Source organism: Rutilus rutilus (genome assembly GCF_951802725.1).
Source record: "Rutilus rutilus genome assembly, chromosome: 21".
NCBI classification, from domain to species: domain Eukaryota; kingdom Metazoa; phylum Chordata; class Actinopteri; order Cypriniformes; family Leuciscidae; genus Rutilus; species Rutilus rutilus.
This window is the reverse complement of record NC_140226.1, coordinates 21,768,022-21,892,729: the sequence shown is the minus strand read 5'-3', so window position 1 is coordinate 21,892,729 and position 124,708 is coordinate 21,768,022. Positions and strand designations below refer to the sequence as shown.

Here is a 124,708-nt window from a genome sequence, read left to right as displayed (position 1 = left end):
TGCATGATCCTTCAGGAATCAATCTAATAGGCTGATTTGGTGCTCAAGAAACATTTAATAATATTATAACAGTTGTATTGCTTGAATTTTTTTTTGGAACCCATGATTAATTTTTTCAGGATTCTTTGATAAATAGAAAGTTTAAAAGAACATTTCTTGTAAAAAAATGTAATGATGACAATATTAAAATAAAAGTAAAATGTTTTGGTTATTTTGTATGTCTTCTAAACTGCTCTTGATTATGGCTTAGTTACGGTTGCATCTCATGCACTTCACACCCACAAACACCTGCGTTAAAATTAAACTGAATGCTGGGCCCTTTTTTATTACATCTATTTGAGCTAAACATTGTGTAGAACTGAAGTAGTGCACAATGACTAAGATAAGTTTACCTGTCCACTTCCTGTGCCATGATAAATTAGTGCACACTTGTTTTGTTTCTGAATATTCACACCATGCAAATTGAAATATCTCTTAATATGGTCGAAAAATCAAGCGTAGCGTTAGTGGCAGGTCACGTCAGTCAAGCTCGCATCAGCTGACTCTCAGCAGATCCACGTCTACCTATAGGAATACGACGCCTATCACAGCATTCCGGTATACAAGTTCCATTCAGTATTAAAGCAGATTTATCACGTTTCTCAGGAGCTAATTACACTCCTCCATCCCCAGCTCCTCCTCTCGTCCAGTCAGGACTTGGCCTCTGATATAACTGTATGCTAACTGTATGCTAGTTAGTAACTGTATGCTAACTGTCAATCATCCTTGACAATAGTGATCCAGACAGAACCCTCTGTCTACTACAAGGGACACTTTTGAGCGATGCAAGCGTATCCAGAGATAGAAACAGAGAGAGAAAGAGATGCAGAGATGTAGGATTATGGGGAAGCTGTAATCTGACCATCCCATGTGGGGTAAGAGTGTCTTACTCAAGGCTGCTCCGGGGTAAAAACAGCAAGGGTGGTGGGGGAGGGGAGGATGATATCTGCTAACCAGTTAACGAGTTCACCAGCTAATCCTGAAGTGGGATTGGGTGGATGCGGACGGCCCTGGATTGGACACCGTGGTTGCAGTGTGACCTTCACGGACACACTGACGATACGTTTTGAGTGAGTGAGGGGGCAAAGAAAAAAAGGATTTCTTTAGTGGTGACGCAGAAGCGTGATTTATTATTTTAATTAAGCATCTCACTCGAGTGAGACCAGCAAAGCCACAATTATGCTAAAACACCCAGCAGTCGACTGCCTCTTTTCTTTTTCATGTTAATCAGAAATAGATGTGTGTGTATGCGGTAAGCAGTCAAAGCTTAACAACACTCTCAAACTGTGATGTAAATGCCTTCACAAAACAAATCAATGTTTAAAACTAACCCATCAAACCTGCTGCCAAAAACACTATAGGCCAATCCCTTTAGAAATGGCCTTAATTAATCTCTGATTAACTCATCCTGTAAATCCATTCATCACTTGTGCTCTCCTTTTCTCTCTTTGAATGTATACCTATTTTAACTTTTCTCTCCGTTCTCAACCTGTAATTTATCATTAACAAAATCCATATATTCAGCCCTTCTGCATCATATCAGACACCAGTTCAGCATCCCGCCACCCACTCAGAATTTACAGACCTCAGGATAAGAATCACAAATACCAAAACCACAGAGAGAGAGATTTCTTGAAAAATAAAGTTGTAAAGTTTATTACAATCTATTTTGACAATATGTTGCCCCAAAAGTCCTCTACAGATAATGGAAACACAATTTATTGAATATATTAATATTTGCTGAGAAAAGCCTAAACATAAAAAAAAAATCTATATCTACATTACATAAGAAAAGAGAGTGATAAGACTTTACTGAATCTGTATGGAAATCTGACCAGAACAGAAGTCCAGGAATCGTTTTCATTTCATGACTCAAGGTATTTAACTGTTTTACTACAGCTTCCATGAACCAGTGATTTCCTCCTCAGGTTTTATTTTAGCACTGCTGCTCTTGCCTGCCCGCATTTAGTAATTATATCTAATTTGCAAGGCGATTTCAAAGCCTCTCTTTCTAACCTTAACACCTCTACAGGTAACACCAAACCTACTGTTTTGCTTAGATAAGAGGCTGTAAGTGAACATAATAAGCAAAAAAATGCCCACCTTTGTCTTTGATTCATTGCTCCAGTTTGAGCATATATGATGAAGCTTAATGTTTATTTACTTTCAAAAACCTTTTACTTTTACAAATGTTCTTGATGCAATGTTTACACTATGCATGTATGTAGGCCTTTCTACCTATGTATCTATCCATCCATAGTTAAAATATGGTTGAAACAACCCTGTCGAGGAGTATTCAAAAACACAGAAAAGAAAGGCTACACTTGCAGACATTACAGCTACAAATCTTGAGCTTATGGGATTCTGTGGATCACTGGTGGTCTGTGTTAACCTTGTTTAATATTTTAAAGCAGGGAATATATTTGGATTGAAGGTTAAGCACAGCATACATACAGTGAATCAAAAGGTTAGACGATGACCTAAATGGACAGTGTCGTGTTATACTGCTTTTTTATGGCACTGTCTTGAAATTAAACGAGGAATTGAATGTTTAAGGAAGGCATAGCATCCTTTCTTTGACAGGCTAGGCAGTGCCTTTATTTTGACACTTGTACCTGAATAAAGCAGCCACTGCAATGGAAGGGAATAATGCAAGTATTTACATGCACAGAAATAGCAATAATCATGATGAATGGATTCCAGATGCTAATTTTAATGTATGCAGCCGCGCTCCTCTACGACAGTACACAGATGCTCAGTTTTGCTATGCCGGCAGACGTAGTGACGCTCATTTGCATGCCGAACTGCTATCTTAATGTGGATATTTATTTTAATTCAATTTCTTACCCGCACATACCGCACGGGAGGCTTTTGTGGCAAAGTCACATTAACCTCTGGCTAGTTAATATTCATCTGGCGAAGTCCCCCATCACTTGATGAATATTCATGAGGTGGGCGAGGCTGTCCCCTCACTCCTCCTTTAGCTCCATGGCGCCCGCGCGGACATGTTTATTTCTGCAACGGGAGCGCACACGGCCATCATCATCATCCTCATCGTCATCGTCCTGCAGCTCGATCTGCGCGTGACAGTCGCTCAGCTCAATATGGCAAACAAGAGCGTTTTGACCGCCAAAGAGCGCTCACTGAAGGGCAGGGAGGAGAAAATGGTCGTGGCAGGTAAATTCTGTCTTTCGTGAAATTCGGCTGCCACGCAGCGGGTCATGTCACATGTGAAGGGACACTGATGTAAAAGCAGGTGGATGTGACACTCGTGCGTTTCTCATAGAATAAACTCTCCTGTGGCACATTACATCCGGGACATCAGGCCAGTTGTATAGACGACAACTTCCGCATTCAAACAAAAACCATAGTAACCGAAATTCCGAATAATGCCACAAAGTTACTTCACAATAAATTAATATAAAATGTCCTTAATACAGTGTAGTGTAGAATTATTCCATGTTCTGTCATTTTGTGTAACGTTAATATATTTTTTTCTGATGGAAGAGATAGCAAGTTACCACATTTTTATTGTAATTTGGTAGCAAATGTCTTAATTTCCTTTTGGGTTTTGAAACTTGCATCTTTATTTTTTTATGTTTTATATTTTTTATATACCCTAATAGAATTAATAAACTAAAATATAGGCTACTTCTTCTACCCTTTTTTTAATAATCGAGAGATAATTTGTCCTTCGATCTTATTTGATACTACATTTTTTAGATATAACTGTTATTTCATATAGCCTAATGTCTATATCTTAAAAGCTCCATACCATAAATGGGTAGACAAGACACAAAATTAACAGTAACATATGGTATTTAAAGTTATTAGAATAACATTTAAACAGATCTCACTTCATTTTACATGACTTGCATCACATTAATGCCATTGTCTTATAAGATATTGTTGGGAAGTAAACCGAGTAAAATCTGCATACCACCAAAATCTATGTATCTATTTATTTACAAGTATTTAGATTAACATAGAACGATGGACAGTAACTCAAAACTACTTCACTATTAGTATTAATATTGTAAATAACTCATTTTTTTAATCATTTAGCTGTATAAAAAAAATGTTTAGGCAAAAGTGTGCAATATAAAAAAGTCTTTATTCCTTTTAACCCATTAGAATTATAATCTATTGAAATGTAATATTATTAATGTCAATTTGTATTGAGGACATAAGAAATAGTAAATTGTAGAAATGACCCAGAAACAATAGCTGACCTGTAGTACATAAATTCAAAACTATGGTTACCATAGGAAAGATTAATGAGGCAAAAAACCAAAATGTTTTTCTTTTTGTCAGCAAAAGCATAGTGACTAAAAACAGAATAATGAGAAAATGTCTCTTTTGGATATTTGATTGATTCTCAGTGACGTCAAACTCTCATTAGGCTGGGATGATTTGATGAGAAGCAGCATTAAAACGGTTCAGAACTAAACATTTAGTGTGCTAGTGAAGCCCACATTCACTTATTTTACATGTCTGATACTCTGCTACGGTTAGATGAAAGGGGTCATAAAAAATGCATCAGTTCTTGGCTTACTTGGCAGGACTGAGTTCTTGTCTTTTTAGAGTAAAACTCGGCACAGTTGACTAGTAGGCACTCTCTGCCCTTATTCCAGAAATGGTTGTGGAGTTCCTCACTGTAAATAATCAACGAAACTATATTACCACCAACAAACAATAAATCAGGTGACTGTGCCTTCAGATATAACCATGACAGTTTTGCTGGCCTGGTGCATCCTGGGAGTTCTGGTGCCCTAGCAGTGTCCAGGGGCCCATCTGTGCATTATGCGCATGAAAGCTCCGCCCCCGTCACGCGTTCCCGGCCCTTCTGTCGAAGCAGCTCGCTGTCACGGCATGGCGGAAGCTTCCGGGCCTCTGCATCCATGGGGGGTGGAACAGGGTTTTGGGGAGGATGATCAAACCTTACCTGCTGTTGCCATGCTGGCACAGCCTGAGAAAATGTACTGATGTCATCGCCACAGTCACGCCTCTCTATTCAAATGTCTTTATTAGCAGTGTATTTAAATGTGACGTCAAAATATGCATTTCATTTGATGTCATGAAATGAAATCTCTGAAAAAATTGTTTTTAGTACTGTAGTGTGTAATCACTTTACTAGCATTATTTGTGATTCAAACAGGCCTTATTATTCTTTTATTGTGTGTATATCCTCTGAAATAATGCACATTCTACATCAGTTCCATTAAAGAGCAATTTCATGTGACCTTGGCGACGAATTACAATTTCTGTAAAGAGTGTCTGGATGACTGCTATTGGTTTTCCATCACCCCCACATAGATAGAAGTATTAAGCACATGCTTTTTATCCAAAACAACATAGAATACACAAATAGGAGGGTCGGTCCGTCGTGAACAGGCTGTAGTTAAGAGCTTTGCTCAAGGGCACAGTGGTGAAAGGAGTAAAACTGAAATCAAAGTAGCTCTCCAGATCCTGAGCTTCCCCTTCCTGAGATTGAAACCGTAACCTTTGAGTTAGTGGCTGAGATTCCAAACCCTTAGTTTACAATACACTGACCTGTCAGTATAAATCATGAGCTTTCTGTCATTTTGTGAAAACATCTAGATTAGACTATATAGACTATATTATTGGGGTCTTCATGCTGAGTAAAGCTATCGGTTCATCTGTGAAGACTTTTATACAGGCATTACAATACTTCGATTTAGCATCATCAAGTCATTCAGAAAGTTGACATTTGTTTGCTTAGGTTCTGAAAATACTGTCTTTTCTACAACTGTATATGTTAGCTTATGTTTTGTCTCGGGCATCAGAATGCTGGAGGTGTTCCACAGATTAAGTGCACTATCTTGCAAACTGTAGTGATGGGGGGTGGGGGGGTGGGGGGCATTCTTCACCATAGCAACCGGAAATGGTTGCTTGGATACAGGTTTGAATAGAAAGTATGGTATGAATGCATCAGCAGTCGCCTCCAGGGGACATACAGGCACTTGAACTTGTCGTTGACTCCAGTGTCTCAGCTGATTGAAGTTGACCCAGCATGAGGTGGTTATGTTGCGTTCCTACAGAAATGGTCTTGAATATGCCATGTTTAACAAGAACGTGAAGACCAGTTGGTTAAGACACTTTTAGACTGATATTGCTTTGATTTTTTTCTTCAAATTCAGAGTCATAAACTCAGCAGGTAGGCCTCCACACACAATATAGACCTTTTCTCCACTGTATATTTGTTTATGTAATCATACTTGAAGCAGGAGACAGAAAATATGCTTGGACGTGGAACCAATCAATATTTCACCTTACTAGTTGCGTTTATAATAGGATTTAAGTGGGGTTACGAATAGTGAAATCTTTTCCAATTGTTTGAAAACCTAGATGCCATTGATTCTTTTGTGACTTTGAGTTGTCTGAATTTTGCAACCAAAATCGAATAATGTTTGCGTCATGTCTTGTATGTTAGGAACATTTGAGCGACTGCAAAGGCTAAGGTGCCACAAAGTAAACATGGAGTCCTAGATCCAACACCAGTGATATGCATCCAACCAATCACAATTCATCCATATGCCAATGTTACAGAGGACAAGTATTCCTTTCAAAAGCGTCGGCGGCACCGTTGACAACAGAAACGTGCTGTAATAGTCCAGATGAACATTAGGTCCTTGGGTCACGAGAAAGTTGTTGTGTGGAGGGATTGTGAAGGGTCATTCCAATGCCATGATGATGGATGGGCAGACTTTGCAGGAAAAACATGCAATACCCTGAGAAATAGTGTTGCGATTCTGCGCGATTTCTGATATTTGACAAGGCTATTGCTATTTCTTCTGTTTGCCGGAACACAATTCACCCCAAATTAGGTCCGTTCTAATAAAAGTTTTGGAGAAGAAAGGTCCTTTTTCCAATCTTGCCGCTCCAATAAAAAAGTCCTCTTCTGATTCTTTTGTCAGCCTCACCCGCCTTCCTTTGCCTCACTTTCTTTTTTCCCCTTTTGTTTTCGCTGTCCTTTTTTCGGCAGAGCGGTTGGTAAGGTGTTGTGGTGTTGGCGAAGGCGTCTTTTGGCACAGTCACGGGGCACTGTTAAAGGAGGCAGACTGGCACCTCCTGGAGCCATGCCAGAGCTCCTCGGGAGAAATACCCACTGCTGTGGTTGGTGTGTGAGTGTGTGAGAGAGAGATAGATAGAACAGGGAGAGAGCGAGAGAAAGGCATTATGGGAAGGTGAAGGGAGGAGGTTGGAGAATGGTAGAGAGAGAAAACACTAGGTTTGCGGTGCCAGAGCTTTTGTGGATGTTGGTTATGTTGGCGTGTTCTTGGCTAGGTTCACTTCATTCCAGTTTGTTTGTTACGTTATTTTTTTTCTTCACTGGATTGAGCGGCTGTGTGTTCATCTGCTGCCAAAAGGAACGAAGGAATGAAAGACAAAAAACGTGTAGCTCCTTATTTCCGCTGCTCTAATCTGTTGCGCATCCCTCGCTTTTATTCCTCTGCCCAATCCTGTCTTCATCACTCACTCTGAAATTCATTTATCTTCCAATTCTCACCTTTTTTTATTTGGAAAATGTGTTTTTTTTTTTCTTCTTCTTTTCTTTTCAGATCCTCCCTCGCAGAAATTAGAAATGGCATAATTGTACGCTTGGCTGGCAGGTCAGTGCCAGGTGGTCTGTTCGAACATAGTGAGATTTGGCAAATGTGACTGTAGAGGTGTGTGATGCACAAGTCCTCACTTCGACAAGAAGAAAAGAAAGCTTTGCTTGTCAAGGTGACAAAACAAGCAGCTCTTTTTATCTTGATTTGGTAGCATGGCTTTTGCCTGCCTGTCTTTGTCTCTCAGTTGTTTGCTTGTCATCTCATTTCCTTGTATGTTAAACAGCGTTCTTTTTGTTAAATATGCTCTGTGTGCAAAACAGGTTAAAGTTTAGCAAAAGAAACCAAATACACTTTGTGCTTTAATTCTGGCCTGCATGTCCTGTGGATGCAGTGCCGATGGATAATATAATTCAGTATCAACTTGTCATCTAACAACTGGCTAGTTTATATGGGTTTATTTTATTTGTTGTTATATTGTTAGTGGCAATGGTTTAATTAGCATGATTCCCCCCAAACCAGTTTCCCTCCCTGCAGCCAATTTTATTGGTTAAAAGGAATAGTTCACCCAAAATCAAAATTTCTGTCATCATTTACTCACCTTCAAATTGTTCTATACCTGTATTAGTTTATTTCTTCTGTTGAACACAAAATAATATATTTTGAAGAATGCTGGTTACCAAACATTTGACGGAAGCCATTGTCACTGCCATAGTATTTTTTTCCCATACTATGGAAGTCAATGGCTACCATCAACTGTGAGTAAATGATGACAGAATTTTCATTTTTGGGTGAACTATCTATGTAAGATTAGGGTGTAGGACGGGTATGGTTAGGGGTTAGTTGTTGGCGTAGTGTTAGCAATCAGCACTGTGAATGACTTGACCGGTGACATTTAGAATCAGCTGTGGAGTAGGCCTAGAGTTTGCGTTGAACTGGTTTGGGAAAAAGATCACACTGTTTAATTAGCATGCTGTGCTTAAGCTGTTATCTGCACGGGAAAATCCTCTAAGTGAGTGTTTTGCTACTTTAAAGTCCCTTTAAAGCACTGGTGTAAACAGACAGCAATATGTCTTTGGCTATTGCGTCACGTCTTACAGCGTGTTTTATTACTTGAGCATCTTGTCAAAAGTGTTTTTAAGACACCATGGCCCTGTTTCCACCTGATATTAAGATGTGTTTTCAGTGATCCACTGTCTTACTTGGATTACGTATAGTAAGAATATTAGTCCCATGTTATGTGGATTATGTCCGATCAGGAAAGGAAGCGAATAAAACGGAAAAGGAAGCTGCGATTTTAAATGCAATCCATGCGTTTTAGCACAAAGCAGCGAAGTTTGAATTGCTTGGTGGGCTATCTTACACAACACGTCCCACAATGATTGCGTATTAGTTCAGTAGGCTAAGAGTAGTCTTTTATTTAAAAGAGAACTAGCTCAAAACGGTTTGGACCCCGTTTACACTTGTCATCCACTTGTAATCGGATCAACGAAAATACATAATACCAGGCGTAAACAGGGCCTGTGTCAAAATTAAAAACTTTTTTTTTAAATGAAAAAGTCTGTTACATTCCATTGCACTACATCTAGCTGTTTTTGAATGCAAAAACCTATAAATAAATTGCCTGATTGGGCTCAGAAAACCAAAATTAATTGTTTCAATGTTTAATTGTTTAAAAATGTAATTGTTCAGGGCCTCCGATTAGTTGACTAGTCATTCAGACAACCCAACTACCGGTACTAGTAGATTTTGAGAATATATAGGTTTGTACCTCTATAGATTCTCGATTTTTACATTTTCTGAACAAAATGTGAGATGTTATTGTCCTTGCAAATGTCATTGCTAGCTGGTTGCTTACTGCCCTAAATCAAAGGTACCCACCCCTAAGTCTCTATTATGTTCTGGTTTCTAGAAATGGCTTGGGCTCCTTCTTCAATGCACATTTATAAGGGTTTGTTTCACACATTTTATGTCCGTCAGGAAAAAATCTGAAGTCTTAGAAAAGTAATAGCACACCTCTCCTTAGCCAGCCACAAAATTTGAGGCATCATTCATGTCCGCAGCCAAAGTTTAATACTTCGAATTTTTAGAGGTTAACTTTCATACCGAGCTTTTGCAATCAGTAATGGACAGATTTTCAGTATTCAGGTCATTATCATATATAGTCTAAACTTTAGGAAGATTAAAGGGGGAATGGGGTGCATGTTGCCCTAAATGCACTATTGTGTGTGTTTGTTTGTGGGGCCATGACACATCTCTTCATCCATATGCTAATATTAGTGCACTGTGTGTAAACCACTATCCTTTGCTGCCTGGAGATTTAGGTGGTAAATCACTTCAGTCTTCTTAGCTCTAATCCTCCCCACATCTGTGCCCCTTTTCTCTTCCTCTTTACTGCTCTAATTCCAGTATGGCACAGTTGGCCTCATCCATCCAACTCAGGAAACATTTTGTTTGTCCACCCTCTTTTTTTCTCCCTGTGGCCTAATCCACTGCAGGTCGTTCTGTAGGGCTTTCAGAGAGCTGGTGTTGTCTCCTTCCAATGCGTTCACGTCACTCATGGTTTGTGACCTTCTCTGGATGGTTTAGAGGTGTGTGTGTGTGTGTGTGTGTGTGTGTGTGTGTGTGTGTGTGTTGGGTGGGGGAGGTACAGCAGTGTAATCGGCTAAGTGTCTCCCACTGCAGAAACAGCAGCACTGATTCAGCTTAGCCTGAGCAGACCAGGCAAATCTGCAATAATCCTCACCACAGAAACCAGTCTGACAGTCCCACCATCTGGAACAGCGCCACCTTGTGCACACGTACACCCCATTGATAACACAACATTTATATTGCTGTGTTTCTCTCGCCTATGTTTCTGCAGTAAAGCACACCGCCATTGGGAACCCCACAGTGGAACCATTTCCTGACAGCATGGAGATGATCATGTTTGGTGAGTTTGGAGAAGATCATATTCCAGACATCCTTGGGTGCAATTAATACATTGCTTCTTAAAGTACCACTTGTGTCAGAGTGGTGGCTCATGGGAAACCTGGGTTTGAGTCCAGGCTGGGTCATGTTCCTATCTAATTTCTCCCCCTCTCTCCTCTTGATTTCCTGAGCCAATAAAAATGTGGCTAAGAGCCAGATTAAATGAACAGAATCAATTGATACAGAACTGTAGTTCTGTTCCAAGACCTAGTAAACTGTCTACATAAGCAGCATCTATGACAGCATTCTAACTGAAATGGAACCGTATACACTACTGTTCAAAAAGAAATTCCTAAGTTATTACAATTTAAAACAACTGTGTTCTATTTTAATATAAAATGTAAATTAAATTAAATTAAATTAAATCCAGTGATGTCTTCAGTGTCATTACGTTCCTTCAGAAATCATTGTAATATGCTGATGTGGCGCTCAAGAAATATTTCTTATTAATATCAGTTAAAAACAGTTGCTGTTTAATATTTTTGTGGAAAAAGGTGATACATTTTTTCAGGATTATTTGATAAATAGAAAGTTTAAAAGAACAGCATTTATTTGAAATGAAATGTTTTGTAATATTGTAAGTGTCTTTGCTGTCACATCTGATCAATTTAATGCATTCTTGCTAAATAAAAGCTTAACTTTTGAACTGTAGTGTAAGTGCTGTACATAGGCCATAACTTTCTCAACGTTCACACACATGAATAATTGCTTTTCACACGAAGCATCTAAAGCTTGCAGTTGATTCCAGTTGAGATTGATGTTAGCTTGGGACTATGCTAAAAGGTTATAGCACAAAAATAAAATTAAATAAAAAATTATATGAAAATAATATTTTAAAAAAGAATAAAATGCCATTTTGAGGTTTTATCTATAATTTTTTTGGGAGGTATCAACGGTGTCTGAATTTGACTTTTGTTTGATGTCAAACAGCTGTAGTTAGGAAGGCTTTGTAGTGGAACCAAAAAGACAATTTTGTCTCTTTTTAAGTCAATCCTATAATTATTTGCCATTTAATGTCTGTCCCACTTCTGTTCAGGTATGGGATGTTTTTGGGGAGCAGAGAGGCGCTTCTGGAGGATTCCTGGTGTGTTTTCTACACAAGTGGGCTATGCTGGGGGCTTCACACCTAACCCCACCTACCATGAGGTGTGTTCAGGTGAGTCTAACTGTTCGTTCCCCTCCCATATCAAAGAGGTTTCCGAACCGTAAGGCCATCAGCAGCTTCATTGTACCCAAATTAATGCTTTGCGGCAGCCTTCACCAAAACATTCCCTTCATCTGCAGTGAACTACCCAGAGTGCACTGCTCTCTCCCAGATCCGCAGCCCTTCCCCCTTCCTCTGTATGACCTACTTGTAGCCAGACAGTTCAGAAGAGATGAAATGGAGGGAGGGATGCAGCTGTGATGTTGCAGTTTCTCAACTGGTCCCAGTGAGAAGGTTCTGACTGCAGCTCTGCAGAGGGTTGGCTTCACACACACATTCTCTTTTAAGTGTGTAGTTTGGAGAAGACCTGCAGATGTCAGAACTGGGTTGGGTGTTCGGGTTAATATGTAGACAGGCTTTGTTATTTGTATACGCATATGCAGATACAGTTTTGCACAGTAAGTGCATGGTGTTTGAGTACCAGTCAAAAGTTCGGATTCATTTGACAGAATGGTTCTCATGATCTTAAAAACCTTTTAAAGGTTTATACTTAAAAGCTTGAAATTATGGTTTTATTATTATTTATTATTTTATGAAATTATAAATGATCATTGTGCCTTTTTTGTGTGCCTAAAATTGTTCTTGAATTTGTTTACAAAACCATTTAAAAAGTTGAAGACTTTGTGAGATCTGCTTTAGTACAGTTTATCAGCATCCCAGGATTCACCTCATGAAGTTCATCGGTTTCATAACCACAAGAAATACAATCAATACACTTACTGTACCATACTAAGTCAGTAAATGTTTAAAATGTTTTGAAAGAAGTCTCTTTTGTTCACCAAGACTGCATTTATTTTATCAAAAATAGTAATCTTGAAATATGGGAGCCATGATAATTTTTTTCAGGATTCTACTTTATTTGAAATATAAATATTTGTATACATTTCTTTACTGTCTCTTATGCTCAGTTTAAAGGGATAGTTCACCCAAAAATGAAAATTATCCCATGATAAGGGATAAGGGATCCTAGGTGTATATGACATTCTTCTTTCAGACGAATACAATCGGAGTTATATAAAAAAAAATGTCCTGGCTCTTCCAAGCTCTATCATGGCAGTGAATGGCCATTTATGTTTTGAAGTCCATCAAAGTGCATCCATCCATGATAAAAGTGCTCCACGCGGCCCTGGGGGGTTAAAGCGATAGTTCACTTTGAAATTAATTTTTGATATGTTTTAGCTTACCTCAAGGGCATCCAAGATGTAGGTGTCTTTGTTTCTGCAGTAGTTTCAATTTTGATATATTTAGGTCAAACCGTTCTTGTCTGTCAGTCATATAATGCAGGTCTATGGTCACTGGCTCAAAACACAAGCACAGAGTCCAAATTAAAACAATTCCCCATCGTCCAAATGAAACAATTCCCCATCATAAGTACACATTGATGGCCTAAGACACGAAACGAGCGGTTTGTGTGAGAAAACGAACAGTATTTATATCGTTGTTATCTCTTGAAAACAGCACACGTCCAAATGATCTGACGGCGCGGGCGGGTATAGATATAAACATAGATGTTTTCTGTACTTATGATGGGGAATTGTTTCATTTGGACGATGGGGAATTGTTTTAATTTGGACTCTGTGCTTGTGTTTTGAGACAATGACCATCGACCTGCATTATATGACTGACAGACAAGAACGGTTTGACCTAAAAATATCAAAATTGAAACTACTGCGGAAACAAAGACACCTACATCTTGGATGCCCTTGAGGTAAGCTAAAACATATCAAAAATTAATTTCAAAGTGAACTATCCCTTTAATAAAGGCCTTCTGAACCGAAGCATGACGTAATGACAAACGCGGAAGCGCAGATGATAGAGCAAAACAAAACACCAGTCACAAATTAAAAGTCTAAAACGAGAATTTTTAAAGAGAAATGTTGGAGGAGCTTTGAACCGCGAGAGGCGTCAAAGCTTGATGCTACACCTACATCCTACGTCATACATCATCAAGTATTACTCTTTTAGCATAAGTCGACTTGCGTAGGCCGTCTGCTGGAAGCTAGTTATTTTAGTCAATAATGTTTTAAATATGGATATTTTTCTTACACAAACACATCACTTTGCTTCAGAAGGCCTTTATTAACCCCCCAGAGCTGTGTGAAGCACTTTTATCGTGGATGGATGCACTTTTATGGACTTCAAAACATAAACAGCCATTCACTGCCATTATAAAGCTTGGAAGAGCCAGTAAAAAATTTTTTATTTAACTCCGACTGTATTCGTCTGAAAGAAGAATGTCATATACACTTAGGATGACTTAAGGATGTGTAAATCATGGGCTGATTTTCATTATTGGGTGAACTATCCCTTTAATGCATCATTGCTAAATATTATTTTTTAAATGTCTTAATGTCTTTGTGAGATGAATGGTACTCAACATCCTTTTCTGTAGCCATAATTTAATATAGACTGCAAAATCACTCGCAGTTCTATTTGTGCGTTACTTCTTTTTCCTGCCATTTCTTTAGGTCTAACGGGGCACACAGAAGTAGTGCGAGTGGTCTTCTCTCCTAAAGATGTCAGCTTAGAGAAACTTCTCAAAGTCTTCTGGGAGAGCCATGACCCCACTCAAGGTAAACAAACACACCTATTCCCTCACATCTACAAACATTCACTCACACAGATGTCCATAGAAAGACCCCTGGGTGTGAGATGCAGTGGTCCAAAAGCAAACGGCCTCATGAGGTTAAAACATGGCTGCATCTGTCTGTTCACACTGCCCTGTGCATTTGTGTGTGCTGGATGGTCAGGATGATCTTGCGGGAATTGGAACAGCCTCAGACTGGCTATGTTAATGTGTCTGAGACCAATTCAGCCATGAGAGGAAAAGAGACATTGTGCATGTGTGCATTAGTGCAAGCGTCACCTATTCCTCCAATCCACTGGAAACAGACCCAATCCTGAACACACAGCTGATATTTGCCGTCTGTGCCGTCCTTCAGGTCTTCGTTTGAGAATAAATCAGCCTGGCTGTCTGCTTGAAATCCAGCGCTAAAGATGAGACCCCAAAACCCCAATGTATAAATACGCAAAAATGAATTCACTCCATTCAGTTAATTGGTTGAGCAGAGAGACTTGGTGTGTATCTGATCCCAAACAGACACATAAATAGATTTAAAGTTCATCCATCTATCTATCTATCTATCTATCTATCTATCTATCTATCTGTATATCTGTCTGTCTGATGTAACAGTGTGGCTGCAGCATGAAGCTGTTGTTTGGCTCTCTGTGTTCAGTCACCCTAAAACAGAGAGAGAAGAGAGGAAGAGACACTCCTCTGAAACATTCATAAAGCCTGACCCTGAGGACCTGAAGCGCACACACACAACTCTTCGGCTCTCCTTCATCGCTGCACTGTGGGACTACAGTCTCTGCTTGAATAGTTTATATGACGTCTGTGGTTCGTTCAGTCAGACCCTGTAATAACTTTTCTTGTTTGTATTTTTTCTTCATGGAAGGTACACAAATTCCATTTGGAGATCAGTAATGCATGCCTATATATCTGCCAGTTGAAGACACGCCCCTAAATGTCAGAGTGTGGTTTTAAGGACCATGGAGTGATTGTCTACTACTCTTTCATATGTCAAATCATCAGTTTGAGCTGACATGATTACCCTGTGTGTTCGGTTCTGTGCCAGCTCTCTAATTCACATCATGTTCTGAAGGTGTTTGAACTTTAAAAAGTCACTTGGAACACCATCACCCTGTCAGCCAGAACGCCCCAGAAAGTAGAGCGTAGAAAATTACTCCTAGAAGCCAGGGTTAGTTGTCAGAAATGGCCTTCAGATGTGATTAAACATCTACCTTGCTCTGTTTTCCTTTACCTATGAGAATACAAAGGATGTGCAGATACATATTTTCAAAATCGATTAGTCTGTGGGTTGTCCGAACAATTAAATGACTAGCTGGTCGTAAAGGGATAGTCCACCAAAAATGTAAATCTTTCATCATTTACTCACCCTCATATTGTTTCAAACCTGTATAACTTTCTTGTGCAGAACACAAAATAATATATTTATAAGAACATTGAATAAGAATATTTATAATATCCAAACAACATTGGATCCTATTGACTTTGTCCACACTTTCATTGTGTGGAAGAAAAAAAATATCATACAGAAATGGATCAGATTTGGATGACAGACTTTTCATTTTTGGTTGCACTATCCCTTTATGGATGTCTTGTATAATTAGACTAGCTTAGGAAGATGTCTACCCAACCCGATCTGATGTGTTTCTTAGGGGGTGTTTGCATAAGATCCATTCTTGCGTTAGAAAACAGGTAGACAGAGTGCAACAGAATAAAACGCTGAGAAGAGGTCTCAAGGTGCGTTTTTTTTTTTAAAGCTTAACTGTTTTAACTTGACACTTTGTCTTAAAAAGGTGTTGTATATATAGAGATACATAGCATTTTAGAAAAGAAGTGTAGACCGAAAAAGCCTTTTATTCCAAATAACAATTAAAATAATAAAATTCTATAATTCTATCACTTGTACACCAAGGAATATACATGATCATAGTCATTTGTGATTACAGGTTTTATAAAAATATTTTTTTTTACTCATGAAAAGCAATTTCTACCCAATAAAAACTTTACAGCTTGACATAAGTACAAAATGTATATTCATTATAAAAATGAACCATTACTTTTTAGAATATGTATACATTTTCATGATTTTTTTCAATGTCCAGAAATCACTCTTTTGAAATTCCCTCATATATCCCAAGTGATCCCTGGCCCCTTGGTTGAGAATCTAGATAGACTAGTCGACCATCGTGACACATCGGTAATGAACACATATATTCACAGTCATGTGAGAACATGTCTTCTGCTTGTATGAAACGTACTCACCTGTATTGACATTTAAATGTGCACTTTGTAAATATGAGAATCTTCTAAAGCAGAACTTGTCGCTGTGTCCCGTTTGGCATTTTTAGGCCGTGTTTCACGACCCTGCAGGAGTTTGGGTAGGGAAGCAGGATGAAGAGCATGGCCCATGTGCGTGACAGAAGCGTCAGATTGTGTTTTTTGGCGCAGGCCGCTGCACTGCAATTGGCTGTCGAGAATCGGGAACGTCTCTGTAGGCTGTTCATCCATGCATGCTTAACGCACACTCCATTTGTCCGTACCCGAACGCTCACATCAAATCAACTGTGAATCCGTGCACGTGTGTGTGTGTATGTTCGTCATTACTCTGAATCACGGGTAGACATCTATGGTGTGAAACTGCAAATGTGTGAGGTTTCATAGGATACATACATGCACGATTGTTCCCGTTGTGCACGGAGACCTGTGTATTCAGCTGCTGTCTCACAGTTCAAAGGGTTCTGCTTTCAGCAGCATGATTTGGAATCGTCCAATCACGGCTGGGATAGCAACATCTACAGCCAATCAAACACTCCCAGCACGCTCCTCTTCGTACCCCCGTCTTATACCCAGCAACACTTGCTCTGGCAGAGTCTTTAGGTCATGGTATTGAAAACGTGTGGTGGCTTCCTTAAACCCTACGCTCATTTTCTAAAAATATAGGCTGTATTTCATGCCGTCATGCTACATCTCTGGCTGTGCTGACAAAGATAGTACAGGAAGCCGAGGGTGGGGAGAGGCGAGTCGGGATAATTGGGTTCCTGGATGGATTTGACGAACAGGAAATGACTGAAGCCAGTGTAACAATTCTATCGCCTGTGGCAAACCAAAGAACGGAGAAGTGCAGTGCAAACACACACATGAGAGAAACGCGCACACGCACGCTTGATCGCCTCAGCAGTTTGTTACTTCCTTGTTTAAGAAAGACACCCCCCCCCCTCCCTCACTCCCTCCCCCCCCCCATTCCCAGCGGACCCCAGGGCTCTCAGTCTGTCTACAGGATAACAACATCTTATCTTCTCTCTTCTCCTCTCCTCTCCTCTCCTCCCCCATCCCCAGCTCCTTCTCTCCTCCATCTTTCGCTCCCCCTCACCATCATCCCATCAGCATTTCCGCAGTGACTCCTCATTCTTACCCTCCGCTTTTATCTCTTAGTCACTTTCTTCGTTCCGCCATCCCGCGCTCCCTCGTTCCGCTAACAGTGAAAGGCAAGAGGGCGGGTTTCTCTGCTTCTTTGTCCTCGTTTCTCTGTCTTACCACTTTCATCTTTTATCGTGTCATGTTTTTTTTTCTTGATTTGCAGTATTTATGTGGCTGCTGCGTCAGAGAGATGCATTAATGCACGCTTCAAGGGGTAGAGACAAGATGGCTGACGCTCAAATGTAAAGGCTGAGCTACAATCTTTCAGGCCTGTAAACGTTAAATCTTATTTTCCACCTGCCTTCAGTGTGTAACCTGTGATTGACACGTTTGCTATGTATATTGAACCTTGAAGAGCAAAACATCAATACACAAGCTAATTATGTGCCGAAACTGTTTGGATCTCCATAATCCTTCAGCAACACTCTTTGATTTGTCGGTGAAAACGAAGGTTATTGGGTTCACGAACACCATTTTGTGCACAAGCCACCAAATGGGACAAAAAGAAAAGACCCCCCCCCCCTCTTCTTTTTGGGGTTCAGTCTGCAACGGGCACGTGCCTCTCGGGGGGTGACCTCGACCCCTGCCTCTCCCCGACGAGGGGGGCTCATTACAGTTTGTCAATCAACTATAGGGGGGAGGGGCTGACAGAGGTCATTTATGGAGAGTAGATGAGAAACGGTTGAAGAGATGCTTCTTCTGTTGGATGGGAAAAAAAGGCTTGAATTTGTTGGAAGAAAACATTGTTTTCTTTAAATAAAGAAACAGCTTATTTTTCAGACATATTGGACCTATTTGGGTGTGTTTGGGGGGGGGGGTTGAAGGTGCTTGCAGTAAAAATCTATTTGTTACAAATAGATGCCTTTTACAAATAAAAACTTTTTATTCATTCAAAAGCACCAAATCAGCATATTGTGATATTTGAAGGATCATGTGACAGTGACTGAAGACTGGAGTATTGACTGCTGAACATTCAGCTTTGTCAGTACAGGAATTAATAAAAATGTAAACATATTAATTGAAAACAGTTATTTAAAATTTTTAGGTTTCATGATTTTGTTTTGTTTTTTCAAATAAAGGCAGCCTTAGAGAACATAAGAGACTTTTTTTTCAAATACATTAAATACATTTTTCTGAAATGCGGGTCACCTCGTAGGGGCTGACATATTGAGACGAAAAACGACTCCCTTTATATCTGTAACCCACCTGATTTTGGCCACTTTTACTCATGAAATTATGAATTTCTATTACATTATCACTGCAAGTATTTAATAGTTCCACACAGCTAGTCTAAAGATGACGGCCAGCACAACATAACATAAACAAAAATGACTAAATGCACCTTTAAAACCGTAGCATTGCGATTTTATTTTGTTTTATTTTACGGGCTGTTTGCCTTTAAAATTATGGCGAAAGGAATGTGTAGGGAGAGAGAAAAGGATTGATATCAGAATATGACAGCCTAGATTCAAACCTGCATCTCTGTGAGCACAATAGCTCTCAGTGTCATGAGCATGTGCACTACCCACTGTGCCATGGCCTCCACACTTCAGTTTGGGTTTTAATTTTTCATCATTAGGCCTTGAATACCAACAGCAACAATTTATGTTTGCCACAGAGTATTTTACAGTTATGGATCTAGTGTTTAATTTATAGGTTATTCTTTTCTGGAAGAAAAATGAGAGCGAGAGAACATTATTTGTGGTGTATAATTGATAAAAAAGAAATGTTTTCATCAGTCAAATACTAGCGGCTACATGTTAAAAATAACAAACACGTGTATTAACAAACCATATTACATTTACTACACATTTTAAACATGTATTTTTATTCGCAATGGGAATTTGTGTGTGTGTGTGAGAGAACAAGGTTGTGTGTGTATGTGTGTTACATAAGAGGTGTAAAAATAGACCCGGCTCTGCACCATTCCTCTTAGTTGGCTGCTCTCGCACGCACACTGCTTCACCGTACCCACAGGGCACACACAACAGTGCTCTGAACAACCCCTCACATACATACGCACTCACATATAAGCTTGCATCATACACGCTCAAATGCACAAACATACTCTCCTCAAAACCCTGCTAAAGCATCACACGTGCACCTTCACAAACACATATGGACATTATCCATCAGCTTAGAAAACAAACACACAATAGCCAAACTGTTTGTTTGTCTTCTTGTTGGCTTACATTTGAGCCTCCTCAGTGGTTAGAATAAGTTGTTTTATCCGCAGACACTGAGAGGCACTTCGGTCGTCAAAACGGGAAAAGCGTAAAGCAATAAACCCATACGACTGAGATTCTGAGCCATCAGTATGACACATGATTGACATTTTATATGACAGTGAAAATTTTGCTTTTGAAAGACGTGGAGATATCTCTGGAGTCATTCCACAGGCTTTATAATCCAGCTACACTGCTGATGTTCACCATGTTAACTTAAAGAGATAGTTCACCTCAAAATAAAAAATCTGTGATTATTTACTCACCTTGTTGTTTCAAACCACCATGTTATTTTTTTCCATGCAACAAGATTCACCGTAAAAGGGATCCATGTAATTTGTGTTCTTCTGATTACGGATAAATGGTCAATTTCAAAATTCTGTACTGCTCTGAGAAGTTAAATCAGTCGTTTTAAATGCTACAAGTGAATTTGGACATCACAGCATTATAATGCACAGTATGAAAAGTTTTTTGTTTTGAGATTTGCTGAAGAATATATTTAACTGCATTATTAAATTATACTGTTTTATAGAGTAATATAATGAATCATCATCAGCCAGTACTGAAATAAAAAAATCTTGAAAAAATAAAAGCATAAAAAAATAGAGGCTGATAATTCATTGATATTTAAGGATTATATTAAATTATAGTTTATGATAAGAGTTGATGGGAATGATATCATTTTTGGGGTGAACAATCCCTTTAAAATTCTGTCATAATTTTCTTACCCTCATGTTGTTCCAAACCTGTATGACTTTTTTCTTTGGAACACAAAATAATATATTTTTAAGATATAAATACAGTTGCAATTGAAATTATTCAACCCCCATTGCAAATTAGGTTTATTGGCAAACTTTACAGACTTTCAGCTATTTGCAACGAACTAATCAAACAAAAGTAATTGAAATAGCTCAACACAACAAATGTGTTAATGGGTTTCCCTAAATTCAACTGAAAATGCAACTTTTAATGACTTCTGCAGTCTCAAAATTATTCAACCCCCTGAATAGAATCCCTCACAACAGCACAAATCTGCAAAACATGTGTTGTCTCAAGCACACCTGATGTAACTAATCAAGGGCTTCATTAGTTGCACAAGGTGTTCTTGAGCTAGAACACATGAAATATCTGAACTGACTGGGTTTGTTGAGTGTCACAATTGACTGCATGTTAGAAATATGGCTAAATATGGCTAAGTCAAAAGAATGGTTCAAAAAGTTAAGAGAAGATGATATCGCCCTTCACAAACAAGGAACAGGATACAAAAAGATAGCGAATGCACAAATTGTTCCTAGAGACACAGTTTGAAGCATAGTTTGCAAGTTCAAAGTTTAAGGAATAGTGGTTACACTACCTGGACAGGCAGAAAAAAGGAAGCTATCAGCGGCCACGGCCAGATTTCTGAGAAGGCAGGTTCAGAAAAACCCTCGGGTGACTGTAAAAAACCTGCAGCAAGACTTGGTGGCAACAGACACTGAGGTTTCAGCTGCATTACTAAACGCATGCCAGAACTCCAAGACGTACACCACCACTGACCCAAAAACACAAGAAAAGTTGGCCCCAATTTGCTCAAAATCATATAAATACGCCACAGACGTTTTGGGATTCTGTTCTTTGATGCGATGAAACAAAACTGGAACTTTTCAGCCCTATGGATCAGCGTTATGTCTGGAGGAAGAAGAATGAAGCATATGCTAAAATAAACACTCTGTATAAAGTTAAGCATGGTTGTGCTCGTGCTGCTCTGGGGCTGCTTTGCATCCTCTGTCACTGGAAACCTGCAGCGTGTGGAAGGCAAGATGAATTAATTTAAGTATCAGGAAATCCTAGAAGAAAATCATCATGCCATCAGTGAGGAAGCTGAAGCTTGGGCGTCATTGGACCTTCCAACAGGACAATGATCCCAAGCATACCTCAAATTCCACCAAGGCTCGGTTGCAGAAGAAGTCCTGGAAGATTCTACAGTGGCCATCATAGTCACCTGACTTGAACCCCATAGAAAATCTCTGGTGGGATTTGAAGGCGATTGCAACACGCAAAACCAAGAATTTTATTGAACTGGAGGCCATTGCTCATGAGGAATGGGCTAAGATTCCTCAGAAACGCTACCAAAAGCTGGTGTCTGGTTATACCTGTCGTTTACATCAGGTCATAACTGCAAAATGGTGTTCTACTTAGTACTAAAGATGCTTGCTAGAATAGTTTTGAGACTGCAGAAGTCATTAAAAGTTGCTTTTTCAGTTGAATTTGGGGAAACGACTTGAAACATTTGTTGTGTTGAGCTATTTCAATAAGTTTTGTTTGATTTGTTCATTGCAAACAGCTGAAAGTCTGTAAATTTTGCCAATAAACCTGATTTGCAATGGGGGTTGAATATATATATATATATATATATATATATATATATATATAGTTAACCAAACAGGTTTGGTAACAATTGACATCTGTTGTGTGGAACAACATGAAGGTGAATAAACAATGACACATCTGTGTTTCTTACTTGTAACTTGCGAACTAATGTCCTCAAGTCCTTTTCATCTTTTCCTTTTCATCCACCCTTCCAAATCTTTTATTTTTTCCCCCCTCCTTCCTCGTCATCCCACCAGGAGAAGCCACATAAGTGCTGATATTTGAAATGTCTGGATTGGTCAAAGCATCCTTAGAGGATTGGTCTCTGTCAGGATGAGTGTGTGTGTGTGTGTGTGTGTGTGTGTGTGTGTGTCTGTGCGTGCGTGTGTGTGCGTGCGCGCTTTCACGTGCATGTACAGCTTATTCACTCACTAGCACAAATAGTAAATCTTTCCTTTCTTCCCTCCTTCTAAATCAAAGGGTGAAGCTTCTTGACCTCTGCATTAACAGAAATAGTTTTCCTGCGGGAGAGCCGTGTTATGGGGAGAGAGAGACTGCGTGTGACATTTATGGAGTCAGCTTCTGCCCAGCTCTCCGCTCTCACCCTGTTTGTGCGCTGACAACACATTTGCAGCAGTCTCCACTCACGGTTCATGTGCGGTGTGTGTGTGTTGAGAGGAGAGATTCTGTATATTATTCAGCTTGAACAGGGAGGATCATCAATAATAACTAAGCGCTGTGATGGAGGCTGTAAAAAGAAGTGCTCCACTGTCTCGGGTGGAGTACATTGAGTGCTCGCTGTTTCCTTTTTGTTTTTAACTCTTTTTTTACTCATGTGAGAAGAGAGAGATTTTTAAAAATGGTTTTGATATACAGTGGCCCTAAAAAGTATGTGGGCACTCTTAAAAATGTCTGAGTGCCATTTCATTAAAAAACAACATTTCCGGTTTCCACTAAAATACTAAGCAACAGAGCTGTTTTCAACATTGATAATAATAATGTTTCTTGAGCAACAAATCAGCTTATTCGAATAATTTCTGAGGGATCATGTGACACTGAAGACAGTAGTAATGATACTGATAGTTTTGATCACAGGAATAAATTACATTTTAAAATATACCATCATAGAACACAGCTATTGTAAATTGTAATAATATTTCCCAATATTATTACTTGTATTGTGTTTTTGAAAAAGCTAAATGCAGCCTTTGTGAGGATAAGAGACTTCTTTCAAAAACATAAAAAAATCTTACCAACCCCAGACTTTTTGAACAGTATGGAATACTAATGCAGACTAAAGGTATGTGGTCTCTGGTTGTCAAACGTTAGTGGATTATTTCCATAGTTAATTCTGTGTACACCTATGTTAACTTGTGGGGAACTGACTTTGTAGATCCACTAGATGTTTAAAAGACATTGCAAAAATGTCTCAGAAAAATCTGATGTTATGTTTGTTAATAAATGTTTGATTTGATATTGTGGTCTGTGCAGTGGTATTCAGACATTTGTAAGTGTTAATTAAGTGTGCAAATATTTCTTTCTAGAAACATTTTCTATAATTTGGCTGTGTGATGTGTTTGGCGGCTGTGATGACACACAGGCCTCAGGGTCACAAGGAAGGTCAGTGACTGTCACTTTGGCTTTGTAGGATCAGCCAATCAGAATGCAGTGTTTTGGCCTTTGAAGAGAGAGAGAGAGAGCTACAGAAGGCACCACACGGTAGAGAGCGCACAGCAAGATGGCCGACATCCAGTTCTACGGAAAGATGGATGAGAGACAGTATATTCACTGTGGAGGTTAAATGACAGGAATGTACTGAAACACAAATAGCTTTCCATATATTAACAAGGGGCAAATGATTCCAAGACTGCTATATTTTTTTACTTTTTCTATCAGTAACATCACAGTAGAATCGAATGTTGCTTGCTAATGTTAGAAACATCCTTAAAAATATTGACATATCCAGTGTGTCTGACATGACTGCAAATTTTAAATGGGTCTAAAGCATGTATATGTGTGTGTATTTTTTAGGAATGGCACAGGGGAATGACCATGGCACACAGTACCGTTCTGCCATCTACACCTACAGCCCAGAACAGCAAGAGCTGGCCATGATGAGCAAGCATATGTACCAGGAGGTGCAGTATATCTAAACACACACAAACTTTACATTGAATTCTGTTGCTTTTATAATGAGTTAATGGTATCTAATAACCCCTAACACTAGCCCCTTCAAACCATTCATTAAGATTCTGTTATTTATTATTAAGATATTACTTAGCTAAAATAAGGACATATCATAGACTTTTATTGTTTTTATATAAAGTTAAATATAATTGCTGTACAAAAAGCCCTACAAGATAACTTTTTGCATTTTTATAATTTTTTTATTTAATAATAATTTTTACATTTGAGAATGTCCCCAAAGGGAGATTTTTTTTTTAAATCAGATTTTGCTAACTTTAGGGGACAGTTTTGTACATACAGTGCTCATTTATGTAATTTTTTTAAATGATGTATTAGAGGGGGCATTCATGAGCAATTAAGTACATTATCGTTCAAAACATTGGCCAGTAAGATTTATTTTTCTTAATTTTTGTATCAAGTAAGGATGGATTAAATTGTTCAGAAGTGACAGTAAAGACATTTGTATTGTTACAAATTATCTATATTTTGAATAAATGCAATGCATTTCTTTTGAATCCTGAAAAAAAAGTGTGTCATGATTTCCACAAAAATATTAAGCAGCACACCTGTTTTCAACATTGATAATAAGAAATGTATCTTGAGCAGCAAATCAAGACATTTAAATGATTTCTGAAGGATCATGTGACACTGAAGACTGGAGTAATGATGCTGAAATTCAGCTTTGCCATCACAGGAATAAAGAATATTTTAAAATATATTAAAATATATATATATATGTATATGTATATATATATATATATATGTATGTATGTATATATGAAGAGTTCAGATGCAAAAGCCTCTAAGTGCCATCTGAAATTTTCTTCTAGAATGATCATTTTTATCAAACTCGTATATTTAAGTTCAATAATTTCACTTAAATGGCCATGCAAATTACCTATTAATTGTCATTTAAGTGAAATTACTTAACTTAAATATACAAGTTTTACAAAAATGATCATTCTAGAAGAAAATTTCAGATGGCACTTAGAGGCTTTTGCTTCTGAACTCTTCATATATATATATAATATATATATATATATATATATATATATATATATATTAATCTTTCACAATATTTCACAATATTTTTTTATTATTGTAGTTTTACTGTATTTTTGATCAAATAAATGCAGCCTTGGTGAGAAATGTAAAAATAAATAAAACGACCAACCTCAAACAGTCATTTACATTTAATGCATTATTAAATTTAATGTGAAAATATAACCACAGATTTAGCCACTGATTTGCTTTTTCTTCCCCATCACATCTCCAGAAGCGCTTCTGTCCTCTCTTTTCGATTCTTTGCCTCTCTCAAACTGTCCACTGTCAAACTCTGACCGCCCACACCTGTCAGAAAGATGCGTTTGTGAATGCTCATGAACGCTGCTCATCTGATTGTCTGGACAGTTAGCCCTGTCGAACTAGCTTTGTTCGCTTTGTTTTGATGCTTTGTTTTGTGAGATGCAGGAGCTTGGGTAAACATCACCGTGGTACGCTTTGCTCCTCATGTCATCTGTCTTGCTTCTAGGGCTCAGATGTGATTTGGGTGAGAGGGGAATGAGGCGGTGGCAGGGAGGTTGGGTGACCCCTCTTGGCCTTGGCCTTGTGCGCATCAGGGGTGAAAGGTCAGGTTTGCGGGAGGCAGCTGTGGTTAAAGGGACGCAATTAGATTAGGGGACGAAACGGACATGCTGTTGATGGCCCTAGTGACCCCACAAGCTTAAATGAACACACACACACACACACACACACAGATGTAGTGAGGACGAGGGGGTGCATCCCACAAACTGCATGTCAGCAGGGGTTAAAATTGACCAACTAAATGTTATGTGTATTAAAGTGTTTATATTTATAATGTTTTAAAGTGTTCTTGCTAAATAAAGAAAGGAGAAAACATGGATGAATTGGACAGACATGCAGTTATTATATATATATATATATATATATATATGAAGAGTTCAGATGCAAAAGCCTCTAAGTGCCATCTGAAATTTTCTTCTAGAATGATAATTTTTATCAAGCTCGTATATTTAAGTTCAGCAATTTCACTTAAATGGCAATGAAAATAACCTATTTATTGCCATTTAAGTGAAATTGCTGAACTTAAATATACAAGCTTGATAAAAATTGAAAAAAGATAAAGAAAATTTCAGATGGCACTTAGAGGCTTTTGCATCTGAACTCTTCATATATATATATATATATATATATATATATACAGGTGCTGGTCATAAAATTAGAATATCATCAAAAAGTTTTTTTATTTCAAGAATTCTACTGAACAGGTGAAACTAATATATTATATAGACTCATTACATGCAAAGTGAGAGATTTCAAGCCTTTATTTGTTATAATTTTGATGATTATGGCTTACAACTTATGAAACCCACGAAATCAAAATCCCAGAAAATTCGAATATTACATGAAATCACACAGTAATTACACAGTGACACCATGGTCATTGAACCAGGTTTTGGTTATTTTGGCAGTGTGGGCAGGTGCAAATCCTGCTGGAAAATGAAGGAAGCATAAAGTGCTCTGAAAATGTCCTGGTAGACGGCTGCGTTGACTCTGGATTTAATAAAGCACAGTGGACCAAAGTCCTCTTTTCTGATGAGAGCAAATTTTGCATCTCATTTGGAAACCAAGGTCCCAGAGTCTGGAGGAAGAATGGAGAGGCACACAATCCAAGATGCTTGAAGTCCAGTGTGAAGTTTCCACAGTCTGTGTTGGTTTGGGGAGCCATGTCATCGGCTGGTGTTGGTCCACTGTGCTGTCCACTCAACGCAGCCGTCTACCAGGACATTTTCAGAGCACTTCATGCTTCCTTCAGCAGACAAGCTTTATGGAGATGCTGACTTCATTTTCCAGCAGGATTTGCACCTGCCCACACTGCCAAAAGAACCAAAACCTGGTTCAATGACCATGGTATCACTGTGTAATTACTGTGTGATTTCATGTAATATTCTAATTTTCTGGGATTTTGATTTCGTGGGTTTCATAAGCTGTGAGCCATAATCATCAAAATAATAACAAATAAAGGCTTGAAATATCTCACTTTGCATGTAATGAGTCTACATAATATATTAGTTTCACCTGTTAAGTAGAATTCTTGAAATAATTCCACTTTTTGATGATATTCTAATTTTATGACCAGCACCTGTATGTATGTATGTATATAAGAAGTCTCATGCTCACCAAGGCTGCATTTATTTGATCAGAAAAGTCAAAATGTTTGATCAAAAGTTTTTGGAAAAAATATACAGGAAAAAAGTAATAGTTTATTAATAGTTTATTCCTGTGATGGCAAAGCTGAATTTTCAGCAGTCATTACTCGCAGTCAGTGTTACATAATGTGCTAAAGATGCTGATTAGGTGCTCAAGAAACATTTCTTATTATTATTAATGGAGAAAACAGTTGTGCTGCTTAATATTTTTTGTTGAAACGGTGATACTTTTTTCTTCCGGATTCTTTGATTAGAAAGTTCAAAAGAACAGCATTTATTTGAAACAGAAATATTATTTTATTATTATATTTCACTTTTGATAAATTGAATGCGTCCTTGATTAATAAAAAGAAAAAAATGTAGTCTAAATAATGATCGATATATGATTATATACGAGAACTGGTGTTGTCTGTGTAAATAGTATTACAAATAAATGATTCTATAATATGGCATGTGAAGTTGTAGGTGATATGACCTGAAACCTATAGGCCTTTTTAATGGAACGAATGGCTCCGGATTGCATGAAATCTATTTTAAATATGTTTATTAAAAGTGCGACACATCTCCTAGACTTTATAGCTTTTCTCTGTAGTCGATGCTTGTGCTTCTCTCCTGATCCTTTTCTCTCTGAGGGCAGAGCAAATCTGAAGTGGTTTCGAAGAGCAGCTTGGTTACATAAGCAGCAGCAGTGATGAGATTAGACATGTTAGCCCAGAGTCTTGTTAAAATATTGAGGAATGTGCGTGTGTGTTTGCGTCCGTCTTACTTTGGAAAAGCACAACTGATTGTCTCGCAGTGGAGAGTGAGAATTTGAAGAGGGACAGTGAAATGAAAGACAGACGTGATGAGCGTGAAGAGATTGATGAGGCCTTTTTGAGGACTCTTCCATAAGGTCAAGCTCAGGTGATGAATCCGACATCACATGCAGACGGGAAATGAATTATTAGCACCCGTCGAGAGTTGCACTCCATCAGAGTCTCTCAAAACTCTGCCATCAGTGAGGGCAGTCAGGGAGAAGGAAAAGCAGGAGTGGGAGAGGAAGAAACGCTCTTTTAAATGCTGTGGATGAGGACGGGAGGGGTGCTGTAATAAAATGTAGGAATTTGCAGAACATCAAAGAGTTTTTATTCAGTAGCAAAAGAGAGCGAGACGCAGGAAGAGAGAGTGAAGGTACAATTCTGCTGCAGTGAAGCACTTTCTCAGAGGAGTTATTTTAGGGATTTGAATTGAAGTTTATGAATTTTCTTTGTTTATCTGCTTGTGTTATGCTGCAGACATCAACATTTGATTTATTTATTTATTTATCATGGATATGTTCTTTTCATTGCCCATATCAAATAATGTGCAGAGATGAGTTTTTGAAAGAAAAAGGCAATGCACAAATGGGATAAAAAAATCATTTTAAAGTCAAAATTTACATTATATATATTTTTCATCTTTTGTGCAGTCTAATGCTATTATTATTCCCACTTCAAAATGTTATCATAATATTTATTATCAAAATAACATTTTGTAATATGTAAGATTTTTATGTAAAAAGCTTTTTTTTATTAAATGAATAGACCGTATTGATGTTGCACCCATATGTGTCTTTTTTAATTCATTATTATTTTCTTTAGTCATGTTTTTGTTTGTTCCCTTTATAACCCATGTCAAATTTTATGTAAAATTCTTTTCAGCTGACATTAACCGATTAAATTCACAATCTAATCAATTTCCGGTTTTCTTTTCTTTTCGGGTGGAATATCCTTTTATTGTGAAATACGTCAGTTTATGGAAACCAAATGCGTTTTGAACGGTGTTTGGTTCTGACTTTAAGAATAAAGGAAAACGATTTAAATATCATTTCGACCATGTTAGCAGATTTCGAGAATGAAAAGAACCATGTAGTAATCATAAATGTAGTAGTAATTGGCCTAAATAGATAAGTTTTTCTTCCAAAATGCTAATCGCTAGTGATGCCTAGCTCAGGTTCCCAAAAGCGCTCTATCTAAAAACAAAATCTCTCTCTCTCTCTCTGTTCCATGTCATGTAATCTTAAACACATAGATGCTTTGATCTGTCTCCTCTCACGGGTCACATGACCCTCCGCTGTCTTATTCCCTCTCACAAAATGCAGGAACAGCCAAGTATGACAAAATGGATTCCTGACTATATCTCATGCACATAGACACAGACACACACACACTCACACACACTCATGCTTACATGCAAACTAAACATGGGTGGAGATGTGCATAAATGCACAGAACATGCAAAGAACAGTTCTTTTACATATTCTGTCGTCCTCTTGAATCTTTAGCCTATGTGAATCACACATGCATTTACAGATGTGTATATATACACCTACACATGCTTTTCTATTTGTGCTGCAGAACTATACAGCTTCTGATATATAAGCAAGATAGCTGAACTAAAACACTGACACATTTTCCATATTCAGATATTTTGCAGCATAGCTTTTTGGTTCATAGAAAGAGCTGCATTAATATTCATTATTTATGTTGTAATGTTAAAAGTAGGACAAGCTGTTGCAGTTAAACGTAGACAGGGACTGTGTGTGTTAGCGTGCTCTTGTGCAGATTTGTGAGTGTGTGTGTATAAATAGTCTTATAAGGTGAGTTTGTGCCAGAGTCCCACAGAGAAACCCTAAATCAAATTCAATCTGATGGGAATATTAAGGGAATTCTGGTTGTGAAACAGCTGTTACGAAGACAGTATATACACCAGACTAATATTAACATGAGTGTGTTTAAGGATGCAGAAACCCTTTTGTGTTAGTGGCATTAGTTGAGTCATCAGAGTCACATGAAGCATATTCAGATATGCAAATGCTTATGTAATATCTCTCTCTCTCTCTCTCTATCTCTATCTAAATCTCTTTCTATCTCTCTCTGCTTGACTGTCCAGAGAAATGTTCTCCTCCACCGGAGAGACACAGACCACCGAGCTTTGACAGCGCCAAGTTTCTGACACCTTTTCCACACACACACACTTACAATTTCCCCAAATTTACACTTCCTCTGCTTTTAATGTACACTATTTGAAATAATTTGCACAATTTAAAGGGTCATAAAACCGGGCTCAGCAATAAATAAAAAAAATTCTGTTGGCCCATCCAGGCCAGGAACATTAGATTTGTTCTTGACCTGCCAATTTAGGCCTAACCCCAAAAAATAAGAATTGAAAAAAAAAAAAATATATATATATATATATATATATTTTTTTTTTTTTTGTGAAAAATAATTTGATATGTGCCTGAGGTATTAATTAATTAATTAATAATTTAAGAAAAGAGGAAACCGATGTGCTCTTTAAAACCACAGAAAAATGCCTAAATTAACTGAATTAATTCATTTATTTGTTTTACATTTTACGTGTTACATCTTTACCAAAAATAACTGCATTTTATTTATGAGTAATTGTAATGACAATTATTATTATTCTTATAAATAACATTATAAATAAATAATATTGAAATCATAATTTTCTCACACACTCATATTCATTTTTCTCATCAAGTGTTTGCTCCTCTCTTTATGCACACCTGGCTAAATGTTTTCTTCATCTTCCTGTTCACTGTAGCAAGTGTAACCATGTAATAATCCAGTAAGATCATTCTCACCTTTTTGCCTTTTTAAAAATATTAATTTCACAGACAAGATTTTTAAATACAAAGCATATGGGAAATGTTGGCTTTATGTTGTTGTATAGGTATCTTTGTTTTTGTTTATGTCCCAGCTTTTGTTAGGATATCAGGATGTTATGGTGCACATACAGCCTCTTTTGTTAGACATTAAATCAGAAGCGGAGTAAATGCAGCAGACTTCTGTCACCACCTAGTGACTGACATCTGAAACTACAAACAATTCAAAAAGGACAGTTGTGAAGGCTTAAAAACAGCACAATAATTCTTTCCTCCTTTTCTTTCTGTTCTAGAGACATGTTAGCTTTAGAAATACTGTGATTGATGTTCAAAGGTGTTTTTTTCTCTATGTTTTTGTACTAGTACTACCTAAAGCAATTTTCTGCTGTTGGAGTTTACAGAAGTGACCCCTAGAGGGAGACAGAACTTCAACCATGTCCCTTTTAAAGAGTTTTGGACACAATACCTGGCTTTAACATCTCACACACAAGAAAGTCTCAGTTCAAATCGAGTTGCTTCTCCCTAGACAGCAATCACATTTACCCTCTTGATATCAAGAATGTGTCATCATTTACCGTCTCTTTCTCTGCTCTTCTGCTAGGCGCTGGCGAGGAAAGGCCTGGGTGAGATCACCACAGAGATCCGAGAGCACACCGAGTTTTACTATGCTGAAGACTATCACCAGCAATATCTGCACAAGGTGCCTAAAGGATACTGTGGGTTAAAGGGCACAGGTGTCACCTGTTCTTTTGGAGGAGAAAAAGATGAACTCTGACTCGGGGCACACAGACATAATTGTCTGCTGTTTTAAAGGGATAGTTTACCCACAAACATTTTGTCATAATTTATTCACCTTTATGTAGTTCCCTTTTTTTCTGAGGAAAGTCATACTTAATATTTAATATTCTTCTGAATAGCTGGGTTATCGTTATCTAAATCTAAAACTATAACAAAACATTTCTCGTTTTTATTAAGCTTCTTTTTAGTTAACTTTGGCCTGGTTTCACAGACAGGGCTTAGATTAAGCCAGGATTAGGCCTTAGTTCAATTAGGACATTTAAGTAGCTTTTATAAATATGCCTTAGACAAACACATTACTGGTGTGCATCTTGAGACATTTTTTGAGAAAAATATCCTTAATATATTTTAAGACAAACCATGTGCAAATTCATCAGTCAACACCATTGCTGAGTATTTTCTCTTTATATCCGGATGGCAGTCCGTTTTGACTTCTATTCATTCCCAGGATATGAATTCTTGATCAACAATTCAAATTTCACTAGTAAAAATGTTAATTCTTGATATCAACAATGATGTCATCACTCACAGAAATACAAATTCTTGGTATCAAGAATAAATTTCAGCTTTTAGTAAAAAAAAATAACTTTTAAATTTTAGTAAAAACTTGAATTCTTGATATTTGTAATTGTATTTTCACTAGTGATATGTCACCATAGGCTGCCGTTCAAATTCAATTGTTGATATCAAGAATTGATTTCTTACTAGTTGAAATTCCAATTTCACATATCAGAAATAAAATTCTTACTAGTAAAAATGTAAATTCCTAATATCAAGAACTCAATTTTCACTAGTTGAAATGTTAATTCTTGATATCTGAAAATGTATTTCTGATATCAATAATTAGGAGAGTAATTTCAGACATCTGAAAATGGCTTTCTTACTAATAACAATCACATTCATGATACCAAAATTAAAATTTGTACTAGTAGCAGTTTAATTGTTGATATCAAGAACAGACATTTGTTGGCAAGCCGTTTTGACCTTAATTAATTCTCAATATATGAATTATTGATATTAACAATTACATTTTCACTAGTTAAAATGCAAATTCTTAATATCAGAAATTAGATTTCTACTAGTAACAATGGAAATTTTTTATAGCAGGAATTACATTTACACTAGTAAAAATTTTAAGTCTTGAAATCAACAATAACGTCATCACTTGCAGAAATACGAATTCTTGATATCAAGAATTAAATTTCAACTAGTAAAAATAAAATATTTTCACTAGTGAAATGTCACCATAGGCTGCCATTCAAATTCAATTGTTGATATCATATCTTACTAGTCCAATTACACATATCAGAAATACAATTCTTACTAGTAAAAACCTTTATTTTTGATATCGATAATTATGTGGTTACTAGTCCAAATGGTGAATGGGAACATTAGCATTTGTGTAACATTAGCAAGCAACACATTATCAGCTGTTTGAAAACGTAGTCAAGCCAAAGTCTAATATCAGTTACCGTTGTGTCTGATGTTGTAGAGAGCAATACATAAAATGCATTTCCTGTATAAATCGCTCCATTTTCTGCGGAATCAGTTTCTGGTTCAAACATATATGACTGAATTAAACCAATGTTTCCACTTGCTATTGTGTAGCATTTACTACAGTTGACTGAGTGGATCAGGTAGTCCGAGCTGGTGTGAGTGATGTGCAAATTCATGGGTCCAGGTCAAATGAAGCAACTGTGCATGTAGAAATTATTTTCACAGGAAAAAGCATTTAAATATGCCATTTTGATAATCAAAGATGAGTTTTAAGGGATACAATTATTGACTACAGGGTGACTTAGACTATATCATGAGAACAAAACCCAATAAAAATAACAAAACTACTAAATTAACATGAAAACAAAAAAATTAACAAAAACTATAATAGCATATCAATGATACTAAAATAACACTGCTGTAAAGCACAGAAAATGATGGTCACTCTTTTTAGTTAAAATAAATGGGGATTATAGGCTAGCTTTCATGTTTTAAAAATTAGAACAACATTACTCACCCAAAACTATTGTATGGTATATCTTCAGAAGAATATCGTGCTCTAGTCGTATGCACTATTTCACTGTGCTTTTGTGTACTTTTTGTAAAGTTTAAAAGCTTAATTTTTTTCCCCATGAAAGAAATTCAAACCTTTTTCATTTTGAGGTGAATTACTCTTTTAACATGGGAGTGCGGTTTTGCAAGTGTATTATGTGATCCATGTATAAAATGACAGATACATGTGTAGTATGCATCTAAAAATGGATTTTCCTGACAAAATGTTGATAGTCTAAGTTGGAGCTTCAAAGCTACCAGCAACCTTCTGCCAGTGATATTTCCTGAAGCTAAATCTGTCACACTGTCTGCTCTAGAGCATCTGCTCTGTGGATGCCTTGTGCTCTGGCCAATCTCTGATCTCTGTGGACATTATAGTTCTCCAGCATTCTAATACATCACTCCCTGATTTAAAATACAAATGACAAATTCTGCCTCTTGGTAACATGCATTATAACGCTTGCTTTGTGAAATCCGGAGTTTTCATGACCATTCGGAAAGGTGTACATAAGACTGTTTACTTTAATCTGCTTTAGAACAATTGTAAAAATAGAATTTAGCTTGTAGCTTATCCCAGTGACCCAGACGATAAGCAGAGAGACAACCTGGATCAATGGCCAGTCATCATCATCATTATTATTATTATTATTTCAAGTTGCACATGTAATGTCTTTTTTACCACTAGGAGGCAGCACATGTAAATATAAAAAGCATATCTCTGAATAGGTTAAGGCAAAGTGTAAAATGTGTGATTTCTGTGCCATTGGGATCACCAAACAACAGCAGAAAATACTAGAAAATAAAGATTTGTCATTGCTTTACAAAGGCTTGTGAAAGTAATTTAGGCCTTAGTTTAAATACGTGGGTCGTTTGAAGAGAGACTTGAAAGCTGGGAAAAAATGTGGTTGGTACGTTTTTCTGGGTAGTTGTGGGGGCACTATCAAAAATAGTCGATCTCCGAATGCAACGTAACAGGGAGGAGAGTAAAGATGGAAAGCTCCTAAAGCTTAGTTCCATATAAATTCACGGATCATTTGTTGTTAGTGAAAATCAATATTGACCTTGTATTTGAAAAAGGATGCTCATATAAGAAGCAATACTAAAATTCAGAGTCAGTTCATTCACATTCGGAGATCGACTATTTTTGACTGTCAAAATGCCGGCGGACACAGCTACAGTGAGTTGTTCAAAATCTTTCTTTTTGGTAAACTCTGTGTACACAAACAATGTCCTCAATGCTCGAGTTCATGTGTAGAGCCCCTGGTGATACTTCAAGCAAAGTTTCATGTTGTGTCGAGCCTTCTTTGTGTTTTAAAAATAGCGCTTTTTGATGCTATCATAGTAGTGCCCCATGCACTCCCATTCAAAAGGCAATTTGACCGAAAACGAAAATACGGTCAAACTTAAAAGTGGCGTTTCCATTCTAATTATGCTTTTAAATGAAAGTTTGCCTCGGGTAGATTAACAAAAAGACCCTAGGTTGCATTTTGGCGAGAGTTACTCTTTAAAGCTTTAGGGGGAGTTAGAGCAGAAACGACCAGAGCCAGAAGACAATTTTCTAAATTTATTTTTCTGTGTTACACAACAGAAATAATGTCATACAGGTTTGGTATAAGATGTGGGTGGGGAAATGATGACAGAATTTTCATTCTGGTGTGAACTATACAAACCTGCTTTAAGTGGGTTATTGTAAATATGCTGGTTTCACACCTCAGCTGTGTAAAGTGCTGCACATGAGTCAGCTGCTCATTTTAGAAAATGAAAAAGAGCTTGACAATAAGCTGAATCTGCTGACTGGCCTGACCAGAGCCGCATACTTATAATGATTATATGTTGATCTGTCAGACTTAAAGGGATACTCCACTTTTTTTTGGAAATAGGCTCATTTTACAACTCCCCCAGAGTTAAACAGTTGAGTTTTACCGTTTTCGAATCCATTCAGCCGATCTCCGGGTCTGGCGGTACCACTTTTAGCATAGCTTAGCATAGATCATTGAATCGGACAAGACCATTAGCATCTCTAGGCGTAATGATATGACGCAGCGCCTGAAAATAGTCCCCAGCTTGGTAACTTCCAACGTGACTAGGACTAAGTTTGTCTAACCTATTAGACCTATTTTCAGGCGCTGCATCATATCATTACGCCTGCTGGACTCATGGTACGGCAGCAAAGTTTTTGATTATTACACAGGAATGAGAGTATAGTTCCTAGCCATATCAGCCTAGAAAATCGCAATTTTACATTTTCCGTCGGTCTTAGTACACGATGTAACTACAGAAGAGTCATGTTTTAAATAGGAAAAATATCGAAACTCTTTGGTCATTTTTTTTAGAGAGATGCTAATGGTCTTGTCCGATTCAATGATCTATGCTAAGCTATGCTAAAAGTGGTACCGCCAGACCCGGAGATCGGCTGAATGGATTCGAAACCGGTAAAACTCAACTGTATAAAAAAAGTGGAGTATCCCTTTAAGCAGCGGTAACTGCTCTTGTTTACCTCTTCATTAAGTTGAATATGAAGTACTGATGGACTAGGCCTGACTTTGAGTGAAGTTTAAGTGATATCTCTGACATGGACTCTAAAACAAAGGCTGTGTGCTTTAAAACTGTGTCAAGGGGTTGTAGAGCCGTCAGAATGGAGGATTCTGGGAGCCTTGCGTGGTGTGTTGTCGTCTGCTCCTCAGCTGATGATGTCAGTGTTATCTATCATCTCTGGCTGTGTCTCTGGGATGAGACACACACATGATTCACACAGCACCTGTATGAGCAGACAGATTTCTGGGAAATGATACATTCATCTTCACACTCCCACGTGTGTGCTATATGCACCTACCTGTTTTCACCGCCAGACATGCATAGGGGTTACATACACACATTTCTGCTATATGGTTCAACACTAACATTGGCGAAAGTCAGATTACCAAGATTTGTTAAACAACTGCTTGCTTTTTTTCCCGTGTAAATTGATCTTCATACAGTGGTCACAAAAAGTCATTTGTACACTTAAGTCACAATTAATGTCTGAATTACAATGGACATTTTCTTAGAAGTAACTTATATCGCTTTATTATTTAAATATTTCATTTTTATTCTGTACATATCATACATATATGTAATTTAACTATCTTTTTTGAATGGGGCCAACCATGCATTTTAAAATATGCAAAATATATTTCAAAATATACAATTTCAAAAGTATATCCACGAGAAGTTATTAGCGCTTTAACATGATTTCAGTGTAAAAAAAAAAAAAAAAAAAAAACGCTTACCAAGCATTTCTGTAAAGTTGTGTCCAATTTTACAACACCGTTGGCATGATAACATAATGCCTAAAACCCTATATTGATCATAAAATAATGCACAGGTTTAACAGAAGAATTCATGTGAGTGTTTATAAACTCTGTATTCTAAACTCCAAAAATTCTAAAAGTTCAAAACTCCAATAAATTCTAATGCTACTTTTCGTGTAAAATTTTTAAGAAATCAAAGGATTTTGTGTGTGTGTGTGTGTGTGTGTGTGTGTGTGTGTGTGTGTGTGTGTGTGTGTGTGCGTGCGTGCGTGCGTGCGTGCGTGCGTGTGTGTGTGTGAGAGAGAGATAATCAACATCATGCCACCAAGTTTTGTATTGAAGCCGGAATATTACTTTAAGTGTCCAACCTTTTTTGGAACTGCTGTATATATATATATATATATGTAACAAAAAAAATATATATATACATTATATATATTGTCTTTAGTTGAATTACTATGTCCAGTACAGCCGCAAATCTACCAACATATACACACACAGGTGTGGTGGCAGTGGCATGTTCATTGAACCAGACACACACATGCATGTACACACACACCCTGACACACTGACAAATCTAGAAAAAGCTTTTTTGTTGACCGCAGTCTGATTTCCTCTGCTCTATTTTCTCTTTTCTTTTCTTTTTTCTCTTTGTGTCTATCTCTTCCTGACACCTGTGTGTAGGTGTGGACCGTGCTGCAGGTGCTCTCTCTCTCTCTTTTGCTTTCTCTGTCTGTCTCTGTCACTCTCTCTCTCTTCCTCCCCTTTCCCCCCTTCATGAGGTTATTTTGGTATGATGGTGATATATTTTTGCATTTATGCACATGTTTCTCTCTGGCTTGTATTTGCCACATCGCTATAAAAATCAGCTTGACTCTGGGTATGTCCCCTTGTGGTTACTGCTGCCTGCCTATCTGATTGATCAGCGGGTGAAAAAGTGTGTTGCTGGAAAAACGGCCTCACTTGTATCTCAGTGAAATGAACTATATGTGGGACGGCAGTTTAGCTCTCTTTAGCTCGTTATGTGGCTGTTAGTGTGCAGACAGGCTCTAAAATGAAGAAAATTAACAAATAAATTGTCGTCATATTAGATATCAGTGTTGTTATGTGTGATATTATCTGACTATATGTGTTAGGTTATGTTGTGATGTGTAATTTTTTGTGTAATGTTCTGTTTCGTGTTATTGTGTTCTGTTTGGTTATATGTTCTATATTTGTGTGATGTTATATGTTTATTTATATGTTATTATTTTATGTTGTGTTGTGTTATTGTGTTGTGTTAAGTTATGTTTTGATGTGTTATGTTGTGTGTTTTTGTGTTCTGTTATGCTGTTATTCTGTTGTGTTATTGTGATGTGTTATGTTATTTTTATCCTTTTGTGATGTTAAATGTTATGTTCCATGTGATATTGTCACATGGATGTGCTTTGTTATGTTATGTTTGGTTATATGCTGTAATGTGTTATGTTATACAGTATATGTTGTTCTATGTTTTTGTTATGTTATACGCTGTGTTGTATTATTTTGTGTTATGGTAATGTTTTGCTATTTGTTGTGGTCTGTTTTATGTTATGTTGTATGCTGCGTTGTGTTATGTTATGTTATATGTTGATATGTTATGTCATATGTTATATGTTATATTATATGTTATTTGTTATATGTTTATGTTGTTATGTTATGTTATATGTTATGTTATAGCCTATGTTATGTTATGTTTATATGTTGTGTTATGTTTATATGTTGTGTTATATGTTATGATGTGTGTTATATGTTATTTGTTATGTTTATGTTGTTATGTTATGTAATATGTTATGTTATAGCCTATGTTATGTTTATATGTTGTGTTATGTTTATATGTTGTGTTATATGTTATGATGTGTGTTATAAGTTATGTTATATGTTATGTTATGTTATATGTTGTGTTATATGTTATGTGTTGTCTTATGTGTTGTCTTATATGTTGTCTTATATGTTGTCTTATATGTTGTCTTATATGTTGTCTTATAATGTTGTCTTATATGTTGTCTTATATGTTGTCTTATAATGTTGTCTTATATGTTGTCTTATATGTTGTCTTATATGTTGTCTTATATGTTGTCTTATATGTTGTCTTATATGTTGTCTTATATGTTGTCTTATATGTTGTCTTATATGTTGTCTTATATGTTGTCTTATATGTTGTCTTATATGTTGTCTTATATGTTGTCTTATATGTTGTCTTATATGTTGTCTTATATGTTGTCTTATATGTATGTTATGTATGTTATAAACTAGGCCATTTTGTGAGGCATATCCATGTCATCAAGTGGCCTAATTAATCAGAATTCCCCCTATAATTATTATTTTTATTGATTTCAAAATTGTTGATTTTATTTATAACATAATTTATTATTATTATATTTATATCATAACATATTTTATTTATAAAGGTTAATATATATGTATGTATATATATATATATGATAAATACATAAGGGCTAGAAATATATCTTTTTAAATATATATATTTTTAGTAATTTATTTTGCAAGTCATTGGCAGGTGAGACCAAAGGTTAATTTTGGACCTTGCTTACAAAAGATCAGCTACTCTTTCTCTTCTCTGTGTCTGTATTATTCCTCCCTCTGTCTCTGATCATATTGGTGACTTTGTGCAACAGTATGAAGGCAGTGAGTGTGACAGAGCCAAACTGTCCAGGTGCAAGTGTCTGACTCCTCCCTCTCACTTACACACACACTTCAGCACAGGATGAAGACACTCGGCAGTTATTTCTGTGTTTCCTGTCTTGGGTCTCTCTCTCACACACACAGGTGCAGTGGAGAGTCACTCAGTGATGAGGCCACCAGCCAGTCACATGCACGTGTGTTTTGCGACCGGACACGATGACACACTTTGATATTCCCCTCCCACCCCTAGAGAGTGTGTGTGTGTGTGAGAGAGAGAGAGAGAGAGAGAGAGAGAGAGAGAGAGAGGGTGGGTGGTGCTGTTACTACAGGGGCTAAAGGTCAGAAATCCCTATAAGGGAAGATGTGTAGAACAGAAGAAAAAAAATAAAGGCAGAGAGAATGTGAGAGAGGGAGAGACACCGGTGCTCCACACCGCCCACATCTCGCAGATGTGCTGCCCGGAGAACAGTGAAGCTTACTGGGCAGCACAGAGACAGCAGTGTGCCCTCAACACACACACATACGCGCTCTCGCGACCAGGCGTGATTGCTCCATTAGAAGGTTTCTCAGCTGTGGCCGTTTCTCACACACTCGCATACAGCTGCGAACACACAATTATAGCCTACTTTGACCCTCACGCACAGACGCTCGCTCGCTTACGCACAGACGCACCTTTGAGTCTATAGTTCACATCCCCGTCAGACCCCTGGGTATTCTGAGAAAGGCCACATGCAAGCACATATAAAGCTTTTTGTAGCTCATTTGGGTCAATGAAACGCTTCGTCCACTGCTATCAACCCATCAACTGATGAGGAAACAGGAAGAAGAAATGTGAGAGTGATAGATATCAGTGTTTTCTGGTTCACGTCGACAAACTTAATCTCATTAGAACATCAGCAAACTCTTCAGATCTTAGATAAAACTCAGTTCTGGACTTTTCAGCTGACTTCTGAAAGGAGCGGAGTTTAACCTTTATCTTCTTTCTTGAGTTGCAATAACGCTCTTTGTTTTCACAAGATAATTTTTTAACTGCTTAGACCCATGATTCTCAACCAGAGGGCCTCAAGATGACTTTAAAATAAGTCACCTCTTCATCATGTTTTTTCTTTAAAGAATTATATAAGTGTGAGTTCTAGACTTGGAAAAGTCATGTAAATTAATCAAATCTTAATAATGTATCTTGTCATGTAAATAAATATACTCCATGAATATAAATATATTTTATCAGTTATAAATTGTTTTAAATACTTGAAAATCATGAACCATTGGAAAAGTATTGGGGCATTTGAATATTTTTGTGGACAATGGGGGGCCTTGGAGTCAAAAAGGTTGAGAACCACTGAAAGTTTTATTGCTGAAAACTGAAAACAAAAACGAATTCTACATGTTTATTCAGTGATAGTGTAATATCCTTTGGCAGAAACGCCATCGACTGCTCTGATGACTGATTCATGTATAGCCTACACATGTTCAAACTGTCACATCCTTCCAGAGAAAGATGTTCAATCAGAAGTTAAAACACTCATTTTAACTTGAGTATGAACTTTGTCTTAGATGTTCCTTCCAAAATGAAAACGAAAATGTCCCTTTAATAGAAGTGTAGGCCTATTGTATTTCTTTCATGAGTGGCTCCCTTTCAGTTCACGAGTGTGAATAGGCTTTAAGCTGAACGTCACATGAACAAACAGGAAAACAGATCTCATTGCATCCGCTTGTCAGAGAAAGTCTTAACGTTAACTGACGGCGATATGTACTTGTAAGGAAAACTTTTTAGGAATCAATCTGCATATGCGATGGACATTGTTTATGCTCATCTGTGCTCGCTCCTTTGAAGGTATCTTGAGTAAAATGGCTCAATATTTAACAAAGCATATTTAATAGACCTGTATCAGAAGTGAAGTGACCCTTTTTTCTTTTTCTTTTTTTACAAAATACAGAAGTTTGTTGCGCATAACCCCATTTGAATTCAATTGGCCACACCTGACAGGAAGTTGAACTGGACAGGAAGAGGAAGTTAATTTATCTATATGGTAAAAGCCCTATTCAAAGCTGTTGTCAAGGTTTGTCTTGTCAGACTTTAGTTAGAAATTACAGTTATATTAATTTCAATTCATTGTAATTCTACTTTCTTACATTAAAATAAAAGCCATCCTTGTTCTGAATAGCACCACCCTAGAAGTAACAACTGTTGTTCAATACATCTGTATTAACCTTATTTTGAACATATTTTAACTTTTGATCCAGCAATTGAGTTTCTTAGTGATCTTTTCTATTTTCCAGAAGAGACAAATGTGAGATGGATGTCGTCTTCTCAGGAGAAAAAGCAAGAAATGTAAGTAATTTGCTCTGCCTAATCTCATTGTTACTAGGAAAAACACTTGCGATATAACATAGATCTCATTAGTGATTTGTCTTTCCTGTGGGTGGGGCTTATATGAGACCCTGTGAATGTTCAGGAATGTGCCGATCTGTAGGTGTCGTTTTTGTGTTGTGTTCGAGCTGAAAAGCAGATTGTTTTTCAGCAGATCTCAAACCTGGGCATCCTGTTGTTGTGCGATCCGCTCTAGCCCTGTAAAAGGTATCAAGATGTTAATATCAGCACAAAGAAGTGATGTTGTTTTTACTGCGGTTAAACAGGGCTCTTTCACTGCACACACACTCACTGCAGCAGGCCGCAGAGCGCAGAATGCAATACTGCGTGGGCGAACATCACTGTAGCTTTCAACTGCGTGGGACAGACAAATGTGTTTGTATCTGTAAGTGTACATGTATGGGTGTGTGGGTTTCTGTGCGAAGGACAGGTTGAGGACGGGTGCAGAAAGTGTATTTCTCCAAAACAGCATCTTGCTTTGCCCCGCAGTGACTCATTTCCATTTGCTTTTGCTCTGCACCGTGCCACCTCTATGCACACACACACACACACACACACACACAGTTAATGAGCATGTATCGTTTTTTTTACGTAAACCTAACTATAATTACTTTAGATTAACCCATCCCTAAATGCTAATCTTTATCCATGAATCATTGTTTTTTCAAATATTAGTCCCCAAATGATTATTTTCATTAAACCCACAATCATGCAACAGTGTCACATACTGACTTAATCTCTATATCTAGTTCTCACACACTCTACAATAATAGCTATTTCATTTCTGACAGAGACAATCAGTCATTGCTAACACTTTACCAAAAGGTTCAGTTTGTTAACATTATGCCTTTATCATAAACTAACAACGGACATCATTTTTACAGTACTTTACATGTGTACTGTACGTCTTACATGTCTAATGTTAGTTTACAAATATACTTTAGTTTGTTGTTAATTCATTTTCATTCACAGTACATTAATAATGTTAATTTATACAACTTGAAATGTTTAAAACTATAAAAATTAAGATTAAACATTAGAGGCTTATTTTTAAGTGCCTCATCTTCATTCTGTATGTACTCAATTAAAACACACACACACACACACACCCACATTAGCAATTACATGCAAAGAATCGCAAGCATCTATGGTTTCATCTGTAATACACTTGATTGGTCACTGAAGAACTAGCCGATGGAATATGTGGAGTTTTTTCTGCTATTATTTGCTGGGAATTTATTTTTATAACATATTTTACATAGTAAAATATGATAAACAAGCTACCAGTTCTACACTCTTTTAGGTCAGAAGGCATGCTGAAAGCATTATCAGATTAGCCAAAATATTTAAAAACCAATATTTGCTGGGGATGCGTAGAAATTTGTGAATGATGAGTATTTGGAAATGAATGAGCCTACTGATGAGGGACCTTCCTTACTGTGTCATCTGATGCTTGCAGGGAAAACCCAGCCATGACCTGTTCCCTTATACAACCGTTGCAATTTCTATTACAATAGCAGTCATATATGGTTTGAATGAAAGATATATATATATATCTGAACTGAAAATGATAATGTTAATTATATTTCACGTAAAATTATGTCAAGATGATGTCATCGTCCAGCTCAGTTCAGTTCTCATCCAATAGTGTCAGTGCAGTAAAATCAATAATTTGCTGAATTTTAAGTGTCCCCAACTAAGCAAGCCAGAGGCGACAGTGGCAAGGACAGAAATGGAGAAAATAAAAATACTTGGGAGAAATCAGATGAACGAACATGGTGTTTATTTACATGGTTTAATTCCAGACTGCATCACAAGTCAGATTGTGGATTTATCTTTCAGAACATTTCATCCAGTTCCTCCTGCTTGAAGATCGGACACATCACACCAGAATTTGAAGGTAGGAGGAGTTGAAGCTGGCCAAAAGGTCTGTGCAGAGGACTTGTCTGGTTCTCGTGTTTTTGCTGATATATAATATATAGGCCCGGTTTCACACACAGGGCTTAGATTAAGCCTTAGTTCAATTAGGACATTTAAGTAGCTTTTATAAACATGCCTTAGAAAAACAAAAAAATAACTGGTGTGCATCTTGAGACAAAACAATGGCACTTACATATTTTAAGATATGTCAGTGCAAGTTGCTTTCAGCTGAAACAACTCAAACATGCAGTTTAGTCTGGGCTTAAACCTTGTCTGTGAAACCGGAGGATAATGTGATATATAATGATAAATAATCATTCTTCTAAAATCTTTCTCTGTCTTATGTCTCTCTCTCTCTCTCTCTCTCTATTTCTTTTGGAGCTCTCCTATGGAAGATCAGCTGTGTTTATTTCTCAGGCAGAGATCTCACTGATGAATGTTACTAACCTGGTTACTTTTACAGAATGATCACCTCTCTGTTTGACTGATAAGAGGCAGGGAGGATCGGTTCTTTGGGAGGAAACCACATTCGACATCTCTCCCATGCAGCTGCTCCCAGACACCCACTCTTCCTGGAGTGCGCGCGTGTGTGTGTTCAACAAAGAGCTAGTAAGTGTACATTTTTAAATTTAGTCTTTAAAAAAAGTCTAAGGCACGGTTTCACAGACAGGCCTTAGTCTAAGCCAGGATTAGGCCTTAGTTCAATTAGGGCATTTAAGTAGCTTTTATAAATTGCCTTGAAAGAAAACATTACTGATGTGCATCTTGAGACAAAATAATGGCACTGACATTTTAAGATATTTCAGTCCAAGTTGCTTTCAGTTAAAACAGCTCAAACATGCATTTTAGTCTGGGTCTTAAGCCTTGTCTGTGAAATCGGAGTAAGTGTTTGTCCCTTAAAGGCCATTTTACAAAAAAAAAAAACTGTGTTCATGTCATCAGAACTATTTTCTTACAGTATAGAAATTTAAAGGTGCACTCAGTAATTATGTACTTTTTAAAATTTTACAAAGAATAATAATATTATTGAGAAATTTCTTTCTAAAATATATTTTAAATAATGTACATTTATATGACATTAAGACATTTAGTAGCTTAATAAAAACTGTTTTATTTTACATTGATCGTGCCATCTCATGTAGGCAACAATGTTGAGATCACATGACTAATGACACTTTTGCTCACCAAATAAATGAATCATAGCTGACTTTAAATAGAGTATTGCAATGACACTGTGTAAGGACTTACATATACATCCATACCACTAGGTGTCACTATATACGTGTAAAGATTATAGTATGCTACTTCAAATTCAGGCTGGTGCACCGGTTGACATGGCAGTCATAAAACCCCGATTCTGGGTTCACCTTTAAACATTATCTCATACATTTTAAATGTGATTAATTAACCATTTTTTAAAAGTAGAAACTACATCAATCACAATACCAGATCATTATGAATGAAGCCTCTTAATACATTCATCAAACCCTAAAGTTGACTAAAATCGAAAAAAGGCGACATTAAAACCACAGTTGCAAATAGCAGTACCCAGAAGGCCACACGACTCTGCTGGACAGGCTCCGGGTCTGCAGGTGCACAGCGAGATGGAAAGACAGACAGATCAGAGGCAGGGAATCAGTTTTTTTCAAGCCCTGACCTTGAAAAACATCCGGTGACAAAATACTGGTCTGACATCTTGTGGATGGAAAACTTAGAGGTGAGTGTGTGACCGCACTCAATGTGAGGTTTTGAGAAGGCATCATGCTGTTTACACACATACTCACAGGGTGTCTCTGTTGTGGTGGGCCGCACTAAAGTTTCCATTCCGACGAAACATAATTTCCTGGGCAACGACTCTTCCGACCATGTGATCCATCATGTCCGATTGACTCGTGTTGTAGCCTACACCTGGAACCTTAGCTTGAAAAGCCTTGAGCAGATATGATACCAGCACACATCAGCAAAGTTTTTTGCTTGCGGTTCAGTTATGAACGTCAAACCTTTCCTATGTGTTGCTGTTGTGTGTTTGTGCATGCTTATGTCTGCTTTCTTAACTCCTACGTGATGAGTGAGTAAGTATGAGCGGTACAGCGTCAATAGTGTGGTAAGCCACAGACAGAAATAGCTGATGTACTTTTTTGGTGTACTCTGGCCTGGGTCTCACCTGTGGGAGAGAGAACAGGAGGTAGATGAGCTTTTAAAGATGAAAGAGGTTGACACTTTACATAAAAAATACCTATTTCACATGAGTTATTATAGTTAACTATTACTAAAAGCATGAAACAAGTTTCATTACTTGAAATAAATAAATAAAAATGAATAAAAATTTATTTTACCTAGTTGCCAGATGTCTCATTTTCAAAATGATAACTGAAAATATTAAAATATTAAAAACTAATTTACAATAATAATTATATTAAAATAACACACAGTTCCACATACCTTATCATAAAATAACCCCATCACATTTAGAGTTTAGTTAAAGAAAATAGTCCTATTGTGGAGAAAGTTGCAATCTTAAGCCATATGATACTAACATGTAATCATACGTAAAGGCCTTTCTTTTTTTTTGGTTTGACGCTAAAAGATATAGACCCTGACATGTAACCAAATGTGATATCTGTTTGTAAAGTGAAAGACACTGTTTAGATGTGCGTTTATATGTTAAAATCTGGCATGTACAAATGGCAAAGTTCACTGGTTAAACGGCTTACTACTTAAAATATAACTGTTCTAAATGTGAACATCACCATATATGTCTATAGTGTGTCAGGTAAAAGATGAGCTCATTAATCTAATACAAATGGTCAGCCGGAATAGTATGAGATTTAGCACCCCAGAAAAAATGAAATGTAAAATTCCCTGAACATTAGGGCCACAACCAGCATAGACGATCAGTGATTGATCAATATGGGTCACCCCCACTTTTAAATATTTAGTGCATCTTTACATGCTCAAGATGTTTCATATCAGACCTTCCACTGAAGGTCTCCAAGCGCTGGTACCCACAAGGGAACGTGAGTGAGTGCAGCACCCTCTCCTGCTGGCATATAGTGGCATCATTCTAAAACTGGTATTAGACATTTCCTGCTGGGTTCGTTGGCGGGTGGAAGTGTGAGTGTGTGTGTGAGTGTGTTGGAATAGATAGCACCTGGCTTGCGCAGCTGTGGGTCTCCTACTAGGGGGGAGCAGGAGGAGGGGAATGAGGTCCTGCACTGTCACAAACTGTGTGTGTGTTTCATATGTGCATCTGCTCAATTCGATATCAGTTGCCAAGGCCTGAGTTAATCGTAAAATAAACCTGAAGAATCTATTTCAACATCTTGAAAATGAAAAAAAAATGTTTTTTACATCCAGCAAACTTGCTTTGTTGCTCTTGACCTTGGTTAACACAATAAAACAGCAAACTTGTTATTTCGTTAGTAGTTTCTTCCAATGGGTCAAAGTTTACCTGGTTAGCATGATCCAGTTTGCCCCTGCTGGTAGATGCAGTAACTACATGCTCTTTAAGCAAAAAGCATCTTTCTCCATTGACGGCCTTTCAAGTACTGCCGTGTATTTTGACAAAAAAGTATTTTTTATTTTCTATAATTAGTTTGTGAAGGTCTATTAAAATCGTGGTCTCGTGTTTTTCCCTGTTTGCTGCATTTTATGCCACAGCTTAGGATCGTTGCTATTGAAGGCTGTGTATCTATTTTTAGATAAATGGGAATGCTAACTGATAGCTTTCTCCAGGTGTTATAGAGATCCTTGGTTTCAAAGACAGACAAAACGAGATTATGATGGTATTATTTAGTGTTCCCTCAAGGCTACATCCCCCATTTGGTTCCTCTTTAGGACAGAAAGTACGTTATTTCATCACCAGAGAATTTGTTGAGCTGTGCACATCTCTACAGGCATTTCCCAAGTGTGCTAGGTGGGTATTTAAACGGTTTCTTGTTTTAAGATCCATGTTAGAAGCTATAGGCAGCACATACAGGGAAAATGATTTGTTGTTGGCATGAAGAGAAACTGTAGGAGTGCAACAACCTTGACTGAGACGCTCAGCATCTGTTCAGTGTCCTTGACTTGAGAATATCTCCCAATAAGTGCCTTGAGCTTTTAAGGATAGTCTGATTCTCTTTCACAATTTTTTATTTTTGCTTTTCATACGTAATTATTATTTATGAACTGCCTTTAATCACATATCTTCAAACGTAATGTGTTTGTTTCACTTGAATTCTGAATAAAGCCTGTATGTGCCTGAAAGAATATTCAATGTTCTGAAATGGTTGCTGATACATCTGTTTACATGAATAATATGCAATCTGTGTATGTTTGACAGCTTCTGCATGTATTGGACTGCAAATAGAAATCCACTAGTATCCTGTAGGGGGCACTTTGGATCTTGGAAAAGTTCTTTGGAATGCTGCGGAGAGCAGAGAACATGATTTCTTGTGTGGTATGTATGTGTAAACCAATCAGTTCTAAGATATACTGAGGGATTTCTTGGTTGGTTGCTTCAGAAAACAAAGGCTGAGTTTATTTAAATGGTTTGAAGAAAATGAGAAGCCCATTTTACTAATATATCTTGCAAATGGACAATCAGTTAAATAAGAAAGCCGAAGTGATTAATCATTTGTCAAAAATTGCAAACGAACCAATCTCCAAGTTTCCAAGTGGAAGTGACTTTTAGAGTTATAGCATATCAAATAGCTCTCACAGACTGCAGTGTCAGGATGGTGTTGTCCTGTCAACTCTCTTCTGTTTAGTTTATATTTCACAGTTCAGAGGAGCAGCTACAAAAATCCATCAGGAGCAGGTCACATGGCAGGTTAAAGGTGAGAGGTTGGGTTTGACCAGTAGGGTAAAGAGGTCACACATACAACACGACTGTGGCCTCAGGATATTCTGAAACCTGTGACGGACCTAGCATGTAAAATGAGCTTACACAAAAACAGAACCACCAGTTAAAGATTAAGACCACTGTGTAAACTATGGGGAAATAGCTATGCTTCCAGTCAAGACACATTTGTGTTAGCTCGCAATGTCTCTCAAGTGGTAAACAGTGATTTAGCTAATCGACTTTTGTATCACTTTATCACTCCCTGCAACTGTATTCATCAAATATTAATTGGAATATAATTTATGAATGCATTTTAGAATTTTGCAAATGTAGAAATATATGGGAGAAGCTGTTAAGTTTTATTTTTTTTACGTTTTTTTTATCTTGTCTACAACAACAAAAGATTCATTGCGTGTTGTCATAATGGGAAGATGCCATTATTATAGGCTTACTTAGCTTTTCAGCAAAATTCAAACAGTAAACAAATTATATAACAGCAACATGTTGCTATAACTTTCATTAAGATATGAAAATGTTGTTTCTCAATGTTTTCTGATTGTTCAAAAGTACATAAAAAAATAAAATAATAATTTTGTCATGGTTGTGTGAACATCAAAGAAAACAGAGTTACTTCTCTGAACGTTCTGAAACAAGTAGTGACGTTTAAAAATGTTAGACAACGTCCAACTATGTTTCAGAAAAAAAAACATTCCATGCATGATGATGTATAAATCAAATTTTTGTGCTAACATTTTAAGGACTTTCTTAAAGACAAGATAACTTTAAACAAATGTTCTATTAACGTAACTGAAATCAACATGCAAAACTCCTAGACATAGCATTTTTGTGTAATTGGACTTTGGTCTGTTAGCCTGGGACTGCCCTATGTGTAAAATAATCTTTCATTTATGTAGTGGAGAGTCAGTCGAGTGTTTTTATTGCTATAGGCAGCGACTTTCGTAAGTTACTGACAACCAGATTTGCGAGCTTTACCTGCTGTTTGCTTTAAGTAGATTTACCAATTTTTAACAGAAACACTAATTCATTTGTCGTCCAAAAAAAGCAGTGTAGCATGTCAGACAAACAAGATAAGGTCTCATCTTGACCTAATGAACGACCTGACGGGAGGAGAGAGGGAGGGAGAGTTCCCGGGCACAAGGACTGTTTAAGATATATTGACATTTCAGGAGAACATTAGTTCAAATTTGAGCTTAGTTCAGTGAAGGACAACTTTAACTCAGTTTAGGTTTTTACCCAAAAGCTATATCCACCACCGTCGGCACAGTCCTGAGGCCTATTATTTGTGTTTGTTTGTTTTAAAAATGTATTTTTATAGACTATTTAGCTATCTATTTATCTATCTGTCTGTCCGTCCGTCCGTCCATCCATCCATCCGATATAACTTTTAAACTTAAAGGCGTTCTGCTTGTTTCTGCTGCAACATCCTGTTGTTAAATGAATATATATATTAATATTTATCTTCTCAGCTTGTGGAAAAGCTGCTTGTGATGATCTTTGATTCTATGATGTTGGTTTATTACCATTAAATCAGGTAATGAAATATGTTTTGTACTGTAAATTTAAGTTAAATCTGTAAACCTAAAATGTTGCTACTGCAATCTACTGTAAATTTCTGGCAGCCACAGCTTTTTACTGTAAATTTCATGGAATTTTCTTTTACAGTGCGACAGACACTTTTTGAGTTCTCATGACTGGGTCCGGTTTCCCCTCCCACTCCTTCCTTATCAGTAAGAAACGTGGAAATCCAACACCTCACAGCTCACCAACTGCCGTTTGCGACTTCCGATCATCCATGCCCAAGGGCCAATTTCACGGCAGGCGATCACAACGACCAAATGTCTCCAATTCATCATCTGATCTCCTCAGTGGGAGCAGATGAAGTGAGACATGGAGGAAGGAAGGTCTGCGGGATTAGGATGATCTTTGTGGTATTTAGAAGTTACTGTTTGCCTGACACTACGAATTTCGACCTTTCTTTGAGTCATTGCAAAGGAACAAACTATGCCGATCTATAACTTATAGCATGTACACTTAGCATCTCATTTTGACCTAATTTCTAGTCTCACTTCTACTTTCTAGTTTAGACCTCAAGTCTAAACATTGTCTTATATAAAAAGCACACACATGTCCCCGCACATGTTTTGAGAAACAGATAACGGAAAAAGGAGACTACGATATAGACAACTGCGAGCATAAGACACCCCTACTGCCACAGTTGTAGTTCACAGTTCAGTCAAACTAACACTACAAGTCTCATTTTTCTCTCTCACTTACACATCTTGGGAAGTACTACTACAACAAATGCTGTTCACTCATATTACCAAGAACAAGCACAATGGGGCAGGTAATTCAGGGCCTCACTTGGTGCATGTCGTAAAAATGTAAAAAAATAAAAAAATATATATATATCTTATTGTGTTGTATAACAATATAACAATTCCTCTGTGCATATGTTTCATTTATTAAAAATGTTTTGACCTAATACTGTTTAATCAAAATGTCAAGATTGGATCTTCAAGTGAAAAACAACAACAGACACCTCTCTGGTGACATATGCCTAAGTCCTCACCCTATTTTTTTTTCTTTTTTATTAATCCGTTACACTCAAATGTCTAAAATCTAAGATTTTATACATTTCCTTTAGTTTAATTCGTATTGTACATAGATAAAAAGTGAAGTGAAAAACAATGTTGATAAAAAGGAGGTAAATGAACTTAGTTTGAATGGGCACCATGCTTTTGTCTCAACTTTACATTTATGTACATAATTACACTTTATGAGTTGTTTCTGCTCATTTTATTCAGCTTGAAAAAGATTCAAAGAACTTTATACAAAGCCTGTATAGGAACATATATGCCTGCATGCGTGCAAGTGTGTGTGTGTGGTGTGACTTTTGGGTAATGCAGTCGTCTGTAAAGCAAAGATGGAAAATCTTAGAGAGACAGAACTTGCAGCTGAGGTTAAAAGAAGTGTGTGTGAGTGCGGATGAGTGTGTTATTAATGCCCTGGGTGCTGCAGTGAGCAGATACTGGTTAGCTGCTGTGGTTGCGCTCTTGCAGTGGCAGGAAACAACCCAACCTGTGATCTTTGCAGACTCTAATGGAAAATTCACTCAAACAGAAAAAAAAGTGTGTACGTTTGCCTGTGTGTGTGACGGAGAGTGAGAACATGCTGCTGTCACCTAAAAATAAAGGTGTTACTTATTTGTTTGATTGTAAAATATGCTAGAGTGCTATTTAAAAGCCATTCAAGCCTGCATTCATTAACGCTTCTTTTCTTGTGATGTCTATATCTGCTTTTACGGTTCCTAGAATTATGTATTTCGTAATCATAGCCATTAAAAGGCTGACAGAGATCACATATAAATGATAACGCATCTACTTCATCTGGAGTTACGCAAAACTATACGCGCACACCTGACCTGTGTGTTTGTCTTTCGTACTTGTATTGTCTGATTGATAATAAGTGATAATGTTTGACTGTTTTTGGGTGTTGTCTTGCCGAGGAATGGTAGAAAAATATGCATGTGTGTGTGTGAAGTGTGTCTTTAATATGACATCTCCAACAGCTGTGTATAATCTCCCAACACACTCACTCACACTCTTCCCATTCCATCTCCTGTACAATGGAACAAAAGAGCAGGAACTGCCACTCTCTCCCCACCGTCCAATCAAAGCCGTTATTATTTCTCGGCGGAACACTCCCTCAGGAAGTGCCATCTCCAAAACACGCCAGCTGTGCTTCTGTGCTTATTATGGGCCATTATAAGAGACAGAGACACAATAACACCACAACATACAAAATACCATATCTGGGCCATTGTGCGTACATGCCGCATTAAGGTCCCCTGTCGCTTCTCTATGGTTCCATCGAGAGCAATGCACCCGACTCTGAGACAACATCTTGCACCGCTCATGACTTCAGCTCAAATTGCTGCACAAAGCCTGGGCCAGGTGACGGATAACCTCTTCCAGATGTTAGTTGGATGTCATTTAGAGGTTACGGTAATACAGAAGCTGCAGCGAGGCATAAGAATCACAAATCATATGATGGTGTTTTATGGGGTGAAAGTGGGTGTCTTACTCTCTGTCTTTAACCTTAAACAATCTTTCGTCTACCACCCACCTTCCCAAAGACCACAGATGAGATTGCGGAAACCCTCACATCTATAACCAACAACTCCTGAGGCTGGACAGGCACTGCTGAAGTATGGAATATGCAGCCAACGGCCATTCTCACACACTCATTGCTTCATATGCAGGTGTAAAACTCCATAAATGTCTGAAATAATTGACCGTTCTCATATGTTGTATTTTGAAGAGCCCTTTAACGGTTAGCTGTATTCAACTGTTCAATCACGTCTCTACAACAGCCATCATTTTTTGGCGGGAAAAATGTGCCTGTGGCGACATTTCTGCCAAAAATACGTTGCTTTTTGAATGTTTCACGTCAGTGAAATGTTCCGTGAGTGGCACTAAAAGTAGGTTCAGTTTTATGAATGTGAATGGCCTTGTTTTTTGGGGGTTTTTTCACATTGGGTGTTGTATGTAGGCCTATATATTGTGGCAGTTCAGAAATGTAATCTCTAATGACTAGCGATAAGCTCTATTGTGTTTGTAAAGAACGTACTGCAAATAGTGTTACACTAACCGATAGTGTTATAAAGTCTGAGAAAATGCATTTGCTGAAGCAACCATGTAATTTTAGCTTGCTTCTACAAGTCGATGACCTCTTTTAAAAGTATTTCACGGGACTAGTATCCAAGCGTTCCAGAAAAGCCTTTCATATGGAGCTGGTTATGTGATGTAGGCCTAAAGGTCAAAATATATTAGTTTACAAATCATGCACTATGGTAAAAGTGTTTTTCTAGAACCATGCAAAAATACGTCTTTATTAATTCATAATCTGAACCTATAAGCACAATTTGTTTAGAAAAGTTTTACTGCCACTTTTGTGGTCATTTCAGCTGTACGCACAGGTATTTTCAATGAGCCTAGGATGTCATTTACACACATTTCATTTATCTGTCCTGTCTTTTTTAGTTTATTTCGGGTCTGGTCACCTTTAAGACTTCAGAATGTTTACAAGCCCCTGAATTCAATTAAACATTTATTCTGTTCCAAAATCTATGTAGCCTCAGAGGCAACATTTTAAGGCATCATATTTAAAGTCTTATGACACAAAGGCTGTTCAAAAGTTCTTAATTATGCTGCATAAAATACCTTCTAATGACTAAAATGCATTCCCAGAATGGGGAGATACCAATCACATGATATCCTTGACATCATTGCTGTCAGAGTTGTAAATACCATAGAAATGATGAGAAGTGCCATAAACAGAATTTTTATTTGTTGGTATACACCGCATTACAACTTTGTTTTTGCACTAAAATTGAATGCTCGCCTTAAAGGAACACTCCACCGTTTTTTGAAATAGGGCTTATTCACCTTCTTTCCTACATTTAGATAGGTGGGCAAATGCATTTTTGTCTCAGTGCATGCGTTGTTTTAGTTTGACAGGGTCGGCGCTAGCTTAGCTTAGCATAATGAATGTAATCCTTTGTTGCCAGCTAGCATGTCCTGAGTAAAAGTAATATTAAAAAAAAAAACCCACCTAATTACTTCTTGTGGCCTGCGTATTCACAACGAGTACAAATAGCGATGCAGATTAACACTAGGCGATTTCCTATGCAGATATTGACATGGGACTATATTAGGGGGAAGCACAGGCGAAGCACTGCTACTTGGGCTCAGAGATATCACGCCCAAGTAGCAGTGCTTCGCCTGTGCTTCCCCCTAATATAGTCCTTAATATATAAGTCAATATCTGCCTAGGAAATCACCTAGTGTTAACTATTTGTACTTGTTGTGAATACGCAGGCCACAAGAAGTAATTAGCTGTTTGTTTGTTTTTTTATATCACTTTTACTCAGGACATGCTAGCTGGCAACAAAGGATTCCATTCATTATGCTAAGCTAAGCTAGCGCTGACCCTGTCAAACTAAAACAATGCATGCACTGAGACAAAAATGCATTTGCCCACCTATCTAAATGTAGGAAAGAAGGTGAATAAGCCCTATTTCAAAAAACGGTGGAGTGTTCCTTTAAAGCAAGACAAGTATGAATTATAATCTTACACATAAACTTTAAGTATGGAAAGGTATCTATCATTTTGATAGATTCAATGATATTAAAATTAATCATTTAACCAATATCTGTGTGTACTATATGTTTATAAGATTATCTGTTAGCTTAGCAACATCAATTGAAATCAACTGTGCTAATTGAGCTATTTTTGTTGAGTTGAGTTGCTAGCCTTCTAAATTGGTCGCTTATATGACAGATGACCGTAATAATCCCCCACAATGCAGTAGAAAGCTAATTTCACACATTTTTCTAAACTAATAAACAGATATTTGAATGTTCACATGTAAATTCTGCATGATTACAGCATTTGCCTGCTTATCGCGCTCTGTCTCTCTCCATCATTGCTGATGGTCAGACCTGGTAGACGTCTGAAAGCTGATAATTAACTCAATCCGTTGACACAGGTGAGCATCTCTGTGGTTATTTAACACCCATTACAGAACAAACAACACACACACAATCCTGCAATTAAACATGCCTCTTTATCACACAAACTAAATCCACACACCCAAACACATGATCGCATTTACACATTATCACATCCCAAAACACCCATAATCGGCCGATCTAAAACTCATAATGCAAATGATTGTTTGTTTATTTGAAGTGTTTCACACTGAGACATTGCGGGAGAGTTTGTTTACTGGAGTCGTTTCTCACTGTGAATCTTATCTTAATTACTCTGTGCTTCTCTCTATATGGCCTCTTCGCGAGTCAAAGGTCATCAGCTCTCTATCTTAAGCACACCCCCCCCCCCACCACCACCACCACTTCAGACAGGGAATGCTGAATCGACGTAAGCTTAGCTTTACCACAACCCCCATAATCTTGTTCGGTCACCCTGACATTAGCTAGAACACACAGCCACGTCAAGTGCTGATGACCTCTTGAGCTTTACTGTTGTTGTCTCACAATTATTAACTAATTAATGCAGTGACCTTGAATAATTATATCATTTATCTTCTGTTCTTTTATCTAAAGAGCTTAATCAGTGATTTGAAGATTAAAATTAGCACATTAGCATCTTTGTGAAAGAATTTGAAAGAAAGAATCTAAAAGCATATGTATATATATATATATATATATATATATATATATATATATATATATATTAAGGTCAGTGTTATTGAAGGGTTGTTCCAATGGACTATTGAAGCAAAAAAAAAAAAAAAAAACTTAAAGCAATAATTTACCCAAATATTTAAATTCTGTTGACCACAAAAGAAGATATTTTGCAGAACGTTGGTAACCAGACAGTTGACGGTAGCCATTGACTTCCATAGTATTTTTTTCCTATATAGAAGTCAACTCTCTGGTTACCAACGTTCTTCAAAATATCTTCTTTTTAGTAAACAGAAGAAAGAAACTCTTGCAGGTTTGGAACAACTTGAGCGTGAGTAAATTATGACAAAATGTTCCTTTTTGGGTGAACTTTCCCTTTACGTCATTAATTAATGTATACACTGGGGTTGATAATAAGAAAAAAATAGTATAAGCACCAAATCAGCATATTAGAATGATTTCTGAAGGATCATGTGACGACTGGAGTAATGACGCTGAAAATTCAGCTTAACATCACAGGAAGAAATTACATTTTAAAATATATTAAAATAAAAAACAATTACAAATTGTAATAATATTTCACAATATTACATACAAATAAATACAAATTAAAATAAATGCAGCCTTGGTGAGCATAAAAAAATGATGCTATTGCTATTAAAGCCAATCGAATTTATGCATATTCAGATACGTAGGTTTGACATTCTGAAAAATAATAATTTAATTTGCATTCAAAAATAAAAGCATGAGTTGGAATGACATGACAGTGGATCATTTTTTTGCGATAAACTCCTTTAAACATGTTTTAAATATATTATATGCACCCTCATCATTGATCTTTTTCACAAATCAAAGCCCTCTAGCAACAATCTCCACTTTCTTGACATCTCAGAGAGGTTAGTTATGTCTGATTAGTTGACTGTCTATCCACGATGGATCTTGAAATCAGGTCAGTGTGTGTGTGTGTGTGTGTGTGTGTGTAAGTGTGTGTGTGTGTGTAGCATCTTGAGGAAGGAGAGGCAGTGACCTGGATTGGAACAGCAAAAGGAGGGAGACCATGTGTCAAGAAATCAGCTGTTTGTTTCTCAATGACTCTTTCACATCATCTGTTCATGGATCTCAAATGAACGTGTGAATGTGTACATATATGTGTGTGCATACACATACTTTGAGGTTCAGACCCAAAAAACTCTCTGTGATGTCAAAGCATCATTGACCCAGAAACAAACGTGTGCACATTGGATCTAATTTATATGCAGATACTCACTGTAAAACTGTCTGCAAAGGACAAGAGGGCTTTTGGCCTCGGTTTATCTCCCAGAATTTTGTCTCGTTGTCTTGCCCTCTTTTATCCTTCTTTCATCCCTTCTCTTTTTCCCTTGTTCCTGTCATCTACATCCAACTCCTGTCTCAATCTGTTTTTGTAGTCAGTGCATATGCTGTGTGATACTCATGCGTTTAACCCCAGGATAAGTGCCTACTGTGTAGCCCTATTTAACCTTGGAATTAAACATAACTAGTTATATATTTTGTAAGCACTCTGGTACTCTTTCACTGGGTTTATGGCTTAAACACTGTCCATTGTCTATGAGACTATTATTTCTCTCTTCAAGAGATCAAAACGTTTAGGTACAGACTGATCAGGTGATCATGGTCCTGCATGGCTTAATAGATAGATAGATAGATAGATAGATAGATAGATAGATAGATAGATAGATAGATAGATAGATAATAAAAATGTAATAATTTATTGCTATATTATAAGAAATTGCTCAAATAAAAACTGAATGATACAAAAAACCGAACTTTGAACTTTTCCGGTTTTGACAATATCATACAAAATCTGTTCTTAATTTTTTTTTTTTTTGTAACAACAATGACGGAGTTCTGTTTAAATAGCCTATGTCATTCCTTCTGCAGTTTTATACACTCGATACAGGCTATCACGCAAAAGAAGTCGCCACTCTTTTTCTCTGTGGAGAATTCTCGCGGTTTTCGTCTTCCCTCTGCGATCCCTTATTGCCATTGGACAAATAGAGAGGCTTTGTCGACGAAGAGGGAAAAAACGCCTTGAAAGATTTTCTTTGGGAGTGATGAGGGTGGAGGGGGTGGAGGGTCGCGCTAATTATGCACGGCGATTGTTGATGGCTTGATTGTGTGCGTCCAGCTGCACAGAGGCGCGGGGGCGAGCAGAGGGCGGGGACGCGGAGCAGGGCAGACTCACTGACGCCAGTCGCCACATTCTCCCATGCGCTGAAAAACAGACCCGATTGTACCGGACCTGATCCACAGACACCGCAGTCACGCATAACTAAACAGAATGAGAATGAAATACGTCCTCATGAGTCCTGTTGAATCATTCAGTACAAGTGCTTAATGTAGTTTTCATTTTGGTCTAAATGCTGCTGACTGTGATGATAAGTTATCAAACGGCACGTCAGGTCAGTGCACGAGGTATGTGGTGCATCACGTGATTAGGGCATAATAAGGGGCATATTCATTCCAGTTTAATGTGCGTTATTGGCATGACATAATTGCATATTTGTATTGCCAAAGCAGTGCAAAATAAGTCAAATAAAAAAAGAAATGCAAATGGGGTAAAACAATATGCCTGTAATCAACAAATAAGACAGTAAAATGTTAAACCCAAGGCAGTTCACTCACTGTCCTTGTCCTTCATATTGTGATAGGCAGAGACATACTGTAGGCTATTATCGCACTACATAATGCTCAGGACAAAACAGTGGCTTCTCCCAATCAAACATCTGGGAGTTGCTCAGTATCAGCAGATATGATGATGGTCTGTTTTCAAACTTGTTTTAAAAAAAAATGTTTGGGGGGCTGGGGTCATACTTCCACTTCTTGCTCTCACACCCACGTCTTTTTTTTTTTTCATTCTTTATTGCTATTTGTTGAACCCTACCTGCAGAGGCCTTTTTACCACGCTGTTAGGCTGCAAGAAAGGAAAAGGCTGAATATGTTGCATTCGTGCAACAAGTCCAACATCAAACATAAGGGCCACCATAACACAACCTGCAAAGAAGCGCATCCATCCGGTTGCATGCATATATAATAAAAGGTGTGAATAGGTCAGTCACCACTAATAGACCGACGATTTAACACAATATAACATTTTTCACGATCATGTTTTCATGTTGTTAGCTTTGCTGTCAATCATTTAAGTAGTGCAACCTTAGACCTGATATTGGACCTTACATTACAACCTAAACGACTGAAGCTCTATCTGTTCCTCAAAGTATATATATATATTTTTTTTTTTTCATTTACAAAAAATGAAATATGGTGTCTCACTTGACTAAGATATAGCCTACTCACATTTAAAACTGGTTTGAACATGACAAAATATGTAGCTACCATTCAAGCAAAACAATGTTTTATTTAAAAACTATTATACCATTTCAGTCAGAGAAAACAGAGCTGCTTTTTGTATTAGTTTAACTAATCTAGCCAGACTGAAGAGCTTTACACACGTACAAACTCTTCGCTGAATGTAAGTCCAGGTGTGCGCAAATAAATTGTGCGGGCAAGTCTTGTGCGAGTGTTTGGGGCGGGTTTTTATAGCTTGATTGACAGCTGGACTGACCAATGAGAGCGGCTCGTCGGCCGAGACTAGTCTTTTGCAGATGGGGTGCGCGCTGGTGCGCGTGAATGGATGACGTCGGGAGCCCGGCGCCAGGCTGTCTGGGACTCGCGCGTTAGATCAACACAGCTGGAGCGGCACAGGACACACAGCTGGCCCGCCAGCGCATTCCTTCACAAAAACAGCACTGTGAGAAAAGAGGGGACACATCTTGATGTAAACTAAAAATGCGCTGGGTTAAAACTGGAACGAGAGTCAGGCTATAGTTTGATTGTAGCTTGCGAAGCTTCCTTTTCATATAAACAAGAGTAATGGGAGACATCTATAGTTATGATCTATTTATAGATAACGAGTAACACTTTTAGAATGCACGAAAACCGCGCGCACATTGGTTTGTTTCAGAGTTTCCTGAGTTGGTTATTAATATTCTGTGATCGTGAGAATATTAGGAGCAAGTTTTATTGAGCAAGATCTAGGCTATATTTACCACTCTTCTTGGCATGATAATCGAGGGCGATATCAACTTTTCAAACTCGATTACTTAGGGGGGGGGAAAGTGCAATGAACTCGTTTCTGTAGGTTTTGACTTTGGTAGGACCCCTTTGATTTTACTTAGCCTATTTAAAGTTTTTATTTTAAGATTAACATGCAATTAAGATTTCAATTTTAGAGGGTTGTGCGTGGGCCTCAAAATGTGTCTTGTATTGATATTTAATCTCATTGCATGTGTCTCCTATGGGAATTAATTGCCGACGCCAGTTTGTCTGCATGCAGGTCACGGGAGTAGCAGATTTATGGATTTTCTCCATATCATGCCTGACAGAATGGTCATAAGATAATAGTATTTTCCTCCTATTTTTTCCATGTTAAAGATAAAGTCACGAGTGTCCACTAGCCTATAAATATAAGCTAAGTAATAAGTAGCCTATAGCCGGTTATTGGCGCATAATTCACGTTGTTATCATTTGTATTATATAACGAAATTGAATTCTGAAAGTAATGAAAGTGAGTTCTGAAGTACTGTTTGCATAACCTACAAAGAATCAGTAGCCTACACATAAGCAGAATAATAATAATAGGCTAATAGCCTAATAATAATAATAAAGTAGGCTAGCCTATGGGTTATGGGAAAAAAATATATGTGAACTCTAAAATAAGTTCATATTTAATCTACTGTACCAGCTGCTCCAGCTCCGTTTAGGTTCACTGACCCGAAATCTTAACTCAAATCCATCACTGAAAATATATAGCCTATTTCTTTGGTATTCTGACAGTTCTTCCTCATTCCACCATTTTGCTGATTGACATGCCAACGCTTCCAATGACAAGTTAGCAATTTACATAGGGCGGAGTCTTTACATTCATACACCTTTACTATTGGCTGAGCGGCGCATGAGGGTTTGTTTATCTCAGGAGGGGGCGGTGCTACAAGAAGCAGCGCTTTAAATGCGGCCGCCTGCCTGCTCGTGCTGCCATCGTTCAATGAGCGCGAGACGTGAAAGGAGTCAACCATTGGATAAATATCAAGCTGGAGAGCTAGTTCATCTCACTGTCCAGACGAAGAACTTCTTCAGACATCTCTACAGTTGGATTCTACCAGCAAGTCAGACGTCAGATCCAGAATGAAGGCGATCAGTCCCGTTCGCTCAGTCAGAAGCTGTTATGAAGCGGTGTGCTGTATCTCGGAGCAGAGTCTCGCGATCAACCGCTGCAAGAGTCCCACTGAGGAGCTGTCCGACATGAATGACTGTTACTCTAAACTCAAGGAGCTGGTGCCCAGCATCCCTCAGAACAAGTCCGTGAGCCAGGTGGAGATTCTTCAGCATGTAATAGATTACATCTTCGACTTACAGATAGCACTGGAAAACGAGACGGACACGCCTGACATGTTCATGTCAATGAAGGTGCGCGCGACATTATTTATTGTCTATCCATTATTATGCCTTAGCTATGTTAACCAGTACAAAGTGCATTTGAATAAATATAAACTTTGCTTGTATTTTCCCCCTATAGAACTCAGAGATGACCCGTAATTTCTCCAAAGAGGATGGAGCTATGTGCCATTAGGACAGAGGAATGACCACGGTCAATGGTACGCTTCTGTTTCTTTATTCTAAATCATTTCACTTAGTAAATTAATCAGATGATGTTAGGTTGTAATCCACACTCCACTGGAAACAAAACTAAAGGAAAATTCAATCAAGAACCGTTCTTGATCTGAAGGACCTATTGAAAAATCAAAAACCTTTTGAACAACAAAATGATTCTTTGGAGATTGACCAAGGTCTTAATGTTTCATTATAGGTTCTTCAGACCAGCATCGTAGTTCTGAGTTCTTTAAAGCTCAAGTTCATTGATGGTTTTCCAAAATAACAAGAATAAAAAGCCTAAAACCTAAACAGCATCTCCTATGGTATTCAACTGGAAAATCCTTTTTGGTTTGAAATGGAACCTTTATTTTAAAGAGGAAGTCAATCGTTAAGAGTCGGTTAATTGATAAGTTAAAACTCATGTTTTTTGTAAATGTTATAAAGGACAATATATTTTGTAAGACAACTATCAGTGTCAGGTGTCCTAATTTCTTTTGGTCATCGTGCCAGTGAGCAAACAAGCTTGGATTCCCCTATCAGCTCTAGCAAACCAAAGTTTTCCCTTTGGCGCCAGACTGTCTGCAGTCCGCCTGAATCCACAGTCTGTGTGTGTGTGTGTGTGTGTGTGTGTGTGTGTGAGAGAGCTCTGAGTTAACTTTTCTCCCTCTCATCTATGCTGCAGGTGCGGGATAGAAACTTTTCTCCTCCACTTATGGAAGAAAAGAGAGTGAAGGGGTGAGCCGGGTGAAGGAGTGAGGCTCTATTCAGAGTGTGGGAAAGCAATCTGCGCCCCTCTCAAGCTGTCTATTCTTTGGTCACTGGACACTTGAACAAACCAAAGCCGAGGAGTTTTGAAGATCACAAAAAAAGAAAAGCCCTCCAATTTTTTTCCTTAATCATTCCTGTTTTTTTGTGGCAACAATCAAGCATTGTATATTTTGTACTGGCTACATTCCTGACTATTTGGACCAACTAATATCTCTTCACACACCCTTCCTTCCCAGCCATTCTTGGATATACCCCCCCCCCCCCCCCCCCCCCTTCTTTTTTCTTGAAAACTTTTCCACATTTCAGCATGGTCACAGTTTGGTCTCAGTGAGCTTCTCGATCACTGGGGTGATGTACATATTATGCTTGACGGGAGTTTTTGTTTTATAGGGTGGGAAGGGCCTTGGGCAGTGGGAATACAGACTTGGATTAGAATTTGAACTCTATAATATAGAGTGGATTGTATATGTTTGTGGGGATTGTCTATTTCTACAGACTGTCAGATCAATGAGTTTCATAAACTCATTTAAGAGTTGTTGTTTTTTGCTTTGTACTCACTTTTTACACAAAAATAAATCATATTATGAAAGTGAGCAAATATGTTGTTCTGTATTTTTTCTTAAATAACTCAATGCCGACTTTTTTGCTGTCTTTAAAGCTTCAGGTATAGCCTATCTCATAGAAATGTACTGAAAATACAATCTTTTCTTTTCTTTTTTTAAACAAGAGTTAAAGTGATTCCCTCCACTCCATCTCCCCCTCTAGCTGTTTATATGGTTTATATATTATCGATATGAAATTATAACACAGTCACTTTAAAGACTTCTGATGAAAAAAGCTAAAGAGAAAGTGTTTATAAAACAGTACATAGCCTACAGGTACATGCAAGAGAAAGTAAATAATAGTGGTTAAAAAAAAAGTGAAAGTACAGTGCATCTGCCAAAAATCTTTCCAGATAGAGTCATCGTGGACTTTTTTATGTGTTTAGCATATTATCTGTTACAGGCCTACACAACAATGTCGAAATGTGAGTCACTTGTATTTAAATTTAGCACAACTGTCCTCTTGAGTGTCTGTAGTCTCTTTTAAAAAGACCTTTGCCCACAGAACTAGAGTTCAGTGTAAAAGTGGCCTGTTGTCAAACTTTGATAAGCACTATTCATTTAATTTCATCTGGACTCCAAGAAAGAGTGATTATGGTCTTGAGGGACTGACAGGGTTGAGTAACGTGAGGCGATCTGTAGGACACTTTCAACCATAATAGTTCCTATAGCGACACCCAGTGTTCAAAGTAATAATCACATACATATCCGTTGTTGGCACCGCAAACAATGAACTGGCGCCATCATGTGGCAATTGTATGTAAATGAATAGTAGGTCAGCAAATTAATGAAATATAACTAAATTGGTGAGATATTGGCCAGTTGTTGCACTTTTAATTCCATACAATAAGGTAATTTCACCTGTTACTGCCTTTTAAAGCACATTTCATGTTGACCACATGCCCCAATCACAGGGGTCACACTATTTGGGGTAAACTGCCGTATTAAATCTAAATTTGACAGTCATTATAATTTACCCATCTGTGAATGTGTGTAATATATGATAATAGTAGCCTATTTTTTGACAGTTTTTAACTTATTTGAAAACAAAATACAAAACGCTGATAGAGCAACATTTGACTTCAAACTGAGATAGGCTAGCCTTTGTGACAACTTAGTATCTATGTTTAGTAAAAAAGAAAAAGAAAAAAAGTGACGCTTCATTATTCTGTCAGGCTAATAAGCCATAAATTAAACAGGCTACAAAGCTAAACCCTGCTTACTGCATTTCTGTAATGCTGTATTCTATCGTTCAACTGTGTGTTTTCTTTTGTTCAAATAAGTATAATGTGACCCTAAATCAGACATTTATTTTTTATCCTGTCTCTCCTTTCAGAAGTTTATGGTTATTATTATATTTTGTGGAGTGCTGCAGTGATGACGTATTTTGTACGCCAACCCGGAAGTTAGCATCATCCTGTTATCCATTGGCTTTTGGATTACTGTGCCTAACAAAGGTTAATGATCTTACACGTTTTGTTCATCATGATAATTTTCACAAATGTACACAACTTTTATGAATTGTTTTATGAAACGTGTGGGCAATGACCATCATAACCTTTCCGACTTTCAGTTAGTTTTTTTTTTTTTTTACATATTTCCTGAAAGCTGAATAGCTCTAAACACAATGAGGCTCACATACTACTGATTAGATGAGTTTAGCCTACCTATTCTGTGTTTTTATTGCCACAAAAATCTCTGTAGAGTAGACCCGGATCTGCTAAATGGCCATTTAGCAATTTGTTATGTTAGCATTTCAAGACAAGTAAAAAAAAAAAAAAAAAAAAAAAAAAATTCACAAGGGGTTATTACTGATATCTTGACTGATATGTCCATGTCTCTCCAGAAGAGGACGCACTAGAGCAAACGACACGAACCTTCTCAACACATTCTTGTGTTAATTGAGTGCTGTCACGTGCTTAATGCGAAGATTTGCGAACATATGAACGAATATATAAATAATCCTTTACTTTTGACTAACAAGAACTCACATTATAGACGTATCTTACAGTTTATTAGTTTGAAACATTAGTTTTGTACATAATCCACTGGCATCTGATGTCTAACCTTTTTACTTGGCTTGTATCCTTAGAAGAAACTTATGAAACATTTGTTAGAGTAAAGAATATGTGCCATCCCATTTAAGTTGGTTTGATAATACATCTGCATAAAAATGAAAAAAATAAATTCCCTTTAAATTTGATTATGTGAGGCCTTTCTAAAGCATTTTCTTCTGAATCACAAAACAAGTTGAACCATGTCATTAATTTATGTCAAATAATACAAATTAATGAATTAACTGAAATAAATTCTCAGTCTGAACAATTCTGGCTGTTACCTATAAAGTTACAAAGGCCACAATAAATAATGCACCAGTATTACAGGCTACCACAATAAATGCTCTGCTAAAATATTTTTTAAACTCTGCTCCCTCTGTTAGATTAAGATCACAACTGTCACAAGTGGAAGATTTCGATGTATTTAGGTTACAATTCATAAAGTTTTAGAGCAGTGTTCAGAGCTTTCAGAGATTTTCTCTCTTTTCTTCCATTAAAAACACATAGCCTATGTGAGATCAGGACTGTTTCTGACATTTCTTAAAGGGATAGTTCACCCAAAAATAAAAATTCTGTCATCATTTACTCACCCTCAAGTTGTTCCAAACCTGTATGAATATCTTTTTTTCTGCTGAACACAAAATAATATAATTATTTTGAAGAATATGGGTAACCATATTCTTTTTTTTTTCATACTAAGTCAATGGGGCCCATCAAACGTTCTTCAAAATATATTATTTTCATGGCATTTTCATTACTCAACAGGTGATAAATTATCATATGTAGGCTACATTTTGTTGGCTCATTGTAAAACATTTTCTATTGTGAAGGGACTTCATCCACAGAATCACGAAGCACAACCAAAACAGTGTTTTTAACCACCAGAGGGAGATGGTCCTCACTGCAGAACACAAGATCCAGGAGGCGGGGTTGGATCCAGATCCAACTCCTCCCACCTTACATATACCTAAACCTACCCATCTCCACCCCCTGGATCTGGACCCAACTCCGCCCCCTGGTTCTCATGTACTGCAGTGAGGTTCTACTGACCAGAGGGCCAAAAGTTACAGCGTACCGTTAAAATATTTCATATATGTTGATATAGGCTATTACTAAACTTTTATTTTTATTTCCACGTGTGAAATAGAACACTTTCATCGTAGTGGTCTTTCTAATAACATTTTAAAATATATATATTTCTATATTCCAAACCATATTATTAATATCGAATCATATGATCACAATCACCATTTATCTCTTGTTGTGTGTGCTGTTATTATATGTTGGTTCAGTATGTCATGCTTATTTTGTTCTTGTTTTAAAAGCTGGGAATGATTGCTCTATTGCCAAAGGTTATTTGCCTCTCCTAAACACTGTAAGGCCATCATTGGGCAAATGGCTGGGTGGGAGAGTCTCAGCAATCATCTGAAGCATGGTGGGGGTTCACTCTTTGTGCCAGATGATAAGATCCTTTCAAGTGTAAAGGTTCTTTCTGTGGGGTTGTTTAGGGCTTTAAAGCTCTTGTTTCCCCCTTAAGTCTCCTTTCACAGAGTAAGGCCACGCCAGAGTCAACTATTTTCCATTTTGCTCTTAAAAAAACATTGACATTTAAGATTAATCTATGAGGATGATTCATTTGGAAACCATGGAACCACAATGGGCATGCTGTAAAGTCATCTTTCAACTTTATCATGTGTGTAGCCTAAATACTTTGATCATTGTTTTATGTGCTATTTTTCATAGAACAAATGTGTATTTCAAGTGATACGAGTTCATTTGTGATCAAATGTCCGTTTTTTTGTATATTATGAAATGTATTTATATATGCTAAATCTAAAAATGACTAGGATACGTTTTATAACGCTATTGTTGTAATGTCTGAAGACTAAAGCCCTTGTTGACAAAAGAGATTAAAAAGGCGCTGTCTCTTTAAGAGGAAGAACGCTAGGCACCAACTGTTACATGTAAATATATTCAGAATCCGAACGAGTGAGGCGTGCCAGCAGCCAATCGCTGAGCGTCTCCAACCGCGGGAGATCCAAATTTCGCGGGACGTAATTTGGCGCTAAAATAGCACTCTTCTGTTGAGCTGATGTCAAAGCAAAGCTTCTCTGCCGGAGAGGGATTACACAGACACACAGGAACGTTTCCCACCGCCACCGGCTTTACGCAGCAACTACGAAAGGAACATTTTCTAAGCTTTGTTTACCTTTTAAAGGTAGATTTATAAAACTGAATGACCCGGGTACGTTTACATGTTTAACTTAAGTTATTTGCAGTATATTAAGACATAATAGTCTCTCCCGTTCCACTACAACAAAGGACCCTTGGGAGAGAGTTTTGTGCATGTCGGATGTTTATATTTTTGTTATTTTTTCGCGCATAATCTATTTACAACTTTAACAGGATTTATTATACTGAAGTGCATATAGTCTGTAGCATTTGCAGTCTTTAAAGATATACATATTCATTTTGACGGTTGACTTGTTCTTCAGTAAGCTACAGACGCGATTTGCCTAATAAAAGAGTTTCTTTTGCGTCACTTTCGCGGGTTTTCGTGCGCAAGATGATGCGGATACCCAGAGGGATTTCTCCTGCTTCTGGGAGAGGTGCAGTCTCTGGACTCTCGTGCCCGCAGAAGAAAATGTTCTCCGCGGTGAGGACGGATTTTTTCAACACGGGACTTGCAAGCCCACCGACGAATCTGGTACCGGCTGGATACTTCACTCAGATCGGGAACACAGCAGCTGCGGAGCAGAGAGCCAACTGTTTGTACGCGACCCCCCACGGGCCCGAACCCAAGCCGGCGCGGATCTCTTCCGGGCGGCTGCCGGTAAGCCTCTTTCCACCGACACTCCAATTCATGCTATTGCGTTATGAATGCGCATGCATGCTTCCTGTTTCATGTCCTTGTACAATCATATGTCATTTACTAAAACGCAGCTGCCGTCACAGTGTGAAATTCACGTCCTACAACAGTTTTATTTGTGTCATCATCTCTGATGTACTGAAAATCTGTCATTTCCTCATGAATGAATAAAGCAGGCCAGTAATTTGAGAACATGACCACAACTTATGTATATTTCAGAGTCATGAGTCATTAGGATAGGACCTTTAGGTAAGAGTGTGGCAAGCAATTTGATTCTTAAACTAGTCGTCCTTTTATTTTTACATTAAAATTAAGTACTTATTGGTTTGCTATTAGTCACAATATAACCCTTAGTCTCCTAGTTAAATATTTATGAATACGAGGAGGAATTGGAAGTACAGTGAGTTCAAGGGACTGTACTGTTTAACAACTTGCCATTTGTTTAGCTGATGGAATATCTTTACAAAAATTCAGTTGACAAAACTATATGAAGTTGAGTTTTGAAAATTACTTTCGATATAGGTCGTGAAATCAATCACTCTCAACCCTGTTTTCAAATGTGTACAATTCAATATAGCATCTACCCTGACAAGGCCTATATTCCCTGGTTCTTTTTAAAGTAAATTGCTAATTTATGTCATTGAATTCTGTAGAGATCTGTGGTTCAAATATCAACATTGCGAATACTCTCTACTGTTTAATAAATCAGTAGTGTCTGAACAATTAGAACTATGAAAACTGGAATAAATACTAGTAGCTAGCAGCTAGCAGCTAAAGTATCAGTACTGGTACTTAATCAGTAGTGAAACTGAGATCTGAACCTACAACAACCAGAATGCACAAGTCAAAAGGTAATCGTTTATATCTGAAACACATCACCAATGACAAAAATGTGCAATTTGTTGACTGGAAAGCGCATAGTTACCTTGACATTACTGGGAAAATTGCTAGTAGTAGGAAAATACTAGTACCAGTATTTAATGAATAGCTACTAGTGAAATTTAAGGAAATAGCTATTTCCTATTGCATTACTTACTAGTACATAAAAATAAGTACTAGTTACATCAAATTAGACAGTTTAATTAGTTTTAAGGAGTAATTGTTTAAGTGGCTTGCCATAAAGGGCTATTTCAGGGGGGAGGTGGTAGATTGATGGGGGAAGGGTGCTTTACAGCTTCTGGACTGGACATTATATGGACCACTTGCACTGAGCTTCCTGACGCACTTCCGTTTGGAAATAGTACGTCTCACTTCAATGTACTGTGGTCAATGAGTTGAACAAACGCCATCTAAAATGAGTGTCCGCAATAAGATAAAAAAAATGTGTAAATTTTTATTAACAGGAGAAGGTATATTCTGATGTTTACTGTGTGCAGAATATTCCAAATTTATCGGAACATGAAGTTTTAATCCAACCACAGCCGAACAAAGAAAGCAGCGGGTGTTAAATATACGTTATTTCACGCATATAGGACTGCTGCAGCTTAGTGGATAGATACATATATTTAGCCTATTTATTATTCAGAATGCACAGATGGAAAAAAAAAATATTTATAAGAACATTTTAGCAGGCTCAAGAAAATTAATACAGAGATCCTTATTCATTGTTTTAATCAATTGGCAGCCATAAAACATAGTGATAATCTGCATTCTCATGTATGTAGGTGCGCTGAACACTCTAACCGGAAACTCCCGATATGTACCAACTAGAACGTGGGCGTAGTGTGCAAGTAGTCCATTAAATGGTTCATGCCTAATAGTAAAGCAGGGGAAGGGTCCTCAAAGCTAAACTCCTTTCAATACAGAACCTTTTATGTTTAGCAAACTATAAACCATAATGAATAAACATGAATGCTCCCATAAAGCCAAACGTTTAAATGACCCACGTTCATTAGACTGATCCGCAAACTGGTTATTCCTGTATGTATTGTATGTATAAACTCTTGAATTCTACTGCTTTTATTATGTAGCTGCATTTGTAATTATCTTCTTCTTTTTTTTTCCTGTGCCGTCGCACACCTGTCTCACCATTCGTCCTCACAGAAGCTTAACCTGTTGAAAAGGTCAAAAAGGTCAGAGTATTTGCTCCAGGAACTGCCTGTGTCGAACTTCACTCTGTGGTGCTTGCTGCTTCCAGCTGATAAACAAAAGGGATGATCTCAGACTCACGCTGCAGAACATGGGTTAGGGCTGATAACAGACTGGGCGTCTGTATTGGAGGACTGATATACATAACTCATAAACTCTGGCATTCTATTATAATAAGCCTGTCTCAGACTGCTTCTCTGGGTTTGAATTAATCAGTTGATCAACTTAAAATGGTTTCATAACGTCATCTTATGTTAACAAATCAGGCCTTGTCCTAGTGCTTTCCCTGATAATTTTTTTAAATTTTTATCATTCCAACTTCTTTAATGTCTTTTCTGGGAACAAAAAGTGTGTAGTGATAGTAGTGAAGCAGTTTCCCTGGTTCAGTTTTTCACACCCGTGTGCAACAGTCATATGTCTTGCTGTAAAGTTTCACTCTTGTTCTCTGCCCCTTTTTCAGTTTGACATAAAGGACACCCATTAGGAATCTCCCATTACTGTCCTTAGACCTTTGAACCTTTACTCTAAAAACAAAAATTGTGAATTACTACATTTAATGAATTTTGCAGAGACTTATAGTACCCTTAAGCCTCGTTTCTTTAAAATGACTTGGTCAACATTAAGTTATAATTTACCCATCCAAATATAATTGACCTATCCTCTTTAAATACACATTTGTGGTCTTATTGTAAATTAGTTATCAATGTTGCATTTTATTCCAAAAATCATTATTCTTCTTCATAATCATTTATGTAAAGGATGTTTATCCACCTTATTTTTCAATGTGGAAGTAAACCCGTTCCTGTGTAAAACACTTAAGACACATAAGCCATTATAGACCTTTCAGGTCAGGTTAGACGCTGTATTGAATTTAATGCGGATAAAACCGAGGCTGTGATAAATAGATGTACAGTCTTTACAATGGCATGCACTGTATAAAGATCCTAGATCACATCATTTTCACAACTCGCAACTCTGAGTTTTTGTCTACTGAAAGTTATTTTTGTTTCAGAAAGATGTTTAGTCAGCCGCACAATCTGTATGTTCAGTAGTGGTGGTTCAACGGATCGCAAAACTCATGGTTCGTAACTTGGGTTCATATAGGGGTTATGTGCAACTTAACTTCTGTATTCTGTATCCTGTTCAGGTCTTTTGTATGTGCTTCGTGAAAAAATGTGCTGTGTTACTCTATAATTTAAAAGGAGCGAGCAAAGATGAGCAAAACCAATGTCTCTCGCATATGCAGATTGATATCTAAAAGTTTTTTTTCAGTTTTCTTATTCACACTAACGTTTAGATATTTAAATGGAATAAAATGCCAATAACAAAGTGATCTGTTTGGGTTAGCTGATTACCATGAATATCGACTTAAGTTCATACCGCTGTAAACACTTTCTCTGACAAGCGTATGCGACGTTCGACATATACCCTATTACGGTTTTTGAGTCACGGATCGGATCATTTTTCAGATCAACAAGAAAAAATGTATTAAAGCACACTTTAAGTACTTTGATACCACAGACTAATAAAGTTCAAACATTATTAAAAATGAACAGTTAGTAAAAAAATAAGAACAAATACAAGTATATATAAAATACAATACATCAAAGTTACAAATAAAGTAACGTTTAACTGAATTATTTAGGTACAGAGATGTTAGAACTAGGCCTAAGTATAAAATAACACTATAGTGTTCACTGTGTAAATTAAATATAGATTAATCTTTGTTAAAGCTTTGTTGTTTGATTAACATTAGTGATGGATAGCAAGTATTTATAGTCTGCTGTCACTTTAAGACCGAAGCCAGTTCCTGTGTAATATCCAGAATACATAGATCCTCACGTTTTGATGTCACCGCCAGGAAATGACCTGTTTTTGTTTTTGTTTTGTTTTTATTCTTGTACATCCAATTATTTTTGTTTTCCCCCACCCTCTATCATTGCCAGATTATTGATTTGCATGTAAAAGGGTAAAACCGGACATTTCAATAATTATCATCTTGTTTGTTTGCATGTAAACATCAGTAACGACTGGCAGTTCAGGATATTTACTAGCTTTGTTTTCCCAGATCATATTTTGTTATTATAGATAAGGTTAATGTTTTAGCAAGCCGACATTTATCAAATGCACAAGCACAAGAATAGTTGCAGACCACATGCTGCAGTTAATAATGTCAGGGTTATTTCGGCAAGCTCCAAAGAATGAAAATAAACACTAGAGAACTGTACAATAGAGCCAAACTTTGAGGATTGAAAAGGTCGTGGAGGTCACTAGGTCTCTGGTTCACTTCAAATCTCACGTGTCCGAGATCAAGTGATCAACCGCTGGTCTGTGATCACCATGTTGAAGAACACATGATTTGGCTTTGTTTCCTGAGATCCTTGTGACGCCCTCCCTCTCTTCCACCCCCACCGCTTCCCAGAGTCCCTCAGGTCATTTTACCTCGTTTCATTCTCTTAATTTGCATATTTCCCCCTGTGGGGCCTCTAGTAACCAGGTGTTGCATAAACAAGGTGGATGATGGGCCTCAAGCTGTTTAAATTGTGTAACTTAGATCGCACTGCATAGACCCATCTGGCCAAGATTTGCATTTCAAAGCATCATCCCCTTACGCCCTTTTCATCTGGACTTCCCCTTTAGCCTTTACCCGTGTCTCCCTTTCGTTTTGACACCTCGAAACACGTCACTGATGCAGAATGACTTTTATCGTTCTTACAGTTTGAGTATAGTGTGTGTTTGGGAGTGGCACAGTTTGCAGGTCATTTTTCTCACGTGTGTCTGTAGGCGTACAGAAACCTGTTCTTTTCAGGCAGATTGTGTTTGTTAAAAAAAAAAACTCAGATTAGTTGGAAAGTTACTCAATAACCCTGTTTAGGACTCTTGATTTCTCACCTCCAGCCAGCCAGTGAGTGAGAAGAGAAATGGTGCAGATCTGTCTTAAGTTATTTAAGTCAGTTTAGCAATAATGAGTAGGGTATAAAGAGTGATCAACCAATATTGTTTTTATGACTTGATACCGATAACTGATTACATTTTTATATTTAAGTGTCTGATAGCAATAGCTGTAATGAAAAACAATTTAGGATTTTTGAAACTAAATATAAGCATTATAAATATTTTAATTATATTAATAAGTTATTTATCTTAACCCATTTAGTTGCAAAGATCACATACAGACCATAATGGTTGCTTACCACTGCCTGCTGCTATCATTTAAATTCTTATCTTGACACACTATATTTCTATTGTGCTTTTGCCAGATACTTTTATCCAAAGCATTCAAGGTACACACAGATACATATTCTGTGTGCATACCACACACACACACACACACACACACACACACACATTTGTGCTATCCTGTATATCCACTGCTGTGTGTGATGTTGGCTTACTCAGTGGATTTGCATATCTTTAGGAAACTCCTGAGCCTGGAGCGGTCCCAGCAGTATCTGATATAAATCAGTTTATTAGCTAGTAGTGGTTAATGTTTGTTTTTCCGTAGGTACATTAAGGCTGCTCCTAGATCAGTGCTTTATAAATGAATGATTTGGCTTCCACCCCATCCGCTCTGAGCCAGCATTTCTCATTTCTCACTTCTCATTTCCCACTGACACAGGAAATAGGCAGAACCAACCACAAACTCTTACAGACATGAGATGCTGCTGTTCTGAGAAACAGAACCACACAAAGGTCCCCCTCTCACACCCAGGTGGGTGGGTGTTCATCATGAGCCAAGCATGGTAACAGCTCACGTTAAAGGGATACTCCACTTTTTTTGGAAAAAGTTTTTCCAAATTTTACAACTCCCCCAGAGTTAAACAGTTTTGCCTGAAAATAGTCCCCAGCTTGGTAACTTCCAACGTGACCAGGACTAAGTTTGTGTAGTTTCAGCCGGCAAGCAGGTTGTCACGTTGGTTATGTTGACGGAAGTTAGCCTATTTTTAGGCGCTGCATCATATCATTACGCCTGCTGCACCCATGGTACGGCAGCAAAGTTTCTTGATTATTACGCAGGAATGAGAGTATAGTTCCTAGCCATATCAGCCTAGAAAATCGCAACTTTACATTTTCCGTCGGTCTTAGTTCACGATGTAACTACAGATGAGTCAAGTTTTAAATAGGAAAAATATCGAAACTCTTTGGTCATTTTTTTTTAGACAGAAGCTAATGGTCCTGTCCGATTCAATGATCTATGCTAAGCTATGCTAAAAGTGGTACCGCCAGACCCAGAGATCGGCTGAATAGTTTCGAAAACGGTAAACCTCAACTGTTTAACTCTGGGGGAGTTGTAAAATGAGCCTATTTCCAAAAAAAAGTGGAGTATCCCTTTAACACTGATTTGATTTCAAGACATGTAACTCAAAGATGCTCCTCAAAGTCTTACCCAAAAGCCTCTTCTTTAAACTTCAAGTGGTGACGCCAGAACAACTCTTAGTTGAGACATGTACTGGTTTTTGAAACCTTGTTGCCTAGTACCCACAAATAATGATTTCAACATTCTTAAAATATGCAAAAAAATGCAACTACATATTTTCATGTTCACAGATTCAGCTATAATTACGGCTGTAAAAAAGGCTGAAAAAACGAATTTGAATTTTATCCTTAAATATTACTAATATTCAAATTTAAAAGGCATAATTTAAGTTAGGGGGGAAAAAAAGCTTTTGGTTTGTCTCTGGAGGCCACAAGAGGGCGCAATGAGCAAAATATTAATGCACCATATTAAATTGTTTATTCAAAGCAATGAAATAACCTGACTGACTACAAAAAAGTGCATAATGTTTAAACTAACATTTATAAATCAAATATTTCGTAAATTGCATAAACAATTGAACAAAACAGTATCATGTATGCCTGCATAGTTACAAAAAGCAGAGTACTTTTTTGCGTCTAAAAACATGAAATGCAGTGGAAAAAAACAAAAAAAAACAAAGTCTCTACATGTTTTTCTTAAAGTTGAACTTATTTACTTTACATAGCTTTACTAAACATGTGGCCCTCTGTTGGGAGGCGAGAGTGCAATGGTCAAATATGTCCATCTAGCACTCATTTACATAGAAAACAATGGAAAAGCAGCGGCATCTCGTTCGCCAATGATAAGGCTGTCTGACGCACTCCTAAAATTCGAATGCACTTTTTCTTGCATTCAAATGTCGATTTTTTTTTTTTTTTTTTTTTTTTTTTTTTTTTTAAATTTAATTCGACGAATATTAGAATTTAAGTTTGATAGCCCTAACACTATAACATATAACATACACACCATATATTTTTTATAATTTCTGCTATATATATATATATATATATATATATATATATATATATATATATATTCATTACAAAAAAAGAGAGAAAAAGAATGGAAGGTGGAAACCGAAAAAAACTGAAAGATTGCGCTCCTCCTCTCCCCCAACCACCTGCTCAGCAGCTCCAGATGTCAGTGACAGGTGTAGATGTTGTTCAGGTCAGGACAGTGCAAACATTTTAGCAGATGCTCGTGCACACAGGATAAGTGAACTGTTCTCAGCACGTGCTCAGTGTCTATTACAGAAGTATTCTGTCTTGAGTGAACTGCAGCCCAGAATGGCATTGGAAATCAAACAGGAATGTGTGGGTGCAGGTTTCCATGTCAGTTGGCTTCTTTAAACCAGTTCTTTGTGGAGTTGGGTTGCTGAAACAAGCCCATCTGCCCGGTGTGGAATGCTAAAGATTTCAGAAATGTGTAAATGTTCAGGTAATTCCCTCCTTCAAGGTTTTAATGGTAAAAGGGTTGAATTAATACAGATGGTCGTGTCAGGCTCAAAGATAGATTAAAACCCATCGCACTAACCAGAGGTTTACAATATCAGGTTCTTAGTTAATGTAGTTATGTATGTTAGACCCTGTTTAAATGTGATTGAGATCCTTTTTGGGGTGATTCAATCATAAATGGAGGTAATAGTCCAAGACACTTTGCAACCTGATCAATAAAGCCACACTCAAAAATTGTTAAAAACATGATCACTTCCTATTTTTAGTATAAACGCATGCATTCTGACTTGTTCGAGTCTTATAATCGTCTGCAAGCTCTCATTCCGGTCTGCCTCCATCTAATCAACAACTAATGGATTGAACCAAGTCCTCACCCTACATTTATTTTTCGATAATCCGTTTTATTCGGATGTATGGCACAATACGTAAGAAAGAAATCTGTCTTTACTTCCATTGCATTGCAACTTTGCCAGTTACATGTGTGCTGATATGTTCAAAAGCTTACTTTGTGTGAATTGCAGTAGTAGTCACTGAGGTGACCCTCTCAAGGAAGAGAGGACAATAACTTCAGATATAAAGTGGGAAAATAGGAGTAATTGTTCATGAGTTCTCTTCAACACACTCCTTCCTGAAAATTGAAAACTTTTTGTTTAGCAAATGTAATTTCACCTTCATAGAAACTAAGGACACAGTGCTAAACTAGGAGCTGTGTTCATTCAGATGATTTGGTGAAACTACTTCTTCTATAGGAAGTCTTAAGGCAGATATAATGAACATTCTCTTGTTGTCTGTCTGTCTCAGGCCAAGAGGAGACTAGATCTGGAAGAGCCACTTTATCTCCCAGAGTTCCGCACACCAAAAGGGAAGGGAAACTCTGCTTGTGCGAGGGCACCAAGCCCCAAAAGTGAGTACAACATAATGATCTGCAACTAAGTACTGTTAGGACAAATAGACCTTTGTTGATTCCAAGACAACTGTTTCCATATGTTGACTGAGGAGCCGGAAGTTTCTACCTGTTTTAGGGCCTCTCATCATAATGGTTTGAAAAGTAAACACACCTGTTTAAGCATCTCTTGCTTTTCTAGCAGGAACTGCAGCTGGTAATACTCAAACTATAACTACAAACTAAAAGAATGGGTCTTTTGTATCTCTTTCTCTCCATCTCTCTCTAGCTCCCAAGTCTCCAGGGGAACGTACCCGTTATGACACTTCCCTCGGTCTGCTGACTAAGAAATTTGTGGGCTTGCTGAGCGAATCGGCTGACGGGGTTCTGGATCTGAACTGGGCCACAGAGGTTCTAGAGGTTCAGAAGAGACGCATCTACGACATCACCAATGTTCTGGAGGGAGTGCAGCTCATCCGCAAGAAATCCAAAAACAACATCCAGTGGATGTGAGTGTGTTAGATTGAATGTTCTGTAAATTTGATTTGACTGATTAAATGCATGACATGACCTCTAAGATGGTGTTGTATTCCAGTCTAAATGGTCCCCATTTCCTGTTTGACATTTCTGAAGTTGTGAACACTGCTGAAAATTCAGCTATCACAGGAATAAATTACCTTTTAAAATATATTCAAAAGAAAAATGCTAATTTATATAATTATCATGGTTTCTTCAGTTTCAAACAGCATGTTCTCTGTATGTCGTGTGCTTTAGGGTCAGTGGTGTGTTTGAGGGCTCGTCCTGCAATTCAGAGAAGACCAGCGCTCTCAAGAAAGAGCTTTCTGAGTTGGACAGGCAGGAGAAAGCTCTGGACGACCTCATTCAGTCCAGCTCAACGCGGCTGCGAGAACTGACAGAGAACAAGGACAACCAAAGATATCCTTTCATTGTGTGTGTGTTTGTTCTCTGAAGAACTGAGGAGTGGTTTGTCTCCTTCACGTTTGTGTGCTTGCTCATACATGCTGTTCAAACAGCATGCATCCATGCAGCCAAACACTTACGTGGCTTAGATATCCTCTCTCTATTGTGAGTCTTTATAGCTCAGTTCATTTGAAATGCAATTAAGCCTTCATGACTGAACTGTCAGTCATTTTAAAAGCTGTATTAGATGCCAAAGCAGTTTGTCCTTAACTCAAGCTCACATTAGGATATGTGACCTATCAGGACATTCGTACCATAACCAGCTTGAAAGATCAAACTGTTATAGCTGTAAAGGCACCATCTGAAACCAAACTGGAAGTTCCGGAAGCATCTGAGGTCAGTATTCGTCTTAGGCCCGTTTCACTCTGGACATGTAAGCGGCGCATATTTTTTTGGGGCACATGCAACACTGCGGCAGTGCCACAATCGTTTCGCTGCTGAGTCTATTTTTGCTGCGCCACTTATGCTGAAAAAGTTAGAACGAAAAATAACAAATTTCACTATAAATCATATAAGTGAGGTGTTCCATGTTTCACAATCACAATATGACATTCAGGGCTATGAAAAAATAAATAAAATACACAAAAACACATCATTGCCAGGAGTTTTTGCCCAAACTTCAAAGGCCTGTTTAAATTATTAAAACTAGAGGTATATCTTAACTTTAAGATTACTACATATATTTATCATGTAAACTACATGTATACAGCATGTTATATGATGTGTGTGTGTGGGACAGTAGGAGAAGAACACTGCTGCATCACAGCAGAGTATGATGCCCATCATATATCAAAACCAGTGACAGACAGTGGTCTGAGGAGAACCTGAAAAAACGACAGAATGGATGATACTCATCTGTATTTTCAGTACACAAGCCGCGGTTCAGCGTGACACATGCTGCCAGTGTGAAAGCACAACACCCGCTCTGCATACACACGTTAATCCAAACCTAACGTGGTTGCAGAGTTGCAGCTTGAGTTCCAGTTCTGTTCTGAGCTTGTTTATGCTGGTTGCTGTTGGTCAAGCTAGTTATGAATCCTGGTTGGACACAAGCATCCAAACCAACAAATGCTTTTTTTTTTTCAGCGAGTAAAGTTTTATTAGTTTGATTTTTATTTTTTATTTTCATTTATCTGCCGATGTGATTTTAGTTCTAACCCAAACAGAATCATTTAATTGTAATATTAAATTAATTGTATTATTAAAGTCTTACAGTTAGATTTAAGAATTCGTAACCAAGAATTTTGATCATTTATGACCCACTAGATGTTTAAAACTTGAATACTGCCTACTGGAAAATGTCATCTTTTTTTCTTTCTTTTTTTTCTTCATTAGGGCTCGCTGCAGATTTACTTGAAGAGCAAGAACGGCCCAATTGAGGTGTACTTGTGTCCTGAAGAATGTTTGGAGGACGCTAGTCCCATCAAGAATGCCACACCCAGAAAAGATTACCCACAATCCCCCTGTGCCGCCACACCCTCCGTCTTCCCACCTGCCAAACCCCAGCCAGTCGAAGGTGAGACAATTACCAGGAACTTATCACTTTCAAAGCAAAGCAAAAAGTGTTGAAAAGTATTTTGGAGCGAATAACAACAGTTTACATGTTAATGTTTCAGTTGAATAAGATCTAGTGGGGACATTGTGTGCTAGAGTTTCTATGAATAAAGAGCTGTATATCTAAACCCATCTAAAAAACTTTGCTACTAGCTTATTGATAATCCTAGCTATCAAAACACAGGCTGAATGGAATCTGTTTCTTTGTTCAGGTTTGCCGTCAAAACCTCAGCAATCAATGACGGGCACAAGCGAAAGCACGTCCCTGCTCGATGTGGAGGGGATTCTGGATCTTCCTCCCAGCCTTCTGCAAATCACCGAAGACCAGCTGCCTGGGTTGGCCTTCACATCCGACACCTCTGGGCCTTTTGTTAGCTTCTCTCCTCAGCTCAGCCACGACGACTACCTCTGGGGTCTGGAGGATGGAGAAGGCGTATCTGACTTTTTTGACACGTATGATCTGGGGGATTTGCTCAAAACATGAGGCATCCAGTGTAACAAATCAACTGATGGCATGCATGTTCAATTTTAATTAGTTTAATTCAGATTCAGATCCTATGAAGTTTTAAAACACTCCTTCACAGTATGACAGATTGAAGTTCGTATAAAATGCACTACTGAATTGGCTTAACTGGTTCTGTTTCTGATAAAGACAGTAAATTTGGGATGAGGCCGTGTTTTAATATTTTAATACTGTAGTTATTAGAATCAGACAATATTGTCAACAAGCACCCTCTAGAGGAGATTCATGTGTTAGGTTTAGTACACTATGAAGCCATATTTTTGTTTATTTCTGTCAGCCATATTATACCTACAGTAGGGTATTTTAGTTTAGTTTTTGAGAAAACAAAAATTAATTTGTCTAGTGGTTTAATTATTTCAATTTTATAAGTTAAATGTTCGCCTATTAGCATTGTTTTTGGTCATCGTTACTTAAAGATTGACCCAAAAAAAATCAGGCCTATGTATTTGCCTTGTCTAGGTATGAGCTAGTACTTACTGTTTATTAGTAATTCTTTGAATGAGATGTATGAAACTCAGGTCATTTTAAAGCTTTTCTTGAGCTTTAATTATTGTAGTACTGTCAAACATTGCCAGTAGAGGGCTGTGTGACCATTTTTTTCATCTGTCTGCAAACAAAGGTGCTTCTGCAGATATGTAGAATTGTTAAATTGTTATAGACTGAAGATTTGAGAGCTTGTATGGAGGGCATCTGCTTCATAACTCTTCTAAAACAGTCATTCAAATCATTTCAGTTAAGAAACAAGTGCTCAGATTTTAAGAAATGGGTGCTTGTCTGTTCATTCTACCTCCATCTTTTTAGTTTCTGACACAGTGTGGTAAAACCTTGATCTTGTAACTGTGGGCTTTCCTATGGCACTGAATAATGATTATGTAGTACTACATAATGCCTCAAGAAACAAGATTGTACCCCTGACAAGTCTGTGTATTAAAACCTCAGGGAATGTCCAGATTTGGCAGCTGATTTCCAAATTATTAATTCAAAGTGATAAACTGGTGCTTTTTTCTAGTCTGTTTGATGCCTGTAGAATCAGTTTTTCCTGAAATGAATGGTAATGGAGTTCTCAGGGTTCACTTCTCCACTCTCTGTGTAGTTTAGGGACTTTTAATGGGATCTGGCAGAAACCTTTGATACTGTTTGAACACTGAACTGCTGGGAATACAAAGTGAACTTTGTTTCCAGGATTTATTTTCCTTTTGGAGTTGGAACTCTTGCCACACCTGAATGGTAGGTTTTATAGCTGCAGAGACATAGCAGAATTGAACTTTCAATCTGGTGAGTGTAGAAATGCACTTATTGAAAACACCCGTCTTAAATGCAAAACACATTTGAGTTGGGAAAACAATATGGAAAAGCTTCTTCTTTTTTTTGCAGTCAAATTATTCTTCTGCAGCAAACAAAAACTCAGCATTCTAGAAAACTGATTGGTTGATTCTGCATTTGTCAAGGGGTCGGGGTGGGTTTAAGAGAAGTCGTTAATCAGATTTGATATTTGATTAATTTGTACATGCCGTTTGAAGTGTGTATAAGTTTTATCTGGGTTTTGCTTCATGCAACTGTCCCAAATGTGGACAACTGTCCTGTCCTAACAAACTTGAAAAATGTGCGTCTGTATATGCATGAGTGTGTTGAAGTGTGTACTTAAAGTTTGCAGTTTTGTGCATTTGATTGTAGTTTATAGTGGGGTTTTTCTCATTGTTTGGGATGTTTTTAAATAAGCATTATGTTTTTAAATTGTACAGAATAATAATTTTGTATTTATAGGTTTTGTATTTGAAGGAAAATGGTAATTGTCTCAGGATGTGTCATTTTTATAAAGACCGTCTGTTTAACAGGCAGCACTTAATATTTGATATTGTGTGTGTTTAAATTAATAAAGCTCTGGTATAAAGCTCAAAGTGGTATTTTATGTATGCAAGCATTTTCTGTTAAAAGTTACAGTTTTGCTCTTGTTATGTGCAAACAAACGTCCACATGGATGTATTCAGGTGCAGCAACGCTATTTTAGTTGGGACTGCATTTTTCACAAGTCAGTGAGCTGCAGGGTTCACCTGCACAGAGAGGAACTGCCATAAAGATAAGTCGGTGAAAAATGACAAACATCCAGACTGACACAAAACAGACAGATAAATATGATGGATAAATGACAGCAGAAATTCTTCATTCCAAGTTTGAAAATATGCCATCAGGAAACATGGTTAGTTTTAAAATCCTTGGTTCCGGTTAGTAAATAAATAGTTTTTAGAATATATACTACCGTTCAAAACATTTAGGGTCCGTATGATTAATGCTTCTTAATATAAATAAAAAAATTAAATAAAAATTATACTTTTTATCCTGCAAGAAAATGTTGTTTGATGTTACAAAAGATTTCATTTTCAAATAGATACTTTTTGTTTTAACTCTATATACTGTATGTTAAATAATCCTGAAAAATCAGCATATTAGAATCATTACTGTAAGGATCGTGTGAATATTCAGCTTTACCATCACAGGAATATATTGCGTTTTAAAATGGAAAACAGTTTGAATTGTAATACTATTTAACACTATTACTGTTTTGCTTTAATTTTTGATCAAATAAATGCAGCCTTGGTGAGCATACTTCTTGAGGAAAATGTTTATTTTACTGTCACATTTGGGAGTGTTCATGTGTCACAGCCTGTTGCTTAAGCACAGATTAGTTTGAAGCCGTGTAATATGTGTTATGAGGCGAAATCTCTTGTCGGTTTCATTCAGGCACATTCTGACCTGCTTCTGCTTTTCTAATTCACTTTAGATTTTATATTAACACAATTGATTTTTGGGCTCACTTTTTACCTAGATATTGACCTCTTTTCATTTGGCCTAAAAAAACAAAGTGTAATCTAATATTTTAGCTTATCCAACCATAAACTAGTGACTGATTATATCACTGAAGTCAAATGTTTAAATCTAATTTACTGTTAAGATATGTACAGTATTGCATACCTAATCTCAAATATGGCTCCTCTTCTCAAAGACATTGTAATATTGTGGTTCAAAACATGAGGAAGGACATTTCCCTTAAATATTCAGTGAAAGCTTTTTCAAAACAATCTGCTAGGTGAATATTTGTTTATAGGGCAAACCTATGTAATTATAATAATAAAATCCACGTCAAGTCAGTACAACCTTAGTTAAAAAGCAAGCATCACACAGGAAGATTTCCAGAGAGGATTTTGAATTTCCCCAGACAGACTGTCACACCCTCACAGAAAACACATTTATATCCTTGAAGTAAAACAGTAACCGTCTGTAACACCAGTCTGTCATTAAATACAAGAATTGCTACTAAACTGGTTTATAAACACACTGTGATGAAATAAGACTTAAAGGGAGGATCTATGTCATTTTATGACTAGTTTGGGTGGTAGTTCTGTGTAGGGAGTGTTATAGTTGTTTTTATGTCTTCATGCCATTTTTGTTTGAACTGTTAGCCATGCTAGCTTTAGTCCTACTCTAGTTATGTGTATAATCCCGCTATCTTCCCTCTAAGATATATTTGCTATCTTCTCTCTTTTGCAGTGTTTTAATGTAAACGTGGCCTCCCTGGGCTGACAAGACAGGATAAATGATCCTTCTCCTGTTCTAGAGTCAACAGATCTTGGCAGTGTGGATGGGAGGGGCTGCTGTCTGCTGGGAATCCTTCTGGTCTGAGCTGTAACCTTTCCTGGAACACGCCTCACAGCTAGATCCAGCCCCCAGACACATGCGATTGGCTGATGTTGAAGAAACATAACAATGGTGGACAGACAAAGACCAGTAAACATGCTGCACATTGTGGCCACAGCAATTTTTATTGTTAGTGAGGTGGAGAAGATGAGAAAAAAAAGAGGGATAAATAGAAAGGGTGGTCCAGAGGGCAGACTAGACCTCGCCTTATGAAGCTACTGAGAAAGTTTTCATAAATTGCTTTGTCAAACTTTCTCTCTTTCACCCACTTTCCTTCTTCTCCCCCAGAGTGACGTCCACCCAGTTAAACGCAACATCTCTGCTCAGACCCTTTCACAAAGAGGGGCCATGGCCAGGGGGAGAAAGAGAGCATTGTTTGGCCACAAAACCACCATTACATCAACAATAACTCATGAAGCTATACAGAATATAAAGAAAACACTGTGTGTGAGTGAGGGAACGCATTGCGTTTGGGAGGATGGGGTGTACTGTACTTTGCAGAAATTAAGGTTACTAAACCAAGTTTACTTCGTTCATTTGGGTTTAGTTATTTTTTGAATGATTAATGTCATGTTTACTTACTTTCATGTCTGAACAAAGTTAGCCAGTACATGTATCTACTGTCCCTCACAGTATAAACATTGTAAAAAAAAAAAAAAAAAACTTAATCCACTTAATTGATTAATCAGCTTTACTTAAAATTTTGACTAAATCCTTAAGGAAAAATAAGAAGAAATCAGAAAACAAGAAAGCAAATGCTATTTTCATGCAGACAGAGTCTGATGTAACAGGCCTTATGACTCTTTAAATGGTCTGGAGTGTCTTTACATGCTTTTATTTGCAACTATGAGGAACAAAATGCATTATGCACTATGAAATTCTTGTACATTCCTAAGGGGATAAAGTCAGAGATGATACCTGACCAGCACATTACATCAAATGTAATAGTATACTGCATTGTTAGAGGCTGATGGGGTGTACAGCTTTTCAAAGGCTATAAGGGAAGAACCATGATAGCCTCCATGATACCTGCAGTAAAGGTGGATGAAACATTTCTCAATATCTGTCTTATAAACAATGATTGTTATTCAGGACACCATGGAACATAAGCACAAAGCACTGCTGCTCTGGAGCAACAAAGATGCACTATTCAATCTGTCTTTTCAAATATAAAGGCTGCAAATGATTGGAAAGGGTGCCAATTGTGTTAGTGAAGCAATCTTTTGATTTTGTGTCAGGGGTGGGTTTCATTTAAACTTTAGACTGAAACAGATGAAGCGTGTTCATTCACGCACACGTAGTGTGTATAAGGAAATGGCTTATCTGCATTGTCACCTGAATAAGAGGGAAAGTGCACGCACAATCTCTTTCAGTGGCGCCCCACCATTTAAGGTCTGCTGATTGAAGTACACAATGCACTAAACAACTTTATATACAACCAGATTACAAAAAGAAGCAAAAGACAGGTAAGCAATTAAAACACGTCCAGAGTTATGTAATTTACCAAAAACCTGTCACCTGAAAAGTTAGGAACTCCTATGAAAAAGAAGTGCACTTGACTGTGGACTTATTGTGTCAAATGTTAAAAGTATATAGCCTTTTTTTTTTTTTTTTTTACTGTACTTGAAGAGAATGTATTAATAAGAACACTAACCATATTTCAAAGACAATATTTCATTATGAAATTACATATAGAGGTGTAGGCCTACTTACCTCTTACTTAAGTGGGTCAATTAGCACTCTTAAGGTCAAGTAGTCTTTTTATAAATGTAAACTATAATACATTTGAATTTAATTGTAATTAACATGCAATTAAGTGTCCAAAAACATTACATTCACTGATGTTGTTTCATTCTACGAGCCACAAAATGAATCTAAAAACCATTCTTTCTCTGCGCGCTCTATTCATTTCGTCAGTGAATAAAAACATTCCCACGTGATGATGGAATGACTCCCTCCCCTCTCGCTCACAATCTGGACGCGGCACGCGCTATTGAACGCTCGCGCGGCACCAAGAGGAAAAAAAAAGAAAAGTAGACCGACGGCGCAGTGAAACTTTACCGACTCTCTCACACGGCGGAGCGCAGAGAAGATCCACGTTTTCGCGCTTGGTTGCAGATATGAAACGTTTATTTCCCCTGTTTTGGCAATCACGCTTACTTGTGGATTTAAAGGATTTAATGGAGATGCACTTTGCTTGATCTTGAGGTGTTTGTTTTCTCTACGTTTGCTGGGATTTTAAGTTCCTCGGTTGGTTCAGTTAAAAACATGCCGGAGAAGATAAGTATCTCGGATTTCGTTTCTTTGGCGAAAGAGGACCTATCGTCCCCGGGAAGCTCTGGGTTTCAGTCTAAAATGAGCGACTGTCGGAGCACCGTGGCCACACTCGAAGAGGTAAGGGTGTTTACCTGTGTGCAGGTGGAGGAGGACAACACCTGAGTGAATCCCTGTCCTTAAATCTATGTGAAAATCTCTTGACACAGGAAACATTTTACTTGTACAGATTTCAAGATCTTCTAATATGAGAAAGATGGTATTATTTAGAATTTAGCCGAACTTAATGAAAGTTTTGTTAGCAGTCTGCAGTTACTTCGCAGGACAATAAAATGGTCCATCTTTTAATTATTAAATTGTTTTCAGTCAGGGCGACCTTTTGAATCCATAACAATAATTTATCTGAGGACAATCTGGGGAAAGACTAAATGTAATTTTACACATCTGGTTGTCAAGGTTAGTGGTCCATGTCCATATACATAAAGGCTATTATAGGTAGGCTAATGTGAACTAGGCTACTTTTCTCATCTAAGACACCAGTGTGAACAACATAACTGACCTTTTGCCTTTTAGTAACCTGTTGCAATCTTTTTCTAAACACTAGTAGTTTGAATGCCTCATTGCACATTTATGGGCTCGTGTTGTGGTTAGGAGACAGGGGATGGCAAAGGAGTCACAACAAGGAAAACACAGACTGTTTTCAAGTGCTTAACTTGCTCAGGGTGCTTTTATAGGACTTGTTGCAGTGAGACTGAAATTACATGGGCACAAACACAGAATAACCCCACAGTTCTTAACAACTGCATCATTTCATTGAGGAATAGTGTTAATATAGATAATTAAAGAGAAGTAGGATTGATAACAGAGTCAGTACAGGTCTTATAAACCTAATGTGGGTCTTTAGCTGCCAGCTCATCTACAGGCATTTGTGTGGAAATTGATAGAGAAAAGAGACACTGCCAGCAAGTAATAACACTGGGCATGTCGGGACAGTGGAAGCCTTTCATTTATTTCCGCCTTTTTCATGGGAAATGGTTTCAGGAACTGCAGTTCTCTACAGCAGTGGTTCTCAACCAGGGGGCCAGGACCCACTAAGGGGCCTCAAAAAACTTCCAATGGGCCACAGGATGATTTAAAACTATATTTATAGGCTATACATTGTTAATAATATAGGGTAATTCCGTGTCAAATCAAGCAAATTTCAGAAACTTCCCCGGCTCAAATTTTTGATTTTGGTAATATTTTTTTCTGAAGAAAGACAAAGATAAATAGTGAAGAAAGACAAAATATTAAAAGTCATGGATGTATAGCTATTTAAGACAAGAAGCTACATAAATTCATCAACTAACCATTCAGAAACGTCCTGTTGCATTCTACATGTTGTCACCTCTTCTTGAGTTCCTCCATCATTTTCTGACTCTGGTTTGAACATAAAAGGCTAAAAGTTTTTGAAATTTTCAGTGCATTTCTGTGCGAGTGCAAGCTGTTGAAGCTCCGCCCTCTGTGCTGGGAGCAGCAGCTCATTTGCATTTAAAAATATCTGTGGGGCATTTTGAGCTAAAACTTCACATACACATACTGGGGACATCAAAGACATATTTTGCATCTTGTGAAAAGGGTATTATACCACCCCTTTAACCAACTGTGTCAAACGAGTTTGGAATGACATGAGGATGAGTAAACTAGTTTTAGAAGTAAATTATGAACGTTTGTAGTGAACTATCCCTTTAAGCAGCACTTGGAAACTTTGTATTTGTGGAAATATCCTTTGTTCAATTCTTTATGATTAGCACAGTAAGAGAAGACTGGAAGTAAGAGAGTCAGAGATGTGTGGTAGTTTTTTTTTCATTTTTTTTTCAGGATTATAAATTCAGTCCTCAGTTCCTGATGGCGCGGATATGACATGTATGTCCAGGTTACTTGTGCAAATATATCAAGTTGTGAGTGTGTTACAGTCTTTTCTAAAGCTTCAAAGTGGTGTTTAATGCCCAGGTGCAACATATGTTTGTGTAACTGAGTGTGTTTTTAGGAAGGTCAGCGTTTGAAGGCTTGTTTGGGTTTGAGAGACAAAGTTTGTTTATGTTTCCATTTGCTGAAACTCTGGCTAAGGCTGGCAACATGTTGAGTGATCTGGAGGAGGAGGCCACAGATAGAATGAATTTATACTTGATACTCGAATTAAAACATAACACTTAGTTTGTTTATGTTTGTATTTATATGTGTGTGTGTGCAGATATGATGTATTTATGGCTGTCCTCCCTCCCTTTGAGCGTAGTATGATCCTAACGGGGTCACATATCTAGTGTCATCAGTTTACTGAGGCTACAGTGACTGGTGCTTGAGATTTTATTTGGCTATAGGGCAGGGCTGTCCAATCCTGCTTCAGGACTCAGGAGGGTCACTGTCCTGCTGAGTTCAGCTCCAACCCCGATGAACCACACCTGAACCAGCTAATCAAGGTCTTACTAGGCATACTAGAAACTTCCAGGCGTGTGTTGAAGCAAGTTGGAGCAAAACTCTGCAGGACAGTGGCCCTCCAGGACCAAGTTTAGACACCCCTAGGCTAGGGCATTGTGTTTAAGGGGCAGTGAACCTTACAAAGTGCCCTAATGTTGCCATTCTGCTGCCCATAAGGTTCCTAATTATGATGTCAGTATTTATTGTTCCATTAATTCAGACATATGGAATATTTGTTTGTACTGATGTTCATAATACCATTATTTATAAGAATTGGCGGAAAAGACTAGATTACGATCGAGCTTCTCTTTTTAAAACTTCGTTCTACACTACAATCCACTAATGAACAGTATACTAGTACTCTGAAGTTATCTAAGGAGGCAATAACTTTTTAAAAACATTACAATCAGATGATTTAATTTTAATTTATTGGTATTTATCTGGGAGCATGATTGGAGTTACATGATTTGAACACAATAAAGCAAACCAAATTTGCTAAATTGTGTAACCAAGTCAGAAATTGTGATGTACAACAGCGTTTCACTGAATACGAAACTGCAAAAAAAGTCAAATGCTTCACTGGGCCTTAAAGAAACCAATGAATCGTTTTAGTGAATCAGTTTGTTCGGATGGTAAATCAAAGCTAATTATTGTAGTTTCATGAAACAATATGTAAAAACAAGTCCTCTACTGTTCATTTGACATCCATCATGTGGTTTAAGTCCTCTCCAAACCCACACATAACTTTTGAAGTCTAGATATAGTGGTGATGAAACTTTTTGAGAAAACTGTTATCCTGAGATGACCACAAACACACTCAATAGGGCACTTTCAAATGTGTTTACTACGTACTTAAAATGCATACCATTTTTTTTGGATGGCACTAGATGTGTGTGTGGGAAGTGTCCTTTTGATTAAGTGTTTTGTCCTCCCTCTGTTTCATCAGTGTTGTTTAAAGAACACTTGATAAATAGTTTTGCCCAAAAAAAGGGGGAAAAAAGAAGCACTGCTCAGGGTTTTCCTCATATTAGGAAAAACTGGAAAAAGAAACTAATTCACGTGTAAACTGGGGAAAATAACACAAGGAAGTAAAATAACACAAGGAAGTAAAAAAATGCGTATAGCAGGACATAATGTGTTTCGCTGGAAGAACCTGCATGCTCAGACATCTTTGGGCATGCACAAACAAGCTTTTTCTTTAAAAAAAGAAGAATGTAGATTGAGGAAATATTCTGATCTATTGATCTGATCTATATTCTGTCTAAAAACGTTAACCTATCTGGTGTTTAGCGTGTGAGATTCTGTTATACATCACTGCATCCCATAAGTCTGGGATGTTGCCCAAAAAACTACAGCCAGAAATAAAACAGAACAGAACCAAAGAATGCTTTGTCTTGACACTGATTTATTAAGCACTGATCAGACTAAACAGTCTCTTACAGACAGCAGCAGACGTCAGTATGTAAACTCAAGATGGTTTAAAACTCCTTCATTATGGGGTTACACCTGGTCACTTCATGCGTTTTCTCTGATCGGATCGTGAAATGACCAGGTGTTAATGCCCTCCGAAGCACTTTAAAAAAAATCACTCAAACCACTTCAGGATGTTTGAGAAACTGGGCAAGTGTAAATGCATCTGGTTGTTGAAAACAAATATGTAAATTTTGTTCTCCTCCCAAAATGTAAGAAAATAAATGCGTGAAAGCATGTTAGAGGCTATATGACATGTTATAGCCAGATATGAATCATCATATTCTAATGTAAAAGTAGTGTGACTAAATAATCTTACCAGTGCTGTTGCCACACTCTCTCCTATTGCGGAAGATGTGATTTATTTCCGTTTTGCGGAGACACATTTATGTGGCCAAGTGTAAATGGAACCGTTTTAACAAATCAGATAGTTATCCCATCAGTATAAACACATGAAGTGACCAGGTGTAAACAAGCCCTATGATATACACATTCAAGTTTTATGTTTACACTGGGAGTGGGGACAGACTCTTTCTGACCAAAGAGGTAAAACAACTGATGTGATCCTAATAGACCAAATCACTCAATAAACCACTGATATTTGAACTCGGTGAACTAAATTCCCACGGAGGTGTGTCTCTTTCTGTCTCTTGCACTAATTCTTTACTGTAAATAGTGTCTGTTCTGAGTCATTAGGAGATGTTGTTGTATTTCGTAAGGCTTGATTCACCTGTGCTTCACAGCTCACGGTTCTGACATCATCACAGCAGCCTGACGTGTGATAGAAAGACTGCTTGACAACTATTCTGATGTTTTTCCTGTAAGAAAAGTCAAGTGTTGCCCCGCAACAAGATAAACATGTTTGTGTTTTTGTCAATGATTAATCTGAAGAGTGTAGTTGGTGTTGATGCCAGTGATGAATGTCTATTCTAATGTCTATTCTCATTTCTCTGTTGTCTTACGCCAGTCTCTAGAGCAGGACCAGATGTCTCTACAGAGGATGAAGAAAATTGTGAAGGCCATCCACAACTCTGGACTCAGTGAGTGCAGTCTTATATTCTTGGCGTTTCTTTTGTTAGTTTGTTTAATTGTTTTGTCTAGTACAGTGATTCTTTACCCTTTTGACTCCAAGGCCCCCATTGTCCACAACAATATGTGAAGGCCCAAAACTCCTAGTTTCTGTCATTCAAGAAGTTTTAAGAGCTGAATGTTCTTCATGGATCCCATTCTTTTTTTATCCAATGAATTTATTTTATTGTTCATAATTTACTGGATAAAGGATAATGATTTTACACACAATTTCTGCCTGATTTTATTAATTTACATGACTTTTCCAGGTCTAGAAATCACGCTTAAAATTATGAAATCATTTTAATGCTTGTTTTGTCTTATTTTAGTCATCTTGAGGACCCCTTAGAAGTTTGCTGAGGCCACCTAGAGAACCACTGGTCTAGTACATAAGCAAAAATATGTATTTTTAGAGATCTTTAGGAAGTCTGGTTCACTATCACTCAGTATTTAAGCCTCCCAGACTGTTACATAACCGTCAGCTCATGATGGCATAAACATGCTTAATTAAATTACGTCAGATGTTGAAGTATGTTTAAAAGCTAGCAGAATTTGTGGAAAAAAATTAAACGCATTTCCCTAAAAAATACAGTGAGGTCATTCTTAGTCTCTCTGTCACACAAATGAAAGATGACAGTAGTTGGGGCCCAGACTTGCATTGACTTCAAAACTACTAATATCTATAAAAAGAGCAGATTTCCAGTTTTTTACACTGAGTCAGAGTGTAGAACATAACAGCCACTGAAACTTGCTTCACTGTTTTTCTCTTATGGTCTCCTAATGACTCTACGCTGTGTTAAACATACAGTTTCGGTGCCTTATTCTGTCCATCCTGCAGCATGACGCATGTGGCTACTGGTTAACCCTCTGTAAGCAGTTTGGCTGCATGTATGCTGAAACTATATCACATGATTTGACCAGTGTCTTTACCATACACTGAAATAACAGGGGAATATCTGTGTTTAAATCTGCTCCTTCTCTCTTAAACAAGAAATTGCTCCACAAACCTGGCCAGTGCGCAATTTATAATGTTGTGTGGCGCTTACGAAAAAAGTCCTGACTGGAATGATCATGGTTTCTGGGAAGCATGTCTCAGATCTGCCTGCTTCTTATTTCTGAGGGTGCGTGCCCCATTTCTCAATTCTGTGAGTCACAGTTCAGTTAAACGCAAAAGAGACCCCACATGTTTAATCATCTCCCCCCTCATGGTCTCTTTCACTCTCTCTCTCTTTCTTTTAACTGAAGTCAGATGTCTCATTCCGGTAACATTACTATTGAGGGGCCTCAATTTCCTGCCCCTGTGTTTTTGTGGTGTAACTAAACTTACTAGTTTTGGAGTGAGTCCTAACTTGAACCTGATGATTCACCCCATCCCTCTCGCTTGTGCCAGGATAAAGTTGTTTGTGTGTGAGAAGTTGTGAATGCTGTTTTCATGTCAGTGATTCAGAGTTAGTGCATTTATCGGTTCTGCATCAAGCAGGTTTTACTCTTTATTCATCCTGGTTAGAAACCAGTGTTTGAGTCCAGAATCTGGTGAGATTTTTGGGCCGAAAACATCTCTGGTCACTGTTATTATTGTTTATATTTCGGGGAGAGATTTGGATAAACCTTTTAAACAAAGTTTTAATTTGAATTTCCTTGTTATTATTAAAGTCGTTATTGTACATTTTTTATTTAGTGTGATAAAATGTTCCTCTTTTGGTTTTAATTTGTCTTTTTGATTTGGTTAAGTTTTCAGTAGTTTTCACTCTATCATTGTTTCAATTTTGTTTTTGTTTTTTTGTTTGTATTTTAGAGTTGCCAACATTCAACAGTATAATTTAAAAATGTTAATGGCGTAAAATTTCTCAGCATTGTGGTGTTATTGCTATTGTGTGAAATTTTCATGTTTAATTCAGGTGGGTTGTAAAGGTTTTGATTTTAAAATATACCATGTATCCAAAACTAAATTTAATTTGTAGCCATTTCTATTTATTTTAGTTCATTTTTGAGTTCATTTAGTTTGTTTTCCTAAGTTATGCATTTTCTCCAGAAATCCCCCAAACTGAGTGATTTTTTTATGAATGATTTCACTGCAGGAATGACAGGAGACTCTCTGCATGTAATTTAGAGAGCTGTATATTTAGTCTACCGTATATGTGCGTCTGTCTGTAACCTAACAGTGTCACAGTTTAAAACAGAGCCGTTGGCCGTGGACTAAATGTTGATTAAAACGTTCACACTGATATGGCAGGCGCTTTAAAGTGTTGATCTAAGGGACAATTTTCTAAAACTCCTGGAACAGGATCTGTGTCAAGGTTAATTTGGGCTTCACCCACCGTTTCTAGAATGGTCTTATACAAGAAATAAATAAACAATACAAATTAAAATTGTGTTCACAAAAAGTGCTCACAGATGCCTGTCTGGAGAGAATAAAGCTGTTTCCAGATCAGGGAAGGTATGTCCTCTTAAGTGTTGGCGGCTGCGAGTAAAGTTGCGGTATTGTTGAGCCAGACTGATTCACTGGAAAAACACTGCTGATTGAAGTCCACAGAAGAGGAAGTGTCAGCTAGACATTCGATTAACTAACTACAGAAAAAAAATCCCCTTGGTTTTTGTCATTTTCAGCATCCGTTTTTTCTTCTCCTGTCTAGTCTTGAAAAACATTTTTATTCCAACCCAAAACCAGATCATGCAAGTCTATTTATTAAGGAAATTATATTACATTCCCAGACTATTTACAGAGTCTGATTTCCTGACGTAAAAATCAATATGCTGGCATGCTAATTTGTCCTGTTTGTTTTTTGTGGTGTCCTTTTCACAGTAGAAAGGAAATTATTCAGATGAAATTGGATCAGGATACAACGCAGGCCTGATTGAACCTGCATCTCCCACTTTAGCATCAAACCATCGTGTCTGGAGCATGTGCACTAACTGCAAAGCCATTGCTCAAACCTCTCCTGTAGGCTCCATTATCCTACAGAAACAATGTGATGTACACAAGTAGGATGTTGTTCCAGCAACAATAGAGGATTTCAATTCAGGAAAATGTGTAGCTAAAATGTCATGTTTAGCTATAGCGCAGTATGCTAATTTCAGGGACGTTCCCTTGGAAAGCACAGCATGTGTTCCCACAAATACTTGTGATCATCATAAGTGAAGATGGTTTGGCTTTGCTTTGGCTCTTGTCTAAGTGTACCTGTTTATTTAATAGCAGTAGAGCTGAGAGCTCCTTGATCTGTAGTGCAGTCGGAGCCTGTGGTGTTTTTAGTATTCTTGCCAGGAACTCACTGTGCTTCAGCTGGTATCATTTTCACTGCTCTGTATCTCAAAATCCTGTTTTCCTCTATTCATTTGATCATGCGGTGAGGTTTTTAAGGTCACACGGTTTCAGAACATTGATAAAGGTTAAAAATTCACTACGAAAAATGACAGAGTTGTAGCATCAAAATTAGTGTTTGTGCTTGCATTAAATTGATAAAAAGTGACAGTGACATGATATTCTGTTATACTTTAAAGTATACAATTTCAGAATATTAATGGTTTTACTGTATTTTTGTTCATATAAATGCAGCCTTGGTGAGAATTAGAGACTTTCAAAAACATAAAAAAATCGTATTGACCTCAAATTTTGAATGGTAGTGTCCACCAGGCAATTCCTGATGGATAAAATCAAGTCCCACCCTACATTTGTTTTTTTTTCAATATCCTGTTTCACATTGAAATGTCACACTACGGAAAAGAAGTGGGCTGCAAACGCAGTTTCGTATTGACTTCTGTTATCTGTAGAAAGGTCAGTGACATGATCGACTTGATGCTGATTGTGTGATGTTGTGTTCCCAGGTCATGTGGAGAATAAAGATCAGTACATAGAGGTTCTGGAGAATCTAGGGAACAGTCACCTGACGCAGGATAATAATGAGATCTCCACAGGCTTCCTGAACCTGGCTGTGTTCACGCGAGAGATCACTGCACTCTTCAAGAACCTGGTGAGCTGGATGCCATCTTGAGTTAAAACTACAAAAACACAATAAAAGGGACACAATACCGAAGAATATTTTTTTATCCCAATTTTCTTAAAGGCCAGTACTGTACAGCAGAGAAAACAGTTATACTGCATATATATATATATATATATATATATATATATATAAAACTTTCAGACACTCAAAACACTCTCAGATACTGAAATCCCTTTTAGTTTATTGCTTGTAATGTTTATTTGTTCCCCTTTATTACTTTTTATTTGCTTGTATGTTGTAAAGCAAAATTTACTGTAGTTAGTTAATAGTTCATTTATTAGTCATTTGGAATTATTTTAAAAAGTACTTATACAAGTAATTTAATAAAAATGCACAAATACATTTTTTATTTGAAGCTGGTAAACTCGAAACAATACGAAATAAATGTAGATCAAGAAATGTTTTAAAACTGTTTCTAGAACATTTCTAATTCTAGAAACAGAATCAGATCGGATTGTGAGGTGCCTAAACATTCCCACACCCAAACATCACCCATCCTGCTCTCTAAATATCAATATTGGTCATTGAAAACCACATTGGTCATTGACAACCACATTGGTTGACCACAGATTTAGTTATTTAAGGAACATCTTCCAGTTGCAGCATAAAGTTCAGTGATGCATAGATGGGTAATCACCTGTATAATTCAAGGCCAACAAGAAGAGTTTCCACCTTATTTGAGTGGAAAATATTTAAGTACTGTCTGACTTGCCAGTATTATTATTCAAAAAGCACCTTGTGTGTGTCTGTGCGGCTTGTCATCTCGATATATTTCTGAATAAGAAACAGACTTCCAGCTGTACAAAGTACACAGGGGACTGGGAGAGGTAGTTTTGAGTTTGTGTGCTTGTGTGTGTGTGTGTGTGTGTGTGTGTGTGTCAGCAGGGGTTCAACAGCTGCAGGCAAGGGCCTCTCAAACCACAGAGCCCGGATCCCTCCCACTGATAGTTTCCATGGTGATGGTAATTTATACCAGACCTGAGAGCATGAGTGGACAGCGTCTGACCACTGAGCTGTCAATCAAACGATCACCAGAGACAGGAACCTCAGCTTAAAAAATATAACAGAAACTCTGCTAAGAAAATAAACTCCATTTGATTTAGCGCCCTTATGTGGGGGCCATAACTTTCCTTCAGAGTGAAGCCCATTTTTCATATTCATGAAGATTTATATGTATAACATCCATTTTGCAAGGTTATAAATCCATATCCAGCACCATAATGAGGTTACTTTTTTAAAATTTATATTCATGTATGTAGCATAATATGTCTTTAATCTTTAATGTTGAGTGTAAAAGCGTGTGGCCAATATAATGCACAATCCTGGTAGATTACTTGCAAATTGTAGTCCGTTACTGATTAAAAATTACATGATGACAATTTAGTTAGTAATGTAATGTAGATTGCTAATTTTAGGTAATGTATTCTGTACTGTTTGATTACTTTGTTTACTTTTGACCTTGCTCATTTATCACTTAGATTTGAATGGGATTATTGTGTACCATATTGTATAAAACATAAAATAGAAAAAAACAAAGGGAAAGAAAATATTTTCCATTCTTTATCAACAACATGAAATGCATTAAGCATTATTTATGCCAGGGTTTCCCAAACTGGGGTCAATGAAAGAACTGCAGTGGGATTTTGAGTTGATGAAAAGCTAATGATTAGTTAAATAAATAAAAAAATGTAAAATTAAAATGAATAATTTCTTCTTCTTTTTTTTTAAAGGAAGATTTAAGAGTAAAAAGAAGTATAATGGAGAATCAATCACGTTCCCACGAGTTAATATGTTGTGGCCACGACTAATCTAAGTGAATCGAACATGTCCCCTCCCGGTCACTGTATTTGAAAGTACATGTGAAAAATGTTTTATATGTCCAAAAAGGCTGTCCTTGTTTTGAAATGAATCGGTCTGATTCTTCTCTCGTCCTGGTGTGGGTTTTCTCACACATTCTTTCCTAAAGAAGATTTATACTTGCTCAGCACTTTAATGTGCTTGGCCAAGGAGAAATCCCAAACAGAGGTTTAACTTTTGCATTTTTTGGTTTGCGAGCATTTATACCTCCAGACTGAACTTTATAGGGAGTGTTATGTCTTGCCAGGTAAAAATGTGAGCACTCACTATTGAGAAGGGAGTCAGAGTTTACATTAACATTTGAACTACATTCTGATCGACTTTCAAGAAAAAAAATGTTTCTTTTTGGTTTCTGTCTCTGTTCCATTATTTCTGCAAACCTGATTGCTCTTGAGTGTGTGACTGCCTGATTTTATGTGTTTTTTTCTGTGTGTTCTGTAGGTGCAAAACCTAAACAACATAATTTCCTTCCCTCTGGAGAATGTGTTGAAGACAGAGCTGAGAGACAGCAGGCTGGTGAGTGAAACAGACACATGCGTCACACAGCAACATCATACTGGACTAAATGTGTCAAAAACCTCACCTTATACCTCAGCTTGGTATAATTGAAATCAATTAAACAGCTGATAAAGATCAGGAAGATAGATTCATTCTTTTGAAGAGACCACAATAATGTGTTATGTTATTTTGTTCATTGGATGAAGTGTTGTAGCTATCTTTGGCATGTGGCTTGTTTGGGGTATTGTGTTTTCTAATGTCAGATACGCAGTAGCTGCACCACACCTTTCTTTATGCGTTTAACCTGTATGATGAGTGGAGATGTACCACAGGGCTCTGAGATCAAGTTTTGATACACACCCTCATATTATAGCTTTCACAATATTAATTTTCCACAATGAGGTGGAGTGGCCTTTGCTATTGCATGACGTTTTTAGTGTAACACAAAGTAAACGTTATCATGTGTGTGATTATATATCCCAAAGCACTGGGTGTTTGTGTATGGTGGGTGGGTGTTTGTGTATGGTGGGTGGGTGTTTGTGTATGGTGGGTGGGTGGGTGGGTGGTGTGTGTGTGTGTGTGTGTGTGTGTGTGTGTGTGTGTGTGTGTGTGTGTGTGTATGTATATGTATATATATATATATATATATATATATATATATATATATATATATATATATATATATATATATATATATATATATATATATATATATATATATATATATATATTAGGGCTGTGAAAAGATTAATCGCGATTAATCGCATCCAAAATAAAAGTTTGTGTTTACATAATAAATGTGTGTGTACTGTGTATAATTATTTTGTATATACACACATGCATGTATTTATTTAAGAAATATTTGCATGTATATACTGTATATATTAACATATAATTTATATTATATATAAATATTTATATATATAAATAACGAATTTTTCTTAAATATATACATGCAAGTGTGTGTATTTATATATACAAAATAATTATACACAGTACACACACATTTATTATGTAAACACAAACTTTTATTTTGTATGCGATTAATCTTTTCACAGCCCTAATATATATATTAACACTGCCTTCCACTTTATCTTTTTTCTCTTTCAGGAGCTGAAAAAGCAGATGGAGAAAAGCTGGAAGGATTATGATGCTAAAATGTGAGTTTCAGAGTCAGATTTTTCTCCTCGTACACAACTTCTTATAACATTTACTACAAGACCACCACTTGGTTTTGTTTGAAAGACAAGTCCACCTGCTAAACTTGAGTGTCATTATATTATTTTTCCGTTTTTCATTTTGGCTTTTTCAGGGGGAAGATGGAGAGAGAAAAGAGGGAGAAACAGAAACAGTATGGGCTGATCCGGTTGGAATCGACAGACACAGTGGAGGACATGGAAAGAGAAAGAAGGAACTTCCAGCTACAGATGTGTGAGGTATATGAGGCTGTTGGAGGGCGGCCAGTTAACAGACTATGAAACGTGTGCAAAATGAACCTGACCAAGACCACATTGTGTGCGCGTCTCAGGGAGAATAAGTGCGGTTAGTACAGCTGTATGAGCGTGCCTTAGCAGGTCATTCCTGGGTTAACTCAGCTTGTTAACCTCTCTGTTGTGTTAAACACATACTTTGCAAATTTTGTAAGTGTGTGGCGGTGTCTGAAGTCACCTAAAACCAAGAAGCTTTGGGGTGTTTTTTTGAGAGGCAGTCCTTTTTGAGACCACATTGTGTTCATGTGTGTGTATCTGTGGTTATTGATGACCTCACTCCACATGTCTCGGTGGCAACATGTCCTAGTTCCATATACTGTCTGCGTGGCAGTTAGCGGGGAATTTGGGCTACGCCGTTTGAACCCAGCTGTGGTAATAGAAAGAATAAGGAAAGGAGTGAAGTGGAGGAATAATAAAAGAGAGGGGGATTTTCAGCGTCCCTATCCCAGCCGCAGAGCTCCAGATGTCTCCACTTTGCTCTCTTTTTATAATGGAAACATGCGTTATTTCTTCCAAAACTGACTGACCCTGTGACCGTCATTCATCTATATGCATAGAGTAAAATTTCATCTTATTTGAATGGAGTGCCTTTTCCACCTCTACAATGTGTGTTCTAAAACCGGCTCTATAAAATCTCTGACTGGATTGAATCATAGTCTGAAGCTAAAAAGTTGTTTATAATTTTTGTTAAATTTGTCAACTCTAACTGAGTCACAACGTTGGGACACAAGAGTGGGACTAACCTTTGACTGCTGACAAATGACTTTCTTTTTTTCTCTCTTTCTCTGTTTGACAGTATTTACTGAAGATTCAGGAGCTGAAAGTTCGTCAGGGTCCAGATCTGCTGCAGAGCCTGATCAAGTACTTTCAAGCCCAAATGAAGTACGTCTGAAACTAATTCACATCCTACAGAAGCACCAGCTTCCTTTTCAGATGCAAATTTAACCTAAATTGGCTTTAGTACAAAACTAGGCTTTTTACACTACGCTTAACCATGTCTTAAGGCCCCTTGTAATACTGGGTTCAGTATATGAATCACAGACTAAGATGAATAACTGTACTGTGACGATTTAATCCTGCTCCTCACTCAACAGTACTCTGTTAGGATTGAATTGCTGTGGCTTTGTGGGCGTGTGTATTGATGTCATTGACATTTGAGATGGCTAAACACTGCTGTTGTGTGTTCTCAGTTTTTTCCAGGATGGACTGAAGGCTGCAGAGAATCTTGGTCCATTTGTGGAGAAGTTAGCAGCCTCCGTACATACGGTAATAGACTTGTCAAACCCATTTTCTGACAGATTCAGATTCCCACACCTAAATATTTACAATGTGTGTTTCAGGAATATCTCAATGTATTTTAAAATGTTAGTACATTTCATAAATTTTGACTTTGGATCATGAAGAGCAGCTCTAACTAGGCTGTTTGTTTTGTTTTCCTCTTAGATTTAGAGAGGCGATGAGTAGATAAAATGGCTTATCTTGTTTGTTTTTTTGGATGATGCAGAAAGCCAGATCATTTGCTCAGACACATACACACCTGCCTCCCATGTTTTGAAACGCATCTCACTTCTCATGTTAATCATGACTCATATAGTCGTAGCATACAATAAGAATCTTTAAATTCCTTTCAAGGAAGATTATCACTTTATCATTTGATTTTACATGTCTAGTCTGGCATGTACAGTGAGTTTGAAACTTTCTTTGTTACGTTTCATGAATTTTTCTACTTAATATCAGGTAACTTTTTTTTGTTAGTGCAAACACATTAGCTTTGTTAAAAAATCTAGTAAGCAGCCCATCTCAACAGTATTTTAATACATCATAGACTGTTTCAAAAAGTAAGCAACATATTTCTTCATTAAAAACTGTCATTGCATGTATCTTCTGCAGAGAAAGCAATCCCAAAATGCATTTCGATGAGTACTGAAAAATGTTGATAAAAACATTAAAAGTTTATTATTTTCTCTTTACATTATGTGTGCTATGTATTTTTATGGGTTACACTTTATTTTAAGGTGACAGTTACATTGTACTTACTCAAGTTACGATTAGGGTTTGGTTTAGGGTTAGTTACTTTTAATTATGCACAATTTACTGTTATTACTATAGTAAGTACATGTACTAACTTGTAACTACGTCACCTTAAATTAAAGTGTTACCATTTGAAGCTAATTAGACTATAGCACTAACTTAGCAAGCTATGTTGCTTTCATGAGTCACTTTTCACTACACAGAAGTATGACACAAAGAGTTCTGAAAAGTGCAGTTTCGTGACCGTTTGGATACTCCCTTAGAAACCAGCTGCCTATGCAGGCAGTAGATGGCAAGGAAAGTCACAAAGTTTTGAAGACCAGCTATTATAATAATTGCATCCAGATTTAGATTTGTCTCATTTTAATCTCCCTTAAGAATAAACCAAAATCTGTATATTCAGTATTTATCAGTTGATGTTTCCCAGTTGCACCATGGACCCAGTTCTGCAAGTCTTGTCTGGTCTTGGTTGTAAAGAGATATGATCCGGTCTAAAGTGAATATCACGCAACAATAACAGTGTTCATTAAATTATATATCCTGTATTAAAGTTTGTCGTTTTGTTGTTACTATGAGGAGAAGGCAGGATGGGGCATGTGGAAATGATGTTGAGATGATCGTGTTTTATAACAGATCTGGTTTGGGTAGCTTTTCTGAAGTGACATTTCTCCCGTTTCAACTTGTCCTCCTTTGATCATAACAAATCAGCATTAAGCACACGAAAGGAAGTGAAACTCAAAAATGAAACAACCACAAGCCAGCTTTCCGAGAGGAATTATTTCCTTTTTAAAAAAGTATTTAATGGAAATTGGTAGAAGAAATTGCTGGAATTTTGTTCTGGGGGCCAAAGCCATAAATTCAACAGGCTTTAAGCAATGCAGGATTTCTGGCTGTGTTGGTTTGGTCCTGGACTTCATTACAAAATGGTGGAGGGATGTATTCCAGTGTAAGCCTGTAGTCTGTGTCATCTATAACTTCTCCGTTATCAAATGTGTTTTTGTTTATGTGTATAACTTATGTTAACCAATACCAAGACTGGTTACATTGCATTACACAAAAGCAAGCCCCATGTCATTTTTCTGTTATTGGTTCACAGGTTCGACATGAGCAGGACGAAGAAGTAAAGCAGCTCTCTCAATTGCGCGACTCACTTAGAACGCAACTACAGGTGGACGGCAAAGAGGTAACTTCCAAAATAAACTCCTGAATTCACCACTTCTTGCTTTAAAGACTATATTTCAGCAAGTTCAGAGATGATGATGATGTTGTTGATGATAATTATGTTGTTCTGTGTCATTCCAGGATTGTCTAAATAGGAAGAACTCTGGCCATGGATATAGCATCCACCAGCCTCAAGGCAATAAGAAATATGGCACAGAGAAATCTGGATTCCTTCTTAAGAAGAGCGATGGGTGAGTTAAACGTTACTGTCTACTTCCCAAAGTTAAGAAGGTCACAAACCGTCCCCAAAAACAACAACAGTCGGAACTATTTATTTTTATTACCTGAACTTATTCAAGGTTTTCCAGACATGATGTAGTATTCCGCTCCTGTTTGCATTTAGTCACATGGGGTTGAGTGTATGTTCCTCAGGAAACAGTCTCCACACAGCTTTCAGTGTGTGTAATGATATATATGCTCCTATTTTTAAGCTGAGAGCAAAATAAATGAAGGAATGACTTGTAATATCCTGAGAGAGTCATGGAGCACAGATAGTTAGTAGCATAAAGCATCAGTTTGAGCTTTTTGACTTCAGGCCCACAGCTGTGTGTGTTTGTCTCAGTGTTCCTCTCACACAGATGTTGTCTATTAAATGTGGTTTAGTTTCTTGCTGCTCTACAGTCTTACTTACACTCTTTTAAAACTACAGCTCACAACACACACATGCCCACATCCACCCAGAATACTTAGGTTTTGATCAGTGTGAGAATAAACATCATCACCATTTTTGCTGTCATTTAATTATTGATTGTAATTTTACTAGTGGGCTGCTGAGCCAATAGAATTAATTTACTACTAGTTATCTCTGCTTTCATGATTTTTATGGTAATCTACCCTATACATTTTCACATTTTTTCGATGCCATGGACCCCCAAATTAGATGATTTCGTCTGTGTGAGGAAAAAAATAGTCAAAAGTAATTTGCTTTTATATTGGTATAAAATATTGAAAATTCACATTAATACATTTTCTGTTGACCCCAGTCACCCCATTGTTATTTCAAAGCATATTTTTAATGTTTCCTTGTAATAAACCTTTGGTATGAAGGTAATATTGATGAATGTTAAATGTGGATTGTTGGAGGTTTTCATGATCGTTGTGTTTCAGGATCAGAAAGGTTTGGCAGAAGAGGAAGTGTGGAGTTAAATATGGCTGCCTCACCATTTCTCACAGCACGGTGAGATTTAAGAGAGACAAACGCACAGCTCAACACCTTCCAGTTATACATACTTCTTTTTATAATATATCAATCTTTGAATCTGATTGGCTGTGGGGCATTACAAAGTACTCTAGATTAACTTTTTGTTTACAAACCTTCTCTATAAAATCATATGGCTGAATCTTTCTAAACAGTAATCATGGCAACAGTACTCTTGCTTATGTGATTATTGTTTCATTAACACAAATAGTACACCAACATTAGTTATAAAACACTCTCTGTTCCGAGAGTCTCTAGAGCGATTATTTGAGATTCAGGACATGCAATCAAACTTTCCCATGCTCTATGAGAGAGAGTCATCGCTCATGTATTAGTGATTTCCTTTCAGAACCACAAACTACAGGCCAAAACACATAAAGGAGTTTCATCTGGAATCATCCACATTGTCAAAAACCAAAACTTTTGTTATGCTTCCAGCTTCAGTGATTTAGCAACCATAAACTCGCATCTCTAGCATTAATCCTGCACACACCATAATTGCAAGTGAGATTTGTTTGCATTTGATTTAGTGAGTGACCACATACAGAATGCATTATGTAGTGAGAGTGCCTTTTGAGCATGTTATAACTCTTCTTTCTTTCTCAGATCAACAGACCACCCGCAAAGCTCAACCTCCTAACATGTCAGGTGCGACCCAACCCTGAGGAAAAAAGAACGTTTGATTTAGTTACACGTAAGTTGATCTCTGACCTTTGACCCTTTTCCTCTCAGCTATAGCATGGTAAGGACTCTAAAACTAGGGAATGGAAAATTAGCTTACTATTTAATAAATAGTGTGCAGTATACAGTGTATACACTAAAAGTAGTAAGTGAAGCAGTAGGCATTGTTCCATGATACATTTTAAGCAGTAGTATGCTACGTTGCTCTCACACGACTTTATCGGATATCGCATTTGTTTACATTTTTTTTTGTTAAAAAGCAAACAAGTAAGCCCAGCCCAGGTATGAAAAATGTACGTGTTACTTTCCATAAAAAGTAACTAATGCAGTTAGTTTTTAAAAGTAACTTTCCCCAACACTGCTGAGTGCAAATAGCCCGCCTTGCTGGCAAAGAGTAAATAGGCTAAATAGCATCTAGCTACTATTTACACTGCAAAGAAATTACAGCTATTTTCACTTAGTGTAAATATCATCTTTCACTTTTTGTACTTTGTACAAATCTGATGTGAAATATAGTTCGTTAAACCAGACGAGGCGTTTCATGCATGTAGGTGTTCAGAAGTATGTAAATAAAGTTTTGAGAATTAGGTGTGTAGGTGTGTGAAGATCATGAAAAGCAGGTGTATTGAGTGGCTAGTCCTGACCGTTTTTTCTCTTGTTTATTTCCTGTAGATAAGGATGTTTTTCCACGGTTTCCTTACAGCGTCAAAGGCCCACCTAATGCATAAACTCTATTCATCTCTTTTATCTCTTCTCTTTCATTTTCCTTACAGACAATCGTACATACCATTTCCAGGCTGAAGACGAGCAAGAATGCATGATGTAAGTGCAGACACACATACACTTACCCTTGCACAGAGAAATCTATACTGCATACTGCAGAGCAGCACGTACAGACATGCTGGATCAAAACCTGCTCCTCGAGATGAGAGAGAGAATAAAAAAGGAAAGAGAAAGATAAAGACAATGAAATGTTAAAGACGCGACGGATGTATCTGAAAGGTCACTATTTGTTAGGCAGACATCTGAATATATTTTCTGTAACCTGTCTATCGGTCTTCCTGTTATCACTGTAAAGCTGCTTTGAAATAAGCTGTATTGTATAAAGCACTATATAAATAAAGGTGACTTGACTTCCTCCAGATGGGTGTCTGTGCTGCAGAACAGTAAGGAGGAGGCCTTGAACACGGCTCTAGGTGGAGATCAGCTCCAGTTTCAGGACAGCGGTCTGCAGGAACTCGTCCGAGCTGTCATCTCAGGCCTGAGAAACCTGCCCGGCAATGAGGCCTGCTGCGACTGCGGAGCCCCAGGTCTCGATTAGAGGATCCTAATGCATTTATATACGGCTTGATTGTGGCCATTCACACCAAACGAGTTTTTGCATTCCATTGCGCAGCATTTCCATTGTTTTTCTATGTAAACATGCTAGACGGGCATGGTTGATCGTTGCACTCGTCTTTTGTAGCATCTTGCGCATGACACAGCAGATTAAACATCTCAAAAAACATGAGATGTATGGCCACTGACAGTGTTAAAAATATAGAAATCCTATGTGTTATGTTCTAAATCAAATCAAAATAATGATTAGAGAGAGAGAGAGAGATTTAAGCTGTATTTATGTTTGCATATGTATTTCTTATTTTGTTTATTTATTAGATGAATTAATTATTTAAGCAATGCATAATTCTTTTCATCAGAATTACTACATCATCATTATGAAGAGTTTTCATTTTTTTAGTCTGCAAAAGGTGTTAAAGATTGACAAATAAATGTTTTGAATAAAGTGTAATGTGCTGTTTAGGTCCCACCTGGCTCTCCACTAACCTGGGCATCCTCACCTGTATCGAGTGTTCAGGAATCCATCGGGAGCTCGGAGTACATCACTCACGAATTCAGTCTCTCACTCTCGACGTGCTGAGCACCTCTGAGCTCCTGGTAAACAAAGAAAAACACACACACACACACACACACACACACACACACACACACACACACACACACACACACACACACATATACATATATATATAATTGCATAAATTTGAAAGAGATTATTCAGCTCAGTTTTCTCTGAGTCCATTATTGACTTACTAGCTGCACTTTTACTGTTGTTGTTTTTTGTGTGCTAAAAATCAAATTTTTACCCATAATCCTCTGGGACTGAGTCAGCAGTTACTCACAAGTGACTCTTCTGTGCATTTGTACAGTATGAACTTTTTACCTTTGACAGTAAAGCAAAATAATGCAAGTGCTTCTGCACACATGGCATGATTGTTATTTATTAGGTAATTACTTAGATTACAGATAATGCAAACTACCAAACATCAAGCTGGATGCATGAATGCAATGTTCAAATTTCTGTTTGTTAGTTTTGTATGTTTGCTGCAAACATCTGTTTATTAGTTGTGCTTTGGTTCACAGTTGGCAGTGAGTATTGGAAATGCCAAGTTTAATGACATCATGGAAGTCAACCTACCCAATGATGCAATCAAGCCCCTCCCAAAAAGTGACATGTGAGTCTTAGTGTGCAGTTCAGATATATTGCTTCATATTATTCATAAAAACATTTTGTCACTTTACCAGTAGCTCAGCCTATGTCTTAAACATATTTTGCTTTTGTTTGTGCATCTCAGGACAGCGAGGAAGGAGTACATTGTAGCGAAGTACGCAGAGCGCCGCTACGTCCTCCCAAAAGAACACTCTGAAGCGTACCATGTGTATGACACTGTGAGGAGCAAAGACCTCACATCACTGCTGCAGCTCTATGCAGAGGGAGAGGACCTGTCTAAACCAGTGGCCACACCTGACGGACAGGTGAGACCACTTAATCCCACCATACACACACATACACCGCATCCACAGTGATAACAAAATCATCAGGTTTAGAAACATGCTCTTGAGATGTTTTGAGCTTTCAGAAAAGTCCATCTGTCATATGAGACTCCCTGTGATTTAAGTTAAATAGATGTTCATTTCTTAATCAGTTTGAACTGTATAAACAGAAACAAGACATCTGTGTGGTTAGATGTCATTAATCACACATCATTCACTCTCTCTCTCTCTCTCTCTCTCTGTGTAATTCTGTATTTCATCTCCTTTTTCCGTCTCTAATCAGATTTCCCCTCTCCTCGGCCCACTCAGGAAGTGAGCACAAGCTGTGTAATGACTGCTGTACTTGTGTTTGAGTTTGTTTTGTGTGTGTTGTTTGGCGAATTTTACTTGAATGATTCAGTGACTGAATAACCAACGTTTTAATTTAGCACACATATGTACTCACAATTCGAAAATTGTAGTACACCAACTCACCGTCTAATTCATTAATCTTCTCCATCGCTCCTCATCCAACAGCACGTTTCGCCGAGATGGTGGCCGCTTGACAGCAGCCAGTAACTTTATCTTGTTCTCTTCTGTCTCCCAGGACTTGAAGGAGACCGGTCTTCACTTAGCTGTGCGCTTGTCTGAGAAGACTTCTCTGGCTCTGGTGGATTTTCTAGCTCAGAACTGGTGAGAGAAATCTGCTAGTGTCTCAGATCTGTCAGCACCCAGTAGGATTTCCATCAGCTGACCACTCTGTGTGTGTGTGTGTGTTTCTCAGTGGCTGTCTGGAAAAGAAGACTGCAGAAGGAAACACAGCTCTTCATTACTGTACATTATATAACAAAACTGAGTGTTTGAAACTTCTGCTCAAAGCAAAGGCTACTTTGCACACAGGTATACAATAATACATACACACAAACTCTACTATAAACATGATGGATAGAGGGATTGGGGAGGTGGATGGATGGGGAGGTGGATGGATGGATAGACAGATAGAAAGGTTGATAGACCAACAGACATTTGATTGGACCCTTCCATTGTTCTGATTGTCCTGTAGTGAACTCAGCGGGTGAGACGGCTCTTGACATCGCCAAGAGACTGCAGCACATGCAGTGTATCGAACTGGTGAGTATCATATATTGCACAAAAAACAGCTGAATTGCTTTGTGTTTGTGTATGTGAGCATGTGTTTGTACAGATATTACCTCTAGGTTGATTTTTATCCTGTTTAATATCCTGAAGTCTCATATGACAGTGTTTTCATAAGGAACTTCCCCTCACCTTCCATGCAAATAATAGTATCATCACATAAAGCGAATACAATGTTGGCAAATGAAGAACCAGTTCAGGAAACTGACAATAAATAGAGAGCTGTATTTTCATTTTTGGATTTGCTCTCTCTAATAGGACACTAGTGTGAAATATTAGTCTTGTCAAAAGTGAGTCTCTGGAATTTCTTACATTTTCTCTGTGTGTATGTTTAGCTGGAATTGGCCCACAATGGGAAGTTTAACTCTCAGATCCATGTTGAGTACCCATGGGAGACACCACAGGACATGTATGACAGTGAAGATGATCTGGACGAAAGGGTCTGTAATGACATGAACTATTTCATACAATATGCATTTTTCACTATAATTTGTACAGTGGTATCTGAGCAAAAACTAGTGAAAATGTTTCTATTTTGCATTTTTCAAATTTGATAATAAAATAATTGAAGTCATAATATTTCTTTGTTTTAAAATGTACAGAATCCTAATGAAAAAGCCATGTTCAGGTTCAGCAATATGGAAAAAAAATTAACATTATGAATATATGAGTGAATCAGTAGATGATAATAAATTAAAGTAGATGTCTTCGTTGTGTTTTATAATAATGTTCATTATCTTTGTTTAGGTGAGTCCCCATCCTAAGGGCTCACGGTCTCCGCTGCCTCCTACTGGCAGCAATGGGCACTGCTCGTCTGCATGGAATTTAAATAAAAGCAGTCCAGCCCGGACCTATGAGAACATTGACTTCCTATATGAAAATCCACCCAACAACAGCGCCCCCACTGGTGGCTCCATGCCACCTCCCCTGCCAGCTAAAGCAATACAGAGAGGTGAGATAGTGTTTATCTTTAATTGACTTTTGAAACCTGAAGTCTGGAATTTTGGAATTAGATGTTCTCTGAGAAGCTGAATTGTGCCTCCTTTGCAAATGAGAAATATGTAGAAACCCTGCAAGTTTATTCCAGACAAACCACAGCAAGGTCAAAGATAAATTGTGTCCCCACAGGTCGTTCAGATCCTCAGATCTCGGTTTCCATTCCAGAGACTCACGCCCCCTACCGCCAGAGTTCCCACCCCACTGGCTGCTTTCAGAGAATCAGCACCCCGTCCCCTGTGACCGAGTCCTCTGGACTGACATCAGCACGCTCTCACACCATTGGACCGTCAAAAGGACCGAGACAGACGGTGTTCTGGGAGGGACCTTCCTCTGGGGCAGAGGGCAAAAATTACTCCACCTCACCACAGTGTCAGAGAGGACCCGTCAGGTTAGTCACTCGCTGCGTCCGAAATCGCGTATTGTCTGAGTAGGTATTACATATGAATTTGAATTTACTATTCGACCGTTAAAAAAGTACGCTCCATATAATATGAATACAGGTAGTATGAATGAAATTTGGACGTACTACATCCTCCATGTTGTTACTTTCACGTGACCTACCAGTTTGGACACACTACTCTTTTGGCGTACTGTTTTTTGCATAATATATAGTAAGGAAGTATTCTATTTCGGACGCAGCAACTGTAATCCTATACTACATTTATCTTACACGGCCAGAAGTTTCCTCATTATTGTATTACATTTTTTGTTTGCAATTACATATAAAAACTTAAACACTAGTTAGTAGTTGCTGGAAAAAAATGTATTCATTATGTCATATCAAATTGTGAGAATTCATATGATTTCCATGTGAAAATCTACTAAATTCAGTGTAGCATCCATTAAAATCTGTATATGTCAAATATAATTCAAATGTTTATCTGCAGCTCAGAGAAGACGACCTCGTATCGCCGCACGAGCAGCGGGAGTCAAGGGAAGAGTTCGGCTCCATCTCCAGGGTGTGCAGGCAGTCAGGAGGAACTCTACTGCAGTCCAGTGGGCGGAGCTCCCAACCATACACCTCCACCAGCTAATGCTAATGCTAACAACAGCGTGCCAGTCATACTGCCGCCACCTCGCTCACGCAAAAATGCCATGGTAAAATGATCTTTATTTTGAGAAATGATTTTTCTTCTTAATGTTTACATATTATATTTACTTGTATTTGTTTGTTATTCCTTCATTTGTGAACACGAATTTGTATATGTAAAAGCTGGAATACACTGGACTTTTGCCCAGATTCCCCACCCCGAGTTGACTGATTTCACTGAAAATTGCATAGCGTGCAGACTCCATTTTTCTTTTAGCTTCAGACTATGATTCCATCCAGTCTTTTGTCATGCATCTTCTAGCAACGAGGTGTATGTTTCTGCATGAGATGGTTGTGTTTTGTAAAGTTTGAAAGTCAGGTAGTATATGATACCCGGTTTTTCCGTGTAACCCTTTTCAAAGTCAGAAAGTGTATGATGCTGAGATTTTCTCTGTGTGTTAGATCTCATTAAGGGAGAGACCCAAGAAGGTCAGAGCGTTGGTTGACTGCAGATCAGTTGGTGCCAATCAGCTGGCCTTCTTTAAGAACGAGGTCATCATAGTGACAGCAACTGATGACCCACACTGGTGGGTAAGTATACATACTCTCTCACACTGACACACACACACCATGTGTTTACCTGGCTTGCTTTTAACAGGCTTTACAGTAACTGAATATATTTTCCATAAACGGTTCAAACTGATGTCGGGACCTTAACATCTTGCACTCTTTTCCTCCCAGGTGGGCCATATAGAGGGAGAACCTTCTAGAAGTGGCTCCTTTCCAGTCAACTATGTACATAAATTAGTAGAATGAGGTGAACCTCCATGAACACTCACATTACACCATGTGGAACTAGTCTAGACTGTTGCTTTTATCTTCAGAAGCGCTAGACCTAGAAACTGTGGAGGTGCCTGAAATGCACTTAGAAGATGAAAGACTGGAGAACAGCGTTAGTGAGGAGTGCTGTAAGATGATCCACTGATCATTTCAGTGCTGCTCATAACATATCTGAGCTGTTTATCTGGACTGAAGGTTTGGTAGGTACGTCGTGACTCATGAATGAATGGCAGAAAAGGGATGAAAGCCATCCAGCTTTTGAAACTCCTCTTGGCTTTAGCCGTTTAAACTAACGACAGCACTTGTTCTTATTGATATTGAGGCATTGAACGTGTTCTTGGCGTTTGAGGTCTCTAAGAGATTGTCGCCCAGACTCGGAGGCACTGGACTCATTTGCTGATGCTCATCCTGTGGTTGGTGCTGTCTGGATATTAATTTATACCATCAGGCGTCATGACATGCCATTAGTTTTGCCCAGACACCAGGTCCACCAGACAGCGAGTTAAAGGATGATGTATTTGGTTTCATCTGTCTCCTCTGCACCGACGTCTCCTATTGCTGCTGATTCCCGGACATCCAGCCCTGCACTGGGAGATAAAGCAAACAGTAACATCAGTTGAAAACCTTTAGAATCCTCAGATAGAAGATCAGGACGTTATCTGAGTGTTAAACGACAACAAATGTTCAATAAAAGTTTAAATTAGTTATTTTTCAATCCCAGCACGCATAAAATGTGTATTGTATTTAATTCTTGTGCTTTTCGAGTTTCCATATTTTATGCTAATGTTCAAAAATCAAGCTCTGTTAGCTTTGTCTATACAAAACAGGAAAAAAAGCTGTACTTGTCCCCCACATTTAATGTCTTTTCTGTGTTTGTATTGTTATCGAACAGCATTATTATTGTTATTATTATTTTAATGAGGTGGTTTATGGCAGATTTGGGACGTGTCTCGAACCGGCAGACTGTATAAATGTTTGATAAGCTGAGAGCACACAACAGATGTTTTCCCTTCTGCCATCTCATTGACTTCTGTGAAGCATTTTTCAGGCAGAGATGAACGTACGTATGTTGGAGGTCCAAAACGGTTCAGCTCACTTTGTGTTTTAGGAAAGCAAAAGGTGTGTAAATTACACTTGTTTAACTCAACCGTTATTGTATCACTGTAACTGTATTTTGATAAATGTCACGTCCAGTCTTTTCAGGACAAATACGTTTTTTTTCTCTGAGATGTTGTTTAGCATCTGTTTCAAGGATCGAAAATGACAATTAAATGTTTGCAAACTGTAAACACGTGTTTTCTCTGGGTTAAACATGCAATGGATTGCAAAACCTTTGATATGACTGTTGTTGTTGGTTTATAAGAATAAAGTGTTTTATTACAGAATACAGTACATTTTCTGAGGGGAGATGGCATAACCTTTTTCTAGAATTTATAAGCCCTCTATAATCATCAAACACATGGAGACTTACTCCTCTGCGTTTAAAAAAAAAAAATCCTGGATTAAGAATGTGGCATCTTTTTGCAAACGGATTATGCAAACACATTGTGTGCATGTAGATCCATATTAGTACCTTCTACTTTTTCAACAGTCAGCTGTCCATCCTGGATGGGCCTAATGGATGGTTGCCAGCACTCAACTTCTTTACAGATTGAAAATCATTAGGTAGCATCTGACTAAACTGTTGCATAATTGACAGGTGTTACGTCACTGGTCAGTGCGGAGTGATGCAGAAAGTTTTCAGGTCATCCGATAGCAGATGTTCAATCCCACAAGATTTCCATTCTCAGTCCTTCAATCACATTTATTGACTAGTGCTCCTATCTAGATTGTGCACATCTGCCCTTTGCTCTGGTCTACATTCATTTGGCTGGTTCTTTCCATAATATATTCACTTTAAGAAAGCACATCATTTTGCTCATTATTACATATGCAGGTTGTATGACCTCAATAATTATTTGTACTTTAAAAAAAAAAATGCCACACTACAAATCTATTTAAAAATAAAAATGATTTAGAAATATGGTGGAAAAACTGGTGACCAGTTACAGGACTAAAATATAGCTTGTCATTTACATTAATTTTAACCGAACTTAAAATTCATTCAGTAATATTCTAAAATATTAGAATATATATTTTTTTACTGATAGGCTAGGCTACATGATTTTATAATCTCTGAAAGCGCAACCCCACTCAATATGTGTAGCCTATATAGAATCACCAGGGTAAGCTTTTGGAATTGTATGTTAAAAACATTATGCAAGGCCTGATGTTATGCAACAATATGAGTGCTTTACTAATCTTTTCATAAACTGCAAATTAGGTACAAATGGGTGTTCTTTTGCTTTTCAGAGCTTTAATCTTAATCACTAATGTATGTTCAGATAAAACTACATACAAGTTCTAGAATCTCTTATGCAATTTTTTTAACTGACCTTGTTTTAAAGATATTTTTACTTAAGAATACTTGTAAATTATAAATTATTATTGCAGATATCTGAAGCGTGGGGTTTAGATTCTGAATCTGGTCAGACTGAGAAAGACAAACTGTATGAAACCTCAATGCGTTTTTTTTAATGGGTCAGTGAGCCTCTAAGGCAATCGATTTAAAATCGATCTTAATCCAAATAAGTATTGGACCTTTGGATATATAGATGTCTATGTCAGATTGCCAGATGGCTCATGGAAAGAAATGAGGCTGTTGGCACTGATTTCAGCAGAAATCATTCCAAGCTGTGCTGGATCAAGTGTTTCTTCCTGTACTGTTGTCCTATCAAATTCTGCTGAGAGACTGAGCGTTTTAAAATAGACACAGGCATATTAGTTTCTCTCCTTTTGGCATAAGATCAGCATTTTCATAGGCAAATGGACTCATTAAAACAGTCAGCAAAAACATTTTTTAATATTCAATGTATTATCAACAAATGTACAGAAGCATGTGGAATAGTTTCCATTTCCATTCATTTTTTTCTTCAAAAATCAGCAAAAATCCAATGAGCATACAGTGACAATAGAAGTAGGCTATCCTGTTAGACAAGAGACAAGGGTGTTAGAAATGTTGGAACTTTTAAAACAGTAAATAACAGTAATTACAGAATATCTTTAAAGATTGCAGTAGAACTTTACAAAGCACATTAAATACATAAATTCAAAGCATGATACATTCTTATAATGTTCAAAAGTGTTCAAAAGAATACAGTCAAAGGTTAAATTTGTGAACCCTACTTAAACCAGAAAAGCTTCACTTATACTGTGACTAAAAATAAAAGCTACTGTAAATAGTCAGTACGGCCTTTGCTATGTTTCACTTGAAACTGACCTCGCAACTCGAAAAAGTGTTGCATACGATGAACACTTTACTATCCCATGAGGCCACGGAAGAGGATTTATGAATGTCAGTGAATTGCTGTAGCCTAACTGACGCTGTAGGTCACATACTAATTACAACATGGCAAATGTAGAAGGCAACGCCCAGATTACATTCATATTATATAGAACATACGTTTTTAAGTGGCCATTAAGTAATTAGCTACTTATTCAAAATAAGTTCCTACTCAAGAGAAGGTACGATTTTGGACGCATTCAGTCACTTTTTTCGCTTTGTCTCTGAATGAATCCGCCATTTTGAATGAATTGTTTGACTGAATGATTCTTGACTCATTTGTTAAGACAATGATTTGCCGCCACCTATTGACGGTTTTAGTTTCATTTTTGTTACTATTTACCCCTCGTGGGCCAATATTTCACATTTAATTTAATTTTGCGATATTTATATCGCGCACCTACGGCTGATAAAATCAAACCTGCAGTCCACCAAGGTGCTCGCTGAGGGGCTGTGAGTTATGAAGATTGAACGCTGTTTTTGTTTTTGGCCGTGATTGTTTGCGCGATTCTGGGGCTAGTTGCATAAACATAGCCATTGAGTTCAGACTATGTCGTTAAGAACTAGTAAGACGAGGTGCCCAACCCTGCTCCTGCCGATCGACTGTCCTGCACAGTTCATCTCCAACCCTAATCAAACACACCTGAAGCAACCAATTAACGTCTTCAGGATCGCTTGAAAATTAAAGGCAGGTGTGTTTGATTAGGGTTGGAGATGAACTGTGCAGGACAGTCGATCGGCAGGAGCAGGGTTGGGCACCTCTTAGTTAGGCGTAATCAGTCTTACTTTTCAGTATCAAATTATTATGTAACTGACTTCAAAATGTAACGGTTACAAATTGGATGACTAACTTGTAAGATTAGTCTTAGCAGTTTGTGCAACCGGACCCTGGCTAAAAATGCGTAGAATGCATTTATAAATAGACTATTCAGTGTGAAATATGAGATAGCATTAAGATGAGATGTTATTAAATATAACAGAGATAATGAAGTAATTTTTTTAAAAACTTTTTTTCCTCATGGGACTGGGGGGCCTCCAACTGTTTCTTTGAAACGGGTCTCTGAATTGCAAAGGCCGCCTGTGAGCATTAAGATTACATTAGCTTTAAGTTATTTTACAGCTGAGAGAAGAAATAATGAATCGGCTTAGGCCTATCTAAATAAGTACAGTAGATTTGACAACAAAAGCTGGATATTCAACAAAACTGTTTTTTTTTTTACAAAGATTAGTGTTACCTGATGAAAGCCTATAAGGATGGCATCATAACCGTAGACATGGACACAAAGACAGACTTTACAATCATTCTGCAAGTGGGTCAAGATCTTTGGGAAAGCTTTTCTTTTAACATCTGTAATAGCAAAACTCATAAAAGGTGCAGTGCAAAAATCAGCATGTGAGAGAGACTTCAGCTGAGGTGTCTTTTAACCACACAGCGTAAATGAAATTAATATGTACAGTCAACTAGATAAGGCATTTGATGAATGTTTAACTCTATATAGATTTTGAGAACATACAGCCTACAACTCACGAATACCCGTGAGAAACCTTTCAACCGGTCATCTGGTAGCATTGCTGGATTTCTACAAACTAGAAACCCTTACAAAAATTTACCAGGGTATCTGACAGTGGTTACATTTAGAGTTATATTATAGAGTGCAACAGATGATTTACGGAAGTAAAATCCCATTCATTTTCTCCATAAGGGAATTGATTATGAACGATCAGACAGACCTACTGTGAGCTACGAGAATATTATGGTTATTATCATTATGGTAATTATGACATGGCGTGAACGCACCTATCAAGGCTCCAGCATGGCACACTTTCATACATATATTGTTAACTACACTATCAAGTTTATCCTGATCTGTTTGAACCCCAGTGACAGTAGATTAAGGGGCGAGATTAGGGGTGGTCCTTCATAATGAGATTCGTTTAGAAATCTTACGTTTTTGTACAAATCAAATCGTACGAATTCATACAAATCGCCACTTCGTTAAATAGGATAGTTTTTCCATGAGATCGGGTTGGAATGACGTATGGTCAGTTTCCCAATGTTTTCAAACTACTTAATTTGTGTGCTTAAGATCCATATAATGTATTGTTTCTCTATATAAAATAGCCAAAACCGTCAATCATTTATATTTCTTCATCGTTTTTAATTTAATGATTTAATTCGCAATGCTTTATGGGATTTTAAGTCTTTAAGTACACGGTTTTGTTCGATTGTCTTTTTGTCAAAATTTCAAATACTTTTTTTGCTTCAAATTAAAGTTTGTAAAATTGTGATTTACCTCAATAAGCTGGTATGGTTTATGGCTTATAGCTCTTAAATGAAGACTTTAAATGATAAATAAGGAAATATCAGACCGCTGGATACCGCATTTGACCAATCATTCCAGAGATCCTTGTAAAAAAATGTTTTGTGGTTTTAATGTAGTAACACTGGTTACCATGGTAAATGTTTGTAGGGGAACTTATTAAGATGGGTTCATAACATATTTCCAACAGTGATCGCTAATAACATGTCCTCACAACAGAGGCTTTCATCACAACAACTTAGTTTGGTTAGCAGTTGATATGTCGCTGAAGAACATTACATGCATGTTCATAATCCACAGCAGCCAACCGCGTGTCCTAAATCTAGTATAATCTACAGCTGCCTAAATCAATTCCCTCCTAAAATGAGGGAGATCAGCGCAACCATTAAGGACACCCAGATGTTCTTTACTTAAAGAAGTGTAAGTAGCCCTTGAACTGAGATTCAGTCACCTCTATTGTGTTTGCTTCACGCCTGATCGATATAACTGAATAAAGACTGACTGCAGACATCCTGCCCCGTCAACTGACGTAGGCTAAATCGAACTGCATCACACACAGATGCGTAGGGGTCACGCAAAGACAAAAAGCACCATGCATGCAGTGGTATTTATAGAAGACAAGAGTGTATTGCAAAGGGACCCTGTTAAAAGACATTCTATGTGTAATGATTGTAATCACAGCTTTTCAATTGAATAATTAATGTTACATAAGAGTAAATAAATGCTTAAAATCTTACTTTTAGATTTTGCCAGAACAGAATCTCATAATACAGAGTAAATTTTATGTAAAATATTTTGACTATATTTAATGAACACGATTATTAACTTTTTTGTTGTTTATTTAATAGTAATTATTATTAAAAATAATGATATATTAAGATGCAATAATTCCATGTTTTTTTCCTGATATGATGCAGCGAGTAGAGCGAGTGTCTGCTTACACAATGAGGCAAGATGCCAGGTGCAGACTACATTCTCAGTGGTGATGTACAGTCCCGCTGGCTTACCCTGCAGTATAGCATAAATCTCTCTGCCGAAGGAAAGGTTATTCAACTCGCTAAAGACCTACAAGGTTAGCCAGCATCACATCATTTTTCTCTCTATATAGCCCAGAATCTTCCAGCCTTAACTGGTTCAAGCCAAGAATAGCAGTCTCCTGTGTTTTGCTGAAGTCCCTGAACGCACTCCACTCAAACAAGGCTGAGCAAGAGCCATTTGCTCAGAGAGAGAGAGAGAGAGAGAGATGAAACGCAAAGGAGACAGGAAGTTTCCATGAGGGCAGTTGCACCAAATAACTAACCAAAGAGATTATAGCAACCTTCATGTGAAACTGCTTTTAGATTGTATTCATTATTAAATGAGTGATATTGGCTGTGTCTGAAACCTGAAAAAAGCAGCATTTGCATGCAGCATACGGAGGTAGGAAGGCATCAAATCAAATCTGAATCCAATGTTAGCATAACATCCTGTCTGTCTAATAAGATGCCTTCATCTGGTTGGTTTTTGAAGGTCTTCGCTTCCTATGATCTTCCACTGTTCTACGTGTTTGGTTCGGGGATTGGTGGAAAGACTGAAAATGGTCTCTGATGGAGTGGTTAATAATGTATGAAGGTACATTCATAACGTATGACTTTTCTGGCAAGGAATAAGCATTTGTAGTCATTAAATATTTGTTTGGTTATCTCTCACAAGTTCACAAGAATTTGTTCTTGATCATTTCACATGACATGATGCTTTAAAAGCCAGTCTGAAACCCTTGGCATGTCACATTATAAAAAAAAACACTGCCTGTGAGGTCACTGATTTCGGGCACAGCCATAATCTTTCTGCTCACATATTTGAACGCATTCTTAGTAGTGTATGCTCAAACCAACTAGCGATCTGCAGCGAATGTAGGCCTAATCACACAGCAAAAATCTCAAAATGTCCTCCGCCAGTCATTCATGAGCTGTAGTTTTGGATGATCTGTTGATGTCAAATACATTCGGAAGGAAATTAAAGTCAGGTCCTGGTTGCTAGGCGACAAAGGGACCAGAGAGGCCACAGATGCAATGATGACAGAGAAGAGAGAGAGAAATCGCTGCTCCTCTTCTCCATCCACACAAGCCCAATGGGCACCCTAGACGTACAAGACGAGAACACTAGAGGACCAAAGCGCATGCCCTCAGCATATGTGCACAAATCGTACAATTCATCCGTCCCTTGGGACTTTAAGGACTGTTCACACTAAGGATGATAACAAATAACTATAAAGTTTTAATAAATTATCATTCTAATTCTATGGAAACAATGAAGTCCACACCACAGCTAAAATGATAACATCACGCAGGAACAATATAATTGGAATCACTTTAAGAGTGATTTAATCCAGCTAATAATTGTTTTCCTCGAAAACATTGTCAGCTAATCAGAATCCATCTGACTTAAAAGAGCTTGAACATTTAAAGTGTCAGGCGACAAATGCAATATCATAAACAGAATGTTAAAGTTTCAGTTAGCGATTTCTGAGAAACGATGACATTTGAAATCACCAAAACAAACACACCCTTACCCAAAAGGACGCACCCCTATCTTGATAGCTTCACCCCCAAATCCCTGAACATGTTATGCAACACAGGCACCTCCCCCCTAATGAGTGTATACGCCCCTTGCTGCTGATTGGCTGCAAGTTGCTCGGTCCACTTTCAACAGCACTTCTCAGAAATTGCTTACTGCACCTTTAACATCCATTGGTGTGGACACATATATAGTGATTGTTGTAGGTATTGTTCTTGGTGTGAACAGGCCTTTAGCCTAAACGCTCTGTTTCACCTTACTGCAGATGGAAGAATGCTTTTCCTTTCGGACGAAGTGAGTTCTTCTGGATGAATTTGTGTCTCCTCTCTGACATTCTCACGCACACCAAGCGACATGAAGTGTAACGCATGCACAGAGCTCTAAACATCAGCAAAGTTCACACACATTAAAGCAAATCCCCAGCGTCTTGGGTGGTTCAAGCAGCATATATGAGGCCAGCGCCATTTCGATAGGCTCAAATGAAGCACCACCTAAGATCCCAGTTAACAATATATACAGACAGAGCAGAAGTTTCAGCATTTCCTGACTAACAGCGAGTAGAAAATGAGCCTTGGACATCCTTGGATCTGAAGATAGCGATTGAGTTGTGACGTGTGACAGCAGTGAAGGGCCATCTTGCAAGTAAGCAGCGGCTGTTTCGCTATTTGAGTTTGACAGGCCAAGGGAGGCACGTTCTCAGCCCCAGCATGGAGGAAAAGACAATGGTGGGTTTGTGCCGTTTAAACCGCAATCCTTTTTTCAGCCGCTGTCCGTTTTCCGCCACGTATAGTTCGCCCTGCTGGGCGGCAGCAGTGATGCGCGCCACCAGCTCCCCGTGTTCCACCGCCTCCTGCTCGGAGCGCACGAACACCTCCCTCAGCTCCTCCAGTCGTCTCTCCATCTCTCTGATGACACGCTGGCGCTCCTCCACCTCCAGGAGGCGTCGACGAGCTGCCTCGAACTCCATACTCGAGCTGGGGGTAACCAGCTTGGACGAGGGTGCCGTGGCACTTCCAGAGGGGGGCTCGGAGCCTGTCTGTCCAGCAGGGACTCTCCGAAAGTCCCCCATGGAGATGGATCTCCGCTGAGAAGATGAGGGCAGGAGGAGGTTGGATGAGGAAGAAGAGGGGTGGACATCCATCGCAGAAGGTAGAGAAGAATCCTGCTCCGCGTCGCTGCCAGAGTTCTCATCCTCATGCTGGTTCTTGTTCATATTTGCGCACGGCTGCTGCAGTTGTTTTCTGTCGAGGTGCGAAGTGCTCTTACTATTCTGTTTGTGCTGCCTTCTCCGTCGAGGGAGAGAGAGCTCAAGCACCGTTTTGCTGCCAGTGAGACGCTCCATTCATTAATAAGACACCAGCCACCAGCGCTGTTAGCTCACACTGGAGGAGCCTCGTCACACTCTATTGGACAAAGACACGCTGACTTTGCCGCAGCTGATTGGATGCTCGCCCTCTGTATTCCTGCCCACTCAGCATCCTCTCTTTCTCTCTTTTTCACTCTCTGTCGTGACGTCCCTACAGATGTCTATGTCAGCTCAGGCAATGAACAAAAAAAAAGCCAAAGTGTTTTTGTTTTTTTTTACCATCACTGCTTAATCATACCCTGTTCCCTCCCTCTGTGTGTTGCCTGTAGCAACACAGCCTGATCCATCAGATAGTTTGCAGGAAAGCAGAATTGACTGCCTGCCCCACACACACACACTCACACACATTTCCCTCTCTTGTTCTCTTTGAAATTATTCTATCTTTCTGCATCTCTGTCACACTTTTCCTCCCCTGCTGAGGTCATAAAAAGCCAGAAATGCAAGATCCTTCGCAAATGCAACATTCCATGAGCTGCTGTTGCCAAGCAACAGATTTTGGCACTCATGAATCATGAGTTTTATGTATTTCAAATAATACACAATAAATGTGTTATTTATGAGGGAAGTAATTCACAAGATCTCACGTGTTCGAGCTAATGCTAAAACACCTGCTCCAGTTAGGATTAAAAATATCATGTTGATACTGAGGTTGTTTTGCATGTAGAGATTTATTTACCTTTACTACGGTGAAACTAAAACAGAGAGGAAATGTTATTTTAAAAATTCATACAATACTGCTCAGTTTAAATACTTTATTACTTTAGTTTAAATAATAGACTTATGACTTTGACATTTCCCATGAAGAATCAGTATGATGTTTAGATTTTTTTTTTTAAACTAGGAGTGATCACGTACATTTAAATCACGTTACTTTTCAATAATATAGCCTACATTTTTTAAATCTTTTTAACATGATAAACCTTGCTGATTCTTTAAGGGGGTACAGGGTTAGGGTACAGAAATGTATATATATATTTTTTTTAAATGTGATACCATCTTTAAAGGTAGGGTAGGCAATTTCAGAGAGGCTAGCAATAGCAAGCTAACTTTGATAAGCATAAGATCCCACCCTCCCTTCACAGCAGTCTCCAAAGCCACTCCTACTTCAAAACACATGGACACACACAGCTGAGTCTGCAAAGCATCACGAGACTAGAGGCGGTGTTAAATTACCTCATGTCTCAAAACAGTACAATAATAATGAATGTAAAGTACAACTTACAGAGCTCTAGTTGTGCCACCTGACTGCTGCTGACAGCGTTGATAATGTTGACATAGAAATGCATAAATCCAAGTCTGGGGATGTGAAAAGCTCCGGGTAGAATGTCACGGGTTGCCATCTCATTATTATGGTTACTACTGTACATGGCATGAACGCAGCATAAGCTCGAAGTCAGAATGTTCTGATGGAATGTTTGCTTTGTGCCAATCATAAGGCTCTGTCTGAGCTGTTTACGGTAGGCTCCGCTGGGTTTCCATTTATCAGCGTTGCGGCTCTGCAGTTGCGTAGCCTATATAAACTTCAGTAGGTAACCTAGCTGGGTAACATGGGGGAAGATGCCCCTGGCCTGGGGCAAGATGACCACCCACCTTAATTTTTTTCTCCTGACCATAAATGGCACAAAATCTCATCTCAGCACTTCTGATGAATGCCTATGATATTTTTAATTTGGCCATTTCATCTTTATCAACATTTGTGAGATTTAGTCAGCCGAAACTGTTTTGAGGTTAGTTGATATAATTTTGTGTCTCTGTAAAATAGTGATATATGACATTGTATTATGTATATCAAAGTTGTGTGTGTCTATTTGTTCATGAGGAACTTGTGGACGCATCATTGTTTTTGGATGTGTGGAGTAACTTTAAAAGTTATAGGCCTCATTTTTATTTTAAAGTAAAAAGATAAAATTAGACTCTTGGGGTAAGATGAGATATACAAGAGATATAAGACATTATATACAGCATGCTAAACTGATCAAAATATGTTTCAAAATTGACATCACAGAGTCAACTGGTAACGTTAGTTTGATACTGATCGAATGGTATCTTACCGGTAAAAAGACGGAACAAAGTTGCTTCTGTAAACAGCAGAGATGTGTAGGCCTATAGGCTATTTACTGGAAAAGTCGTTTTGGTAATTTGACGGGATTGCAATGTGAAAGGGGCTAATGTTTATCTCAAAATTGAAAGCTACCCTAGAGATTCCGCCATATTTATTCATTGAATTATAGACTTGAATTAGACACGCCCCCACTTTCTACAACCACATCGCTTTGGCGTAACCATGGTATCCTACCTGTCAAGCAGAAGCAAAGCAAGCTCGGCATCTTCCACACAAAATTGAAAAGCTTCTCCGATGTTTTCTCTCCTCCTTTTGGTCTGTTTTCTTTTGTTTTCCCTATTTGTTGTGGAAGCCAAGATGAAAAATCGTGAACATTTCGCATGAAAACTGCAACAAGTTAATCTATCACGCCATCCGCTTCCGGTTTTCCGTATGTCTGTTTTGAATAGTCAAAATGACTGACGAGCAGACAGTTAGACTGAAATTTTTTTTTTTTTTTTTTTTTTTTTTTTACTGTGTAACAGTAGTGTGTAGACCCGAGTTGTCACCTATGGTTAGTGTGTAGACCCGAGTTGTCACCTATGGTTAGTGTGTAGACCCGAGTTGTCACCTATAGTTGTCACAGATATCGGCATGATATTTCAGTTATATTTTCAGATAGCGGGACAATTTTCTGCTAAAGCCTAAATTTAATCTGTTAATCATATAAAGCGTTCGTGTCTGTTCAGAAAATTTGAACTAAACCGCTCAATTCATATGGATTAGTTTTATAATATCTTTATGAACTTTTAAAGCGTCAAAGTGGGAACTTAGAACTTAGTTGCGTAGACAGTCTATGAAAAGACAGAAATCTCTCAGATTTCATAAAACATAACTTCATGTGTTCCGAAGATGAACGAAAGTCTTACGGTTTGGAACGATAAAAGGCCGGGTCCTTAATGACAGAATATTAATTTTTGGGTGAACTAACCCTTTAATGTGCTTAAAAAAGTAATGACTTCATTATGAAATCAAACAAACTGTGGAAATACAGGTTCACTGTGTTGTTGATGTCTTTCCTTTCCCTTTTAGGCAGGAACTCTTTTAACAGAGTTGCATCTCAGAATCACTGAAAGGAAAAAGCTTTTCCTGTAATATTGATTAAAGTAATCCACCTTTTAATCTAACCATATACTGTATGTGTCCAATCAAGTGCATTGATGAAACATATAGCCTACATGGTGCAGAATAACATCAAAACAAATGCCAAAGGAAATGAGACATGTTGCCTGTGCACTTACTGATGCACATTAATTAGTATAACATTTTACAGGCCAAAAATGTAAATACTTGTTTAATTTTCTTTTTTACATAATTTATCTTTTATGAAAATTACATGTGAATGAAAGCATACAAGGTCAGTGGACTTTTTGGAGTTTATAGAAATCATGTGTGGGATTGCAATTCCTAGCCACATCCACTGATGACATGACTTTCTACTTTAGGCAATTTGTCTCAAAAAGACCAAAGTTTATCTAAGAACCAAGCCAGTGTAAATAGCCATGTTATGTTTATGTATTTTGATGTGTGAAAGATTCTTAATACTATATGAACTCCTGATTATCATGCATCACTATCGGACCGAATAGAGGCAGGCAAACGTTTGTAGACTGTTCATCAGAAAACTCTATCCATTTCCTCAGACCCCCTTCAATCTGACACCACATCATTCTAACCAAGCTTAATGTGAAACCAGCCCAAATCATTACGGTGATGCTGGGAAGAGACTGCAGTGGTGGCTCAGATCTCAAGGACACTAGAGGAAATGGGAAAATCCAACATCTCCGGCTCAATAACATGTTTCAAAAACCAGTCCACTGTAAATTAATAATTCAAAAATTCAAGGAAGGATTTATAAGGAGCA

General features: G+C 37.7%; 5 protein-coding genes and 1 long non-coding RNA gene across 11 annotated transcripts; 5 read left to right on the top strand and 1 right to left on the bottom strand.

Moving 5' to 3' along the window:
- The first annotated feature begins 2,992 nt into the window (after positions 1-2,992).
- Positions 2,993-33,827, top strand: msrab (methionine sulfoxide reductase Ab). The gene is made up of 6 exons (XM_084393372.1): positions 2,993-3,216; positions 10,477-10,545; positions 11,620-11,739; positions 14,256-14,360; positions 24,400-24,506; positions 32,033-33,827. Exons 1-6 carry the CDS (start codon positions 3,045-3,047, stop codon positions 32,204-32,206), a joined length of 747 nt encoding a protein of 248 aa, XP_084249498.1. The 5' UTR covers positions 2,993-3,044; the 3' UTR covers positions 32,207-33,827.
- An 8,342-nt stretch (positions 33,828-42,169) lies between these two features.
- LOC311280841 lies at positions 42,170-51,962 on the top strand. Of its 3 annotated transcripts, none has more exons than XR_014625735.1 (6): positions 42,170-42,292; positions 42,513-42,564; positions 44,446-44,503; positions 44,987-45,132; positions 48,848-49,343; positions 51,032-51,962. It is a non-coding gene; the product is annotated as an uncharacterized lncRNA (long non-coding RNA). The 3 variants fall into 3 exon arrangements; XR_014625736.1 differs by having other exon boundaries at positions 42,197-42,292; positions 48,848-50,900; XR_014625737.1 differs by having other exon boundaries at positions 42,197-42,292; positions 48,848-51,962.
- Positions 51,963-60,252: 8,290 nt separating this feature from the next.
- id3 (inhibitor of DNA binding 3) lies at positions 60,253-63,634 on the top strand. Its single transcript, XM_084393679.1, has 3 exons — positions 60,253-62,082; positions 62,192-62,270; positions 62,951-63,634. Exons 1-2 carry the CDS (start codon positions 61,801-61,803, stop codon positions 62,243-62,245), a joined length of 336 nt encoding a protein of 111 aa, XP_084249805.1. The 5' UTR covers positions 60,253-61,800; the 3' UTR covers positions 62,246-62,270; positions 62,951-63,634.
- Positions 63,635-68,131: 4,497 nt separating this feature from the next.
- On the top strand, positions 68,132-82,238 carry e2f2 (E2F transcription factor 2). Its single transcript, XM_084393371.1, has 7 exons — positions 68,132-68,528; positions 77,205-77,307; positions 77,576-77,795; positions 78,061-78,224; positions 78,491-78,603; positions 79,603-79,783; positions 80,034-82,238. Exons 1-7 carry the CDS (start codon positions 68,262-68,264, stop codon positions 80,303-80,305), a joined length of 1,320 nt encoding a protein of 439 aa, XP_084249497.1. The 5' UTR covers positions 68,132-68,261; the 3' UTR covers positions 80,306-82,238.
- asap3 (ArfGAP with SH3 domain, ankyrin repeat and PH domain 3) lies at positions 81,483-112,508 on the top strand. Of its 4 annotated transcripts, none has more exons than XM_084393368.1 (28): positions 81,483-81,571; positions 83,891-84,127; positions 84,326-84,484; positions 91,206-91,278; positions 95,129-95,274; positions 97,606-97,680; positions 98,773-98,822; positions 98,975-99,098; positions 99,949-100,034; positions 100,343-100,418; positions 102,280-102,366; positions 102,486-102,595; positions 103,512-103,581; positions 104,209-104,296; positions 105,057-105,105; positions 105,427-105,593; positions 106,085-106,218; positions 106,705-106,796; positions 106,917-107,097; positions 107,702-107,787; positions 107,879-107,994; positions 108,158-108,225; positions 108,585-108,689; positions 108,997-109,201; positions 109,378-109,636; positions 110,136-110,346; positions 110,741-110,869; positions 111,020-112,500. In XM_084393368.1, exons 2-28 carry the CDS (start codon positions 84,107-84,109, stop codon positions 111,092-111,094), a joined length of 3,042 nt encoding a protein of 1,013 aa, XP_084249494.1. In that variant the 5' UTR covers positions 81,483-81,571; positions 83,891-84,106; the 3' UTR covers positions 111,095-112,500. The 4 variants fall into 4 exon arrangements, with proteins under 4 accessions (XP_084249494.1, XP_084249493.1, XP_084249495.1 ...); XM_084393367.1 differs by having other exon boundaries at positions 81,551-81,619; XM_084393369.1 differs by lacking the exons at positions 81,483-81,571; positions 83,891-84,127; positions 84,326-84,484 and adding an exon at positions 85,956-86,431 and having other exon boundaries at positions 111,020-112,508.
- Positions 112,509-119,908: 7,400 nt separating this feature from the next.
- Positions 119,909-120,838, bottom strand: LOC311280409 (uncharacterized protein). Its single transcript, XM_084392549.1, has one exon. It carries the CDS (start codon positions 120,717-120,719, stop codon positions 120,039-120,041), a length of 681 nt encoding a protein of 226 aa, XP_084248675.1. The 5' UTR covers positions 120,720-120,838; the 3' UTR covers positions 119,909-120,038.
- Positions 120,839-124,708: the final 3,870 nt, after the last annotated feature.

Excerpts from the sequence above, each read along its gene's own strand:
- msrab (XM_084393372.1), top strand. The coding sequence starts at position 3,045 with ATGTTTATTTCTGCAACGGGAGCGCACACGGCCATCATCATCATCCTC. Across the intron at positions 10,546-11,619 it reads CATGGAGATGATCATGTTTG|GTATGGGATGTTTTTGGGGA; the intron begins GTGAGTTTGGAG and ends ACTTCTGTTCAG. Across the intron at positions 11,740-14,255 it reads CTACCATGAGGTGTGTTCAG|GTCTAACGGGGCACACAGAA; the intron begins GTGAGTCTAACT and ends CCATTTCTTTAG.
- id3 (XM_084393679.1), top strand. The coding sequence starts at position 61,801 with ATGAAGGCGATCAGTCCCGTTCGCTCAGTCAGAAGCTGTTATGAAGCG. Across the intron at positions 62,083-62,191 it reads ACATGTTCATGTCAATGAAG|AACTCAGAGATGACCCGTAA; the intron begins GTGCGCGCGACA and ends TTCCCCCTATAG.
- e2f2 (XM_084393371.1), top strand. The coding sequence starts at position 68,262 with ATGATGCGGATACCCAGAGGGATTTCTCCTGCTTCTGGGAGAGGTGCA. Across the intron at positions 77,308-77,575 it reads GAGGGCACCAAGCCCCAAAA|CTCCCAAGTCTCCAGGGGAA; the intron begins GTGAGTACAACA and ends ATCTCTCTCTAG. Across the intron at positions 79,784-80,033 it reads CAAACCCCAGCCAGTCGAAG|GTTTGCCGTCAAAACCTCAG; the intron begins GTGAGACAATTA and ends TTCTTTGTTCAG.
- asap3 (XM_084393368.1), top strand. The coding sequence starts at position 84,107 with ATGGTGGACAGACAAAGACCA. Across the intron at positions 106,219-106,704 it reads TGAGCACCTCTGAGCTCCTG|TTGGCAGTGAGTATTGGAAA; the intron begins GTAAACAAAGAA and ends TTTGGTTCACAG. Across the intron at positions 107,098-107,701 it reads TGGCCACACCTGACGGACAG|GACTTGAAGGAGACCGGTCT; the intron begins GTGAGACCACTT and ends TCTGTCTCCCAG.
- LOC311280409 (XM_084392549.1), bottom strand. The coding sequence starts at position 120,719 with ATGGAGCGTCTCACTGGCAGCAAAACGGTGCTTGAGCTCTCTCTCCCT.